This window comes from Chiloscyllium punctatum, chromosome 19 (genome assembly GCF_047496795.1).
Source record: "Chiloscyllium punctatum isolate Juve2018m chromosome 19, sChiPun1.3, whole genome shotgun sequence".
NCBI lineage: Eukaryota > Metazoa > Chordata > Chondrichthyes > Orectolobiformes > Hemiscylliidae > Chiloscyllium > Chiloscyllium punctatum.
The window spans coordinates 66396227-66505544 of NC_092757.1; the positions used below are offsets into that span (position 1 = coordinate 66396227).

Sequence of the window (109318 nt, forward strand, 5' to 3'; positions counted from 1 at the left end):
GCCAGAAGTAACTTTCTAAAAAGTGAATTGTAACAATACTATCTGGGTTCTGGTCTAGAACTTGCTGCCAGCTAAGAATTCACAAATAGGATCAGAACCTGGGTTTCTAGGGCTAATTAATGTGACTTTAAAACCATGGGCAGTCCATGAATTAAAATTAATAAATGTGAAATTATCCAAGAGGGATGTGCTAATACAACTATAACTTAATTGTCTAGATTTGATTTCCCTCTGACTGTCAAATTTGTGGAATTCGCACTCTGAGTAAGTTAGAATTATGACTTAATCACAGGTTTATCTTCCATTGTTTCTAAAAGTGGTTAAAGACTAAGCAGAAGCAAAGCTAATTCAGAGGCCAGAACATATCTCCACTAGGTTAAGCATGGTCAGTTTTGAGGATTTAAAGATTATCTCCACTTCTTAGAGATTACACATATTGCAAATACTTTAAAGAGCAGAGCAGAATTTATTCCATGAAGTAAGACTGACCTCTGATGGCCATTTTGATAAAGTCATGATACATAATTTCTTTACTGCAGGGACTGCAATATTTTCCTAATAAGCCTGACGATCCCAATCAGCCAATTTAGAAAACAGATTACAATGAGGAGTGACAGAGTGTCATGAACCGGATATCTGCTATGCTTTATAAATGAATCCTTCTCCTGAAATGGTAATTGCATGCTCATTTCGCAAATGAATCCCTCCAATAACCACACCAAGAGCTGTGGTAAACAAGACAGAGGTATCCAAGTGATATAAGTAATGTCTTGCAAGTAGCATCCGTGCCACAAGTTCCAGGCAAGGACCATCTGCAACAAGAGAGAGTCTAACCACCTTTCTTTAAACTTATCAGCATTGCCGTTGCTGAATACCTCGCCATAAACATCCTGGGGGCAGTCATCACTTACCAGAAGCTTAACTGGAACAACCATTTCAATACGTGGCTACAATAGCAGGTCAGAGGCTGGGAATTCAGTGGCTTGTAAGTCACCTCCTCACGCTGCCAGTTTTTCTATCATCAGCACACCACGTGCCAAGAGTGTGATAAAATGCCCTCCAGTTGCCTGTCAGTATGCCACTCCAACAACACCTAAAAAGTTCATCCCTGCGCAAGACATCCTATCTACTACTTTCTACAACCACTCCATTCCCAGTATACATAGTTAGCAGTGTGTACCATCCACAAGATGCACTGCAACAACTTGGCAAAACTCCTTTGGCAGAATTTTCCAAACCTGTGATGTTTCCCACCTACAGCTGCAGATACGTGGCCCAACACCATCCATAAGTTACCCACCAAGTAACATTAAGTAAATTTTGACTTCCTCTACCCTGTAGAAATTGAGTAGAATTTACCCCTGTACTCCCACTCTGGTTTAACCTTGTCATTAATGTCAGCCAATGACTGAGAGGTTCATCTGATCCATATTGTATCCCGAGCTACAAATCTTCTCCCAAACTTTGAAATATTGTATCCTTGTCATATTGTTTTTATTAAAACAACAAAACAATTTAAAAAATTTTTATATAAATGTTGAATATATTGCAAACCACGAAATTATGTAAGTATGGCACAGACGGAGAGTATTTGATCCCATTGCATCTGATCTGGTGATGGCTGGACACTTGAACTCACATAACGTATCAACTACTGTTAACCATTTATCTCCACATAGTTTTAATAACTTCCAATCCATTTTAAATTATGTTCTGATCTGTGTTTAAGAAGCTAGTCGTGGTGAAACATTCCATTTTCCAAACCTCTGTCTGGAAACAATTCTTCCAAGTTCTCTCTTCATTCTTTTGCTGATACCAAGCCTCTCAATCTATTTGAACTTCCCTGTTATAATGAGAATGCCCAAATTTTAATATACTATCTCCTTGCCAGTATCGTTTTAATGGATTCATATATCCTTTCTTTCGTCCTGTTGTAACTTAAGTATGGGGGTGGACTGTGTTGAAGCAGAACAGCTCAAATCTTTTGCCATTCAGCTTTTGAAAAAAAGATGCCATTATCACTGGACTTGCGAGTTTATAATGATGTGATGAGGACAGTAAGGCATCCAAGACCTTAGTGAACAGTGGAACTAACAGTTTATCTTCCCTAACCAAAGGGTTCTTCTAGCCAAGAGGTAGTGTCCTTATCTCTAACAGTGAGCTTTTTAAAATATGAAACAAACAGCAAAGAGATGTAAATAAACATGTGAATTATGGAGGTTCACAATAGACAATAGACAATAGATGCAGGAGTAGGCCATTCTGCCCTTCGAGCCTGCACCGCCATTCAATATGATCATGGCTGATCATTCCTAATCAGTATCCTGTTCCAGCCTTATCTCCATACCCCTTGACTCCACTATCTTTAAGAGCTCTATCCAATTCTTTCTTAAATGAATCCAGAGACTGGGCCTCCACTGCCCTCTGGGGCAGAGCATTCCACACAGCCACCACTCTCTGGGTGAAGTAGTTTCTCCTCATCTCTGTCCTAAATGGTCTTCCCCGTATTTTTAAGTTGTGTCCTCTGGTTCGGCACTCCCCCATCAACGGAAATATGTTCCCTCCTGCCAGAGTGTCCAGTCCTTTCATAATCCTATACGTTTCAATCAGATCCCCTCTCAGTCTTCTAAACTCAAGGGTATACAAGCCCAATCGCTTCAGTCTTTCCGTGTAAGGCAATCCTGCCATTCCAGGAATTGACCTCGTGAACCTACGCTGCATTCCCTCAATAGCCAGAATGTCTTTCCTCAAATTTGGAGACCAGAACTGTACACAGTACTCCAGGTGTGGTCTCACCAGGGCCCTGTACAGCTGCAGAAGCACCTCTTTGCTTCTATACTCAATCCCTCTTGTTATGAAGGCCAGCATGCTATTAGCCTTCTTCACGACCTGCTGTACCTGCATGCTTGCCTTCATTGACTGGTGGACAAGAACACCCAGATCTCTCTGAACAGCCCCTTTACCTAATTTGATACCATTGAGGTAGTAATCTGCCTTCCTGTTCTTGCCACCAAAGTGGATAACCAGACATTTATCCACATTAAACTGCATCTGCCATGCATCCGCCCACTCACCTAACTTGTCCAGGTCACCCTGTAATCCCCTAACATCCTCATCACATTTCACCCTGCCACCCAGCTTTGTGTCATCAGCAAATTTGCTAATGTTATTGCTGATACCATCTTCTATATCATTTACATATATTGTAAAAAGCTGCGGTCCCAGCACGGATCCCTGCGGTACCCCACTGGTCACTGCCTGCCATTTCGAAATGGAGCCGTTAATCACTACCCTTTGTTTCCTATTAGCCAACCAATTCTCTATCCAATCTAGTACTTTGCCCCCAATCCCGTGCGCCCTAATTTTACTCACTAACCTCTTGTGTGGGACTTTATCAAAAGCTTTCTGAAAGTCCAGGTACACTACATCCACTGGATCTCCCTCGTCCATCTTCCGAGTTACATCCTCAAAAAATTCAAGAAGATTAGTCAAGCATGATTTCCCCTTCATAAATCCATGCTGACTCTGTCCTATCCTGTTACTATTATCCAGATGTGCCGTAATTTCATCCTTTATAATAGACTCCAGCATCTTTCCCGCCACTGAGGTCAGACTAACTGGTCTATAATTTCCTGCTTTCTCCCGCCCACCCTTCTTAAAAAGTGGCACAACATTAGCCGCCCTCCAATCCTCAGGAACTGACCCCGATTCTATTGAACTCTGGAAAATAATCACCAGCGCATCCACGATTTCCCGAGCCACCTCCTTCAGTACCCTGGGATGCAGGCCATCAGGTCCCGGAGACTTATCAACCTTCAGACCTAACAGTCTCTCCAACACCAAATCCTGGCAAATAGAAATTCCCTTAAGTTCAGGTCCTTCAGCCACTGTTACCTCAGGGAGATTGCTTGTGTCTTCCCCAGTGAACACAGATCTGAAGTACCCATTTAATTCCTCTGCCATTTCTTTGTTCCCAGTAATATATTCCCCTGCTTCTGTCTTCAAGGGCCCAATTTTTGTCCTAACCATTTTTTTGCCTTGGACATACCTAAAAAAGCTTTTACTATCCTCCTTTATATTCTTGGCCAGTTTATCTTCGTACCTCAACTTATTGCCTATAACTCAATTCTCTAATTTTTCTGGGTAACTTGTGTATTAATAACAGCCACCAATAGTAAACAGTAAGGTTTCACAAACAGTAATGTAATAATCATTAGAAAACCTTTGTATTGATGCAATTTTAGGGAAATTGTTAAGAATTCATAAAGAGGACACATGGGGGAGTCCAGAACGAGAGGGGAAAGATGTAAAAGAGACCTAAGGGGCAACTTTTTCACGAAGAAGGTGGTATGTGTATGGAATGAGCTGCCAGAGGAAGTGGTGGAGGCTGGTACAATTGCAACATTTAAAAGGCATTTGGATGTGTATATGAATAGGAAAGGTTTGGAGGAATATGGGCCAGGTGCTGGCAGGTGGCACTAGATTGGTTTGGGATGTCTGGTCGGCATGGACGGGTTGGACCGAAGGGTCTGTTTCTGGGCTGTACATCTCTATGACTCAATGAGAAAGGCTCGCTCTACTTTAACTTGATAAGTCACTAAGAATGGATTTGATGCATCCAAAGATACTGACAGAAGCAAGGATGTAAACTATGGAAGCCATAAGCAACTAATCCACTTGAGATACAAGGGTGGTGTCAGAAAACTGTAGAATTGCAAGTAATATATATTTGGTCAAAATATGATGAAAGGGAACTACAGGCTAGTCAGTTTAATCTCAATGGTCGAGAAACTTTTAGATAAACATTGCACAGGATAAATTAACAGTCACTTCAACGGGGTGGATTAATTAAGGAAAACTAGCATGGGTTTGTCAAAAGCAAAAGGTATTCAACTAACTTGTTGGAGTGTTTTGATAAGGTACAAAGACAACTGATGGAGGTAATGCAGTTTGTGGTGTGTTTATGGACTTCAGAAAGGCGTTCGATAAAATGCTACATAAAAGGCTTGACAGCAAAGGTGAAGCTTGTGGGGTAAAAGACAGCACAAATAAGAAGTTGGCTTAATGTCAGGAAACAAACATGATCAATAGTCAACAGTTTTTGAACTGGAGGAAGATATTTAGAGGGGTTCCCTTGGCATTGAGACCAAGACCACTGTTTTCCTTAATATATAGTAATGGATGAAACTTGGGAGTGCAGAACATGATGTCAAAACTTGCAGGTGACACACAATATAGAGATGTGGTGAACTTTGCGGAGGATCGTAATGGCTTTAAAGAAAGCAAAGTTAAGTGTCATTGGCAAACTTCTGGCAGATGAAAATTAACGTAACAAGGTGTGAAGTAACCCATTTGCTAATAAGAATGAGGAGAGGCGATATAAACTAAACAATATATTTCTAAAGGGTGTAGTCTAACAGAGGGATCTGAGGGCATGCATACATAAGCCATTAAAGTGGTAGGTTAGTTTGATAAAGTGGTTAAAAAGGCACACCTGGTCTGAGTTGTATTCATTAATGCATAGACTACTAAAGCAAAAAACTTATGATGAAACAAAAACAGGAAATGCTGGAAAAGCTCAGCAGGTCTGGCAGCTTTTGTGAAGAGAAATCAGGGTTCATGTTTTGGGTTGGATGATCTTTCCTCAGAAAGTTATGAGGAATGTTTACAAAAAACTAATTTAGCCTCAGCTAGTGTTTTGTGTCCAGTTCTGGGGTCCACACTTCAGAAAAGGGGTGAAGACTTTAGAGAGTGTGGGAAGAAAATTTGTGAGAACTGATTTTGTTGATGATCAGCTACGGTTACTTTGACAGGTGGATGAAGTCAAGATGGTTTCCTTGGCGAAGGTCAGGTTGAGAGGAGATTTGTTGGAAATGTTCTAAATCATGAGTTCTTTAAAGAGTAAGTAAGCAGAAACTTTCCCATTGGAAAAAGAATTGAGGACAAAGGATGCTGTTTTAGGGAGATTGACAAATGTGCTTGTATCTCTGGAGCGAGTCTTGAATCCACAATCTTCTAACTCAGAGGCAAGGGTGCCAACTGCGCCATGCCTAACAGTGTAACATTTTCGTGTTGTGGCACATGAAGTTGACACCTTGCCTGCTGCTTTGTTGTAAATTCACACAAAGACTGTTGTAGATTGGAAACTGGATTGACACTGTCTGTTCTTGAAAATGCTAACAGCTGTCTGCTTTGTATGACTAGAATGGAAAAGATTATGCACAAACAGAGGGAAATGGCAAGACGTGGCAACTATATTGTTCATAGCTGGAATGGAATCAATTGGCAGTTTGGACTAGAGCCAGCTGGGCAGTTCTGAGCTGCCTCAGTCAGGCTGATGTCCACTTTAATGTATTCTTCTTAATCTCCTTTCAGAACTTGTTCACATATTATTAAATTGGAGAGGGGTAAAAGAGATTTACCAGGAGGTTGCCAGGAATTGAGGGTTCGAGTTGTAAGGAAAGGCGGGACATTTTTTCACTGGAGCATAAGAGGTTGAGAGGTGACCTTATAAAATTATGAGGGGCATCGATAAGGTGGACAGCAAACGTCTTTCTCCCTCAGGTGGGTGAGTTCAAAATTAGACGGCATAATTTTAAGGCGGAAGGAGAAAGATTTAAAAGGGACCTGAAGGCAGCTCTTTCACATAGAAGGTGGTTCGTGCGTGGAATGAACTGCTAAAGGAAGTGGTAGATCTAGGTACAGTTACAACATTTTTAAAAATGTTTGGATAGGTACATGAATAGGAAAGGTTTGGAGGGATCTGAGCCTAACATAAGCAAGTGGGACTAGTTTAGTTTGGGAAACTTGGCCAGCATGAACAAGTTGGACCAAAGGATATGTTTCGTGCTGTACGACTGTATGACTCCTACTCTGGCATGTTGAGGAGGTGCCGGTGTTAAACTGGGGTGGACAAAGTTAAAAATCACATTACACCATGTAATAGTTCATCAGGTTTATTTGGAAGCACTAGCTTTCAGAGCACTGGTCCTTCGTCAGGTAGCTAGTGGGGTAGGATACTGTTGAACTATAACGTGACGTTGTGTGACTTTTAACTTTGTCCTACTATGACAAACTATTTGCAGTATTGCACATAATGGGAGCGACATTCAATATAATCGGCCTACTACTGAGAAATGGGCACTGTGGACAATCACTACATCTAAATAGGTAAAGCCCACAGCCAATCTAAGCTGAGTAGTAATGCTGGAGGTGGTGCAGTGGGGAACAGAATCTTCTTCCTCCTGTCACACTGATTAAACCAAAACAGCACTGGGGGTATCTTTGTGGGAGAGATTGTCTCTGAGGCTTACCACCTCTCTTTGCTCACAACTGTTTCCTCCTAACTGCAGCCACAACACACCGCCCCTTTCAGAATCACTGGCTGTGTTTAAGAGGGGTCGGAGATGCCCAATTTCCAGTTTTCCACCTAAGAACAGAAGCATAACTTGTAATCGGTATGGGATTGCTACCTATACATCTGACAAAAATGAGGGGGGGGGGGGGGGGGGGGTTCAGCTCCAAATTAGTGTGATCCCAGCATCCAAGTGAACACACACCCATTTTCAGATGCAATCTTATTTCCAGCCCAATGCATAAAACAGTGGTAGGAAAGTATTATGTGTCCATGTTCCTTGTACAGTATGTTCACTATGTTGGCCATGGCTTTAAGGGAAGATCCATTTCAAATACAAAAGGATGGGAAATCTGAAGAAAAGTCATTCTATGCCATTCCAGCACACTTTCTAATAGTTGGCTTCAAAACCAGCAACGCCTGAGGCCAGGAATCAATTTCTCTTGTTAGGCTCTCAGCTGGAGACTATTCTCTAACATGGGACAGAGCCGAAGGGTGGGGGACTGTTAATCCATTTCAAAGGTTTTTATCCGACTGCAAAAGGAACTTTGGGCTGTTAGATATGGATCTCTTCAATTACATGAAGGTAAATATTGCCTAAAAATATTTTGCAGGTTTGCCAGTAGCAACTCAATCATTTGCTCAGTTATATGAACAAAATTACAACCTTTAGTTTCCCAACTTTATGGATACTTGAGGAAGTTAGAATTCTTACTATGTGAACGGCTCTCAGATAGAGACTTATACTAACGTTAGATAAAGACCTGAGAAATCAATTTAGCAGAATTGCACTGCACGTACTTCACTGTCAGCATTCATTCGTGAAACGTGAGCACAGCGAGCTAGCCAGCACTTAATACCTATCCCCAATTGCACCACCCGTTTAACAGAAAAAATGCTGACTCTATTACATACCACACTGAATGATTAATGAATGAATATGCTCAGACTGAAGATGGAGTTATAAGGATTTAAAGGAAACCTGGAAGGTATGCCTAGCCTAGAGCTAAAGGAAGAAATTCTACAGTGTAACCCTCACAGCAAGTTAGCCCTGGGATTGGAGGGCACCCTGTTCAGCAAGTAAAGAGAAATGAACCCATTGGAACTGCCACTGAACTGTTCGTGATAAGAATTGTAATTCCATGCAGAGTGCAATGTGAGATAAGGAAAGAGGAACCAGTCATTTCAATAAAGTATAAGTAGCATTCAGAAAAAAAAAGTTTAGTCAATGTTTTTTGTTATTTTATACAGTAAAACATAAAATCTTTATGTTATTCTTTCAGCTGTTAACATCAAGTATGAATTTCTCTGTAAAGGGTTATCTGTCTCTTCGGAGATCGTAACAATAAACAGTTGAACGTTCAATATATTCAAAAAAGTGGGTAAAAGAGTCAATCACTATTGTGCAACAGCCACACTAATCCTAGTAACAGGAAATGGACAGATGCTAGTCATACCAGAAGCCCTCACTTGCATAGTAGGGAAGCAGTGGGAGTGTGTCAGCATTGACAAGACGGGCCGAATGGACCCTTTTGTGATGTATTATTTCTATGGTTCTACTTGTCAGGTTTTTTCCCACATGGAGGAGCAAAGATCAAAAGAAAAGCAACTGTAGGTGCACTCCTCTTCTTATTTAATAGCTGTAGTAAACAGGCAGGAGGCTGGAAGAACACAGCAAGCCAGGCAGCATCAGGAGGTGGAGAAGTTGACGTTTCAGGTGTAATCTTTCTTCAGGACTGGGGCTGGGTATAAGGGGAGGTGTAGATAAAAGGGGTCGCAGGGGCAGGGTGGTGAAGTGGGTGTATGTGAAGACAGGCAGAAGGTATGACCTGATTGGTCGATGGGAGGAATGAATCCGATTGGTGACAGGGAGGAGTTGAAGGGGAGGGAGGGGAGGGGGTGGGAAGGCAGTCAGGAGATGGGAGGAGAGGTTATTTGAAATTGGAGAATACAATGCTGAGTCTTCCATGCTGTAGACTGCCCAGGTGGAAGACGAGGTGGCATTCGTCCCAATTTGCAGTTGGTCTCGTTGTGGCATTGGAGACCAAGGATGGTCATGTCAGAAGGGAAGTGGGAAGGGGAATTAAAATGGGCAGTGACTGGGAGGTCAGCTGAGCCCCTGTGGGCCTGACTGTGATGCTCATCGAAACGTTCCCTAAGTTTACATTTGGTCTCCCGATATTGAGGAGACCACATCGGGAGCAAACTAGGTTGTAGTAAACTAGGTTGGAAGAGAGACAGGTGAACCTCTGTCTCACCTGGAAGGACTGTTTGTGGCCCTGGGTGTAGGTGAGGGAGGGTGGAGTGCCAGCAGGTTTTGCATCTGTTCTGGTTGCAGGGGAAGGTACGTGGGGGCTCGGGGTGGTGGTGGTTGGTGGGGAGAGTGGTGCAAACCAAGGACTGTCATAGGGAACAGTCCTTGCGGAAGGCAGAGAGGGGTGGGGAGGGGAAGATGTCCTTGGTGGTGGGATCTAGTTGGAGTTAGGGAAAGTGTTTAAGGATGATGCATTGGTTACGCAGACTGGTGGGGTGGTAGGTGAGGGCAATGGGGACTTAGTTTTTATTGCTTTGGGAGACAGGGTTCAGAGCAGTGGAACAGGGAAGGGAGACAGTGAAGTGGAGAGCTGTCTGGATGACAGAGAGAGGAAAAGCATGTTGTTGAAAGAGGTAAACATCTGGGATGCTTGGGAGTGGAATGTCTCCTCATCCGAGCAGATGCGGTGGAGGTGGAGGAATTGGGAGAATGGGAAGGAGTTCTTGCAGGATGCCAGGTGTGAGGAGGTATAGTCCAGGTAGTTATGAGAGTTTATGGGTTTGTAGTAAACTGTCACCGGAAATGGAAATGGAAGGGTCAAGAAAGGGGAGGGAGGTGTCTGAGATGGACCAAGTGAATTTGACGGCGGGGTGGAAGTTGTGAGTGAAGTCGATGAACTGCTCCTGTTCAGTCTGGGTGCAGGATGCTGCACCGATACAGTCAACACAGCCTGGGCGGAAGAGTTGGGCACTGTGCCTGCGTAGGTACTGAAGAGGGACTGTTCGATGTGGCTGACAAAGAGGGAGGCATAGCTGGGGCCCATCTGAGTGCCCATGGCCACTCCCTGGATTCGGAGGAAATGGGAGGAGTTGGAGGAAAAGTTATTAAGTGAGCACTGGCTCAGTGAGGTGGAAGAGGGTATTGGTCGAGGGGGACGGCATGGGTCTGTTGGAGAAGAACAAACGAAGGGCCTGTGGGCTATCTTTGTGTGGTGTGGATGTGTATAAGGACTGCACGTTCATAGTGGAGATAAAGCACTGCAGACCGGGGAACTGGAAATTGCTGAAGAGATAGAGAGCATAGTTGGTGTCGTGGTTGTAGGTGGGAAGTGCCTGAAGCAAAGGGGAGAGGATGGGGTCGAGGTAGGACGAGATGAATTTGTTGGGGCAGGACCATGCCGACACAATGGGTCGGCCAGGGTAGTTGGGCTTGTGGATCTTGGGGAGCAGGTAGAATCGGGCAGTACTGGGTTGGGGGACTATCAGTTTGGAGACTGTGGAAGGAGAGACAATGAGGGCACGCACAGTGTGAGTAATTTTGGCCTGATGTGTCGCAGTGGGGTTGTGGGCAAGGGGGAGGTAGGATGTGGTGTCAGAGAGTTGGCTTCAGCCTCTGTGACATAAAGGTCCATTCTCCAGACTACCACCGACCCTCCTTTGTCAGTGGGTTTGATGGTGAACTGGGGGTTGGTGTGGTTAATAGCTGACCAAAGGAGCATTGGCTATAAGCTACAAACTGGTGGTCAGCTGCCTTTTCCATTTTGGTCATACTTGTTACTTTATCATGATGCCAGAGAAAGGTCATTGAATAATTTGAAAAACAACATGACTCTGAAACTCACAAAAAAGACAAAAATTAATTATGCTATTACTTCATCAACTGTGGTTAGCTTGGTCTCAAACAGAGCCTTCTCATTATTGCTGATTACTTTTGTTAACTCATTATACTTGCAAACGATAGTATCTGACCTGGTAACTGAAAGTCTCATTCTGGCTGTACTGCCATTGCTCAAGACAACCAGCGTGAGTCCTGCCAAATGTATAATTAAAATTACAAGAAACTAGCTAGCGTAGGTTCAGAAAAAAATAAGGAAAACAATTACATGCATTTCAAGTTGAAAGAACTACTTTGTAAACAAACACAGAATACATTGATTGATTTACTGTGTCATGGTGGCACAGTGGTTGGCACTGCTGCCTCACAGTACCAGGGACCCAGGTTCAATTCCTGCCTGGGTGACTGTCTGTGTGGAGTTTGCACATTCTCCCCGTGTCTGCGTGGGTTTCCTCCGGATGCTCCGGTTTCCTCCCACAATCCAAAGATGTGCAGGTTAGGTGAATTAGCCATGCTAAATTGCCCATAATGTTAGGTATGTTAGTCAGGGGTAGATGTAAGGGAATGGGTCTGGGTGGGTTACTCTTCGGAGGGTCGGTGTGGACTTATTGGGCTGAAGGGCCTATTTCCACACTGTAGGTAATCTAATCTAATTGACAATTTCTACTCCACGCTCACCGCTAACTAGACTCACCTCCTCCCAGCCTACTTTCTGTAAAAACACCATCTCTTGTTTCCAATTCCTGTGCCTCCGCCGCATCTGTTCCCAGGATGACCAATTCCACCTCAAAAAGGCACAGATGGCCTCCTTCTTCCACGATCGCAACCCACGTGGTTGATGATGCCTTCCAGCGCATCCCCTCCACTTCCCGCACCACCACCCTAAACCCCACCCCTCCCAATGCAACAAGGACAGAATTCCCGTGGTCCACACCTTCAAACCCCACCAACCTCTACATACATTGCATCATCCTCTGCCACTTCCATCACCTCCAAACAGATCCCGCTACCAAAGATATATTTACTTCCCCACCCCTATCAGCGTTTCGGAATGACAATTCCCTCCGTGACTGCCTCATCAAATCCATGCACCCCCCCCCCCCCCCCCCCCAGTCCACACCCCACTCCTGGCACCTTTCCCTGCCACTGCAGGAAGTGCAAATCCTGCACCCACACCATTCCCCTCACTTCCATCCAAGGGCCCAAGGGATCCTTTCACATCCGTCACAAATTTACCTGCACTCTACCAATGTCATTTACTGCATCCGGTGTGGTCTCCTCTACATTGGGGAGGCAGGATGCCTCTTTGCGGATCATTTCAGAGAACATCTGTGGGACACCTGGACCCACCAACCCCACTGCCCCGTGGCTGAACAATTCAACTCCCCCTCCTACTCCATCTAGGACATGCAGGTCCTGGGACTCCTCCACCGCCAAACCATTACCACTCGATGCCTGGAGGAAGAATGCCTCACATTCTACCTTGGGACCCTGCAACCACAGGGGGTCAATGTGGATTTCAACAGGTTCCTCACTTCCCCTCCCCCACATCATCCCAGTCCCAAGCCTCCAACTTGGCACCGCCCTCCAGACCTGTCCATCATTCCCCCTTCTGACCGATCACCTTCTCCTTCACCCACCTATTGCTTTCTCAGCTACCTTCCCCCCAACCCCACCCTCCTCCCATTTATCTCTCAGCTCTGACCCACAAGCCTCATTCCTGATGAAGGGCTTATGCCCGAAACGTTGATTCTCCTGCTCCTCGGATGCTACCTCACCAGCTGTACTTTTCCAGCACCACACTCCCGACTCTGATCTTCAGCATCTGCAGTCCTCAATTTCTCCTATGCTATTGTTAAAGAAAGGTACTTTATATTGTTATAATAAAACAAAGAACTGTGGATTCTGGAGATCTGAAACAAAATCAGAAATTGCTGGAGAAACTCAGCTGATCTGGGCAGCATCTGTGGGAAGAAAGTAGACTTAGTGTTTCAACTCTTTGGTAAACTGTTAGGAGCTAGGAAAAACTATTATTTATGCTGAAGCTGAAATTGGGAGGCGGGTGAAGTGGGGGAAGGGGAGGTGATGGGGTGGGCAGTGCCTTGTCAGATGGAGGATGGAAATAGGAATTGGGAGAGGTGAGTGCTAGGTAGAGACAGAGTCCAGAGAGAGAGAAAGATAAAAGGGGGTAGATAAATTAATGGGTAGCAGGCTGGGACTCAACCAATGCTAAAAAAGTGACAATAGGAGCTAACAGGAGCAGAAAATAGGTGCAACTCATACAATGTGATTAACGGGACAAGGAGTGCTTGAAAATGAGTGACTGTGTTGAAAGCAACCCATGTCTTAATAAGACCATGTGTGGGTGGATAAAAGACATGGAATTAGGCTCTAAACTTAACTCGATGTTGAGTCCTAAAGGCTACAGGGCCCACAAGCAGAAAATGAGATGCTCTTTGAGCTTGTCTTGAGGCTCATTGGAACGCTGCAGAGACATTAGCGTGGGGACAAGGTGCTCTGTTGAAGTGGCAGGCAACTGGAAGCTCAGGGTTGTTTTTGCAGACAGAACATAGGCTTTCTGCAAAACAGTCAGCAAGCTTGAGTTTCATCTCCCTAGGCCACATTATGAACAGCGAACACTATAGACTAGATTGAGAGAAGTGCAGGTAAATTGCTGCTTCACCTGGAAGGTGTACCTGGGGCCTTGGATAGTGAGGTTGGAGGAGGTAAATGGGCAGGTGTTACACATTCTGCAATTACATGGCAAGGTGCTGCAAGGCTGTGAGGAGATGTTGGGAATTGAGGAGGAATAGACCTGGTTGCCCTTATAGAATATTGACAAGGGAGGGGAGGAGAGTATGTGTCTGGTCTTGGCATCTCGTTGGAGGTGACGGTAATGTAGCTTACAATCCGTTGGGTGTGGAAGCTGATGGAGTGGTAAGTGAGGAATGGGGTGTGAGGACCATTGTTGGTGGAGGGAAGGGGGGAAGGAGTAAGGACAGAAATTGGTCTTCCTGCTAGGAAAGATGCCGTAAACTTGAAAGGATTCAGAAAGGATATACAAGGATGTTGCCAGGTTTGGAGGGTTTGAACTATAGGGAGAGGCCAAGTAGGCTGGGGCTGTTTTCCCTGGAGCATCGGAGGCTGAGGGATGACTTATAATATTTTTTAATATCATGAGGGGTATGGATAGAGTGAACATTCAAGAAGTTTTCCTCAGGATAGGGGACTTCAAAACTTGACGTTATAGGTTTCAGGTGAGGGGGAAAGATATAAGAGGGACCTAAGGGGCATCCTTTTTACACAGAGGTTGAAAGGTGTGTGTGTGGAATGAGCTGCCAGAGGAAGTAGTGGAGGTTGGTACAATTACAACATTTAAAAGGCATCAAGATGGATACATGATTAGGAAGGGTTTAGAGGGATATAAGCCAAATGTTGGCAAATGTGTCTGGATTACTTTAGGATATCTGGTCGGCATGGACAAATTAGATCGAAAAGTCTCTTTCCGTGCTGTACAGCTTTATGACTCTATGACTACATGTAGGAGATAGGTCGAGTGCTGCTCGTTTGCTGCTGGCCTCTGTCAGATACGTACCTAGTGGCCAAAATAGAACCTTATAAACAGAATAAAAACCAATACAAAAATTCTTCTTCACTGTATAAATTCCTTCTCCTCCACCAGTATAGGTTTCCTCCAGGTGCTCCAAAGATGTGCAGGTCAGGTGAATTGGCCATGCTAAATTGCCCGTAGTGATAGGTGAATTAGTCAGTGGGAAATGGGACTGGGTGGGTTACACTGTGGACGGTCGGTGTGGACTGGTTGGGCCGAAGGGCCTGTTTCCCCACTGTAGGGAATCTAATCTAATCTAATCTAAAACCATTCAACATTTTCTTCTCTTTTCTTTATGGTTCTTCCCAAGACAAGGTTCTGTATAGAATGTTATTAAGATTAAAAGAGTTGGCAATTTTATAAGTGAATTAGTATTTTATACTAACTTTTAATAGGCGTGATTGTCATTAGGATTACAATCACGCATGCTAGAACTATAAAAAAGATAGCTGAGATATTATCATAAATTTATAAAAAGTTCATTATAAAATGATATAGTACAGCTAGTATCATTCCTCCATTTACAAAGGGAGACAGATCAAATCCAGAGAACTGTATAGTGAGCTTAATGTCAGTGGTTGAAAAGATGACGACAATTTTACTGGAAGTTATTATGGAGAAAAAGACTAGAAAACAGAAAATATAGTCAACGCTGTATTTAAAAGGTTATGCTTGATCAACTTTGTTGAATTATATGAAGAACAGAATAGGGATAGGAGACAAAGATACTGGAGTAGATAACTGCCACTTCAAATCAATTAAATCTTCACTTGCTATAAATTTTATTAACTCTAAAATGCCTTGATTTTAAAATATTTGTCTATCATTTTTAAATTCCTCTTCTGCCTCACTTCCCTGTATATGTATAACCTCATGTAGACTGTCCTCTGATATATCGGAGTTCAAACAATTCTTGCTCCTTATTCATCCTTGCTTTTAACCACACCGCCATTGTCTTCAGCAGCCGCAGTCTCTTTGCACTGAAATTTCCTCCTTAAGTCTTTATAACTCTCTGCTTCTCCTTTAAGATGCTCCCTAAACCCTTACTCAGACCAAGCTTTTGAACACCTGCACTAATACTTGTATGTGTCTTTGTTTCTTTTAAAGTTTATTTAAAACTCCAAACAGGACATCATTTAAATGTTTTCTTATGTTACAAGTTTCTTGGTATTACGATTTACTTTTGTATATATTATTTGTAATTTGCAATCCAACGATATATTGAGAATTATTCCATGTGATAACTCCTCATCAGGGATTAAATGCATGGACTAGAGTTTAAACTTTAGACCATCTTACAAGTTTTGAGAAGCAGTTAGTAATTAAATTTTTCAAAATCTCGAAGGCAAAAGCCTACCAATTTAGTGTCCTTTAAATGCTGCATTGTTGCTATTTAAGCTCATAAAACTGCTACAATAGTATCAGATTCTCTCAACACCTGCTCACCTACCATCAGGTCAGATTTTGTCATGCAACTAAATGATTTGCATTTTTATAAGCTATGTATGGATTTCAAATTATATTTGTTTGATGTTAATGCAATTGTCACAGGACCATTGCAACATCAATTGTATAAGCCCGTCAGTCAGATTTAAAATTTCACATAAAATTTGACTTGCATTATTCCATGTTAATTAATACTGAATGGAAAGGATCATATATTTAATTCAAAACTTTTGCTTTCAAATTTACATTCTGCATGACTAACTGTAAGATATCAAAGACTTTCTTCAAGCATAAAGGGTCATCTAAAACAGTATTACTCTCTACAATTCTGAACACCATGGTTGCATAATTCCCTGCCTAATGCCCATTTTATGACGCTATGCAATATCGAGGGCTTCGATGATGCATGCACATCTGCTTTAAGTCATGCCATCCTGATGAGATTATTAACAGATGCAGTGTGCACCTCCCAGAAATGTGCAGAGTAAGCACAGCATAATGCCGATCAGCATGCAATTCTGATTTGATGCCAATCCTGCAACTTTGGAGTGTGACACTCCAGCTCCTATTCTCTCAACCACACCCAGATCAACATTGTTTCAGCATCAAGAATGACCAAATATTTCAGGCTAGTTGCAGACTGATTTCTTCTGATTTTTTCTGCAATTGTACCAGTATTTAATGGTCTAGAGTTCTTTACAGTTCTAAAGCCTGCCATGCCACAGGATTCCATCTTGACTTCAAGTTTTATGCATAGGTCCCTTGCTTGCAAAGTTGAATGAATGGTAGGCATTCCCCTCTTGGACAGAGTCCTTCGATGAAAGAAAAGTAATGCAATGGGCATTTCTTCCACCACCTGTAATATGTCTCCTGCAACAAAATCAGAAAACATAACTTCAAACTCTTCTGCAGCTGATGCCCTACAGCTTAACTGAATCCAATCAAACAAGCTATATGCTTGATATCGAGCTTGGAATAAGCTGATATTTCCTCTAATTAAATACTGAGAATGCTGTAATCATTGTCTTTAGAGCACCTCCCAATTTCATTCCCTAAACATGTCCATTCGTCCAAATCTGAATCAGATACTCACCACCTTGGCATCCGGCATCAAACCTGAGATCAAATTCTCGTCCCACATTCAGTCTGACATCGAAACTGTTGCATTGCACCTCTGCTGTGTTACCTGTCCCAGCTCATTGGCTACTGAAATCTTCATCCACCTTTCTGTTGGCTCTATTAACTTGACAAGTCAAATGCTTTTGTGTTCACCTTTCTATCCTCTCCCCTCTATAAACTTGAGTTCATCCAGAACTCTGCTGTTTCCTAATTCACACAGAGACCTGCTCACCCATTCTGTGTAAAGCATTTATTGGCTTGTCAGCATTTTCTGTTTATACATGTGGTGCACTAATACTCAGTAAAGGTGGATCACCCTCACACCAGGAAATCCCAATGGAGAATGGGAACAGTTAACCAGAGTAACAGTGGCAACTGTTGACAACAATAAATTACAAGTCTGCCTCTGTGTGGTTTTCAATAACATGGAGTCTAAGTAATTTGACAATTTCGGCGTGCTATACAAAACAGGAAATATTTTGCTTGATAAAAGTAAGCTAGTTTTGATCTTTTTTCTCTTAGCAAGATTTATGCTCCCATTCGCTGTACACCCTCAGTCTTTAAAGAATTGATTCTGTGTTAAATCATTGTCTTGTTATTTTACACAAAAGGCCATTATTAACATGCGTGCCAATAGGAATGGTTGGCTTAATTTTTGCAAACAGGCAAAAGTAAATAAGTTGCCTTTTTCACACTTTATTCCTTTTCACTCTATGCTGAATAATATTTAAAGCAGAATTATTAGCAGAATTATTATAGCAGAAAGGACAGTTTTAGTAAATACTCAAAGTACTAGCACAAACCATTTTTAAAAAATCAATTGTATTTTTTTAAATGGGCTGACAATCCTAACTAAAATGTCCATTTATAAATGGATAAAATTTGAAAAGCAAGTTTTATTCATTAAGTTTCGTTTCCAAAATTATGAAGAGTTTGAAATTAATCTTTCCAGGACTAAAGATACACTCAAATTTGAATTGTACGAATCCAGGCTTGAGAAGGTGGAGATGAACTGCCCTCTTGAACCACCGTAGTTCTTGGAATATATGTACATCCACAGTGCTGTCAGGAATAGAGATCCAGGATTTTAATACAACAGCAGTGAAGGGAGAGTTCAAAAGGAGATGCAGGCATAGCAGTGATGTCACTGGATTGGTAATCCAACACTGAAATCATACAAAGAACTGTGGATGCTGGCGATCTGAAACAAAAGCAGAAATTACTGGAGGAACTCAGCAGGTCTGACAGCATGGAGGAGAAAGTGAGGACTGCAGATGCTGGAGATCAGAGCTTAAAAATGTGTTACTGGAAAAGTGCAGCAGGTCAGGCAGCATCCAAGGAGCAGGAGAATCGATGTTTCAGGCATATGATGCACTTTTCCAGGTCTGACAGCACCTATGGACAGAAAGCAGAGTTGATGTTTTGTGTTGGGTGACTCTTCATCAGAACCACCAAGCCAGGTTAATGATCTGGGCAAATGGGTTAGAATCCCACCATTGCAATTAAAGTCAATAAAAGTCTGGGATTAAAAGCTGGCCCAATTGTGACCATGTAACCACAGCCAAGTGTCATAAAAACCCTACTAACTGGTATGCTACTCAAGTTCCTCAGGCAAGGAAATCTGCCATCCTTACCCCATCTGGCCAGTATTGAATCCAGACCTACAGCAATGTTCTCGCCTATTAACTGCTCTCTGGATAATGAGGGAAGAACAATAAATGTTGGCCTAGCCAGTGATTCCTGCATCCCAAGAGTAAATGTTTTTAAAAAGTCAGGGTGATGTATACTGATCAATGGAAAAGCAAAACAAAAGTTGGTGCAACCTTAATGGTCTTTTCATCCAAGGTATGTTTTTCCTTGGATGGAGAAAACCTAGCTTTCTCACAAAGAAACAGCAACAACAGAAATAATTCTATCAAATTCAAAGCAAACTCAAGTTTATTGAAATGTTTACATCTGGTATTAACAAAGACAGAGAATGCTGGAGAAACTCAGCAGGTCTGGCAGTGTCTGTGGAGAGAGAAAGGTTAACATTAACAGTTGAAAGTTGGACTTGAAATATTAACTCTGTTTCTCTCTGCTCAGATGCTGTCAGACCTATCGAGTTTCGCCACCATTTTCTGTTTTATTTCAGATTTCCAGCATCTACAGTATTGTGCTTTTATATGAATGCTTATATCTACTGATCTCCCCTCATCAAATACTACACATGTTGAGAACATGGAAAAACCGAAAACACTTTTTTAAAATCATGATTTAGCTCAATGTGTGTAGTTTTTTTTTAACCACAGTAGAAATTTAAATTGTGTACTTATTAGATTTGTATCTTCTGGTGTGATTTTACTATCATTCCTCTTCTATTTCTTTTATATCGCACCTTTGCATTACTTTAAACAATTCATATACATTTTCCAGTCCATCTTACTGGCAATCCATTACCCAGCATTTCAAAAATCTGGGACATCGTTTCAAGTTTGCAAAGTCTACTGTCAATTCCCTAATTGTGCCAGTAATCTCCACCAAAATGTAATCAACTCTAGTCCAGTTTCCAAACTGCGGTCACGATTATAAGAAATTAAATGTTTTTTTAAAATATTTAATTGCTTCATGCAGTGTGGGCAAGGCCAGCACATAATACCCATCCCTGAATGGTTTGCTAGGCTATTTCAGAGGGCAGTTAAAAGTGAACCACAATATCTAAAGTCACTTATAGGCCAGACCAAATAAGGACAGTAGATTTCCTTCCCTAAAGGATGTGAGTGAATCAGATTTTTGTGACAATCATAATTAGTTTTTTGTGAACCACAATTCAAATTTGGATATAAATCTAGCCTATGTCTCCAGAGAATTGCTCCAGTTAATTGGATTAATCATCAAACGCAATTACCACCACATAACTACTTCCCTGCAATTTGATAATGTTAACTAATTATTTACCATTGTTTGAAAGTTAAATAGAAGCTAAAATACTTTATTATCTATTTTTAACACAATCAGTAATAAATGTTTCCTTCAGTTAAGATCTTTGGACTTTAAAAAACATAGTTTCCAACACTTCTTCAAATTAACTGGAAGACGTAACATGTTAAAAAGTGAGTTGCTCGAAAGAATCCAAATCGTTGATCTTCATTATTGCAATCTTCCATTAATGAACATTTGATATTCTGCAGCATTCTGCAGAATAATAATTTTAGATCTTAATGTTGACCTATACGTATAAAATGAGCTCAAATTTACATTTGAAATGATAACCCACATTCATTCTAAACAATCAAAAATAATTGTCTATACAATTCTGAAGACTATACAATACAAATTAGAAAACGATTATCAAGCTTAACACAAATAAACGATTAAAAGAAAAAAATACTTCACTCATGCAAGTTCTTCAACAATCGACGATAGACCTGAAACCACTTGTATTTCACCTAATTTCCACTCTTTTCAAAATACTCTCTCCAAATACAATCTAGTTAAGAGAGGATAAATGCTGCAATTATACTGTTGACTGATTTTCACAATTCAATTTGACATAGAACAGAAATTTAATACACTCATCGTTACCCTTTAGTGAAATCCTAATGACATCACTCATGTTTCAGTATTCATTGCATGACTGAAGGAATTAGAAGCTGTTACTGTCACAGACGGAATTTACATTTGCTATTGTTCTCCATGATCAACGTATTTTTTTTAAGGTGATGTAAGTCAGTCTTCCTACTTTCATGATTTGGAGATGCCAGTGTTGGACTGAGGTGTACAAAGTTAAAAATCACACAACGCCAGGTTATAGTCCAACAGGTTTATTTGGAAGCACTAGCTTTCGGTGCGCTGCTCCTTCATCAGGTGATTGTGGAGTATAAAATCATAAGACATAGAATTTATAGCAAAAGTTTACAGAGTGATGTAACTGAAATTACATATTGAAAAAGACCTGGATTGTTTGTTAAGTCTCTCATCTTTTAGAATGACCATGTTGGTTTCAGTTCTTTCATATGTAAATCGTAGAATATTTAAAAGTAACATTCTCAAGTGACATGGTGTCACATCGGGCCAGATAATGTATTGAAGGTGTGAGGTGCCCTGTGTGAGACTGTCTGTGCCCCAATGGTCAGACTGATTCTAATCTAAAAAAGGGATTTACAGAATCTTACATGGATTCAGTTTTTGAGCAAAGTAAAATGTAATTCTGCAAGTACAAATTCACCCCACAAACTTAGATGTGTATGTGTGCATGTGGGTGTGTGTGTGTTTTGGTGGGGGGAGGGTTATGAGTGTCTCTGAGAGAGTGTGTATGTGTGTGAGTGTGAATGTAAAGGGGTATACGTCTGTGAGAGGGTGCATGGGTGAGTGCAGTAGTGTATGTGTGAGCATGTGAGAGAGGGTCTGCAGAAGCCAAAAAACTACTCCATGTTCTTCACAGCCTGCAACACATTATCAATGAGGATTAGCATCTTGCCAAGACCTTCCCCACACCTCCACTACTTGCCTTTAAACAGCCACCAAGTGACAAACAGATCATTGTTCGTAGCAAACTGCCTGACTTTCAGAATAACACCATACAACCCTGTCATGGCAGATTACCACCATTACATGTGGGGACACCTCCCACCATGTACATGGCAGGTACTCATGTGACTCAGCCAACATTGTCTATCTCATATGCTGCAAGCAAGGATGCCCTGAAGCAACCACCTGATGAACGAGCAGCGCTCAGAAAGCCAATGCTTCCAAATAAACCTGTTGGACTATAACCTGGTGTTGTGTGATTTTTAACTTCTTACTTTTAAAGAGAGTAGACCCAGTGTAATGACATCAGCAGCAAGCTTTTGTGAATTTAAAAATAAAAATGATTTATTATCACACATGTACCCCATAGGTCTAAAATGTGCCAGCTCATTCACATGTACAGAGATTACATACAGAAGAAAGCAAAAATACACTTTCAACTGGAATTATTTCTGCCTCTTCCTTAGCAGGTCTGCAATCTCTTAGATGAATTGATGATTTAGGTAGACAAGAGATCTTGTAAAGTAAGGGGTTCCCAGAACGCTACAAGGCTTTTGTATTTGAATTGTCTGTCTGTGGTGGAGAGTCCCTCTCTCAAATTTATAATGTAACTGTTTCAAACTTTGGCCGTGTAGATGTATGCTAGTTTCACAGCTCCAGAGAGCAATCTGCTGTCATTGTTGAACATAGTAACAAACACTGATGCATTACATATGTGAATTGATCATAGTCGTCATTTTCCAAATAAGATGGTATTTTGTGCAGAAAACATCCTCTGTTGTGGCTTTTCACCTCCTAAGAATTTGAGGCATCCAAAATCTTTAATGTTTGGGATGAGGAGCCATCACAATACAACCAAAGGTCAATGAGATTGATTTCATTGCTGTCTATCAACCATTGAGTTTTGATGTCTCTATGGTGCATGGTGAAGTCCTGTTTTTAACAGTCCTTAAAAGGGATCCAAGAATTTCACAAATACCTGTGATTATGTGTAACTAATCCGGTCCTATTTTGTGAGTCTTCTCAGGACGGTCAATGCGGTAAAGGTATTCTGCTGGCACAAAGTAGCCCAGGTATTCCACATTGTCTGGGGTAGTATCGTAGTGATAGTGTCCGCCTTCTCCATGATGGCTGAAACAATGGGTGTGCTCCAATCGAAGGTCAAATCCCTTGTGAAAGAAAATAGGTCAGTAAATTAATTTTAAAAACAGGGTCAGCAATAAAAGTTGAACGCAGTGAACCCCAGTAAACATGTTGGTAGGTCATTCTTGTCATTCCAGGAAATTGAAAAATCAACAGTACAATTTTGCAAATCACCTTGGTTTAATACAATGAGAGAAATGGCAACATGTTCTCATTTTTATCAACCCGAAGAAGTAAGTTGAGGTTTTTAATCTCTAAAAATATACACTCAAAAAATTGAAGGGTGCCAGAAAACCTATGGATTAATGCACTCTCTAAATGGACCGCAAGTTGAAAGATCAAAATATATTCAAACGTGTAAAAACAAATTTAAGCATTTAAGGTTGTGTAAGTGCAGTTCACGAAAAACAAGGACGTTATCACGCTGTGTGTTGTTAGGGGTGTCACCTCTAGGTGGAGCAAGAAGCTCAGGAACTTCACCTGGTGGTGCTATGCCACTACCAAGTGATTCATGTAGCTGCAGGAGGATAGTCCTGAGGTTTTCAGTGAAACAGGGGAAAACGTCCCCTGGCCTGTACCACTACTCCTGGAACTTTGGCCTCAGGGCCATCTGTACATGCTGGGCTAGTGTGACGTTACCACCATCCAGACTTGGAAGTAAGTTGGTGTTCTTTCACTGTCGCTGGGTCAACATCCTAGAACTCCCTCCCTGACAGCCGAGTGGGTCTACCCACAGCAGATGTTCAAGAAGGCAGCTCACCACCACCTCTCAAGGCCAAACCAGGATGCGCAATAAATATTGGCTCATCTTATCAATGAATTTTTTTAAATTACAAATGGGGGTGTCATGACATCAACTGCACATGCACAGATTAATTCTGGCTTAGGGACATCTGTCACTGATAAATTATGTCATCAAGCCCATCTGCACACGTACAAGTGCTATTTTGATGGCCAACTTTGCATCTATTCTAATTACTTCATATTATTGTGAATGGCAGTGTCAAACTCCAGAGCATCACCTCACTGAAATCAACATCCCCTGCTGCAAAAAAACAGTTCAATATAAATTCAAAATTTTGCAAGGAGTTCTTGGGAGGTTGATTTCTGCGAAGAAATATCTCTCTGATTTTACTGAGAACGTTGGCCAGACCCTATGTGCTGTACATACTGACTGGAAAAGGACCAGCTTCACAGATCAGGCTGCTTGTGAGAGTAATCACCTCTCAGATTCATGGCTTTCTGTTGACTGTACATTTAATAAAAATATACCCTGTCAAATATCCCCCTGACCAAACTCAATGTGAACACCAAAAGGGAACAATCTCCATTAAACACCGGAAATCATTGTCAACCTTGACAGACTTCCAAAAATACCTTGGGAGAAGCAGAATGGGCCCATCTGTGTCACTGGGTGTTAAAGATTCTCTTTTCAACAGGAGGAAGATTTGCTGCAGCAAACATTCAATTTAACAAACTGCCCACCATCTCCAGACATGCACCAACACATCCTGGCAAAGAGGGCTGTCCCATAGCTAAGAGTAGAAGGCTCACTGTTCACTTATTGAAGGACACATTAAGTTAAACAAAAAAAAACCTTTAAAGTAAAATAAACTCAAAAAATATCCATCCGATACAAATGTAAGTTGTTGTTAAATATCCAATTTAATCTTTACTCTTAACAAGCTCCCAAAAACGTTGGCCCAGATTTTAATACTTACCAGATCACGGGATACAAACACTGACTGGGAGATGAGAGGAGCACTCATGTCAAAGAACTTCAGCCAATTGTTTACAGCCTCGTTGCTGTTTAGAGGACAGGGAGAAAACTCCGGCTAGAAAAAGAATGAAACTGAACAACTTCATAATCAAAGAAACACCAATGATGGCAATAGAGGTCACCTAAAATGAAAAAGGGTGTCTGACTTTAATAGTACAGTTTCCACTCATTAAGAAAACAAAATATTTTCCTTCAAAGCTCCTCTCTCTATTTGTTCAAGATTTAGACACAGCACTTCTACACCATAGGATATCTCCCAATTTTAGCAAGCCTATGTTCAGGGGGAGTTCAGGACACATCGTGGGGTCTCTCTGAGGCCTTGGTAATTATTCCAATCTGAGATTTGAGAACAATGATTATTGGTGATCCTTCTTAAATATGAAACACCGCACCCTGGGGGGAATAGGGCTTGCTGGCCAGAAAGAGGTCAATCTTTACTTAAGCCATCAGTTCACAAGTGACAGATTTTGTTTTTCTCAGAAATGTGTAACCTGCATCTTCAGAGCAGCTCAGTAGCACTTCAAAAAGTCTTATTGGCAAGGCAAGCCCTTGTAAGAGGTCACAGACATCTCCTGAGTGGGCACCTGAAAAGATATAATTCTATACATCCTGAAGGTACCCTGATGAGAATTCAGCACATTCTCCACTAGTCCAACACATGTCACACTATGAGCACAAAAGGCCCTGTTTGAGAAATGGGCAGGCAAAGAACTGGAAATTTATGCTTCACGCATTCAAAGCTATTAACAATGAGCAGTCCCATCAGATTTGCTTTCTCATTTACTCTATGAAATAGCAACTCACTGATGTTAAGGCAGCTGCAAATTATACCTTCCTTTTCTCTGGAATAGGAAACATGTGGATCAACCAAAAATGAAAAGAAATTACTATCAGACACCCATTCTACCTCTGGACCCAGATGTAAACACTGACTGTCTGACAACTGAGTGAGACCCATGTGTAGTGGAATCTAGAGAGACCTCAGCTCATCTTTGGCGCCAATGTGGTTCTAAGATGAGACACATGCTGATGGATGTCAACTCCTGCAACTGATGCAGTAATTCCAGATCAGAAGCAGGCCAAGTGCACGTGACTGTAGATACTGGTAGTGATGAACCAGGATACTGGAGGGATAACCCAGTTACTCAGCTGCAGGTACAGTACTGCTCCAACAGGAAGTGTGATCAAAGCTGGACAGCCAGACTAAAGCAGGTCCGGTAAGTTACATTAACATAGACAGCAAACTCTAGCTGTATCCCAGCACACCAGCTCTACTAACCTGCACTGAATCTCTCTCAATTCAGTGAGTAAAGCTGTGTCCATAAGGAGAAAGAATTTGTATTCCTTATTCAGCCAAGGTATCTGTAAACTGGATATCTGTTTATCATGCAGTCAGAAATTGCTAAACCTGTTTTGTGTGTCAGACTGACCAATAAATATGAACAATACATTTAGAACAATAAAACTTTAACGCTGTGTATGAGTGGGAAACATCTCTGCTGAGAAAAATAATGCAAATGAATCATGACTTAATCAAAAATGCAAGAGCTGAAAGACTCACCTCTAAAATAGAGGATTTCAACATTAACCTTTCTTTTAGAGGGTATAATTTTCCAATTAACCAGAGCAACATGAAAGAGGTATGTTGAAAGAGGTATGAAAGAGGTTATCTAGGAACTCACGAATATCTTTCAGTATTCCTTCTAGGAGCAGCTTGTGCCCAATTTTGCATTAAAAGTTCACACACCAAGCTAACATTTTGAAAAGGAAGCCATAATTTCAATGTCACTGCTATATTCATATCTAACCACACACTTCTCCACCTTACACGCGTTCGCAGTGCTATGTAAAAAACTATGTGGGACTCACCATAACATGAAGTTTAGCTTTGCCTGTTTGAATGAGGAAAGTCCCTCCCATTCCTACAGACTTATCTCCATAGTGCTGTTCAAGAGTTTCCCTCATACAGCTCACAAAGTTACTCTGTCCGGTTCTTCTGCTGCTTCTTACTTCAATAACCTGGTTTATGACAATATTCATTTGTTTACAACATAAGTCAAAAATCATCAGGAGAATCAGTAGACACATTTTATAATGAATCCAAGAATATATTTTAGATACTAGCACTGAAATTGCACCATGCAATATTAGCCTCAAATACATAAATCTATTTTTAAAAATATCAGATAGCATAATTTCATCCGAAACAGTCAGAATTTGTTGATATACCAAATTGGCCGCCATAAAGGCAAGGAAAAAATAACTAGACTTATAGATGTGACACAAAATGTGGTAACAGAATTGAAATATATTTGAAAATACTGTTCAAAAATTCAAATACCATGGAAAACGTAAACCTAAAACAAAAACAATGGAAATCATCAGCGGATCTGACAGTATGTGTGGAAATAGTTAAATATTAGAGATCATTGATCTTTTATCCCATGTGACTTCTTTGTAAACAACTGCCCGATGCTTGGTGGTGGAATCATAGACTGGAAAGATGGAGGGAAGGGTCAGAGTATTGGTGATGACTAGAGGTCAGCACACCAACCAACAGCAGCTCTATCCTTGTCAATACCTCTTGGACGTGAGAGGTTAATGTTCTCTCAAGAATGCCTCCAGTCCTGCTGAGTATTTCAGTATTTTCTGTTATCTATTATATAGAAATTACAATGCGTTAGCTATTAATTGTCCAGTACAATATACAAAGCTGGAGAGGTAATGGAAAATTCTGTGGCAGAAATTAGAAAATCAGTGATCCTTGTGATAAAAAGTAATCTCATTGAGGTAACATTCTATTTCCACAGACACAACATTTCAATAGCAAGATGACTGTGGCTAATATAGGAGTGATGCTCTTTCAGACAGGCTATTCCCTGCCAACTGTCTGGATCCTCAGACCTTCCACAAAATAATCACTTCAACCTTATGTCCTAACTCCCAGACAACCTGCAAATCAAATGCATTTATACTAAACAAAAAAAAACGAAAGAACTGTGGATGCTGTAAACCTGAAACAAGATCAGAAATTGCTGGACATTCTCAGCGGGTCTGGCAGCATCTGTGGAAAGAGAAAGTAGAGGTAATATTTCGGGTCCAATGACCCTTCTTCATTTACCTTCACAGATCACATGGTGGGAGATATGGCAGAGGACAACTCTGATTGCTCCAATTCCACTGACCAGATGTCAGGAGCGAAAGTGTGCACAATTTGGTAGGTTACATTGTGAACCTATAAAGCTTGATAGTGGTTATTTAGCAGATCACAGGAAAGCTATAAAAGCTGCTAACATATCCAGAAGTACTACTTCTACTGGGCACATATATACTATATTTCTACATAAACCGCAACCACTTTTGCGCCCTGTTAGTAAATGGAAAGTTTCCAAAAAACAACTCTAAATATTAACTCATTCCATTAGAAATTTTATGATAAGGCACTGTATAAATGCTATATTTAAGTAGCAATGAAAGTTGTTATTGTTTTCACCACCATGTTCTTCAGCTAAAAAATAAAAGCATTGTTCTAAATCTCTGCCACTATGCATTCCTATAGTCAGTTCTTCTATAACGTAATGGTTACGTTCTTGTCCAGCCCCGCATTACAGAAAAATCACACTTTAGAAACAGCGCTTAACGTGTTGGTGATGTAATCACATTACAGCCAACAAACGTTTTTAAAAGTTTGCGATTTAGAAACAGCATCCCCAATCCGTCAATCATGTTACAGTGAATTCACATTAATTAAATACGCTTCATAGCAGAACGGCCTGTATCACTAACTGCATCCTATTACTTAGCCACTTGTTTGGATTAATTAGCACTATGTATTATCTGGCCATGGTTTTGGACTCCAAGCTGAGCTTTTTATCCCTCATCCTAACTGCATTATCAAGGCTAACTTCTATTTCCACCAGAAAACCAGAGCTACTGTAATGATTGAAACAAGGTCAGGTAGCTAGAATTCATAGAATATGAGTTTCTTGATTAGGGCTGTTAATCTGGTCCGATCAGGGAGCCTTGGCTGACAGAAAAGGGTGAACATCAGGGATATTAAGCCCCTGAACACCTGATTCAGAGAGAGGTAGTGCAAAGACTGTGTATTTGTAAATAAAAGGTGGCTGGTGATGGGATGCCAAACTTGAAGAGTTCTTTCAGCTCTCCTATTGATGACGCTCTTTCTACTTTCCTATCTTGCATTAATTCCAACTTATCAAAATCTCCGCACCCCGCAATTTGATCCTCACCTAGTGCCACTGGCCTATCACACACTGGATTATATTGAATTCTGGTCTCCTAATACATTACATTTGAAAGCTTAGCATTTCTGTCTGAATCTAATTTGGCTGTATCTGACAATTTGCTTTTGCAATCTCTGCCGGACATACATCCCTTCCAACTAAACTGTTCCACTGACTGCTACCTACCATATATCATCTTCCATCCCTTTACCCATCCATTGGTGGCAGAGCACTCAGCTGCTTTGATTATTATATATATATATATTTGGGATTCCCCATCTACACACCTTTTTCTTTGAATGAGATTTTGTTCACCTTTCCCAAATCACCGTTCTGACTTAGCACCAATCTACGAAGAGCCTTGGGACTTTTCCTCATACTAACGGGCATTGTATAAATATATTGTTGCATTCCTCTTCCTACAAAATCATCATCTGGATCAATAAGTGGTAACACTGTGGATCATCACTTCCATTTGGAAGAGCTGAATCCAAATTTGACAAATATTTAACAAAATATCTTTACAGCGTAAAAGGCATAATCAGACTGGTTAAAAAGCTTACAATACAATTAGCAGCATTTATTCGGAAAATATCAAGTGGATTCTATTCACCTTTCCTGGTTTCCCTTCACTAATGAACAAGTTTGCTAGCAGTGCACAATCACAGGTCTTGTACGTTTCTCCGTATTTCTCAAGAACACATCCACCTGTAGCAGGGTCTATTTTGGCACTATAACTGTGATTCACTTCAGGTTTACCATCCCCTTTGGTTGAGACATTAGGCATAAGCTAAAGGAAAACAAACCACAAAATCAGTGAGCAGATTATCTTAGGAATCGCATCAGGAGATTTATCAAATGGCAATCCAAATGCATTAAGTTTTAAATAAACTGCATTAATTGAAACACCCACAATGCAAATATGTTTTTTTTTCAAATCATTCGAATTCAGCAGAAGCCACTTATCGGACCCACTTCCCTCCCCATTATTAGAAATATGTCTCAAGTCCTCAAATGTGTCTCGGAGTCTTCAATTGATGCTCAAAATATACTAGTCTCCTCTTATAAGACGCTGACTACATTATAATTATCTACAAGTTTTAACAATTCCCAAATTGGATTTTTTTTTGCAATTCTTCAAATTAAATTTAGTTGGTCACACAAATTGGAAATGTGAGCAGACAACGTTCATTAAAAGATGAGAGCTGCTCAGCTCAGAGTAACTAACTGCAGGAACAGATTGGGACCTGTTTGTTATTTAAGGTTCAGCACCACACCAGGTAGAGTAATTACCTGCCAAATCACAGCAACATTACATCTAACTAAATTTCTAAAATAATTTGAAGCCTAAACTGAATTGTGTAATGTCATGCTTTATCCTTTTAAGAACAGAAGAAATAGGAGTAGATTATATGGCTCCTTGAGCCTGCTCTGCCGTTTAATAAGATCATGACTGATTTCCTCAACTCCGCTGTCCTGCACACTACCTGTATAGCTTGATTCTTTAAGAGATTAAAATCTATCCCAATCTTGCGTATGTTCAATGATGGTGCATCCAACTCCTCTGGGATAACAAATTCTAAAGATTCACAATGTTGTGAGTAAAGAAATCACTCCTCATTTCAGTGAGAGATGATCAAGCCCAGAGATTGTGCCCCCATATACTCGGTTACCCAGCCAGAAGAACTAACCACTCAGTTTCTACTCTGTGAAGCCCCTTCATAATCATTCATTTCTCACTGAGATCATGTCTCATTTCTCTAAACCCCAGAGAGTACAAGGCCAATTTACTCCACCTCTGAGGACAACCCTCTCATCTCAGGCATCAAATCTTGACTGTACTATCTCCAAAGCAAGGATATTCTTCTTTAAAACAGAAACAAAACACCACATATATGGTCTCTGTAAGGTCCTCTACATTTGTGTTATGCTCCCAGTAGATGTTTTTACCAGGCAAGTCAGATCCAAGACTGAAATCTAGCTTGGCAGTTGTTTTATTTTATTTCACAAGGACATTGTTCAAGGAAACACAAGCACACAATGCTGCAAATCAGGTTTTAACAATAAGGTAGAACCTTATTATGTAAAAGAAAACGTAGAATTAAAAAAACATTTACATATGACTATTTTAAAACACACACTAAAGATATAATCCCATCTATCCCAGCATCATCACTTTACAGTACTGAAACATTAGAAATTGGTTTTCTATTACATCTGTATGTTTGAGTTAATTATCTCTTTCATTTCCTAGTCTTGACAATTCATTAGTTTCTTCTTTGATTAGTCATGTAAATGAGCTTAGAATTTGTTAACTTTGAATAACCTCTCCACACATCAAACCATATATTTTCTGTAATATATATTCTTTCCACTACATGGAACACAGAGGACCATGTGCAGCAGTATTAGTGCGCTGCTCTGCATGTGCTGCACTGTCAAGCAGCTTATGGAGAGCATGGATTTTAACCAAACACTTTTGGTCTGGAACTTTTAAATGAAAGGCTTTACACTGAGGTAACCTTTTTCCTAATAGTTTTAAAACATCTCCTTCCTTCAGGAGAAACTGATTCATGCATCTAACTTCCACCAGGATCTCAATTAGCTGAATAACAAAAGCTTTCAAAGCTATAGCTGGTTCCCCTGAGCTAATCGAAAAAGTCCTGATCCTTCTAAACAGAAAGCAAACTAATGCTCCTCAATATCTACTACATCCCCTCATTAAACTCTTCCAATATGAAATAATTCACAAGAAATGTCTATGTCATATGTTTAAAAAAAAATGACTCCGTAAAGCCTGACAATTTAATCATTAAATTCCTTCACAACCACAGACCAAAACCATCATGCCATTAATTAAAAATCCAAACTCAAAAATAAATTGTATTAGTGAATATAAATCACACACCTTAGACCACAATTGTAGAGCAATCTTATTCTTAAGGGGACTCCCTTTGCAAAAAGGCAAGCATCATAACCTTTCGTTTCCCCTGTATCAGTATGTAAATCTCTTCAAATGTCAACATTTAAAAGATTTATGCTACTTAATTCTTTGATGTGGTCGTGAGCAAGTTAGACAAAGGAGAGCCAGAGGAAGTCATCGGTTTGGATATCAAATATACCTTTGAAAAGGAGTGACACAGGAGGCTGCTAAATAAGAGCTCATGGGTGTTAGTAGCAAGGTACCAGCATGGATAGGGGATTGGCCGACCGGCAGAAAACAGAGAGTGAGGATAAAGAGGTCTTTGTTAGGATGTCAACCAGCGACTAGTGGAGTTCTACAGGGTTCAGTGTCAGGACAACTATTCATGTAATACACTAACAAAGTGGATGGAAGAACCAAGGGCATCATTGCTATGCTACATTTGCAGAAGGCACAAAGATAAGTGAAGGGACAGATAGTGTTGAGAAGGCAAGGAGCTGCAGAAGGACCTGGATAGGCTATGAGAGTGAGCAAAGTGGTAGATGGAATACATGTGAAAGATTGAGGTGTAGACTAATTTCTAAACAGGGTATGGCTTCAGATATCTGAAGCATGAAGGGACTTAGAGGTCCTGGTTCGTGATTCTCTTAAAGTTAACATACTGGTTCAGCTGGCAATTAATATTTAACATTTCAAGAGGGTGAGAATACAAGAGCAGAGATGTACTGCTGAAGCTGTATATAGTCTTGTGAGACCTCATATGGAATACTGTGATAATTTTGAGCCCCGTATCTAAGGAAAGCCGTGCTTATTTTGGAGAGCATCCAGAGCAGGTTCACAAGAATGATCCTGGGGATGAAGGACTTGTCGTATTAGGAAAGGTCAAAGACTCTGGGTCTGTATTCGATGGAGTTTAGAATGACAGGCAAATCTCATTGCAACTCACAGTATACTGAGAGACCTGGATAGGTTGGACATGGAGAAGGTGTTTCCACTAGTAGAAAGACTATCACCTGAGGACACATCGTCAAGTGTGAAGGAACTACCCTTTAGAACTGAGATGAGGAGGGACTTCTTCAGTCTGAGGGTAATTAAAGTGTGCAAGTCACTGCCTCAGTCTCACTGTGGAAGCCAAGTCATTGAAGGTATTTGAGACAGAGGTAGATAGGTTCTTGAGTAGTTCTTAAGAGGTCGCAGAAGAAGGCAGGAGAATGGGTTGAGAAACATATCAGCCATGATCGAATGGCAGAGCAGACCTGATAGGTCGAATGGCCTAATACAGCTTCTTTACCTTAGAGTCTTAAAAAATAAGTTTTTATTCTTTTTACTACAGTGAATGACCTCACATTTCCCTGCAGTAAATTCTACTCGACACCTTTCTTGCCACTCACTTAACCTGTCTATATCTTGCTGCAGTATCTTCAGGTTCTTTTCAAAGCTTACATTCCCACCTACTCTCAGTCTCCTCACCCAAATAATTGAGACTGATTTTTGCAACCCTCCATTAGTTAGAGCCTGCCAATTTGAAAACGTCCAATTTATCCCCACTCTCTGCTTTGTGTCCGTTAGCCAATCTTCCATGCGTTATGTCGGCCCTCTGTAAGCAGATTCATGTTTTGCATGACATCGCACTGGTTTCCTTTAGTTTTATTTCTTTGTTCCTATTTAGCTTTTTCTCATGAAACATATTTTTGTTCAAAATGTTGAATGTTTCCCAAAATGTTGAATGTTTCCCACAGTTTATTTTAGCTTCTACCCTTGCACCTATCTAACTGCCTTTCTTTAAGTTTACAATTTTTGTTTTGAACTTCGGTGTGTCATTTTCAAACATAATATGGAACTAAATTATATTGAAGTATTTGCAATTGTCACCTAACTTATAAGAGCACAATAAATGGTTATCCTTCTGATAAGGGACATTTATAATTTGTACCTCTGCATTCACACCCATAGCTTTAAATGATGCTGCTCCAGCTCCAAGGATGAAACCGCCAGGCAATTCCACTTGGTTAGCAATGACATTGAGATTATAGATCTGTAATGGGAAATAAAAATATACATGTCCCTTTGTGTTAAAACAAACCTCTTGATGTATATTTGCTGACAGAAGGAACATGGTGCATAATATCAGGAACATTATTCCATATGAAACAATGCTTCATGTTTCTTTAAGATCATCTCAAGAATATTATCTCAAATTCACCAATATAAAAACTGGCTTTATTTGAAATTGGAATTTTTTTTTATTGATTTCCTCTTACTTTGAACTAGTTAAATTGATATATGGAAATATGGTGGGGGGGGGAAAGAAATGAAAGAATTATTGAGTCTAATGCGTAAAACGTTAATTAATATCTGCAGTGACAAGGCTATTAGCCCAAAGTGACTTACAATCAATTCATTTGGTTTTCCTGTATCCCCTATTCACTGGACAACGACATGAATCAAATTAATGTATTCTGATTTTTCTTTCCGAAAACTGACAAATTTCAAAAGCCAGCACAGAGTGTAACTGGACTGAACATTGAGTACATGGAGGCCAATTTAAAATTTACCACTGTTGCCGTTTGATACATATTGCTGTGTTAAAAAGGGTTATATGAAGGCAAAAATAAAACAAACTACAGATGTTGGGGACTGAAACAAAAGCAGAAAGTGCTGGAGAAATGCAGCAGATCTGGCAGCATCTGTGCAGAGAAAATGGAGTTAACAGATGGCGGACAGGTGGAAAAGTGGACTGGGCATCTCCCTGATAAAGGGGTCAAGTATAAGGGAGGGGCAGATAGGGTGTGCTCCAGTGGAAGCCACATGAGGTATTGTATTCTAGGTTCCTTCATGAACCCCACTCACAATTGCTTCATGTTTATTCATTCATGATTCCTTTATTAACCCACTCACAAGCGAACACTGTGTTCCCATTTCATTCAATCACAACTCCCTACTGTAATACGGTTTCATTCATTCATTCATTCATAAAACCAAGGTTCTGTCGAATATTTTACTGTCATAAGATACACCAAATTCAAAACAATCCTTTCTAATCAAAACAACTCGTTCAACCTCGTTACTGCTTTTTCACACCTTATCAGCCCTTGTTACCTCTGAATAAGTGTTGTGTACAGAACAATACCAATCCCGTCAGGTCTCCACAAAACAAGTCCATGGGCCTGAATAGATTAGGTGGCATCTGGTAGTCATAGTCATAGTCATAGAGATGTACAGCACGGAACCTTCAGTCCAACTTGTCCATGCCGACCAGATATCTCAACTCAATCTAGTCCCACCTGCCAGCACCCGGCCCATATCCCAACAAACCTTTCCTATTCATATACCCATCCAAATGCCTCTTAAATGTTGCAATTGTACCAGCCTCCACCACTTTCTCTGGCAGCTCATTCCATACACGTACCACCCTCTGTGTGAAGAAGTTGCCCTTTAGGTCTGTTTTATATCTTTCCCCTCTCACCATAAACCTATGCCCTCTAGTTCTGGACTCCCCCACCCCGGGGAAAAGACTTAGTCTATTTATCCTATTCATGCCCCTCATAATTTTATAAACCTCTATAAAGGTCACCCTCAGCCTCCGACATTCCAGGGAAAACAGCCCCAGCCTGTTCAGCCTCTCCCTATAGCTCAAATCCTCCAACCCTGGCAACATGCTTGTGAATCTTCTCTGAACCCGTTCAAGTTTCACAACATCTTTCCAATAGGAAGGAGACCAGGATTGCACACAATATTCCAACAGTGGCCTAACCAATGTCCTGTACAGCCACAACATGACCTCCCAAATCCTGTACTCAATACTCTGACCGATAAAGGAAAGCATACCATACGCCTTCTTCGCTATCCTATCTACCTGCAACTCTACTTTGAAGGAGCTATGAACCTGCACTCCAAGGTCTCTTTGTTCAGCAACACTCCCTCGGACCTTCTCACAAGACCATGGGTCTGCACTTGGAGAGTCTTGCTTCAATCTTTATTGGTTGAGCAGTGACTGTTGTAGCTGTACAGGCCCACACGGGAATGGCAGTCTCAGCTGCAGCAAGTGCACTTGAAGGTGCTGTCCTCCGGTGTTGTCTTGGTGCTGTTTTATCGGCGGGTGCCCTTTCCTTCAGCAGCAAGCCTCAGCTTCTGTTCTTCTCTTTTCACGCCTCTGTGTAATTCCAGCCTCCAGCCAGGGCGACCGCTTGCAATGTCCTCCCACCTCTCCATGTTCACGTTCAGTGGCTTCATGTCTCTCTTGAAGACATCTTTGAAATGAAGATGGGGCCGCCCTTGTGCTCTCTTGCTAGTTCCCCATATATCAGGTCTTTCGGGATTCTCCCATCTGACATGCAGTGTACGTGGCCCAGCCAGTGGAGACGGCAATGTTGGAGCAGGGTGAAGAGGCTGCGTATCTGGGCATGGGCCAGCACCTCATTATTGGCGACCCGGTCAGTCCACTTGATGTCTGGGATGCCTGAAGTCCTGGCAGGCTCTTGAAAAATGTCGATGAGGCGTTGTAGTTGCTCTTCTAAGTGTGTTGCCAATGCCGCATCATTTGAAAACACCATGTCCCTGATGAGTACTTCATGAACCTTGGTTTTCGCCCTCAGCCGAGACAGACAGAACAGCCTCCCGTCCGATCTGGTGTGGAGGTAGATACCATCAGTTGATGTTCCAAAAGTGTGCTTCAGCATGACTGTGAAGAAGATGCCAAACACGGTGGGGGCAATCTCACAGCCCTTCTTTACACCACTGCAAATTTTGAATGCCTCTGAAGAAGATCAGTCAAACTGAAAACACCCTTCATGTCTGCGTGGAATGACTGAACTATCCTGAAGAGCCTCGGGGGACAACCAATCCTGGCAAGGATTTTGAACAGAGCGTCTCTACTCACAAGGTCAAAGGTCTTCGTGAGGTCAATGAAGGTGACGTACAGTGGTTGTCTTTGCTATCTCTATTTCTCTTATAGCTGTCAAAGGGAGAAGATCACGTCAATTGTGGAGTGTTCTGACCTGAAACCACACCGAGTCTCAGGATATACCATTTTGATGATTTTCTGCCGTCTGTTCAGGAGGATGCGGGTGAAGACCTTCCCAATGATGCTCAGAAAGAGATTTCCCTGTCGTTGTTATAGTCGTATCTGTCCCCTCTATTCTTATACAGAACAACCTTGATTACCTGAACATCAATTATCCGAATAAGATCTCAACGTTACATCAAAGAGGTGTTACCGACACTAGTGCGACGATCACATCTTTTGTTTACAATTCTCTCGTCTGATCTCAGTCATAGAGATGTACAGCACAGAAACCGAGCCTTCGGTCCAACCTGTCCATGCCGACCAGATACCCCAACCCAATTTAATCCTACTTGCCAGCACCCGGCCCATATCCCTCCAAACCTTTCCCATTCATATACCCATCCAAATGCCTTTTAAATGTTGCAATTGTACCAGCCTTCACCACATCCTCTGGCAGTCCATTCCATACACGTACCACCCTCTGTGTGAAAAAGTTGCCCCTTAGGTCTCTTTTATATCTTTCCCCTCTCACCCTAAACCTATGCCCTCTATTTCTTGACTCCCCTATCCCAGGGAAAAGACTTTGTCTATCCATCCTATCCATGCCCCTCATGATTTTATAAACCGCTGTAAGGTCACCCCTCAGCCTCCGACGCTCCAGGGAAAACAGCTCCAGCCTATTCAACCTCTCTCTCTATAGCTCAAATCCTCCAACCTTGGCAACATCCTTGTAAATCTCCTCTGAATCCTTTCAAGTTTCACAGCATCTTTCCAATAGGAAGGAGACCAAAATTGCACGCAACATTCCAAAAGTGGCCTAACCAATGTCCTGTACAGCCACAACATGACTTCCCAATATTCTGACCAATAATGGAAAGCATACCAAATGCCTTCTTCACCATCCTATCTGCCTGCAACTCTACTTTCAAGGAGCTATGAACCTGCACTCCAGGGTTTCTTTCTTCAGCAACACCCTGAGGACCTTACCATTAAGTGTATAAGTCTTGCTAGATTTGCTTTCCCAAAATGCAGCACCTCTCATTTATCTGAATTAAACTCCATCTGCCACTCCTCAGCCTATTGGCCCATCTGATCAAGATCCCGTTGTAATCTGAGGTAACCTTCTTCACTGTCCCCTACGCCTCAAATTTTGGTGTCATCTGCAAACTTTTTAACTATACCTCTTATGCTCACATCTAAATCATTTACGTCAATGATGAAAAGTAGTGGATCCAGCACCGATCCTTGTGGCACTCCACTGGTCACAGGCCTCCAGTCTGGAAATCAACCCTCCACCACCACCCTCAGTTTTCATAGCAGTGTGAAAAGGGGATTCCCATATCTGACCTGATGGTAAAAGAAAAAGCTGCCAGTTTCCACGAATGAATTCAAGCCAAGAGTCCGGTCACAGCATATCGTCGGGCTGGTTACAGCGCTTCAAAGATGGTCACGGCATTCTTGGAGAGTACTGCATAAGAATTCAGATAGAAACTGCAATCCATCATCCGTGAAGAAAATTGTGAACTTGCACAACTTGACAATGCTGATGAAAGTGGATTGCTTTGGCATGCATTGCCAGCCAAAACACTTGAGTCCACCAAGGAAAAGCAAAGTATCGGGACATAAATTGCAGAAGGGTTGCTCTACAATTTTCCCTTGTGTCAATGCCACCGGCACTCAAATTAATGGTTGTCTGCATTGGCATTATTCTAATTCATGTTGCTTCAAGAACTGTGACAAGAACTCGTTTCCCGTGAAATACAAGTCACAAAACATGATATGAATGACATATCCAGTTTTTTCATCCTGGTTTCAGGAAGAATTTGTACCAGCCATCAGATTACATTTAGCAAGTATTGGACTCGAGCAACATGTCCTTCTGCTTACTGACAACGCAGGGTCACACAGTAACAAAAGGCTGCCAATTACAAACACCAGACAGCGCAGTCAAGTGTTTGTTTTTACTACCAAACACCACTTCAAAGTTACAGCCGCTCGATAATGGGATCATCACAATAATGAAGAAATATCATCACCGTAACATGTTGTGTGCTATCGTCGATGACGATAATGCAGACAAAGGATTGCTGCAAATTATTAAATCGTTCACAGTCAAGGACGCTTTGTTCATCATCGCTGAATCTTGGGATCGCATCAAGTCATCGACAATCATGCAGTGTTGGTAAAATGACTTCCATGTTGGTAGCTGTGACATGAAGAGGACACCCATCTAGATCAAAGGGTAACCACTGAAATCACCGAGAACCGCAGACAGCTGGGATTGGGAGATTTCATAGAGGCTGAGGTCAATGCTTGGGTAAACTGTGACAACGAAATTGGAACAGAGTCACTCAGCAATGGTCAGATTATCAACATAATCACGGAGGAACAACGGGAAAGTACGGATACTGTGGATGATAAGGAAAATCAGATAGCAACACCTCCTCCAGTCCCCATTAATGAAACTATCGACAGTTTGCAACTTTTCAGAGTAGTAGGAAGCACAAGATGAAGTCGATGCTGCTAAGTTGATGCATCTTCGTCAAATGTTATCATTGGCAAAAACAACAAAACACAAGCACCTCAAGCAACAGCAACTGGATATTTTCTTCAAAAAAATAATAACCAACCTCCACCTCAATGAATTTTATTTACACAAAAACTGATTTTATTTTTGAGCAATATCCAGTGTTTGTAAACATTTTGTCGATTGAATGAAATAAAAACTCTGTAAATTTTTTTTATGTAAGCTCAATATGGCTTCCTTTGTCTACAAATAAATCAGTTATCCAAACAAAATACTCCCCACCCATCTTGTTCGGATAATCGAGGCTGTTCTGTATAGGGTGACAATGTTGCAGTCTCATGTCTTACAATAATGCTCGCTCCCTTCGGCAGTCAGCAATGCATCCAGTTCCCCCATGACAGGCAGTGTCTGGCACGCTGTCCAAGATGCTATTTCCTCTGGAGTAGAGTTCAGAATAATGCTCCATCTCTCCACCTGCTTGCCTTTGTCTTTGATGGTCTCACTTGTTATCGTTTTTAGTGGTGCTATCCTGCTCTGGGTTGGATCGATGGTTTTCTTGATCCCCCTTGTATTCTCCACAGATGTTGCCTGTAACAAATGAATGCTTTCGCGTAGTTGCAGCCAGTAATCATTTGCGTGGTGTCTGGCTGTTTTCTGGGCCTTGCCTCTTGCTGTCCTTTGCATTACAGAACACCAGTTTCCCCAATTAGTATGTACTTGTTAAATACCTTTTAACTGGGCCGTTATCCCTTTAAGAAACTAATTGTCAAAACAGCGCTTAAGTGAAATTGCGCAAAAGAAATGAAACTCACAACAGCAGATAGTAAACAAATCTCACAATCCAGCCGCAGTAATCAGTTTAATATCCTGTATTCTTTTATTAAGTGCAGGTACAATTTCTAACTTACTTAGAGCATATAAGCCTAGTATATATTACTAACATTTACTAACTTAAAAGACAAAAGGACTAACACCTCTTAATTATGCAAGCAGACTGGACAAACACTCTTAATTCTATCAGAAGTAGCAGCCAGCACTTAGCACATGTTTTAACCATCTCCAGTCTCCCACTACAGAGGCCCCTCGAATCTTAGTATACTATAGATCAAAAGAAAATGTAACACCATAGTAATGGAATTTTAATATATGTCCGATTTCCTCCCACAATCCAAAGATGTGCAGTTCAGGTGAATTGGCCATGCTAAATTGCCCGTAGTATTAGGTGCATTAGTCAGAGGGAAATGGGTCTGGGTTACTCTTGGAGGGTCTGTGTGGACTGGTTGGGCCGAAGGGCCTGTTTCCACACTGTAGGGAATCTAATCATAAGTAGGAATGGTGTATAGAGGGGCTCATGTAAGAACTGTATTTCGGGATTCTACAACCGCCTCAAACTTGTGCCACTTGTGGTTGCTGAATAAAGGAGGTGATTTTCAGCACTCACTGATTTTGGTTATTAGTGAACTCAATCCCACAACTCACACCATTCCTCTCCACCACAACCCAACTGCCCATATTCCTTGCTGCTGAGCTGCTCCCTCCCCAGATATCACTCAGTTGAGACTGGGTCCTTAGATGGGTGCATTAGAGTATAACAGAATCCCTACTGTGTGGGAGCAAGCTGTTCAGTCCACTGAGTCAAAACTCACTCTCTGAAGAACATCCCACTCACCCCCATCCCTATAGCCCTGCATTTCTAATGGCTAATCCTCCTAACCAATACATCCCTGGACAGTATGAGCAATTTAGCATGGTTAATCCACCTAACCTGCACATTTTTAGATTGAGGGAGGAAATCGGAGCACCCAGAGGAAACCCACAGGGAGAACAGACAAACTCCACACAGACAGTCACCCGAGACTGGAATTAAACTCAGGTTCCTGATGCTGTGAGGCAGCAGTGCTAACCACTGAGCCACCATGCCTCATTACTGCCAGCAGCCATCACCTTCCCCAGTGATGCTGCTAACCAATGCAAAGCTGCTAATCTCTGACTGGCCAAGATCCTGCCACTGCCCAGTTAAATACCTGAACGACACAATCCAACAGGGTCTTTTGTAAAAAGACAACAGGGGGCTCTGACCAATACTCCAGCCACTGAGCGAGACTCTGGTCACCGCCATTAAACATAATTTGGCGTGCAATAATAATAGAAACTTGTCTCATTTTCATCCTCATACATAGATTTGACCCTCACTTACTTTAAATCTTTGTAACTGCACATTATGTAATAACTATCATTTTCTACTTATGATTTGGAGATGCTGGTGTTGGACTGGTGTGGACAAAGTTAAAAATCACACATTGCCAGGTTATAGTCCAACAGGTTTAATTGGAAGCAGTTGCTTTTGGAGCGCTGCTCCTTCATCATGCTCCTTCAACAACCACCTGATGAAGGAGCAGCGCTCCGAAAGCCAATGCTTCCAATTAAACCTGTTGGACTATAATCTGGTGTTGTGTGATTTTTAATTTTCTGCTTAAACAGTTTTTAGCAATAGTTGGGTCTGTGTTGATTATTTCTAAATTAAATCAGTCAAACTTAAAGGAGCTACACATAAGCTTCCAGATATCCTTAGTTCATGGCCACGAAGAGGCCACTCCAGTCATGACAGTTACCAGTGACTCTATGACTCTACGTCAATACCCAACAAGACTTATCAAAAGGACGCTTCTCACCTTCTCGGTTTGCGGAAGTGGTAGAAGATAATCAACTCCTCCCACATCTGCTATTCGAGGTTTCCCACATATCCCTGTTAAAAAAAAGACACACAATTTAATGCATTGAGAAACACAATTATCATACTTCATTTGGAAGCCCAAAATGAACTGAACTGGTGAAGGAACATATTATTGTAAGTACAAAGTGATTTTCTCTGTGAGTTTTGCCCCTCACAATTCTCCATGTCTTTGACACTGGAATAAGCTTCACTTCCTGTTCCGCCATTAACACCAATTCTTCCTGGCACCACACTTCAGTTGCAATAGTGTTTAAAATGTGTATAATGTGCATAACATGCAATGATTAACATGGCCTGGAACAGCCAGCCAGTTTTCAAACTAATCAACAGAGCAAAGTGTAATGATTCAAAGTTCCTTTTTTAACTGAGTCAGCAGAATATTAACTTGAGAAACATAAGAGTGCAATACCATTTCAGCTAAAAAAAAGACAAAGTAGTTGCATGTTGAAACAACAACTCTCAGCTAACAGAATAAAAGTCAAATTGCAAACGTGGCTGACAATGTCTGCTCATCCCTTCCTCTGTAAAAACAGTGTTTGTTAGATCAAATTCAAGCAAGATCACTCCATTCCAGGACTAATCAACCAGGCTTCAAGGCAGACTGGCAAAGACATACCTTAATTTTAACAGTGTATCTGGAACTAGCCACAGATTGTACTATTTTACAAACCAGGTTCTGGGAACAAAAGTTAAATGTAGAAGGAAATTAGGACAGATTTAGGAAAAATACTTAAGTTTTCACTGTTTTCACAAACGCATTTCTATAGGCAGTAACTCTGACAGTTTTGTATCCTGTTGTAAATAAAGATAAATATGTGATTGTCAAGGTGACCAGACATGCACAATTTAGAAAAAATGCTAACTCATTCTGGTGGAACTCTTCTGTTCGTTATTTCAACAAAATTTCATCATCCGTTCATTATATACAGATTGACAACTGTTAAAATAGAGAATTTTGTACCTAATAGTTTGTTTTATTGCATCCATTTTTCTGTATTTTGATTTTTAATTCTTCACAGAGTTCTTTCAGGTTAGATTTACCATCCAAGTAACACACACAATTGTATCTTTTTAATCTCATCAGAAGAGCATAAGTAACAGAAATAGGTCATTCAGCACATTGAGTTGCCTGCTCCTTTCAATGGGATCCTGGCTGGTCTGATAGTCCTTAACTCCACTTTCCTGACTTTTCCCCATAAACCCTGGATTCCCCAAATGATTGAAAATCTGTCTACCTCAGCCTTGAATGTATTTAATGATCCAGTCTCAACAGCCTTGTATGGTAAAGAATGTCCCATATTCATAACCCTCTGAGAGGTAATTCTTCCTCACCTGTATCTGAACTTTATGACCCCCTTATTCTAAGATTATGCTCTCTGATCCTAGACGTTTCCAAAGAGGGGAACAAACCATTCCACATTTACCCTGTCAAGTATTCTAAGAATCTTGTATGTTGCAATACGGTAGATTTCTATACCTCAAAGATTACAGGTCCAATCTACTCAATCTCTCCTCATAAACATGGTTCCTTCTGGTATCACCCTCGTGAACCTTCTCTGGACTGCCTTAACGTCAGGATATCTTGCGTTAAATTACGTGCCTAAAACTGTTCGCAGTATTCCAGCTGTGGTCTGACTAGTGCCTTGGAAAGTTTTAGCAAAACCTCCCTACTTTTATACTCCATTTGCTTTGAAACAATGATCAACATTCCATTTGCCTTTCCCATTACTTGCTGAACTTGGATGTTTGTATTTTGTGATTCATGGACAAGAATTCCCAAATCCCTTTGTTCTGTGGCTTTCTGCAGTCTTTCTCATTTGAATAATATCCAGTTCTTCTATTGGTCCTGACAAAGTTATGACCTCACATTATATCTATCTGCCAAGTTTATCCCCCACACACTTAACCTGTCTACATCCCTCAGCAGACTCTTCGTGTTGTTCTCGCCACTTGCCTTCCCACCAAGGGGAAGGGCTCATTGATGCTTTGCTATGTACATCCTACCTTTAAACTTAAGGATTGTATGAAGTATCATCGATTTTAAAAAGCTTTGGTAACTGGAGCTATACTTAACCTGCAGCAGCAAAAGTGAATGGTTCCTGTGAGAGGTCTGGGCAGTCCACCACTGACACCTGAACATTTGCAAAGTTTTTCTTCAGTCCTTCCTGCAATACTGAAAGGGAAACAACAGACTTATTTTACCTCAAATTGTTTTACCAGTTCATTTGCAGTACAGCAGAAAATAATGTTGTCATTTTGCACTCAGCAATGGCAGCCTGATCCAGTCAAGCACCCATTACATTTGTCAAATACAATAATCACCTCACAATATTTTTTGTTCACTTTCAAATAGCCTCATTCTTCCCTCTTGCTGGAAATATGAGTCCGTGGGGACTGGAGTTTCCAAAGTGGCAAGTGTCTGTCTTAAGACAAAGTGTAAAATAAGAACATAAGGAGCAAGCGTAAGCCATATGGCCCCTGGAGCTGCTCCACCATTCAATAAGATCATGGTTGATCTCTTTGTGAAGTTAGCTCCAATTACCCACTCACCCACCATAACCCTTTGGGTAAAGAAGTTCCTCCTCAACTCAGTATGAAATCTGCTCCTCTTTATTTTCAGGCTGGCTAACTGCATGGGGCATCACTACAGAACTGACTGCTGTCCAGCCTCTGCCAACGTGATGACTACCTTGTGTATGTCCCATCGCAACATACACCAATGGTTCAAACACAAACATTCCTGGCCTCAATTATTATTTGATACATTTGTTGAGCCACTCATTAATCACTAGACTGACTGCTTTTGGATTTAATCAAAATTAGCATTCTTGCACTTGATGCTGTTCCAACACATTTGTCAGTTGAGTATCTTCAGCAATAGAAACAAGTAGTGCTGGAAAAACTCAACAGATCTGGCAGTATCTTGGATGCTGACACAGAGTTAACACTAAGAGCCCAAAATCATTAAAGAGTTGCTGACTTTCTTCAACTCTTTGTATTTTTTATTTCAGAATTGCAGCATTTTGCTTTAAATTAGATAACTTGAATGCGGAGGAGATTTACCAAGAAACTGCCTGGCTGGACAGTTTCAGTTATTAGAAGTATACAGTTAATGGTAGGGCCCTGGGGTGTGTCACCGAACAAAGAGTCATAGGGGGGTAGGTTGGGTGTGTTTTGACTAAGGTAAACTCGATGGTCAGAAAAGCCTTTTTCTATGCTGTAGATCTCCATAGCTTTGGGTTTTGGCACAGCCAGTTATTTACAATTGCAGCTACCAGGAAGAGTTTATCATAAGGAATCACATTTAACTTGTCCCAGCGGTAAAAGGTGGCAGTGCAGTTCACATGAGTTAGAAACTTGTTTTGCAAAAATGTCATATGTTCAAGCTTAATCTTGCCTCCAAGATCAGTCCGTTTGCATTTGAAGTTGAACAAACCAATTTCCTCATTCCCCTCAGAGGGAACTGATGAATAAATATTTTATTCTCAACAGCAGGACAGCATGATGTTTGTGAGGTAAAAACAATGACTGCAGATGCTGGAAACCAGATTTTGGATTAGTGGTGCTGGAAGAGCACAGCAGTTCAGGCAGCATCCAAGGAGCAGCGAAAATCGACGTTTCGGGCAAAAGCCCTTCATCAGGAATAAAGGCAGAGAGCCTGGAGCATGGAGACATAAGCTAGAGGAGGGTGGGGGTGGGGAGAAAGTAGCAAAGAGTACAATAGGTGAGTGGGGGAGGGAATGAAGGTGATAGGTCAGGGAGGAAAGGGTGGAGTGGATAGGTGGAAAAGGAAATAGGCAGGTAGGACAAGTCCGGACAAGTCATGGGGACAGTGCTGAGCTGGAAGTTTGGAACTAGGGTGAGGTGGGGGAAGGGGAAATGAGGAAACTGGTGAAGTCCACATTGATGCCCTGGGGTTGAAGTGTTCCGAGGCAGAAGATGAGGCGTTCTTCCTCCAGGCGTCTGGTGGTACGCCAACTCGAGGACACCTCTTCCTACTGCCCCCTCAACCATGACCCCACCCCCATCACCAAACCATCATCTCCCAGACCCTACAGAACCACATCACCTCAGGAGATCTCCCACCCACAGTTTCCAACCTCATAGTCCGGGAACCCCGCACTGCCAGATTCTACCTCCTTCCCAAGATCCACAAGGCTGACCACCCTGGCTGACCCATTGTCTCAGCTTGCTCCTGCCCCACTGAACTCATCTCTACCTACCTCGACACTGTCCTATCCCCCTTAGTCCAGGAACTCCCCACATACGTTCAAGACACCACCCACGCCCTCCACCTCCTCCAAGACTTCCATTTCCCCGGCCCCCAACGCCTCATCTTCACCATGGATATCCAATCCCTCTACACCTCCATCCGCCATGACCAGGGTCTCCAAGCCCTCAATTTTTTCCTCTCCGGACGTCCCCAACAGTACCCTTCCCCCGACACTCATTCGTTTGGCCGAACTGGTCCTCACCCTTAACAATTTCTCCTTCGAACCCTCCCACTTCCTCCAGACCAAAGGTGTAGCCATAGGCACACATATGGGCCCCAGCTATGCCTGTCTCTTTGTTGGCTACGTAGAACAGTTGATCTTCCGTAATTACACCGGCACCACTCCCCACCTCTTCCTCCGCTACACTGATGACTGCATTGGTGCCACCTCGTACTCCAGCAAGGAGACTGAGCAATTCATCAACTTCACCAACACATTCCACCCTGACCTTAAATTTACCTGGACCATCTCTGACACCTCCCTCTCCTTACTGGACCTCTCCATCTCCATCAATGACGACCGACTTGACACTGACATTTTTTACAAACCCACCGACTCCCACAGCTACCTGGATTACACCTCTTCCCACCCTATCTCTTGCAAAGATGCCATCCCATATTCCCAATTCCTTCGCCTCCGCCATATCTGCTCCCAGGAGGACCAGTTCCACCTCAGAACACACCAGATGGCCTCCTACTTTAGAGACCACAATTTCCCTTCCCACGTGGTTAAAGATGCCCTCCAACGCATCTCGTCCACATCCCGCACCTCCGCCCTCAGACCCCATCCCTCCAACCGTAACAAGGACAGAACGCCCCGGTACTCACCTTCCACCCTACCAACCTTCGCATAAACCAAATCATCCGCTGACATTTCCGCCACCTCTAAACAGACCCCACCACCAGGAATATATTTCCCTCCCCACCCCTTTCCTCCTTCCGCAAAGACCATTCCCTCTATGACTACCTGGACCTGGTCAGGTCCACACCCCCCTACAACCCACCTTCCCATCCTGGCACCTTCCCCTGCCACCGCAGGAACTGTAAAACCTGCACCCACACCTCCTCCCTCACCTCTATCCAAGGCCCTAAAGGAGCCTTCCCCATCCAAAGTTTTACCTGCACATCCACCAATGTCATTTATTGTATCCATTGCTCCCGATGTGGCCTCCTCTACATTGGGGAGACTAGGCACCTCCTAGCAGAGCGCTTTAGGGAACATCTCCGAGACACCCGCACCAATCAACCACACCGCCCCATGGCCCAACATTTCAACTCCCCCTCCCACTCTGCCGAGGACATGGAGGTCCTGGGCCTCCTTCACCGCTGCTCCCTCACCACCAGACGCCTGGAGGAAGAACGCCTCATCTTCTGCCTCAGAACACTTCAACCCCAGGGCATCAATGTGGACTTCAACAGTTTCCTCCTTTCCCCTTCCCCCACCTCACCCTAGTTCCAAACTTCCAGCTCAGCACTGTCCCCATGACTTGTCCTACCTGCCTATCTCCTTTTCCACCTATCCACTCCACCCTCTCCTCTCTGACCTATCACCTTCATCCCCTCCCCCACTCACCTATTGTACTCTATGCTACTTTCTCCCCACCCCCCCCCCCCTCCTCCCCCTCTCTCCCCCTCTAGCTTCAGGCTCACTGTCTTTATTCCTGATGAAGGGCCCGAAACGTCGATTTCGCTGCTCCTCGGATGCTGCCTGAACTGCTGTGCTCTTCCAGCACCACTAATCCGGAAACATGATGTTTGTGCTTTAATGGTCCCTGGACCGCCCCGTGCAACGCGCTCAGAACCACGATCACCATTCGGGACGGTATTCCTTCTACATTGTAAATGGGATTCCCACCCCAATTGCAAACCGTGCGGATAATCGCTGTGAAACATCCCAGTGCTTTACCTTGGCAAAGCTCCTGCAAATTTGGGACGTGAAAAACAGACTTCTCAATCCTTGCAGCCATTGCACTCAATCCTGTCCGACTATGAAGCTTCCCAGCGAATGGTGGGAGTGAGTTTTATTCAGACTGTGGTTACTTATTTTCCAGGATCTGGTTAAAATTGGGAGCCAATCCTGTACAGTCTGCAATAAAAACAAACTTCACTCCGAGCCCATCGCCAGAAGGTGGTAGTCCTTCAGCAGGAGGGATAGACTCTTTGGAGAGGAGATCGCACTAAACATATTTGTATCAATTTGTTACAATTTGTAACAAGTGTTCTACTTGGTTACAAGAGCAGACAGAGTTAGTGTATATGTTCCTGCTTAAACAAAGTGGTTACAACAGTTCCAAAACAAAAGGGACAAATGAATGGGGAGGTGATTTACCTTTGGTTTTAAAATGAAAAGCATGTTCAATCTTAATTTTTAATGTTCTGCTCGTTTTTGGCTTCACTTGATGATACACTGGTGAGTGCTGTATCCCTGTGGTGAACGTCATCCGGTTGAACCTCCGGGTAAGGTTTCGGCCGTGCCTTCGCTGGGAGCTGCTGGTGAACGGGGTGAGTGGGGTTTTGGGGGTTTTATTTTGGGGGGTGAGCTGGGTAAAGGCAGTGGGAGAGCCCCCGGGATCAGCGCCTGTCTGACCCGGCTTCTGGAGCCGATCCTACCCGCTGCTCCGAATACCCAACAACCCTCCACTTTTACTTCAACACTTCCACGTGTCTTAATATCCTTTTTTTTGGTTAAAAGAAATACGTTTTCTAAAATGTTTCAAATTGATAATTCCCTGTGGAATTAAAACGGATTTAACTTGTTCTTCTACCTTCTGTGTACAGAGTATTTAGTTAATAATGAACAGAGAGGAGTAAGGAAATATTAAAATGTCTTCCTGCATTGCGGGGGCGGTGATTTTTAATTTCAGGCAAAAAGATCGCAGTTTGATTGTCCTAAACATGAAGCCGGAGGTCTTAAAAATTAATTAAAAACCCTAGTGTTGGAAGAAGTCCGCTAGATGGCCCTCATTATTTCCTGTGACAATAATTTTGGGAAAATGTTAACTTAGTTTAACTAACTCATAAACGCCACATAAGCTATGTTTACTTTTTGACAAAGTGCTTCCTCCTTTTGAGATCATTAAATCGCACTTCTGTTGTTTGATGTTGACAGCTTTGCATTTAGATTATTAGAGGGCCGAATAACTTAAATCAAATGGTTATTGCAGTTATTTTGTGATGATAGCATTCGCTGGATTATTATTGCAGTCATACAGCCCAGAAACAGACACCTAGGTCAAACTCGTCCGTGCCGACCAGACATCCCAATCTCACCTAGTCCCATTTGCCAGCATTTAGCCCATGTCTCTGTAAACCTTCCTATTCATGTACCCATCCAGATGCTTTTAAATGTTGTAATTCCACTGCTTCCTCTCACAGCTTGTTCTATACCTATACCACCTTCTGCACAAAACCCCTCTGGTCCTTTTTAAATATTCCCCCTTTCGCTTTAAACCTATGCCCTCTAGTTTTGGACTTCATCACCCTAGGAGAAAGACTTTGGCTATTCACACTATCCATGCCCCTCATGATTTTGTAAACCTCCAAAAGGTCACCCTTCTGCCTCTGAAGCTCCAGGAGGAAAGGTGCTAGCCTAATCAACCTCCCCATCTAACTCAGTCCCAGCAACATCCTCGTAAATCTTCTCTGCAATCTCTCAAGTTTAACATATTTCCTGTAGAAGGGGGACCAGAGTTGTACACAGTTTTCTAAAAGTGGCCTCATCAATGGCCTGCACAACTGCAACATGACATCCCAACTCCTGTACTCAGTGTTCTGACCAATGAAGGCAAACATGCCAAATGCCTTTTATCACTGCCCTGTCTACCTGCGATTCCACTTTCAAAGAACAATGTACCTGCACCCTTTGTTCAGAAACACTCCACAGATCCTCCTGTGCTGATTTGCTTTCCCAAACTGCAACACCTCACATTTATTGAAATTAAACTCCATCTATCATTCGTCAGCCAATTGGTCCATTCTGATCAAAGTCCCATTGTACTCTGAGATAATTAACTAGTTTCCTCAAATATGTCATTTTAACAAGTATTTAACAAGTTGATTACAGACTTCAACTCCTTTGCCTTGTTACTATATTGCATCCTGGCATTATTATCAAAAAGAGGCATAACAATGTGACAACTAATTTCTAATTAATTAAGAGTGCACATCAATAAATCAGAGTCCTACATATGACATAGGATGTATACCAGGGCACGTTTAACTTGCTGGATGAAACTACCAAAGAATGCTGTAAAAGTAAGTGATGTATTGGGATGCAAAAATGGATTGGAATGTATGGGTAATTGGTAAAGCATAGCTGGTTGAGTGCAGATATTTTTAATCGTTCTGTTTAGGCATGTTATGACCCACCTTTGGAGCAGGAGGATCTCTAGCCTAGGCCTCCTGACCCATTTGGTTAAGTGTAACCTTGTAAATATGATGCATTTGCACATCAAATACAGTTTTGTGCTGGTAGTAATTGGAATTTCTTTCTTTTTTTTTATTGTGCCAGGCCAAGCTCAACAGGAAGGGAGTGAATTTGCAAAACCACTCAATCGTCCCATGAAATGCCAGTGAGCAATGGAATCTACAAAAATATCCACCTTTATCAACTGCCGGTGTGCAGTATAACATGGACATTTGCCCTTATCTCTCACTGTTATTGAGATAGCTTTTATACAAATTGCATTTCTAAAAATGAAAATGATCTGACTTTCTTGATCAGATTTGTACAGCAAGGCTGAAGAAAATTGGAGAAAAGAAATGGAAGGTGAAACAAATATGACAGGCTCAAAGGATGACAGTGAAAATAGTGTTTTGCTATTTTCAGATGAAGATGATGGGATTGAGCAGTTGTTACAGGATATTAGCGAGAAGACAATGAAAATAGTTGCTGAGCAAATGGACTCGCCCATCTCTATACATAGCTCAGAAGGAGATTATGTTCCAGATACAATTCCGGATACAATTCAAGATGAATCTCAACAGAATGTGTTGAATTATCAACCTGAATACACTGCTCCATTTACTCCTCCTGTTGACATTGAAAGAACTGTGATAGAGTTATCAGAGCGGTATGTTTTAAGTATTCAGAAACAATCAAACTCCTTAGTTACGCATTTTTAACAAGTGAACAATTTAAGTTTTTTTTTTGGTTTTCTTACTTATTGTGAACATTTTTCCAGGATCCATTGTTAGAGGAGCACATGTAATTTTCAGTGAATCCCTAATGTTAGTGAAACTAAAAGATCAGAATGCACAATGCAGAGTTAAAACCAAACCTGAATTTATGATGGTGAGTATTAGGACTAGGAGAAAGTGAGGACTGCAGGTGAAGGGCTTATGCCTGAAATGTCGGTTCTCCTGCTCCTCAGATGCTGCCTGACCGGCTGTACTTTTCCAGCACCAAACTCTCAATTCTGGGTATTAGGACTGCCTTAAAGCTTAAAAAATCTATACACGAGGGATTAGAAGCAGGCCATTGTGGCATTTCAATTTGCTCATGGCAGATCTGCATGTCAACTCCATTCACCTACCTTTATGACTTACCTTTACTTTTCCTATACTGCAATAACTTCATTTCAAAATTGCGTAATTGGTGTTCAAGCACTTTGAAACTTTCCCAAATAGGAGTTTGCTCTTCCTACCAAATTCCTGTGCTCTTGGTCTAGAGACACTCTAGAGTTATTGAAATTTAAAGGAAAACTATGTTTTCCTGTAATTTTGTCCTCCACACCTTTTGAGGTTATTATATGTCCTGGCAGTTTTCCACTACCTCCCTCAGCTAGCCATTATTCATTTTAGACAGGCTTCATTACTGAGCTTGATCTGTTTCCCTCAAGAATCACTGAGCAATGACTGGAGTTGAGGGAAGAATAGGCTTTGTGGGGATAGTGTATGTTTTCCCTGATAATTAGTTTCCTTAGCTGCCAAGAATGAACTCAATGTCACTCGTCTTTGAATCAATACAACATACCTTTTTTCTGAAGAACTGCTAAGTATGTTTCCCTTTATTCTACTGTTTCAATTATTTATTAAAAACCCCCACATTTAACACAATTGGTCTGAGCTAACTACTTCGGTTAGAACTAGGACAGAATCAGCTATTCACCCCGACCCTTTCATGAGGTTAAAGAAATGAATGTGTCTAATCGGGAAGAGAACAGAATCCAGAGTGAATTCGGTTCAAATCCAAGATATTGCATTATTTCTCAGAATTGTACAGAATCTGAGTGCTCAAATCATTCCAGCATAAAGTGTTTGTAAGTGACCTTCTGAGCCCAAGTTTGTGTCACAGTCTTGAATAACTAATGTTTTTCTGGATTTTTACCTTTTTAACAAAGTCATTTTAATTTAGACTTCCGTATCTTTGAGTTGGATTCCAAAGGGCTGCCTCATGCAGCACTTTTTAACATTTAATTCTGTCGACATTGACCAAAATTTATTTTGATTTGGATCATTAGAGGTGTTCAATGTGCTGTTCAAAAAGAGAGCAACCAACTGTCCAGCTGTTAAACTTGTTGTTTTTGTTTTTAAGTCATTGAAAATTGTTAACATTATTCCTACCTCCTGTCCTTATGTCAGAATAATTTTCCTTCATTTAACTAAAGTTTAAACTAAATTGCATGAGGAAGATAACAAGCAGCTTGATATAACTATTCCATGCATTCGTAGTCAAGGGACAGACATAAAACCATATTTTCGTTCATTTTTCTTTCTTGATATAGGGATTTGAGGTGGCCACATATGCCTTGCAATAGGACTACACAAGTAGCTAACTTGGGAACTGCTAGCTTGTCAGAAAGTTTTGCCAACAAAAGTGGAAAAGTTACACTTTATCGTAGTTTTAATATAACGCGCTAAGGTGATTAATGAAACATAACTATGAAAATGGTGGAGTATTAATATGCATATGTGAAATAGTTTATGGGGTTGCCTTTTCCTACCAGAGTATTTTTTCAGTCAGCTTTCCATAAAGCCAGGAAATGTGAGGTAAGACTTGCAAGATGATAGTTGCTTGGAGACGCAACAAGAAGTCTATCGCACAACCTTCTGGTTGTGAAATACCAAATATTTAGTGTCAGTAGTTAACTTCAGTTCAGAGGATGCATGGTCTGCTTATGGGACAAACCTCCGATCCTTAACGCAACGGGTACCTGATGCTAAACCAGTGGAATTTTTAAAGTAACAATGGTCAGATTTCTTAAAGTCGATTACTCTTAAATCCTCCTTGTAATTGGCTGTTATGAGAGGTATATTTGCATGGTGTCATGATAATCTTTGTTCAGTAATCAAAAGTGAGGACTGCAGATGCTGGAAACCAGAGTTTAGAAGAGAGTGGTGCAGGAAAAGCTCAGCAGATCAGGCAGCATCCGAGGAGCGGGAAAATCGACATTTCGGGCAAAAGCCCTTCATCAGGCTTTTGCCCAAAACGTCGATTTTCCTGTTGCTTGGATGCTGCCTGACCTGCTGAGCTTTTCCAGCACCACTCTAATCTAAAATCTTTGTTCAATATTGAAAGTTTGTTTATTTTTAATTCTAGGGATAGCTCAGATTCAGAGAGCAGTTTATTTATAACACAGCGTCCCGTTGTACCACTAAGAAAGGCGAGAAGACGTGCCACCGGAAAACGTCCAACCAGATCAGCCATCCAAGATGAAACTGCAGAAAATACCGACAGCTCAACTGACTCAGACGACATTGCATATCGTCCAAATTATGTGACGGTCGGTGAAGGAAAAAGATGGCGACGACGCAAGAAATACAAAAAGAAATCTGTTTATCAGAGGACTGGGCATCCTGTAGGAAGACCTCGATCATCCTTAACCAAAGCTGAGAAGATGAGGAGGTTGAAGGAACGAGGGTTACAGTTTCCATTTGTGCAGAAGGAATATGGAAGAAAGCATTTACCATTTAAGATGACTTTTGCCTATGAGGTAAATATGAAGTCCATTGTGCCTTATATAATAATGGTTATAGTCAAACATTCTATGAAATATATTCTCCATGATATTTTTCAAATCATTATTCAATTCAAACTATTTGCACATCTTTTATTTTTGTTATTTTTCTTCGAAAGCATTTTGTGATTACTTTTGTTGTATGGTCCCAATGGAAACTGGCTATTGACCAGTCTTTTATTTCTTTGCTTGGCCAAAATCCTTGTTTTAAAAGGGTTTTCAGGAAATGAGTTATTCTGGTGATTGCCTGGTAAAGAATGACAAAATTAGCAGTTGCCATAGCTACAATGAAAATTCTACTTTGCAACCTACAGGGACACAAAATTTATTAAACTAGGTAATTGTAAATAAAACTATTGTTGTGGCTTGCAATTACTCCTGCTGGAGATCTGCTGTTATGGTATTCCACTCCAGCCTGACTTGTGCCATCATCATGCATCAGTAGTAGTTTACCTGTAATAATAAATCCATTAACAGGGGAAAGAATGGGTTTCCAGTTATTCTGTCGGTGCAAGTTTGAGAGTGATATTTTGTCCATTCGTTTAATTATTTGTGATGCAGGGATGCTGCACGGGAAGGGTTAAAATAGAAGGCCTGAAAAGTTCTATCTTTAGGGACTAGCCAAGTTTTTTAAAGCATTTGATTTTGTTTTTACTGAAAGCATTACTAATGGGCTATTTTCTTCTTACCTTGAGGTGAGGGGGCTGTATCTTATTTATATTGTTTAGTGCTTTTCACACATTTCCACAACACATTTTCATTACATACATAAATTTATTTAATATCAGTCAAATTTACATCCATTCTGTGATCTGCTTACTTCAAATCCTCACCTTCTGGTTCTGGTCCCAGGAAGTAATCTTTATTATCCTTCAGTGGCCGAGATAGCTTTTTCTTGGGCTTGGGCAATCACACCAGATTCAATCAATCTTATCAGAGTTACTGAGAAAATTAAGTTTTTTTTTTCCACTGCCCTGATTTTTCTTTTCCTGTCATTTCAGTTCTTGTTAGCGTGTTTGCAATGGCAATTGTGGCTCATTTGGCAGCACTCATGCCTCCCAGTCACAAGGTTCTGGTTCAAGTCCCACTCTAGCCTTGAGCACAGCAAGCATGGCTGTCATCTTTTGGGTGAAATATTAAATGGAAGCACCATCTGTCCTCATCAATAAATGTAAAACATCTTCTGGCACTATTTCATTGAAGAGCAAGGGAGTCATCCCTGTACCTTCGTCAGTATTTATCTTTCATTCACCAACACTGAAACAGTTTATCTGGCCATTCTCATATTTCTGTTTCTGGTGTGCAAATTAGATGCCACATTTCACACATTGTAATCGTGACTACGCTACTCTATCACTTAGAGTCATAGAGTCATTGAACAGGCATATGGACGTACATGGAATTGTCTAGGTGGGATGGGTTTCAGATTAGTATGACAGGGCGGCGCAACATCGAGGGCTGAAGGGCCTGTACTGCGCTGTAATGTTCCATGTTCTGTGTTCTATGTTCTAAGTCATACAGCCCTTCTGTCTAACCAGTCCATGCCGACCATAATCCCAAATTAAACTAGTCCTACCTGCGTACGCTTGGTCTGTGTCTTTCCAAATCTGTCTTATTCATATACTTATCCAAATGTATTTTAAAAATAGTAACTATACCAGCATTCACCACTTCCTCTGGTAGTTCATTCCTCACACGAGCCACACTCTGTGGGGGGAAGAAAAGAAAAGTTGCCCCTCATATCTTTTTTTCAATCTTTCTTCTCTTACCTTAAAAATGTGCCTCCTTGTCTTGAAATCCCCCACCCTAGAGAAAAGACACCTGTCATTCACCTTATGAAGAATAATAGAATCCCTGCAGTGTGGAAGTAGACCATTCGGCCCATTCAAAGAGCATTCCAACCAGAACCACCCACCGCACACACCCCCACCCCCACCCCACCGACCTTACCCTCTCCCTGTAACCCTGCATTTCGAATAACCCACTAATTTACCTAGCCTGCACATTCCTGATCACTATGGGCAATTTAGTATAGCCAGTCCATCAAACTTGCACATCTTTGAACTGTGGCAAGAAACCAGAGGAAACCCAACCACACAGGCATGAGGAGAATGTGCAAACTTGACGCAGACAGTCGGCTGATGGTGGAATCAACCCCAGGTCCCTGGCATTGTGAGGCAGCAGTGCTGACCACTCAGCCACTGTGCAGCCCCTTATTTCTTTCCTCCCCTCCCCACAACACTGCAACACTACCCAAGGGCCTACTTTTAATTGTATAAGTCCTGCTCTTGTTTGTTTTACCAAAATGCAATACCTCGCATTTATCTAAATTGGTCATTTCCATCTTACGGTGTGCAAATTTTAAAGTTCATTAATCTTAAAGTTGTCTCAAAATTTCTTCATAGGTTTGTGCCACCTATTTCTACCATCTTCACAACATATGCTCTGATATATACTCTATTCTACCTACTGCAGCCGATGTCCTTGCAAGCTCTCTGCAACTTCATTCATTAGCATGAAATAATTTTGACTCTTTATAAAAGGGCATGACCAAGCTAAAAATAAGTGGTTATATTTTGCTAGTTAACGGGAAAGACTTTCACATACTGTTGTTAACATATATATCACAAATACCAATATCACAGACCACTTTAAAAGCAAGTAAACAGAGTCCTTAACTAACATTTAAATTTTCTTGATTTACAGCAAGCAGCTTTGTGTGGATTATTTACTTACATGAAGGAGTTAAAATGTCAAAAGCACCTTGTAAAGTCCTTAGAAAAAATAAACGTGGACTGTCCAGACAGAGATCGTGGCCCACTAAGGCAATGCAAGTACTTGGATGAGAAAAGACCAATTTCACCGATACAAGAAAGCAGGTAAACCTATACTTCTGAAGTGCAAAAGTTCCCCTAGCTTCCTTACCTGTGTGTGCATATGTACTGTATTAATACTGGCCTGTGATCTGCAGTTCTTCTAGAGGATCAGCAGTTATACTTTTGGCCTGTCGTAATTATTTCAAGGGTCTAGTTTAGTCGCTGCTCGGTGTAGATTGAATCATTTCAGGACAGGAGGTTCCTTAATATCGGCCAGACTAACTGGTCTTAGCCCCGGAGGTGATTGAAACAATAGAATTTTTCTCAACATTCCTGGACCAGAAAAATTAAAATGACCCACGGTTTCCATTCCTGACCACTATTTAGTGATTTTTTTTTAGGAAATACAAGTACAGATGTCAGATGAGGACTAGATCGGGCCCATCTATGATGCCTCCTCAGTTGAATAGCTCACTGACACTGGCCATCTAATTATAGAAATGAGAAATAGTCTCATGGGTGAGATACTAAGGGCTCTACATGTTCGAACTTACTTGTTGAACACCGAGTGCTTCCAAATAAACCTGTTGGACTCTAACCTGGTGTTGTGTGATTTTTAATTATGTTGAACAGTGAGAGATTTAACTGTAAACTGGTTACTTTATTGAGAGGTGCCTGAAACTAAGTTCCCTCACAATGAAGAGTGCAAGCCAGTGGTCAGTGGGCAGAAGTGGAGTACATTGCCTGAGAAGACTCCTGAATTATTGCCACAACTTAGTCGAGCACCAAAGCAGTGGTGGGTGTAAATTCAGTCTCCCCTTCAATGTAAGACTCCATTAACAGCAAATAATAAGTAAATCATTGGAGAATGGTAGGGAAAGTGGATCTGATCTACTTCCCCACCTACAACTAAATAAAAGATTGGAGCAGCTTGTGTATCCATCCACCGACTTGGACAGCAGCAAAGCTATAAGGGGTGGGAGAAATAAAGGCTAATCCCTCTACTAAAAGAAACCCTGTCAATTAGAACAGTAATACTGGTCGTGAATAGTTTTAGGTTGATAACCACCAACTTGGCTGAATAAAGTATATAAATGCACATTAACAAAATAAAAATGTGTTTATAATTTGTCAAATAATGGACAAAAGAATTTCATGTAAGATTGTTAATGTATTTATCACATGTCCCAATATCAGAACAATTTAAAAGCATATAAATAATAGTTTATTAAGCGCCATGTTTATAAGAGCGATTCCTTTTGTGGGGGAGGGCCTAAAGCTTTTATTTACTTTTCAGTCTTAGGAATGGATTCACTATTAATGTAACATTCAGTGAGTAATGTAACCAGTAGATGTATTTAATCTGTCAAGATTAGAGTAATGCTGGAAAAGCACAGCAGGTCAGGCAGTATCTGAGGAATGGGTAAATTGATATTTCAGGCAAAAGCCCTTCGTCCAGATGATTCCTAATAAAGGGCTTTTGCCTGAAACATTGATTTTCCTGCTACTCGGATGCTGCCTGACCTGCTGTGCTTTTCCAGCATTACTCTGCTCTAATGTTGACTCTAATCTCCAGCATTTGCAGTACCCACTTCCGCGTAGTACGTAATTTATTCTCAACTCCTGTTTCCTCTCATTCTTTAATCCCTATTCTCTAATCTGCATTTTTGATATTGTATCAATTTTGAATTACTTTATCCAGGAGCTTTAGTTTCTGATAAATCCTGACACTGTTGGCTGACAATACCAATTAATGATAAGTTGCATTAATTGTAAAGGTTTGCATCCATGAGGATGAATGATGTGATTTATTTTCCTACATAATAGACAATGAAAACATGCTCTTCTAGTTTAAGAATAAAGTCATTCTGCTGGTATTCCCCCGTACCAATTTCATGATCTCATTGAATGGCAGATCGGGTTAAAGTGACTGAATGGCTACTCCTGCTTATGATGTGAATCTCACCCATTGAATTTCCACGTTTTATGTGAAGATTCCAGTTTACCTGCTCAGGGTGATTCTATGCTGAAATTGACTAGCTCTCTACATCTTTTATCTGACCTTAGCTTTGACTTAACAAGTTTGATCTTCATTATTTATAAATACATACTTTTTAAAAATGCTGTGCAATGACAACATTTGTATTTTGTGTAGCTGACACTGTTCATTTTCAAAAACTAAGACAGATGGTTGCATATACCAGTATTTGCTAGGGTCCATTGGAGTATTTCTAGGGAACCAAACCACATGATAAATCTGAAGCTGCTTTCAGTTTATGGTGTTCGCTCCCTGTCACAGGACAATATTTTGGGCATCTTTAAAACCATATAATTCATTTTTGTTCAGTAATTAAAATAAGAATTAGATTCCTTTCATGGTCATCAAATCTGATTACTTGGAGAGAACTGTGACAGTGCCTCAGCCTGACTTGGGGATTTACTTTTAAACCAACTTTTTATGCAACATTCCATTGTTCGCACCTATCAATAACGTGGTAATACTTAAAGCAGCGTTTTAAGTTATTCTTTTATTTAACATGTACTTTAATATAAACCACTGTGACAATAATGTTTTTAATGTTATAGTGATGAAACCTGCATTGAAGACTTCAATAACGAAAACACATTCGGTGTAAAAGTTGTGGTAACTAAATTATTTATATTGGATATGTAGTCATTGCAGTATTAAGTTTTAATAGTGAATGGTATTTTATATTTATGAATCAAGTAAAGTAATAACTTTTGGTATACTCAAACCAAGGTTTATAAATTAAGTACATTGAATTACAAAGCATATTTACCTATAACTTAGTTTCAATACCTACCTTAAAAAGAAGTACTTAAATTTATTGAAGAAAATTTATTCATTGTTTAAAATAAGATGGAAGTATCAAATATACCCTCCAATGAATGTATTTGTAAGACTTTTAACTGCACTTCCATTGCACTCAACCCCTCTTTTCATCTCACGACAGGAAGGTTCAGCCCATCCTTGAGAACTGATGTCTCCACAGCACCCCAACTAACCTACCTGGTATCCCAGGACTGTTGCACTTGATATGCAGTACTGACTGTAGCCCAGTTCCCAGTCTACAAGAACAGTTCCCCAGACTTCGAGTGAGCCAAGTGCCTGACAGATTGAGGGCAACACTCTGAATGTGACTGTGATATGCTCCTTGACTGACTGATGGCACTCCCTGACTGACCAGAGTCCCCCTTCATCTTACCATGGACTCCTCCTCTTTGACTTTAAGACTTGGTCATTTACTTGAAGCACATGCAGTTTGCTTTCTGCCTGTGCTGCAGGTGTGATGTTGACAGGGCACAGTGCTACATGGCCATACATCCGTCCCCTTGACTGTTCAGTGCTCCTTATCACGACAAACTGCCTGCCTTTCCCTCTGCACTGAAAAGCAATGCAGACCACAGAGGGTGGCAACCTGTAGCTGAGCACTGAAGATTCTATGGGCTCAGGAAGCAATGTGATGAAACAGACAGTGGCAGCCTGTAAGTCAGTAACTATTAAGCAATTATAGACAGAGGCTGGTATCCTACAAGTTAGCGCAAAGGGAGTGCTATGAAAGTAAGCTATGAGGTACAAGATGTATCCTGAGTAGGTATGTGTTTCTCCTTATGCATATCACTGGTGTTAGTCTGAGAGCAGGCTCAGTTATGTAATAAGGCTGCTGCCGATGTGCATGGATAAAGAGTTGAGGAGAGTCAAGTCACGATTGTCTTACCACACCTTAGGGATGCTCTCTCATCAGAGAGAGACGACTGGTGGTGATTTAACCTGAGGGCTACCAAACCTCTCATGAGGGGAGAGATTGAGAGAGAGAGTCTTTAATGGTAACCTCAGATGGTGTGAAGATTGAACTCATGCTGTTGGCATGACACCTTTTCACAAACCGACCCCCCCCCCACCGAGGAGAATGATGGCCATGAAGTATGTAGCGATGTGGTTGTGATGATGGCCATGAAGTATGTAGCAATGTGGTTGTGAAGAAGCTGCTGAATGATGGCTGGGACAAGCATTTGATGAAATGCAATTGTAGATGTAAAATACCCATTATAATTTACATGTCAAGAAGTTGTACTGTTCAGTTTGTCAGGGAATAAGGGGAGAATTTGGGTAGTTGCTTAAAATAAGGCAAGTGGGTGTTTTAATGAGATTCAAATCTGTGGAAGTAACAGAGTCGCTGCTGAGCAGTGAGGTTCTGAAGTTGCCATTTAAAGGCTTGAAGGACAAGTCAGAAAAAATGTTGATGTTGAGATTCTGATTTTTCTGTGTATTTTCTTGCCATTGCTTGCACCACACAGACGGGTGAGGCAGAATTCTGCCTAATATCTTACGTTTTCTTTTCCTATTCTTGTTGACTCACAATCATATTAATTTATTTTGCTGTAAATACCCACACTGTACAGGAGTATGCAGATCCTCACTACCTTTTAAAGAGTAATTAGGAATGGGCAATAAATGCTGGCCCAGTCAGCTATGCCCATATACCATCAATGAATAAAGAAGTGGCTGATTCTTAGTCAAACAGTTCCTTTTCAGGAGAATAGAACAGAGCAGAATCCCTACAGTATGGAAACAGGCCATTTGGCACAACACATCCACACCGACTCTCTGAAGAGTAACCCACCCAGACCCATTCCCATTCCCCTACCCTATATTCTACATTTACCCCTGACAAATGCACTTAGCCTACACATCCATGGACTTTATGGGCAATTTAACATGGCCAATTCACCTAAGCTGCACATCTTTGGATTGTGGGAGGAAACCAGAACACCCGGAGGAAACCCACAGAGAATGTACAAACTCCACACAGTCACCCGAAGGTGGAATCGAACCCGAGTCCCTGGCCCTGTGAGGCAACGGTGCTAACCACTGAGCCACAGTGTCGCCCCCAGCGTAAAATTATTTTCAATGCTTTCCTAAGAGAGCGAAAGAGACTGTCACCCACAAAACCTTCTAAATCACTTGTCTTCAACTGTATGTTAAAACATAATGCTCAAAACTTAAACAATAACAATGTTTAGGTTTGTTATCCCATCCATAAAACATACCAATCAATGGATGTATAATTCAGTTTTTAACTAAAATTTAACCAAAGATGTATTTTGCCACATTGAAAATGTTAACTCAATGTTATTACATTTTTTTCCACTGGCAACACATCATAGATGTAAAATTTACCCATGAATCATGATTTGAACAGGCAAAACCTTGATGTTGTTTCACGGAATATTCAGAGTTTGGTAATATTTAATGTTAGATGATTCAGAAATATTTGAATGGTTGCTTTGTTACTGCAGAACGTGAGTATTTCTGAAGAGAAGTATACATTTTGTCAAGCCTTTTCATCTTGTCCTCCTCAGGAAATCTCACAGGATTAACAATTGAAGGGGAAAACCAATGTTTATCTGCATAAGAGGGAAGTGTTGATTTATTGGTATATTGACTCTAGTAGAGATTTTGCCATGGAGAATGCTCCAGTTATTGCCTAATACTCTCACCAATCAGAGTCAATCTGCTTGGTTTAAAATTTAAACAAAGCCTGGCTGTTACCTGAGAATCATCACGAATTGGTATATTCTCCATGGCAAAGCAACAACCAAACTGAATCCATTTGCCAATCTATCCGCACTCTCTTCTCATGCAGTATAAATATAATTCCCCCTGAATTAGTACTCTTGTGAATAGTTCTAATGATTGAAAGATGAAAAGCTTGGAATAAAATGCCTTTTTCAGTTATTAAACATTTAAATATACCTGCATCATGCACATAACATTTTGGCAATTTTGGCACCTTAAGACTTGATTATTGTAATGTTCTGAAATCTAGTGAAAGGTTCATAGCCTATTTAGATTCCTGATCCACTGGTATGAAATTGTTGTCTGTATCTTACTTTTCCTCAGTCTCTCTATTTCCACTCTAATACATCAAGGCTAATGTTCATAGACTGTATTTAAGCTAATGCAGTCTTTGTTCACAATGTTTATTTTATTTGTAGGATAACAGCTGTTTTATAATGGAAAAGATTGGAAAATATAAAAAGAGCCGAAGGAAAAATAACTCCAATGGCAAAAATAAAGACAAATGTTTACCTAATGGAAAAAGTAAAGCTGTTGAGAAAAATAAATCAGTAACAGGCCAACAAAATAACACAAAATCTTCCTCTATCTGAAAATTGTGGCAGAACAGTTGGCAGTAAGAACAACAATAGATATTCCATTGGTGAAATCTGCAAAGAACTAGTATATCATCTGATGAACTGGAAAATGCAAAAACACAGACATCTTTATTTTCTGAAGAATCCCAAGACCAGTGAACACTCAAAAGTATGGCACAGAATGGAGAATGTGAATCAGCGCATCCAGTCCTTGGCAACAGCATCTCTGCAAGAAGTGTTTGCTTTATGCAAAGTGACCCAATGGAACATGTTAACAATGATAAAAACTTATTGTTGATATCTAAAAGAAAGATGAATAATTGCTGATGAGAATGACTATTTAATTGATAAATGATCACTAACCAATTTTTAGGAATGAAGTGGTTAGCTGCTGGTCTGGAGAATTTACCAATTGTATGTCATAATGGCAGTTGGTTAATATTCCTGCCAGAGATAGGTTTTTCATTGCAGTCTGTATATGTTCATAACTGAGATCAATAATTTACAGTTGGATAAAATGTCTGGAAATAAGTCATTCTGTATTCATTTTGAGGATATTACATTGTGAAGAATATAATGGTTAAAAGACAATTGGGCAATTGAAATATATAATTGTAATACTGTGGGCAAACCTTTTGCAAAGTGAGAAATATACTTGCAGTCCACAATAAAAACTCAATGTGCTGTGCTAATTGGAGGCTGGCTAAGAAGTAGTAGTACATAAAATATTGTTTTATAAATAACCTGACAAGCAAACATCAAATTTTTTAATCCAAATCTATAGAATACGCATTTAATTATTTTATTATTTCACCACTAACCATTTCAACAAGAGATTTATTTTGGCAAACATTGAATTGAATTTAAAACTGGCACTGGAAATTAGAGATAAGATTCGATTTGTGGGAGTTGTTTCGTGTGAGCATTGTGGGAGACATTGATGAATGTTGTAGATGCACATAAGACACAGGAGCAGAAATTAGGCCATTTCTGAGTCAACTCTGCCATTCAATTATGGCTGATACATTTCTCAATCCCATTCTTCCGCTTTCTCCCCGTAACCCTTCATTCCCTTTACAATCAAAAACCTGTCTCCATCTTAAAATCAATGACCTGGCCTCCACAGCCTTCTGTGGCAGTGAATTCCAGAGATTCGCTACTCTCTGGCTGAAGAAGTTTATCTTTATCTCCATTGTAAAGGGTCTTCCCTTTACTCAAAGGCTGAGTCCTTGGGTCCTAGTCTCTCCTCCCAATGGAAACATCTTCTCAACATAAGACTATAAGACATAGGAGTGGAAGTAAGGCCATTCGGCCCATCGAGTCCACTCCGCCATTTAATCATGGCTGATGGGCATTTCAACTCCACTTACCAGCATTCTCCCGTAGCCCTTAATTCCTTGTGACATCAAGAATTTATCAATCTCTGCCTTGAAACCATTTTGCGTCCCGGCCTCCCCTGCACTCCGCGGCAATGAATTCCACAGGCCCACCACTCTCTGGCTGAAGAAATGTCTCCGCATTTCTGTTCTAAATTTACCCCCTCTAATTCTAAGGCTGTGCCCACGGGTCCTAGTCTCCTCGCCTAGCGGAAACAATTTCTTAGCGTCCACCCTTTCCAAGCCATGTATTATCTTGTAAGCATCTATTAGATCTCCCCTTAATCTTCTAAACTCCAATGAATACAATCCCAGGATCCTCAGCCTTTCCTCGTATGTTAGACCTGCCATTCCAGTGATCATCCGTGTGAATCTCCGCTGGACATGCTCCAGTGCCAGTATGTCCCTCCTGAGGTGTGGGGGCCCAAAACTGGACACAGTACTCCAAATGGAGCCTAACCAGAGCTTTATAAAGGCTCAGTAGCACAATGGTGTTTTTTATATTCCAACCCTCTTGAGATAAATGACAACATTGCATTCGCTTTCTTAATCACGGATTCAACCTGCATGTTTACCTTTAGAGAATCCTTGACTAGCACTCCCAGATCCCTTTGTACTTTGGCTTTATGAATTTTCTCCGTTTAGAAAGTAGTCCATGCTTGTATTCTTTTTTCCAAAGTGCAAGACCTCACATTTGATCACGTTAAATTTCATCAGCCATTTCCTGGACCACTCTCCCAAACTGTTTAGATCCTTCTGCAGCCTCCCCACTTCCTCAGTACTACCTGCCTGTCCACCTAACTTCGGTATCATCGGCAAACTTCGCTAGAATGCCCCCAGTCCCTTCATCCAGATCATTAATATATAACGTGAACAGCTGCAGCCCGAACACTGAACCCTGTGGGACACTGCTTGTCACATCCACTCTGTCCAGACCATTCAGTATTCTGTAAATTTCAATTAGATCCCCCTTCATCTTTCTAAACTCCATCGAGTACAGACCCAGAGTTTGTTGACTGCTAGAGAGAAGCACTTAGCTTCTGTGATAGTGAATAAATGGATTCTTAAGTTGAACTTTTGAGGGTTTTTTACATTGTATAAATAGTATAGTTATGGCCAATCTTTTTGACCTGGAGATGTCATGTTTTACAATGTGGTTTTGAAGACTTGTGTGGGAGAATGGAAATACTTTCATCCTGAAGTTTCCACCTGAATAATTTCACTTTTTAGCATGGCTTTCATTACATATATAGGCAAAAACTGCTTACAATGTGATTTAGGTTCATGTTTAAAAGATGCCACATCAGTTCTGTTGTAATTGTTGTTAAGATGTTGCATGTTGTTATGTAAACAAAATGACAGTTTCTTTCAGAGTCATAGTCATAGAGATGTACAGCATGGAAACAGACCCTTCAGTCCAACCCGTCCATGCCGACCAGATATCCCAACCCAATCTTGTCCCACCTGCCAGCACCCGGCTCATATCCCTCCAAACCCTTCCTATTCTTATACCCATCCAACAAGATGTTGCAATTGTACCAGGCCTGACCACTTCCTCTGGCAGCTCATTCCATACATGCACCACCCACTGCGTGAAAAGGTTGCCCCTTAAGTCTTTTTTATATCTTTCCCCTTTCACCCTAAACCTATGCCCTCTAGTTCGGGACTCCCCCACCCCAGAGAAAAGACTTTGTCTATTTATCCTATCCATGTCCCTCATAATTTTGTAAATCTCTATAAGGTCACCCCTCAGCCTCCCATGCTCCAAGGAAAACAGCCCCAGCCGATTCAGCCTCTCCCTATAGCTCAAATCCTCCAACCCTGGCAACATCCTTGTAAATCTTTTCTGAACCCTTTCAAGTTTCACAATATCTTTCCGATAGGAAAGAGACCAGAATTGCACGCAATATTCCAACAGTGGCCTAAACAATGTCCTGTACAGCTGCAACATGACCTCCCGACTCCTGTACTCAATATTCTGACCAATAAAGGAAAGCATACCAAATGCCTTCTTCACTACTCTATCTACCTGTGACTCCACTTTCAAGGAGCTACGAACCTGCACTCCAACGTCTCTTTGTTCAGTAAAACTCCCTAGAACCTTACCATTAAGTGTATAAGTCCTGCCAAGATTTGCTTTCCCAAAATGCAGCACCTCGCATTTATCTGAATTAAACTCCATCTGCCACTTCTCAGCCCATTGGCCCATCTGATAAAGATCCCGTTGTAATCTGAGGTAACCTTCTTCGCTTCCACTACACCTCCAGTTTTGGTGTCATCTGCAAACTTACTAACTGTACCTCTTATGCACACATCCAAATCATTTATATAAATGACGAAAAGTAGTGGACCCAGCACCGATCCTTGTGGCACTCCACTGGTCACAGACCTCCAGTCTGAAAAACAACCTCCACCACTACCCTCTGTCTTCTACCTTTGAACCAGTTCTGTATCCAAATGGCTAGTTTCCCCTGTATTTCATGAGATCTAATCTTGCTAACCAGTCTACCATGGGGAACCTTGTTGAACGCCTTACTGAAGTCCATAGAGATCACATCTACCACTCGACCCTTATCAATCCTCTTTTATTACTTCTTCAAAAAATTCAGAATTAAGTTTGAGAGACATAATTTCCCACGCACAAAGCCAATGCCAAGCTTTATGTTTGCACAGCTACCAGTAAAGCATATACTCTCTAAAACAAAATCTCCTGCTTCAATTTTGTCCTTTCGATCAGCTATGTAACTTTATTTACACTGATTACTGTAATGTGCTGCTATAATTTACATATTATTGTTATGTATTGCTTGTGATTCTGTCAGGTTCCACATCTAGACATAAAGCATTTCTGTGTTAAAATATGTGTGAGTAAACATGAAAAAGGAATGGAATCCATCAACCTGTTCTTTGCCACAAACCACATACAATTGGCTTGAGATGTACCTACTCTAATTCCATGATATTCATTGCCATGAAACCTAGCCAATTCATTTAATCCTCTCAGAAAATGTTCTGTAAATTGATTAAATCTGCTGAGCACACAGCTGACACTTTTTCCATTGCCTTTGATGTGGAATATTTTGTAGACAAATAAATTGTCACTTCTACCTGCAATTCCCCCAATGTTCCATCCTCCTATTTAAAGCTATGTAGAAAAGGCTTTGTCTGAATATCTACAACAGCTGTGCACTCCATCCCATCTTTCTTTTTCTGTCATCAAAACCCGACTTAGTTATCAGTGCAATACTCCTTGAACTGACCTTCAAGCGTCAACGCTGTGAAGAATTTCTTCTACACTAGTGAAAATCTCAGTAGATCTTGTGTGAGGATTTTCATCTCCTGTGCCTCATCTACTGAAACCTTGGATTTTGAAGATGAACCAGGATTCAACTAAAGTAATCCGGAGACAGATAAGTCTTAAAGGTACTGAAACATTTTTATCCTGTTACTACTCACCACTCTAATGCCACAATATGGTTTACTGAATTGCCCATTAATTGCTTTTGTGGAGAATATCGATATCATCATCCATTAGTGTTGAGGTTTGTGATAGGAATTTGTAAAATCAGTTTTTACTGGGTCATATCTTGATCATAATTTTATTTTCCATGAACTATCAGGTAATCTCAAACCTAAGTCATTGTGTAGTTTATAAGGTGAATATATCTAATTTTCAATGACAAGTATGAACCAAGAATTTCTATCTCGGGTACCTTCAGAATCGATAAGGTTTATTGATTTATTGATTTTGTGTAAGATACTTTGTATGCCCAGTTAGTCACCATCCTACAATACCGACCCCATTCACATACAACAGTGGCATCTTTCATTTTTGCCCACTTACATATTATGATTATTTTGCATTTCCTTTACCTTTCCCCACCACTTGCCTACCCCCAGCCCAAGTGAAGACTTCAGATTTGCAGAACAGAGCTGTTGAAAACTATGCCAACCTAAGCCAAACCAACACTTTTTCCAATAAATCAGAGGATTGAGGTTCAAGCCTTAATTCATCTCACCTAGGCAACACATTCAGTATACTACTGAGAGTTGTGTGCTGACGGAGATGTCATTACTAAGGCCGTGGCTGCCTATTCAGGTAGGTGTAAATAATCCCATAAAATTACTTAAAGATGTGTGAGGCAAATATACTTTAAAAACAAATTAATTGAAAACTAACCTTGTTATTATTTCAGAGGCATGTCTTTTTTTTCCTTTTCAAAATAAACATTGTATTTCAAAAGTTCATTGAATATTCTACAAACATGAAAGGTGCTGTACAAATGCATATTCATTTGATATAAAGCACTTATGCATATTGTGACAGAAGTAAAAAGACACATTTTGTTCATCACAGTCCCTTTCTTCAGTGCCATAAGTCTGGAAAACAAAATATTGCCATTAATGATTGGATAAGATCAAACGACTTACTGACAATCATGCTTAATTAGAGTGATTTGCATTTATGACCGTAAAACTTAGAAGCAGAGCATTCAGCCCACTGAAGTTTGCTCTGTGATCTCATTCAACGAGATCACAGTTAATATGATAATCCTCAACTCCACTTTTCTGTCTTTTATCTCATAATCCTTAATGATTAAAAATCTGTCTCAGCCTTAAATTTACTTAACAATCTAATGGCAACAGTCCTCCATGCCCCTCATAATTTTATGAACCTTGAGAAGGTCACCCCTCAGCTTCCGACGCTCCAGGGAAAACCAGCCCCAGTCTCTCCCTATAGCTCAAATCCACCAACCCTGGCATAATCCTTGTAAATCTTTTCGGAAAGCTTTCAAGTTTCAAAACATTTTTCCGATAGGACAGAGACCAGAATTGCACGCAATATTCCAACAGTGGCCTAACTGTACAGCTGCAACATGACCTCCCGAATCCTGTACTCAATCCTCTGACCAATAAAGGAAAGCATACCAAACGCCTTCTTCACTATCCTATCTACCTGCGACTCCACTTTCAAGGAGTTATGAACCTGCACTCCAAGGTCTCTTTATTCAGTAACACTTCCTAAGACCTTACCATTAAATGTATAAGTCCTGCTAAGATTTGCTTTCCCAAAATGCAGCACCTCACATTTATCTAAATTAAACTCCATCTGCCACTTCTCAGTCCATTGGCCCATCTGATCAAGATCCTGTTGTAATCTGAGGTAACCTTCTTCGTTGTCCACTGCACCTCCAATTTTGGTGTCACCTGCAATGTTACTAACTATACCTCTTATGCTCGCTCCAAATCATTTATATATATGAAGAAAAGTAGTGGACCCAACACTGACCCTCATGGCACTCCACTGGTCATAGGCCTCCAGTCTGAAAAACAACCCTCCACCACCATGCTCTGTCTTCTACCTTTGAGCTAGTTCTGTATCCAAATGGCTAGTTCTCCCCCAGAGATCAAACCTAGCTAACCAGTCTCCCATGGGGAACCTTGTCGAATGCCTTACTGAAGTCCATACAGGTCACATCTACTGCTCTGCCCTCATCAATCCTTTGTTACTTCTTCAAAAAGATCAATCATGTAATACTGTGGCTACAATTATAGATAAGAAACTCCAGAACCAGGTAAGTGTAGTCACATCAAGCTGACAACATCTGAGAGGCAGTACAGGAGGAATAATGAGTGTCAGGTCAAAAAAGATGAGTAGTCACCATGTCCCAATTGGATAGGATATTTGTGATTTGTGGCATGACAGGTTGTGAAAGGTGTTAAAATGCTGAGAACTTTAAAACGTTGAGATAGTCTCAACTAAAATATTCTGCCTGTTCTGAGCACTACATTTTATGTGAATGCCTCTGAAGAGTGTAGTGATTATAATGAGGTCAGCTAACTTGACCTCATAGAATGAGTTTTCTGATTGGGCTGTTAGTCTGGTCCAATCAGGGAGCCCTAGCTGACACAATTCATATGTACAACCCCCGCATCCCAGCAGCAGATGTCCTGACCTTCCTGGGAAGGCATGTGCAGCTCGAAGGAGATAGCATTGATGTTGTAGACACCTTCAGAATCTGGACAAGTAAGCGGTAGGTCAAGGTGACCCTGAAGATAGATGCCAGTGGAAACATCCTCCACCAACCCTCCAGCTTTGCGATTGGAGGGAGCAGAGGCTACCTGATGTATGCAGGGCAGCCTAGAGTGTGCCAAACCTGTGTGAGGGCAGAGCACAGCACATAGCACTGGACTGTAAAGTGACCATCTGTAGAAACTGCAAACAGGAAGGTCACCTGACCGAGAATTGCAAGGAGTCCAAAAGCTGTAACCTATGTGGGGAAGCAGGTCACATGTACAAGGCCTGCCCAAGATGGGGGTGGGGGCACCAATTACTCTCAGATGGCCAGAGGTGGCAATGTGAGCTGTGGACCCCCAATGTTCAGCAAGGCACCACCATCCAGCAAGGGAACTGAAACAAGAGGAACCCAGAAAGAAGGACAGGCTGGAGCGGAACAGACATAGCCAGCATGGAGGCATAGCAACCGACCCAAGGTCCAGCTGAACAGATCCAGTTGAGCAGGAGGAAACCAAGGAGGTGGGGGAGTGGATACCGGTGAAACACAACAAGAGAAGGAAAACCTGCCAGGCACCCAAATCCTCACAGCAAAGCAGAAAGAGACAGCTACATGAGGATGACACCAGCAGGTCCTCTGATGGCGAAGAGGGGCAGAGGGATGGCCATCATCAGAAAAAGAGGCAGAGCGCCATGGGGGCAGTAGAGAGGAGTACCCCTCCAATCCGGAAATGACGGAATTCCAGAGGGGAATGGTAAAGCCCAGCCCCTACCTGGTGAGAATCATGGGTACCCACTGGCCCACAGCTCCAGGTAATTGGAGCTATGATCCTCTGACAGTCCCTCTGTCAGACTCAGAACTGGACTCTCTGAACATTGTTCTCACCCCAACAACACTAGGTCAAGGATACAGCTCCAGGTAGGAACTGGACAGCTACCTCAGCCCTCCGAAGGGCCAACAGTTCACCGACAATACAGGGATGCAGATAGTGCCCTAGTGACAGGACTTGGTAAATGGGCATTGGTAACATTATAAACTTTAAAATGGGTGTTGAAATTGCGTTAAATCCTCCACAAGATGTGTTTCCATGTTGGCTTTCCCAGCTAACATTAAAGCAAATGTTCTGTTTCTGCAGGAGTGTGGGATACTGCACTTCAGTCGCTACAGGAGATGGTGGAGCTTGTGGGCCCATGGGCTGTCAGTTTGGTCATTGGTCTTGCGGGGGGGGCACTGATAACCGCACCTGTGGCCTGGGTATCCTGCAGCGAGGGAGCAACTTCAGAATTTACGAGGTTAAGGAGGTCGTGGGCAAGCGTCTCCTCATAGCAGACGTTATGTACAAAAACAGTCTCCTGAGACTAATTAATGTGTATCTCCCAGCGGGAAAGAGTGAGCAGCTCGCTGGCCTCCAGCAGCTTTCACTGTTGCTGGCTACTTCCAGGCCGGTCATTCTGCCGGAGATTTCAACTGTTTCATTGATGCAGATGGACAATTCGGTGGAGGGGGGGGGGGGCGGAGGGGGGAGGTGCAGAGAGACAGTAAACTGGATGCCACGTCCAGAGTCCTGATGGAAATGGTCAAAGATGCCAATCTGCATGACGTCTTCAGCACCCCTGCAGAAGGAGCACAGCGTAGATACACCTGGTCGCAGTCAGACGGGTCTAGCCGCTCTAGGATAGATCTTCTGTTTGTGTCCTGAGTGTTCTCAGTAAAATCCACCGAGGTCAAGCCAGTGTTCTTCTCTGACCACTGCCTCCTGCTGGCTGACTGTCACTTACAGGATGATCAGTAGGCTGGCAAGGAAATGTGGAAGCTGAATGCGAAATTGTTGACTCCAGAAAACATTGTGGAGCTCAAAAGGGATTACGTAGGTTGGAGAACCATGAAGCCCCTCTTTCAGTATCCAGCGGACTGGTGGGAAACAGTCAAAGGGAACATCGAGGTTTTTTTATCCTCTAAGGTGTGCAGGAGGCGAGAGAGAGGTGGGGAAAACTGTCCAAACTCTAGGAAAGTATGCAGAACCTACTCCTGCTGCAGACGAAGGGGTTGATGTCACAGAGGACAAGCTGTGCATGTATCCCTGGATATGCAAACATCAAGTGTTACTACATACTGAGATTCTACCTATCCCCTGTGTTATGAAGGATGGGCCTGGCCTCACTCTCACAGAACACTCCAAATAGTTGGACCATTCCATGTTCACTGTCCTTTGTGGAGAAATTTATGAAGGAAAACACCTTTGACCACAAGTCCATCAACAAGTGGCCAGCATGTAGCATCCTTGAGACTCTTTGGGAAAAGGAGAGGGCGGATCCTGTTGAGCGGTTCCCTAAGCAGACTGTCAAAGCCATTTGGCAGAATGCTTCAGCGCCAGAACTTTCAAACAAGCACCAGGACATTGGTTGGCTGGTGGTGAGAAGGGCTCTGCCTGTGAGGTCCTTTATATGTGCCCGGACTCTCTGTGCCATCGCACGCTGCCCTTGGAGCGGCTGTGGAGGGGACAAGACTGTCACATACCTCCTTCTGGAATGTGCCTTTGCAAAAAAAAGTCTGGTGAGGAATGCAGTGGTGTTTGTTGAGATTCATCCCAAGCAGCTCCATGACGTGGGACTCCGTGGTCTACGGTCTGTTCCCTGGGACACACACTGAGACGAACATCAACTGTGCCTGAAGGACCATCAAAAGACGCTCTTTTGTCTGCCCAAAACTTGTTGGTCTCCCAGTTGAAGGAGTTAACCCCGACTGAGTGTTGCAGACTGGCACATTCCAAGGTCCAGGACTGCATGCTGAGGGATGTGCTGAAGCTTGGGTCAGCTGCTGCCAAGACACAGTGGGGCAAGACCACCATGTAAGTTCCATCTGCCAAAGAGTAACGGGTGTCCATTTAGTAATTGGGCACCGCTGACGCCTCAGCTAAATGCCAAGAGGTTGATTATAAATGTAGAGAATAATGAACATCAAAGACCTAAAGTGCTCTCTGTAAGTTAAGAGAACATAGATATGAATGCCACCATTAACTGTACAGGTACTAAAGATTTCTTTCTTTGAATAAAGTACATTTTTTCAATAAATAAAAAATACAAGGTTGCAGAGATATTGACACTTTGGTGTCTGATTCTGTATAAAGTAGTACTATAAAGTCAAGAATGGTTCATGTGTAAATAAAAGGTGATGAGATACCAGCCTCTGTGGAGTTATTTTAAAAAGGAACAGAAAAGATTTACAAGAATAACTTGAAGAATTTCAGTTACATAAATTAGAAAAACTTGGATTATTTTCCATGGAGAATAAAAGCTGAAGACAAAATTTGATATAGATGTTTAAAGACATGATGAGCCCGAGAAAACCATCCCCATTGGCACAAGTTTTGAGATGTAGAGGGTAATTTTTTTTATGTAGTAAACTGTTTATGGAACAGAATGCACTGTCCGAAGGTAATGAGACAGATTAATTGTGGCTTTTAAAAGGGGATTAGATAAGAACCTAAAGAGAAAAAGATTTGCAAGGGCTATATGAACAGAACAAGTGCGTTGGACAATTTATTGTTGTACATGGCTGGCAAAAATGACTGATTTGAAAGGCTTCCTTTTGTACTATAACCATTTCATGGTTCTAACAATGAATTTTCTCTGCCCTTTCTTCTTGACCTATTTAAAGCTTATGTTTTATAACTTTGAAATTGTTCAGTTTGTAGTGAGAGGCCTAAATATCTATTTAGAGTGGTCAACATTTATAGCGAAGTTGTGGGAAGTAATATTAATCACTAATAGTGTCTACTATATTGTAAATCATAAATTGAATTCTATGTACAAGCAGAGGATAAAACTTTGCATCTTTTCCTAAGATACACTTTCTTATTCAACTTACTATTTTTTCTTTTTTATTTCTAGATCAATCACCAGAATCCCTAAAGCAAACCTTTCTTTTTTTTTAACTCACTTCTTATAACTTATGTCATCTGCCCTATTAATGCAGGTGGCTCAGAGCTCAAAAGAGCAGTGTGGTGTAGAAATCATTCTGTGATCATTACACAGAATTTACAGTTCATTAGCCGATCATTTGGTCCAATTTATCGACATTGGTGTTTGTAAGTTATTCCTTCTGCCAATCTTTTTACAACAGCTTTCCTGGAAGGATTTAAAATATTTCAAACACTGAAATGAAAGCATTTAAAGGGATTCTGTTAGAGTAATGTCAAACCATATTGTTAAAACTTCTGAAGGAAGATTAATTGTTCGAAATGCACAGTAAATTGATCAGTTTAGTGACAATTTGATTATGTTTTCCTCATTTAAACTGACCTATGCTTTCACTTGTAAAGCAACTTAGCTATTTTTAAAAAAAGTTGCATCATCAAAAAATGAAATCAATTTGTAAAACTCTGAGCACTTTTTCTTGAGAAATTCCAATTCACAATTTTTTTAAAAATTGTGTCAGTTTGCCAAGAATGATTTGTATGTTGCAAAATTGTATTGTATCCTAATAACTACTTTTATTTTCATAGTTCAAACGATGGCACAACTTTAAAGGAAGTAATTTGGCATGAAGGCAGAAATCACATTGAAATCCAAATGCTGAGAGATGCTTCAGCAACATATGTCCTTTCACTAAATTATTATCTAATCATTGTTGGATATCATTTTGAATACTTCTGTCTGCTATAGCATGTTGGTTATATGAGTAATGATAGCAGGACTTCCCAAGACCATATGGGCTCAGGGAGGGAGAGCCACATTTCTGAAAAGGCATGGCTGCCTCCTTTTTCAAATCGCGTTGAGGTTCAAGTGATGGATGGTATTGGGGAAGAGATAGAAAAGAGAGATTGTGGGAAACAGAGAAACAGGACATACACATGGGTAAGGTCCACCGGTTTAAGACCACTTCAGTTGCTACAAGTTGTGTCGTCTTTTAGGGTGATCTGCGGAGATTAGAACGAAGCCACATTGGATCAATCAGGGTCTTTTGGTTTTGGACTATTCTCTCCTGTTTGGAGTAAATGGTTTGAAACAGACTTGGTTTTTATTGGTTGAAACAATGAGATGTTGGCCACAAATATGTTTTGTGTATTAGCCAGGTAGCTATAGCAAAGATGCTGTTAAACTTGAAAGGGTGCAGAAAAGATTTACAAAGAAACGATCGTGGCTATAAGAACTTTTCATTTTTGAAGTATTTTCAGTATTGGAGCTGATGTCCTAAATTCTAGGAGCAGTAAGTTGTTGTATTGTTTTGAAATTTTGGGAAAAAAAGATCAAAAACACAGCACTTTAAAAAGGAGGTAGAGAGACGAAGGTAGTGACCACATGGGAAGTAAATCAAGTGGAGAAATAAACCTGCATTGCTGTCTGACCCAGCAGTGAATCGGCACAGCGGACTGTCTCTGCTGTTTCATTTCGAGTATCTCTGGATATTGGAGTTTGTCTCATCAAAATAAACAAAAGGCGACATTCACAGTTGATCTTGGGGAAACCTGTGTGAGGGAGCTCACAGCAAGGGAGCAGCTAAGTGGCTAGTTTTAAAGTAAGTGTACTTAACCTTTTTTTTGTAAATCTGCAATAGTCAGTAGAGTGGGTTCTTTTTGGGTATATGTTTTTACTGAGATCAGTCTCTTGATTAAACTTTAAAAATATAAAAACATAGTTACTAAGTTACCCTGGAGCAGTGTTTTTACAGCAGTAAGACTATGCTATTTTTCTGGGTCTGTAGATTGTTAAGATGCAAAGATGGCCTTTAGTAGAGTGAAGTGCTCTTTCAGCAGGATGTGGGAGATTAGGGGAAATTTCCATGTTACTGTTGATTACGTCTACAGGCAGTGTCACATGGATCAGCTGGAACAACAGTTGGAGGCAATGAGGAATTTACAGGAGTTAGGCAGTATGATGGATGGCAGGTGCAGGAAGAGAGATAAATTGAACATAGAGTCAAGTAGATAGGTTACCTCCGGGAAAGGTAGGAGAGGGAGGCAGGTCTTGCAGGAGTCTCCTATGGCTACCCCTATCTCAAACAAGCATGCTGTTCTGGAAAATGTAGGGACTGTACCACTGACAGACAGATTTCTGGTATTGAGACTGTCTATAATGTAATGAGGGGTACATCAGGTTCGAAATGAATGATTGTGACAGGGGACTCTCTAGTCAGAGGCACAGACAAATGTTTCTGCAGCCAACAGCAAGACATCAGAAAGGTGTGTTTTCCCCATGGTGCGAGGATCCAGGATACCCCGGAGAGGGTGCAGAATATTCTCAAAGGGAGAGGGACTAGCAAGAGGTTGTTGTTCACATTGGAACTAGTGACATCGGAAGAGAAAAAGATGAGATTCTAAGGAGAGAATACAGGAAGTTAAACAGGAATTTTAAAATGAGATCCTTGAGGGTAGTAATATCCAGATTACTTCTCGTACCAGGAGTTAGTGAGGGTAGGAATACAAGGATAAAGAAGATGAATGTGTGGCTGAGGAGCTGGTGCAGAGGAGAACGATTCACATTTTTGGATCATTGGTTAGAAGTGACTTGTATAAGAAGGACGGATTGCATCTGAATTGGAAGGGGACTAACATACTGGAGTTTTGCTAGAGCTGTTAGAGAGAATTTCAACCAGTAAGTGGGGGGAAAGAGATCAGTCTGAGACTGGTACAGCTGGGAAAAGGAGCAAGTTAAACAGTCAGGGCAAGCAAGAACAAAGCAGAGAATAAGGTAGGGCTGATAAATTACACTATTTATTTCAATGCAAGAGGTAACGTGGATAAACTCCAGGCATAGTTTGCAAGGTGGGACTGGCATATCATAGCAATTACAGAAACATGGCTCAGGGATGGACAGGCCTGGCAGCTTAATGTTTCAGGGTACAGATGTTATTGGGAGGATAGGAAGGGATCAAGAAAGGAAGGGGAGTCGCATTTTTGATTAGGGATAACATCACGGCAGTACTTAGGATATTCCTGGGAATCCATCCAGGGACGTTATTTGGGTATAACTGAGAAATAAGAAAGGGATGATCACTTTATTGGGATTGTATTATAGATTCTTCCATAGACAGTGAAAAATTGAGCAACAAATTAGTAAGGAGATCTCAGTTATCCATAAGAATAATAGGGTGGTTTATGGTGGGAATTTTAAGCTTCCAAATGTAGACTGGGACTGCCATAGTGTTAAGGGCTTAGATAGAGAGGAATTTGTTAAGTGTATACAAAAAAGTTTTCTGGTTAAGTATTTGGGTGTACCAACTAAAGAAGGTGCAAAAGATGTGCAGGCTAGGTGAATTGGCCATGCTAAATTGCCCATAGTGTTCAGGGATTTAGGTGCATTAGTCAGGGACAAATATATGGTAGGGGAATGGGTCTGGGTGGGTTACTCTGCGAAGGGTTGGTGCGGACTTGTTGGGCCGAAGGGCCTGTTTCCACACTGTAGGGATTCTAATTCTAAAAAAAAACTTGGAAAATAAGGCAGGGCAGGTGACTGAGGTATCAGTGGGAGGAACACTTTGGGGTCAGTGACCATAATTTTATTAGTTTTTAAATGGTAATGGAAAAGGATAGACTGGATCTAAAAGTTAAAATTCTAAATTGAAGGAAGGCCAATTTTGACAGTATTAGGCAAGAACTTTCAAAAGTTGATTGGCTGCAGAAGTTTGCATGTAAAGGGATGGCTGGAAAATGGGAAGCCTTCAAAAATGAGATAACGAGAATCCAGAGACAGTATGTTCCTGTTAGGGTGAAGTGCAAGACTGGTAGGTATAGGGAATGCTGGATGACTAGAGAAATTGAGGTTTTAGTCAAAAATAAGAGAGAAGTCTATGTCAGGTACAGGCAGCAGTGATTGTGTGAATCCTTAGAAGAATAAAAAGTAAATAGGTGTATACTTAAGCAGGAAATCAAGAGGGAAAAAAGGGGATATGAGATAGCTTTGGAAAATAGGGTTGAAGAGAATCCAAAGGGATTCTACAAATACATTAAGTACAAAAGGGTAACTAGGGAGAGAATAGGGCCCCTTAAAGATCATCAAGGCCGCTTACATGTGGAACTGCAGGAGATGGGGGAGATACTAAATGGGTATTTTACATCAGTGTTTACTGTGGAGAAAGATATGGAAGATAGAGAATGTGGAGAAATAGATAGTGACACCTTGACAAATGTCCATATTACAGAGGAGGTGGTACTGGACAAATGTCCATATTACAGAGAAGATGGTACTGGACATCTTGAAATGCATAAAGGTGGAAATTCCATGGACCTGATCAGGTGTATCCTAGAACTCTGTTGGAAACTAGGAAGGTGATTGCTGGCCTCTTGCTGAGATATATGTATCATTGATAGCCACAGATAAGGAACTGGAAGACTAAAGGTTGGCTAAATGGAGGTTCCACTGTTTAAGAATGGTAGTAAGGAAAATCTAAAGGTCTTGGTGAGGTGCTCATCCTCACTGATAATGTGTTGCAACACATCATCAATGAGGATGAGCACCTCAACAAGACCTTCCCCACACCTCCACTACTTGTCTTTAAACAACCGCCAAACCTCAAACAGATCATTGTTCGTAGCAAGCTGCCCGGCTCTCAGGATAACTCCATACAACACTGTCACAGTGGGCGCTGCAAGACGTGTCAGAGTGTGGACATGAATACCACCATTACACCTGGGGACACCTCCCACCTTGTACATGGCAGGTACTCATGTGACTCATCCAACATTGTCTATCTTATATGTTGCAGGTAAGGATGCCCGGAGGCATGGTACATTGGGGAAACTGAGCAAAGGCTAAACAATGGATGAATGGGCACTGCACAACAATCAACAGACAGGAGTGTTCCCTCCCAGTTGGGGAACACTTCAGTGGTCCAGAACATTCGACCTCAGACCTTCAGGTGACTATCCTCCAAGGCGGACTTCGGGACAGGCAGCAGTGAAAAGTGGCCAAGCTGAGGCTGATAGCTAAGTTTGGTACCCATAGGGAGGGCTTCAACCGGGACCTTGGGTTCATGTCACATTACAGGTGACCACCATTGCACTATACACACACACACAAGCACTCCTATACACACGTACATTCGGACACAGACACCCACACACACCCTAACAGACACACAACTCCCACACTCACACATGCACCCCCTCACAGACTTAAGACACTCTGCACTCACTACACATACACATACTTTTTCACACTCACAACCCCCAACCCAGACAGACACACACACACACACAGACAATGACCCACATGCACACATATATTTTGTGTGGTGAATTTGCACACAAATTACATTGTACTTTGCTCAAAAACTGCATGAATTCATGTAAAACTCCATTATTTCACTTTTTAGATTAGAATCAATCTAAACATCATGGCATAGACAGAGAACACAGGGAGCCAACACCTTCAACATATTGTCTAGCTATCACCGTTGTTCACAGCTAACCTGAGAACGCAACTTATTAAAAAAAAGGTTTTGTGATTTACACATGAAAGAAGTGAAACTATCATGGTTCTCTAACATATGAAAGGCTTAACACAATCAATTTTTCAATGTATAATTTCAGTTACATCGCACTGTAAATTTTTGCTATAAATTCTGTGTTTTAGGATTGAACCCTCCACAATCACCCGACGAAGGAGCAACACTCCGAAAGCTAGTGTGCTTCCAATTAAACCTGTTGGACTATAACCTGGTGTTGTGTGATTTTTAACTCTGTAGACCCCAGTCCAACACCTTCATCTCCAAATCAGGACAATTCTGGGCTGCCTTAGGGAGCTGACCCAACTCAGTTACAACTGCGGCTGCGCAGGGGTGGGGAACGGTGAGCGCGCGAACCGCGATCATTTCAGAGACAGAAACAAAAAATTAATATCCACACAGAGGAAAAGCTCGGGGGTTTAGAGCGGGCTCCGAGTCACTTCAATTTTAAAAAAAAAATTAGAGGTGAAATACCGGAGCGGGGGGGGGGGGAGGAGGGGCGGGTCAGGGTTTGGCGCGGGGCTATAAAAGGAGCGGGGCGAGGCTTCACGCGCTCTCTCTGTGCGATGGCGGCAGCGTTGGAGGAGCGCGAGGTGGGTAACGGTTGGAGGCGGCAGAGCAACCGCCAAACCGCCGCCGTTTAAATTATGGAGAGGGCCCCGTTCTCGAGCAGCCCGCTCACCCCTTTTCGTCAGCTCACAAATTAATGTAAATAGTTTACTGCGTGAGGGCAAAATTCCTTTTTGCCTCCTCGACGGCACGGAGGTCAAATTCTTAACGTGACGCGTCTACCTCCCTGCAAAGGCCTTAGGACGTTGTGTTTTGACTTTTTTTCTCAGGGAGGGGTGGTAGTGTCTCCTTTATATGGATATGGAGGGCTTTATTGGTGTCCCACCCGCTTCAGCGGTGGGTTATTACTGCCATAGATTTAATGCGAACTCATTGTACGGTTCCCATGGTAGTGCCCCCACCTCTGGGTCAAGTGACCTGGCCGGCCACCCAGAGGTGCGTGGAGGGGGGGGGGGTGATATCACGGATGGGGGCGGTTAGACAGCGGTATGGAGCTGTGCCCCGTGTGGGGTTGGACGATGAGTGGTGCCCGGCCGCTGGGCGAGTGTCGGGGGGGGGTACCCGGGGCCAGGCCTCCGGGCCTGCTCTCGCTGCCGTAATCTCTGCCGGGTTTCTCTGGCTGTCGGCCTCGCGGTGGAGGGGAGCGCGGCTGTCGATTGCGCCGCTGTCATTTCCCCCCCCCCCCCCCCCACGAACCCGGCTACACCAAGACAGGCCCTGCTTCCATCTCTGCACAACGACCATTGCATTGATGTCAATGAGGCCTGTGACAACTTCCTGAGCCCCCACTGCGCCCTGACCTGATCCTGATATGCTTGTGAATTTCTTAGCATATCCCCATCTTCCTCTTAAGCTCTTCTTTCTTCCTCCCCCCCCCCCCCCCCCCAAAAAAAAACGACAGCATTGCTCTAATCCTCCCACCCCCTTGAGAAGTTAAATACTCCTTTAAGGATTGAAACGTGGGTAGATGTGTTTTTGCAGTTCTCATGCCATGTGGGAATTTTAGGAGGCCACGTGTCCAGGAAGCTTTGAACTCAGTGAAGCTTGGGTGCTCTGTCCAGCATCAGGTTATAGTTTTCCGAATGTGGCCACCCTGTGAGCACTCGAGTTCAAGGATGTTGGCTTGATGTGCATTCAGAAGTGATGGGTTTTTGAGGTGTCTGCTTTTAAGGGTAGATGAGGAAGCCTGTAGCTTATTCTAAATCTTGCATGTTGTGCTTAAGGTTTGCAGGTGAAAGACCATGCCCTGCAGAATGATCTACATGCTGCAGCCAATGAGTGTTACCGTATGACAAAAACAGGCAGCTAATCAGTTTTAATTAAGCTTAGGATTTTTGGGAGCTAAGGTGGAAGCTTTGAAGTAAAGAGCCAGTAAGGTGATGTAAACTATTTCCGTCTGCCAGAGAGTGGAAGATGGGAGAACTGAGGATTTAATGGTTTAAAGGACTTCTGAGTCCTAGTAAAGTCTAAGCATATGCAGTAAGGAGGGGCAGGTGTTCTTAATACAAGCAAGCTGCTAGAAATACCAACCCTGGTTTAGTGCATTTATGTAAGTACAGTGCGAGAAGATTTGAAAGTTGCAAATATGGATAGTCTTGTGGGCATTTGTACTCTTGCCAATAACAAATGGGTCTTAAATGGGAACTAACTTAATGGTGTTGGGTCGAAGGTAAAGAGGGATGTGAATTGAATTCCTTGTGTACTGAGGCACAGTGAAAAGCTTTGCCTTGTGAGCAATACAGGCATAGATATTGTGTTGAAAGATTAGAATGCCCCTGGAGTTTAGTTTTGAAATGACTTAAGGGGTATGTTGTATGGATTTTTTTCAGGGAAAAGGAACAGGTGTGTTAACTTCTGTTGTGGAACCCAGAGTAAGAAGAATTGGGTTATTTTAGTATAAGACCACTGAGGAATCTGGCCTTTGTTAATGTTTTGGAATTGCATCATGTATGCACTATAATGAACCATTTTGTGTAAATTTATTACTGTATGCAAATGTTTCTCAGATCTGAAACTGGCAAACTTGCTGCAACTGAAATCTTGCATAGTCAATTTGAAATTTCTCCCTATAACAATGATCAATTAGCTTAAGGTCATGGATGAGATTATGCAGTTGAGAAAATATTGCAAAGTTCATGAGAATGTGCCTGTTGCACTGATGTTAGTAGGAGCCTATAGTGGTGGCAATGAAGTCCCAGTTGAGTTGGTGGTTTTGTGAAAAATGTGCTCGGTCATAACTAGATTTCTTTAAACTAATGCATTGTACCTTGTTTCAGGTTGCTGTATTTGAAATTCGGTGAAATGGAAGTAGTTGGATTGAACTGCCTCCACTTGATTGCTGCAGTTTCTATTAAGAAACTAAACTGTGAAGATGAAGACAAGTAGGTGAGAACACGTTTGGATTTTATGGTTAGCACTCTTGATCAAGGTTCTGTCATGCTTTAGGTAGGCAGAAACCTGGAATTGAGTGCTGAAAGTAACTCTTCTTTGCAACCCATAGCTGGTTACAATCCTCCAGCTGTGATACAATGATGAAGAGACAATTCTTTGACACCACTGCATTAAAGTGCTTTAAAATTTTGTAAAATAGGTGTTCTGGTTGTGATAGCTATCTCATTAGAAGGTTTTGACCTTGTATATTTATATCATCCACAAACAAGTGCTGTATAAAATTCTCTTTTCTTTAAAAACAAGGTGGAAATTAAGCAAGTGTGGTCTTGCAACTTGAAAGACATGGGCATTTCTATGCTGTAAACTTGAAGAGGATGGCCTTTTTCCACCTGAAAGGTACTATAGTGCAAAATGGTGATAAATGATTTTTTAAGATTGTCATGGCAGGTGTCAATTGCTTTAATCTATCAGGCACTGCAGGCTGGCTTGCAATTGTTAAATTATAACATTTGCCCTTTTTAAAAAGTGAGCTTTTTTACTGATGTCCAGTTTCACTTGTAACAAAGTTACTCACCTTGGAAAGGAACTAATGTAACTTGAACTTTCACAATTTAGCCACTGCTGTTTTCTTCCACTTCTATGGGTTACATAGCTTCTATCATCCATCTGTAGAAAAAAAGTCCAAAATACATAGTTTCTAGCTGTAACAGGCTTTGCTTAATTATTTTTGACCAAAGATTACTGGTTTTCTTGAATCATCTGTTCTGCAGTTGTGATGAATGCCAAAATGTTCAACTGCTCTGATTGACAGTGAATGACATGGCCTTCTGAACATGTTAAAGCCTTTTCTCAATGCTTTTTCTGGTAGTTGTCAGTGCAGAATTAGTACATATCTTGGCTATCAAACTCCTAGTGAGGTAGCTTCATTTGGAAACTGGAATTTAGTCTGTTAGCATGCTGAATTTAAAAGTAGCTTGCATAACTTACAGAATGCATTTAAGTTGAATATCCAATTGTATTACAGCAAGATGGAGTAACATTGATGAAAGGTATCCCTCTTAATAGGGATATGAAGAATGGACAATGATCCAGGTGAGCAAAGGAACTTGGGTTTGAGTGTTAAGGAATGTGGATTTTGAATGTGTGGATGACAATGATTGCAGGTCTTGGATAATGGTGATGAGTATTCAGTGGCAGCATTTGTATACAAGATTAAACTTTATAAAAAGTCAGCAATGTATGAAAGTGCCTCTTACACAACAATAAATTGCTATTTTACTTTTGAGTTGCTATTACATGGTGCATAAGTTAATGACAGGTCATGAGGGAAAGTGCATTGCAGTTAAATTAATTGCTCCAGGGTTTGGGGTACACTGCCAGACAAAACTGCTATGTAGGGCTGGTCTGAAACTAACCTATGCACTGGCTTCTGAAATCTGCAGATAAACATTTGAGTTTAACGTGATGCTGTAGCACTTGGCATGAGGTCTATCCCAACTGAAACTTAACCATAGATTCATGTTGTTGGAAATGCCTCAAAGAGTAAACTTTGTAGTCCTCTCTTTACTTGTTGGATTATGATGTTAACCAGCAAGAGTAAACTACAAACAGTTGCTTAGTCTTCCATGGGTATTTCCTGAAAGCTGGTGAATCTGGTGTGCATGCCTGTTGAGTTTTTTGAACAATTTGTATTTTAGGTCGTATTGCAAAGTTCTGAGGGATATCCAGTCCATGTGAGATGATCTCTGGAAACTTATTACCAGGTAAGGAAGGTGAAGCGTTGATCAATGGTAGGCTTGTTTGCTGTTGTCTGGTGAGAATCTCTCTCTCCCTTTTTAGAAAGTATCAGCTCACTTCCATGAGCAGGTTGCTACTACAAGGTCTCTTACCTAGAGAAGGAAAGCTGCACAATTAATTTGAATGTAGGCCTGATTGCAGCATTACAAATACAGCACAGAGAAAACCGTTAAACCCAATGTCTTTCCTTTTAAAAGATTCAGATTATTTTCTGGCTCCCTGCTGATGTTGAGGCTAGTTTGCAGGATTATTGTTCAACTACCAGTTCTGTAGTGATGAGTCTTCTGTTCAACTGCTGTGTGAAAAACAATGAACAAAATGATTTGTTCTGAACAGACTGCTTTTATCAGCTTCTACCTCATTAGATTCAAATTTTGGATCTCATGGCCTTTTTTTTTCTAAAGCTATCAAGACTGCTCAGAAGTAAATCACCTGGCACTTTTTATCTTCAGGTATGTTGAGTTTTTATAGTTAAAACTTGTGTATATGCATCAATCAGATTTAAAATGCACTGCTGTATCTGCACCCAGCAGTAATTCCTGATGGATGTTCATAAAACAGTGCTATACTAATTCAGCATTTTGCATCGTTGGTTGGCAGGCTCCTCGTGTTTGTTAACTTGGTTTTTCAGCTGGTACATTCAATGCTGTACATTGAACTGAATTTAACTTGGCTGTGTTTCTAGTAAAACCATTGATATTTTTAATCAATAGGTCTGTCAGAGCTGAAGATTGCAGTGATTACTACACAATTAACAGGTACAGCAGTTTTAGAAAATAACCTTTTACAATTCAAAAATTAAGTAGCTAGTCAGTCTGTTGCAGTTTCTCAAAAGTTTAGTATGACATTAGAGTTCTATGTTAAAGCTAAATATACAGCTACTTAGCTGAAAAATTACTTGATGGTTGACATAATTGGTCACTTACCAAGGCTGCCAGAATGACTCTTTCTGGTCTGCTGTGGAAATGACCATAAAACAGAAAACCATCCCAGCATGTTACTGTTAGTAACAGGTGGGAACATTCCCTGCTGTAAAACAGAACTGCTTTATAGTGTTAATGCTTTCTTTAACTGCTGGATGAAGGTGGTGGAGGAAGTGATATGTTGAGGGAGTGGATAGATGGGAAAGATGCTCATTAAGGCTATTGAGGGAGTGCAGCATAGGTTCACCAGGTCAATTCCTGGAATGGCAGGACTACCTTACGCTGATAGACTGGAGCAACTGGGCTTGTATACCCTTGAGTTTAGAATGACTGAGGGGGGGGTCTGATTGAGACATAAGATTAAAGGATTGGACACTCTGGAGGCAGGAAACATGTTTCTGCTGATGGGTAAGTGCTGAACCAGAGGACACAGCTTAAAAATACAGCGTAGACCATTTAGGACAGAGATGAGGAGAAACTTCTCCACCGAGTGGTGGCTGTGTGGGATGATCTGTCCCATAGGGCAGTGGAGGCCCAGTCTCTGGATTCATTAAGAGTTGGATAGAGCTCTCCAGGATAGCGGAAAAGAGGGTTATGGAGATGAGGTAGGAACAGGATACTGATTTAAGGATCAGCCATGATCATATTAAATGGTGGTGCAGGCTCAAAAGGCAGAATGGCCTACTCCTGTGCCTATTGACTCATCAAGAGGGTGATGGGACTGGGAGAAGGGCAAAATGAGGAAACTGATCAAATCAACATTAATCCTGTGGTTGCAGGGTCCCAGATCAGGCATTCAGGTGCCAGGTGGTTAGGGTTTGATAGAGGCCCAGGACCTGCATGTCCTTGGTGGAGTGGAAGGAGAATTGAAACTATGAATAATATAACTAAAGTTGCACACTGGTCAAAGTGGCACTGTCCAATCTGCTCTGCTCAGCTCTACTTCTAGAGCATAGGACTTCATTCACCTTTATCCAGTGGGTTTAGTCCTTGATGTGCCTGCAACAGTAGCTGAACTCCAGTCAGTGCCCCAGAAGCATCTCATCCAAATAATATACTTGTGAAGAGCTAGCTTCACAAATCTTGGCATAACTTCCCTAATTGTTCCTTTTTACATGTCTTAAACTCATTACATGGCTTGGTCAACACTAGCAAAACTGAAGGAAAGCCTTAGAATTGACTTTATCTGAAGCTTCATCTTCTCTTAATGTCATTAATTGCAGGAAGTACAGAATTGACAGCATTATTTACTGATCTCTTTCTATAGGTTGGAGGGCACCATTACAAAGGGAAAAGCTCCTGAAAATTTAGTTTGACTTGGTCTCACCTTAGCAGTTTTTCTTTTCAGGCAAGTCTTTTCTTAAAAACTTTGATTTTGTCTCTGCTCTGACACTTGCAGATTGCTATCTGCAAGCACAAATATCTTGGTGTAACCTTGTAGTACTTGCTATAGGTTCAAGTCTGGTCACTTCAAAGAGGGTTTTGGTGCAAATCCAGGAACTCTTAACGCTATGACCAAAGAGCATATCCTGTGAAAGTTACTGCAAATATGTATTTAGTGGTATATGCTCATGGGATACATATGCTTTTAAAGCAAAGTCAGAATTTGAATGTAGCCCTTGCCATTATTAATGGTGAATTGCTTATCAGCTTTAATCTTGTCACTGCATTAACACTGAATTTTGGTTACTGACTGTTCAAGCCTTCTGTAAATTGGATGACAACCTACTTCATTTGATTCTTGCACTTTGGGTTGGCATAAACCAAATCATCTGCTGACATTTCCACCACCAAACAGACTCCACCACCAGGGATATATTTCCCTCTCCACCCCTTTCTGCCTTCTGCAAAGACAGATCCATGACTACCTGGTCAGGTCCACCCCCCCCCCCCCCATATAACTCACCCTCCTATCCTGGCACTTTCTCCTGCCACCCTAGGAACTGTAAAACCGGCCACACCTCTATCCAAGGCCCTATAGGAGCCTTCCACATCCATCAAAGTTTTACTTGCACATCCACTAATATCATTTATTGTGTCTGTTGCTCCCGATGCAGTCTCCTCTACATTGGGGAGACTGGGCACCTCCTAGCAGAGTGCTTTAGGGAACATCTCCAGGACACCCGCACCAATCAACTACACCGCCCCGTGGCCCAACATTTCAACTCCCCCTCCCACTCTGCTGAGGACATGGAGGTCCTGGGCCTCCTTCACCGCTGCTCCCTCACCCCCAGGCGCCTGGAGGAAGATTGCCTCATCTTCTGCCTCAGAACACTTTAACCGCAGGGCATCAATGTGGACTTCAAGTTTCCTCATTTTCCCCTTCCCCCACCTCACCCTAGTTCTAAACTTCCAGCTCAGCACTGTCCCCATGACTTGTCCTACCTGCCTATCTCCTTTTCCACCTATCTACTCCACCGTCTCCTCCCCCACTCATTGTACTCTATGCTACTTTCTCCCTCCTCTAGCTTATCTCCACGCTTCAGGCTCATTGCCTTTATTCCTGATGAAGGGCTTTTGCCTGAAATGTCGATTTCAAAGCTCCTTGGATGTTGCCTGAGCTGCTGTGGCTCTTCAGCACCACTAATCCAGAATTTGGGTTGGTATACCCTTTCTGTATGGTTGCTTTTTACTGTGCAAAAGGAACTTTATAAAATCTGCATAGAAATTAATTTTACTCTATTTAATCTATTTTAGGAGATGTCAAACAAAATGGTAACCTGACTGAAGAGACCTACTTAATGGTCATTGTTGCAGGACTAAGTTACAACTCATTTCATCTCATTTTGCATGTTTACACTTTAGACCATATGCAAATTTGAATCTGGCTTTGGATCCTTAGATTAAGGATCATTTAAAGGAGGAAACTAATTTTTACCATTTTGTGAAATGTTCATTTAGTTCAAACTTTGTAGCTTGCCTATTTCATAATAAAGGAATTGATCTCCAACCTTTCGGTTTGACTTGCATGTTGCCTGTAATGTGGTAATGTCTCATGGTGAACATTTCTCTAATGAATCAACATGAGCAAAGATAGTGAGAACTAGTCTTTTTCATCTATTTCAGTCTGAATTTTAGGAGTGGAATTTACATTGAAGGAAAAACATTGAGTGGAACACCAGGGAAGAACTTCCTAATGATCTAGCCAGGTCAAAATTCAAAAGGTGAAGCAGAATGAATAAACTGTTCTAATCACCACAAGCTTCACCTTTTTGTGGGCTCTTGAACTCAATATAGATGTGGAGTTCAAGACAATGGCAAGTCTGTGTACAATCCAAATTTGAGTTAATGCTAATGAATTAAATGTGCTAAATCACTGCTTGAATTAATGTATAATGGGTTTAAGATATACTCTACATTTCTCTTGGAACAGACAAATATCTTTTGGGGCAAGCTTTCCAGGTGCAACACTTGTATGGACAATGCACATTTTTTAAAGTTCACACTTCATGAAAGAACAAATGAATTCGCTTAACTACCAGAATGAAGTATTGTATTCAGACCTCATTTAAAGTAAATAATATGGTCACACTTTCCAATCTATGTGCATCAAGATTATTATATTTTATCATTGTTATGGACCAGACCAAACCCCTTAAACATTAAGATACCCTAAACTACTTTTAAAGGCAAGTGCCAGGTGGTGTTCTGGATGCAAGTAAATTACTTGTCTTGAATCAGAACACTTCACATACTTTTCAAAAGAAAGTTGGAACAACTTAACAGTAATTAATTGTTGCAAAATCATAACATCCCATTAACACACTTGATAAAGGCAAATTCAGTAAAATGTTTCTTGCAATTCTCCAGGATTAAAATCAAAATATCAGCAGGGAAATATCAGTTTCTCTAGAGTTTAACCCTGTCCATTCAGGTTACTACTTTTTCCAACTTATGCAGTGGTCTACTTGGATTCAAATAGACAGGTTTACACCTTTTTTAAAAAAAGGTACATTTTTATAGCCATAGCTTGATCTGAAATGTGATATACTATTTTGGATTGTGTATACTGGTCTGGAGACCTGTATCAGTCCACAGTGATACACACCAGGAGTTCATCTTTTGTATCAGAGTGGATTCACCAAGTCAATCTGCAAATGGGGGTTACGTGTGAGCTGTTTAATTTTTTTAATGTAGCTCACATAGTGCACTATCTATCTAAACCAGATCCTGATGCTTGGTAAATTCCAAAGTAAAGTGTTAGTGTGGCAATAGAGCAGGATATAAATTAGTCTAACTCATCCTGTAAGGAAATATTTTATCTTGTGTAAAATGCTTGAGTTGGTCACGAAAGGTTCCTGCACCTGGCCAATTATAGCTTCTCTACCTAATGCATTTTATCATTTTGAATGCACATTCTGATAAAACTAGGCATCAAATAGTTTAAATGAAGATAATTAAATTGTTAATGTGATTGTGAAATACTAGTACCAATGGATTCTGCTGCTTTAATTTAATTAATCACAAATTATGGACTTGGATGTTTGCAGTCAAATGGTATGTCCAATTTATAAAATGCTGGAGAAGTCCTGTGAATGGGCACTTGATATACCAGGCAAAGTCACTAGGGGGCAGTAATAAATTATTCACTACATCAAAAGCTTTTAAAATATCTCGAGTGGGGTATATGCCCTAAACAAATCTTGGAAGTTAACATTCAGAAGATTTTGCATTAACCTTCAGCTAAAATTTGATGTGTAATTTGCAAACTGTTTTCATACTATGGCTATAAAAAGGTGCATTTGTCCTTTTTTTTTGAAGAGGTACAAATCTTTTTGAATCCAATAAAGGAAACTGCTTGTAAGCCTTTGGGCTTTGCTTTTAAAAACATTTGATAGAAAGTCAAAACAATGGCACTTTACTCGTTTCCCTTTTAAAAGAGACAAATGCAGCACTTGGTCAGGTCAGTGCAGGAGAGAAAGAAACCCACACTGCTAACTTGACGCAGCAGTGAACCTGCAGTTATTGCCTATGCTGATGAATTCATGTATCGCCAGATATCGTGAGTGCATCTAGGAAAATTCAGAACTGATCTTAAGAACTTTTTGGGAGATGTCACAGCACAAACATAAGTGAATAGTTTGAAGTATAGCCTTGCACTAAGTCTATAGTAGTGAGTAGAGTGGGTTCTTAATGTTTTAAGATGTCTCATGGCTAATGCTTTTAAGTTTAATCAAAAGTATTTGGTTAGCCTGGAGCAGTGTTTCATAGAGGGATAAGACAGCTATTTTCGGGGTCTGCAGAAAATAGCTTGATCCTTCGAGTGATATGTCCTTGTCAGATGTGTGTTTAGGGAGCGTTTGCAGACATAATCCACAATAAATGCCATTGGTCGCAAATCCTATCGGATTGGTTGGAGCAACAGGTGATGAGGAATTTACAAGAGCAAGGGGCTACATTGGAAAAGGTAGGAAGTGATGGGTTCCTGGAAAGGTAGCATGAACAACCAAGTTTCAGGTATAGAGACTGGCTCTACTGCAATGAGGGGTACGTCAGGTTCCAAGAGATCAATTGTGTTAAGGGACTGTAGTCTGAGGCACAGACATTTCTGTGGCCAGCAGCAAAAAATCAATGGCATTGCTTCCCTGATGTCAGGATCAAGGATGTCTGTGGAAGCAGAATGTTCTCAACAGGCCCAGCAGAAGGTCATTGTACACATTGGAACCAGTGACATAGGAAGGGAAAAGGATGAGATTCTGAAGGGAGAATATAGAATTGGGCAGGAATTTAAAGACTAGGTCCTAGAGTAGTAATATCTGGATACTCCTGGTGTTAGGAACAAGTAAGGATAGAGCAGCTGAATGTATGTTTGAGGATCTGGTGTAAGGGAGAAGAATTCACATTTTTGGATCATTGGCACTCTTAGGATAGAAGTGACATGTACACAAAGGATAGATTCCACCTGAATTGGAAAGGGACTAATATACTGGCAGGGAGATTTGCTAGTGCTGCTTGGGAGGATTTAAACTAGTAAGATGGGGGAAGGACCCAGGGAGATAGTGAGGAAAGAGATCAATCTGAGACTGGTACAGTTGAGAAAAATAGTGTCAGAGACCAAGCAGAGGACAAGTTGAACTGATAAACTGCACTTATTTCAAAGCAAGAGAACTAGCAGGAAAGGCAGATAAACTCAGGGCATGGTTAGGAACATGGGACTGGGATATCATAGTAACTACAGAAGTGTGGCTCAGGGATGGACAGGACTGGCAGCGTAATATTCCCAGGAAGGTGGGGGGGAGGGTGTGGTGCTTCTGATAAGGGATAGCATTACAGCTGTGCTGAGGGAGGATATTCCTGGAAATACATCCAGGGAAGTTATTTAGGTGATTCACATTATTGGGATTGTATTATAGACCCCTTAATAGTCAGCGGGAAATTGAAAAGCAAATTCGCAAGGAGATCTCAGAATAATAGGGTGGTTATGGTAGGGATTTTCCAAATGTAGATTGGGACTGCCATAGTGTCAAGGGTTTAGATGGAGAGGAATTGTGTGTACAAGAAAATTTTCTGATTTAGTATGTGGGTGTAGCTACTAGAGAAGGTGCAAAATTTGACCTACTGTTAGGAAATAAGGCAGGGCAGGCAACTGAGGTGTCAGTGGGGGAACATTTTGGGGCCAGTGACCATAATTCTATTTGTTTTAAAGTGGCCATGGAAAGGGATAGACCACATCTAAATGTTGAAGTTCTAAATTGGAGAAAGAGTAATTTTGACTGTACTAGGCAAGAACTTTCAAAGGCTGACTGGAGGCAGATGTTCACAGGCAAAGGGATGGCTGGAAAATGGGAAGCCTTCAGAAATGAGTGTCCAGAGACAGTGTATTCCTGTTAGGATGAAAGGAAAGGCTGGTAAGTGTAGGCAATGCTGGATAACTAAAGAAATTGAGGGTTTGGTTAAGAAAAGGAAGGAAGCATCATGTCCGGTATAGACAGGACATAAAGTTAAAAAAATTACACAACACCAGGTTATAGTCCAACAGGTTTAATTGGAAGCACACTAGCAACTAGGGAGAGAATAGGGCCTTTCAAAGATCAGCAAGGCAGCCCTTGTGTGGAGCTGCAGGAGATGGGGGAGATATGAAACGAGTATTTTGCATCAGTGTTTACTGTGGAAAAGGACATGGAAGATATAGAATGTAGGGAAATAGATGGTAATATCTTGAAAAATGTCGATATTACAAAGGGGGAAGTGCTGGATGTCTTGAAAGGCATATAGCTGGTTAAATCCCCAAGACCTGATCAGGTATTGCCGAGAGCTTTGCAGAAAGCTAGGAAAGTGATTGCTGGGCCCCTCGCTGAGATATTTGTATCATTCATAGTCACAGGTGAGATGCCAGAAAACTGGAGGTTGGCTAACATGGTGTCACTAAGAAAGGTATGGACAAGTCGGGGAACTAGACCAGTGAGCCTGACGTCGGAGGGCAAGTTGTTGGAGGGAATCCTGAGGGACAGGATGGACATGTATTTGAAAAGTCAAGGACTGCTTCTATGAGAGGGAGATAACTGGCAGTGATTTAATGAGAGGGTTATCATGCCTCTGTCAAAGAGCATAGTTGAGAAGGTGAATCCTTTATGGTAACCTCAGCAAATTCAGGAATTTAATCCATGCTGATGGCATCACTCTTCACAAGCCAGCCAACCTGAGTTAACCTGTGTGAATACCTCATCTAAAAAAATGGCACCTTCACCAATTTTTATATGAACCTTGATTTGTTCTAATTTATGACTAACACCATTGTTGATATCCATGGGAGTGTCCTTTGTCATAATTTTTAGTTTTCCACTGAAGTGTTATTTTTTAAAATTTTAACGCTTAAGTCCATCATAGCAGCTGAACCCACATTCTTGATACTTGTGGATGAGTCGATATGCTAGAGAGAAGTGTACTTCTCTGTTCCTACCTGCAATAGTTAGTCAGATCTCACCATATCTCACTGGTGACATTGTATTCTGTTTGGAATAGTATCCATGTTAAAGCAAAACTCAACTGAGAGTGGGATCTGTTCATCTTTGTGTGGACTGGGAACCCTAATATTTCTTGGATCTTTCTGCATTGATATTCCTTTACTTTAAGACACTACCAAAATGACATTACTTATTGGTGTTAGCAATAATATTGCTGACAAAGAAAAGGCTCATAAAAAGTTATCTGCCGGCAGCAAAATAAGAGGAAAATGGTGCTGACATCTGAATTTCTAGCATCTTTGGATTTGCTTTTAACATGACAGATGCTATTCAGAATAATTGGGCATTCAAGTATTTTCTTGACATTAACTGGCACACTCATGATAAGCCAGCACACACAAACACACTGGAACTCCATATTTGGATTATCACCAATCCAATTTGCAGTTTTAAAAAACTTGAAAAATCCATATGAGGCATTTAGAATCATAGTGGCCTTTCTGAGAAACTCAGCTAATATTTGTGGCATACCAGACTGACCAAGTGGATAGTAGTTAGCACTGCTGCCTCACAGCGCCAGAGATCTGGGTTCAATTCCCACCTCATGCAACTGTCTGTGTGGAGTTTGCACATTCTCCCCGTGTCTGCGTGGGTTTCCTCCCACAGTCCAAAAATGTGCAGGTCAGGTGAATTGGCCATGCTAAATTGCCCGTAGTGTTAGATGTAGGAGAATGGGTCTGGGTGGGTTGCTCTTCAGAGGGTCGGTGTGGACTCGTTGGGCCGAAGGGCCTGTTTCCATACTGTAGGGAATCTAATCAAGTGAAGCATGTAACAAAAACAAACCAGCTTTATTGCTGACCAAACAACAGAGGTCCCTGGTTTGGACCTCTCACAAAGATAGTGGACAGTGCTTAAATTAATCTTCAATTATGGCACAAGGACAACGGAGCCATATGCTCCATAAATGGAAGCTGAGAGACCATCTGAAATGTGATTGTAGCTATGTGTCCCTGACCATGAAACTCATTAGCCTGGCCACTAGATGTGTTTGGGAGGCAGCTAATTTCTGCATTCTGCATCTCAAGAAGCCAGTAAATAGGTAGCCAATACTTTGATCTTCTTCGAAACTAATCTCACTTACGACAAAGACAATGGAAATACATTTATGTGTTCTCCACTCAATATTTAGGAAATACCATGCAGAATGCTCAAACAGAGCCCTATCTTATGTGTCCTGACAAGTACATTTGTTACACAAATTGGGCAGCAGTCTGGATTCAGATCAGAACTAGACGCTAAAAATGTCAGCAAGTTATTCAATAAGAAGAGACACACATGAGTCCTGTGTGCTCACAGGTACACATTCCAGCAGGAATCAGTAATCAGAAATGAGAAACATGGCTCATGTTTTTTTCTTCATATTACTATATTAAGCCAAAGAACTCAGAAATTATGTGTGAAACCTTTCTTGATTCTATGTCACTGCTACATCTAAATGTTTGTCCACTGTGTCGTAAAATGCTGTGGAAATTGAATTCAATTTGTTTTATCGTCACATGTACTCAATGTGTATAGTGAAAAGTTCATTAGTCACTATCTCAGGTACAGTGTACCTAACTACAATCCTTAAAGAATTGAGAAATGAAGGAAAAAGAGGTTCCATTACAGCTGTACACAGTCAGAAAAAAAACAAAGAACAATGTTAAGAAGACAAACATGACAGTCTCCCTCCAAAGGCTATCTATCGCAGGCATCTCCACCAACTCCACTTCAGAGGCTGGGTGTCAGAGTCTGAGAGAAGGGAGGTGAGATGAAAAGAAAGAACAGTCAGGAGATCTGGCTGGAGCGTCCTACTCTGTCGCCATCTTAATTTCCCTTAATAACCCTGCAAAATATTCCTTAATATAATTAGCATAATGACAAATTTTATTCATTATCAACATTGCCGTAACTTTTTTCTTTCTAAGACTCTGCTGTTTATTGTACTGCGCAGTATATTCAGCACAGCTACATGGATATGAACTACACATTATTGGAATAAGGAAAAATATACTTGCATTTATATGCTGCCTTTCATAATATCAACATATTTAAATGTATTTTATATCCAAAGAGTACTTTGGAAGCAATAATGGTGGAACACATAAGTATGGGAATAGGGGTTCAACAGCTCTGGCAGACTGATTTCTCCTTCCTTGCAAAATCAAACCTCAGTGGATTTTATGGGTTACAAGCTGACAAGTAAAAACATGTAAAAAGATATATATTTTTTTCTTTTGTTCTGCCTGTTGGCAGTGCTTATGAAGCAATTACAGTGGTTTGTTTTCCTCAATCTCTATTTGTTGAAAAGAAAACATTTAATCACGGAGGTTGGCAATGAGAAGAAGGTGTGTCCCTCAAATGTAGATGGACATTTTTAGAGACTGGAATCTATTCATTCTTTGAAAGGAATAGCACACACCATTTATGAACTGCCCAGAGATTTACAGCATGCTTACAATAGATGGCACCATCTGGAAACAATTACAACTCAGTGAATTAAACTGTCAACCAAAACTATCCTTAAGAAAAATCATGACAGAAAAAATGGTGTGACATTTGATCTGAAGTGGTAACTTGAACCAAAAGCAAATACTTATACTGTAGGTGAAACAGACTAAAACAAAAACAAAATTAATGTTGGTCAATACACTGTATAATGAGCAAACTACTTTATAGTTTCAAACCATTTTGATCCACTTACAATATTGGTGCTGGAGAAAATTTTAGTTATTCCTTGTGGTAAAATTTCACTAATAAATTTGTTTTTTTTAAATCTTTGTATTAAATATAGCAATACTCCATTTCATAAATTTAGGATTGTATTTGCTATGGAGACTGACAGCACCATATAAGCTAGAGTTTTAATGTATTTAACAGTTTAAATTAACTTAACAGCTTTTGACACTCTGCCTCATAGGCTTTAATGCTTGAAATCCCAGGTGCCTCCTAGAATGCACATAGGAGGATCGTCGTGCTGGCCAAATAATTGGTTACCTATTTAGCAGGATTTATGAGTATGTTTTATATAATCAGTGACCAATCTAAATAGTCTGATTTAAAGTATTAAATATTAATATTATTTCTACCTAAGCTCTTCCTTTTATATCTGTTTGTCCTCTCCGTGGCTGGTTAGCAAGGTTAGATCATATGGAATAGAGAGAGAACTAGCCATTTGGATACAGAACTCGCTCAAAGGTAGAAGACAGAGGGTGGCGGCAGAGGGTTGCTTTTCAGGCTGGAGGCCTGTGACCAGCAGTGTGCCAGAAGGATCGGTGCTGGGTCCACTGCCTTTAATCATTTATATAAATGTTTTGGAGGTGAACATAGGAGTTGGGAGGTCATGTTGCGGCTGCACAGGACTTTTAGGCCACTACAGGAATGCTGCATGCAGTTCTGGTCTCCTTGCTCTAGAAAGGATGTTGTGAAATTTAAACAAGTTCAGAAAAGATTTACAAGGAGGTTGCCAGGGTTGGAGGGTTTGAACTGTAGGGAAAGGCTGAATAGACTGGGGTGATAAACTGGGGCGATTTTTCCCTTGAGCGTCAGGGGCTGAGAGATGACTTTATAGAGGTTTATAAAATCATGAGGGGCGTGGTTAGGATATATAGACAAGATCTTTTCACCAGGGTGATGGAGTCCAAAACTGGAGGGGATTTAAGGTAAGGGGAAAGATTTAAAAGGGCACTAAGGGGCAACTTTTTCACACAGAGGGTGATGCGTGAATGGAATGAGCTGCCAGAGGAAGCAGTAGAGGCTGGTACAATTACAACATTTAAAAGGCATCTGGATAGGAATATGTATAGGAAGGGTTTAGAGGGATATGGGCCAAATGCTGGCAAATGGGACTAGATTAGATTAGGATATCTGCTCAGCATGGAGAAGTTGGACTGAAGGGTCTGTTTTTGTGTTGTATATCTCTGATTGTATGACTGTATTTCTGTAGGTGTCTGCTAATTCATCCACATGCCATATGTGAATCCAGAGACTGGAGCCTGGATTTTTTTTCTGTATTGAACTAAAAACATAACTTGTTTCTCTGTACTTGGATATTAAGACTCCAGTAACTTCTGGACAGCCTGGGAACAACTCTCCTGTGTGTAAAATTTGGTGAGACCATTTTCATACCTTTGTTCTTTATTGGGACATCAATTATAGTTTGCTGGGAGGTTGATATACAATCTTCGACCTTCCCTGTTTTTGTATGGTCATTCCGCTGCTTTAAAAATTAATGTACTCCACCAAATCACTTGTTACTAGGATATGGACCTTCCTGAATCAATCGATTTTGCTCCATGACCTCAATTTGTCTGCTCAGTTGAATTACCTTTGTTAAGGTTAAATCATGTGTTGATGACAAGTGGTCAGACAATGTTTCATCCATGACTCCAATAAGAATTCTGTCCATCCTCTAAAGGTCTCTGAAAGTCTCTGCAGATCGTTTGTAAATCCACTAATACTTACTTCTTTTCTTTGGTTACGCTTGATGAATTTAACTCCGTCAAGAGCAGTATTAGTTTGCAGATTGAAGAAGATATAAAGTGCATTTATTAATCCAGTTGTCACGTCTTCCTCATCACCGTGTGTGGTTAGCGTATCATCTGCACAGCCACCCATCCTATATAATAGTGTGCTGCCCTTCTCAGTGAAATCTGAAATAGTGCGAGACCTGGTGCATTTGGTGTAATTCAGTCATGTTCCTGCTTATTTGTCACTGCTGTCTTTCACTCTTGCTTCCTCCTGTATGATATTCTTGGTCATCACAAAATAAAACACTAACTTTATTAAGAAACATTTTCCTGTGCCTTCATCTTGCTACAAGGTTTGACAAGAGAGAGCAAGACCATGTGACAATGCTTCACTTCCTTTGATTATGTATATAATCTTAACAATTTGCCCCTTAACCTGTTATACTACAATATTAACAGGAAAATGTGAAATAACTTTTTACCAATTGTTTTCTAACAAAGGGGATATCCAGTACCCAGTATATCTGGAGGCCCATATATTCATGCTACATGTTGAAGGATAAAGAAACACAGACTAAAAGGCAGGAAGAAAGGGTGGACACCTCTACTGGGGGTCGTCTGTTCTTATGTGAATGCCAAGACCAGCTAATGTGACGTTGTATTGTGAAAATATTTAAGGTAAAACAGAATGATAACTTGCATCCTTAAAGGTTTATAGGGTTGAACATATTTGTATCTCAATGATATTTTCTTTGGATGTGATTTCTTTTGTTGTAGTGCCGACACAATAGTGGTTTTGGGACCCAAGCCACTATTGAAAATGAGATGTGGCACGGTGGCACAGTGGTTAGCACTGCTGCCTCACAGCGCCAGAGACCCGGGTTCAATTCCTGCCTCAGGCAACTGACTGTGTGGAGTTTGCACATTCTCCCCGTGTCTGCGTGGGTTTCCTCCGGGTTCTCCGGTTTCCTCCCACAGTCCAAAGATGTGCAGATCAGGTGAATTGGCCATGCTAAATTGCTCGTGGTGTTAGGTGAAGGAGTAAATGTAGGGGAATGGGTCTGGGTGGGTTGCGCTTCGGCGGGTCGGTGTGGACTTGTTGGGCCGAAGGGCCTGTTTCCACACTGTTAGTAATCTAGGTCTAGCCCTGCCTCCAGTGTGCTAGTGCAGCCTTTAGGCACCTGAGGAAACAGGTGTTCAAGGGCTACAACATCAGATCTGAAACCAAGATCATGGTTTGCACCCTCCTATGTGGCTCTAGGACATGGGCTGTCTACAGCAGACACCTTAAGGTGCTGGAGCAGTACAACCTGCGCAAGATCCTGTAAATCCACTGGGAGGAAAGACGTACCAACACCAATGTCCTCGACCAGGCCAGCACATCCAGCATCGAGGCACTGACACCACCATCCCCCCCCCCCCCCCCCCCCCCCGCCTTGATCAGCTATGATGGGCTGGGCTTTTCATCCTCATCATTGACACGAGACTCCACAAGCAGGCACTCTACTTCCAGCTCTGAAACAGCAGGTGAGCCTCAGGTGGGCAGAGGAAACACTTCAGTGATACCCTCAAAGCCTCACTGCTGAAGTCCGGCTTTTCCAGAAACGCCTAGAAATCACTGGGCCCAGACAGTCCAAAGGGAAGGGGAAGCATCCAGGAGGCACCGGACACCTCGAGACTCACAGTCAGGAAAAAGCAGAAGCCAGGTGCAAGCAGTGAAAAGGACCTGCTGCCACATCAATGCCCCAACCACTCCTTCCTGTGACCACCTTCCGCTCCAAGTCTAACAGAGCCCGAGGTAGCCATATCGGTCTATACAGCCACTTACAGATTCACTCTGAGAGTGGTAGAGTCATCCTTGTCTACGAGTAACCGCTCATGAATGAATGGATGAATGAATTGTTTTGGGGGGAGTTGGTGGGAGCAAAATCGAAAGATTTTGCAAAATGAATGAATCACAAAAATACAAGGTTAACAGAGCAAGAAATATCAGAGGCTTAAACAATTAATTAAAACAGATGGAAAAAATTAGTTGACTATGGCTGTAATCGTTGCATAGGACATAAAATTTACAGTTAACACAATGAGGGTCTTTGTATAACTATCTTCAATATACACATTGATTCACTGTTCTGGGATCTGTAATAAGGAGTTGCAGAGATGTTACTGAAGGGATTCCACAGACAAGATATATTCTAGTTACAGGATCTATTACAGTTGCTCCATAAATTATAGTTACAGAGCAATTGATTCTAGATAGTCTTCTTGTTTAACGGCTCTATTTTCTGCAGCTATCAGTTTCACGAGACCTCTGATCACCACTTCCCAGTATTGGAGCCTGGAGACCCCAGAGTATCTTGAAATTAGCAGCAGCCCAACAAGTTACCATCAGCAATTGAAAGACAGGCAGATGTGGACTCTATGAAATGGGAGCCCAGTAATATCACCAACTATATCTAGTGCAAAAGAGTAGTCTCCTTGACAATTATCCACTACAATCAGGAATATTTATTGAATGAGAGCCTGTGCTTTACAGTGACTCTGAGGGCCAGGCTTTTATGGGCAGGAAGTGAGCAGTAGTGGTACAGAAATATTGAACATTGTTCCATCCCAAACTCCTCTAACTGGCTGCATAGCTTCCAACAACCAGTTGGGAAAAAAAAGAGTGGATGCTCCTTTATGCAATTTTATGATACTTGAATGTCAGTGAAACAACCTTTCACATAAGATCATAGAACTTAGGAATGCCACAAGCCTGCTCCACCATTCAATATGATCTTGGTTGATCTGATTGTTGTCTCAACTCCATCTTCCTGTCTGCACTACCTTGTCCTGTCCAATTTAAATACTTGCAGAAATACTACTGTTTTTTGATTTCTCCATTGTTGCTTTCTCCCCCATGTCCAATATTTTTGTAGCTAGTAAGGAAAAGACAATTTCTTTGAAAACACTGTAGTAAATGAGAGGTGCTGCATTTTGCAAAAGCAAGTCAGAGCAGGACTTGTGCACTTAATGGTAAAGTCCCAGGGAGTATTGCAGAACAAAGAGACCTTGGAGTGCAGGTTCATAGTTCCTTAAATGTAGAGTCACTGGTAGATAGGATAGTGAAAAAGGCATTTGGTATGCTTTCCTTTATTGGTCAGAAGATTGAGTATAGGAGCTGGGAGGTCATGTTGTGGCTGTACAGGCTGTTAGGCCACTTTTAGAATATTGTGAGCAATTCTGGTCTCCTTCCTATTGGAAGGATGTTGTGAAACTTAAAAAGGTTCAGATAAGATTTACAAGGATGTTGCCAGGGTTGGAGGATTTGAGTTGTAGGAAGAGGCTGAATAGGCTGGGGCTGTTTTCCCTGTAGCTTCAGAGGCTAAGGGGTGACCTTACAGAGGTTTATAAAATCATGAGGGGCATGTTTAGGATAAACAGTCAAAGTCTTTTCCCTGGAATGGGGGAGTCCAGAACTAGACGGCATAGGTTTAGGGTGAGAGAGGAAAGATATAAAAGGGACCTAAGGGGCAACTTTTTCATGCAGAGGATGGTTCGTGTATGGAAGTAGCTGCCAGAGGAAGTGGTGGAGGATGGTACAATTGCAATATTTAAAAGGCATCTGGATAAGTGTATGAGTAGGTAAGGTTTAGAGGGATATGGATCATTTCTGGCAAATGGGATTAGATTAGTTTAGGATATCTGGTCGGCATGAACAAGTTGGACCAAAGGATCTGTTTCCATGCTGTACTTCTCTCAGGCTCTATGACTAATTGGGTCCGAGTGAGACCACCCACTGCAGTGATGTCATGGGGACTTGGTCAGTGTAAAGAAGACCTTTGTATGAGATAGACCTGGGTCTAGTTTGCTCCTAATGTATGTCGTAATCATGTAATCTGTAAATAGTTGCACAATGCAATAAAATTCATATTGTTTAATCAAAAGGACCCTTCTTGTTAGATATGAGAGGTAGATGTCCTAATCCATACATTACTCTAAGCTTGAAGGAACCCACACACAACCAGCAGTTGTTCATGCCCCTTTAAGTTTTCTTCTGGATTATGCTAATATTTTAACATCACAGTCAGGAAGCTGGATGATTTGAATAAGGATAGGCAATAGGTGGGCACATTAGAGGCAATTTTAACCATGTTACACTCAATTTTACTCTCCCTTGAAGTTAACAGAATCCTCTATTTGGCAGAGAGCACACTGACTGCACACTTAATCCCACAAGTGATCAGTAAGGTTAAAATGATTCTGTATATTTGTAGATTATTGACTGGATTTTATGATGATTGATAAACCTTTGCAGATCAAACCTCTGCTCCCTTTTTACACGCCAAAAGAGCTCCACCATTTCCGACAGGAGCTACTATCATTCTGTCCCTTGAAGCACAGAAGAGTCGGGGCAAGGCGAACCATGCCCCTGTTTCACAACAGTGGCCTTCTTCTGAAATTTAAAGCTGCAGAATCGCAGACCATCACTTTGACAGCTGGTAGGTCTATAAGTTAAGTGTAAGGTTAAGATACCAGGAGGGTAGGGTGCCAGGTGGGTAATGGGTGGGCTGCCAACTGGGTAGGGGGCCAGATAGGTGGAGAGTTTAGGGTGGGTCATGTTGGAGGAAGGTTTCAGGTGGGGCCTGTGGAAGGGGGAGGAGCTGTCAGGTCGTGGGATTTTGATGTTGGATCCTGAGGATGGGGGAATGGACAGGAGGGTATTTGATTGGCAGCAGGATAAGGATGTTGGCTCCTGAAATGGGAGGATCAGGTCTGGTGGCAGGTTTAAGTAGGTGTCAGATCCAGAGCAGGGAAGGGAGGGTCACATCTGGAGAATGAGGAGGGTGAAGGATGAGATATGGAAGATGGGGAGGGGTTTCAATCCTGTAGCAGTTGTTGTTGGTATCCTGTGGGGTGGAAAGTGTGGGTCAGGTCTGACAATGTGGTGTAAGATCCATCAACAGGGTAGATTGGGAAGTGTAGGGGGGCAAGTCCCAGGGTGTGATGGGATCTGTCCTTCCTGTTGTGGGAGGTCCCTGAAGATGAGTGTGGGTGTCAAGTCAGAATCTGGGGGGGCATTGAGAGGTGTCTGGGGAAGGTGTAAGTTGGGCTGCATGACTTAAGCTAGGAGATTCATATAATAAATGCTCAGGAGTTAGTCGAGGTGTACAAAATCTGACGTTGCACAAGTAACTACTGACTGAACCATTTAAATTCCCCAAATCAGATGGATAGTTTAAATACCCAGTGCAATCTTCAATTTCCAGGACAGTTTGTTTGGAGTCTGCTATGATGGGATTCCACAGATTCCCTGTGCACAGCCCCATCTACAATTGTCTGGCCATGGGAAAATCCAAGCTTATATTGTTTTATTGAATCTCTACATATATCATTACCTCTGAATCAAGGTGAATTCCTGAGTCAATAAATGTGTAAACAAAAGTTAGAAGGAACAAATCATTAGGTTAAAACTTGTTGTCAATGCTCCCTTTGTCAGCAACAATGTGATAACCAGATGTCCTTGACTGACATTTATTTGCTGCAATAAACACACAATGCTAGATGTGATTTATCCAGTGTAATACAGATTTTTAACCAGAGTCAATAATTGCATTTCTAATGTAATTACATTTTAGATATAACCCTTTCCCAGCTGTCTTTTGCTACTTCCAACTACGTTATTTTACCTGAAATTGCTGGAGATACTTTAAATCCCCAGCCCCTCCCGGGAGACCATGCGAATGAAGTTTGAGATATTGGTGGATGGTTAAAGCATCAAAATATGAATATCCTGCCCCATCTCCCACCACCATTAGTTATCAAGTTTGAACCCTGGGACTGGAAATCTGCCCTCTCTGGATGAACAAGACCTACCTTATATGGCAAGTGCAATTCCAATGTTACAGGGATACATTAGCCATTTAAACACCGGCCAGTATGCTGCTCACAGTCTCAAACCTGCTAACAAGTAGTGATAGCAGTCAGAATATCAGGTCACCATCTCCTTGCTCCACAAAGACCTACACACCTCCCAATCCAAGATTTGCCCCCGACTCCAATCAGAGAAAGTGAGGACTGCAGATACTGGAGATCAGAGTCGAAAAGTGTGCTGCTGGAAAAGCACAGCTGGTCAGACAGCATCCGAGGAGCAGGAGAGTTGATGTTTTGAGCATGAGCTCTTCATCTGGAATTGACTCCAATACCCAAGCAAGGATTCTCTCAGTTCTCCTCCATTCCTTACTTACTTGGTGGTGGTCTGACCCAATGCAACAATTTTGATTCTCACCTACCAATGACAACACTGTTCCCCCTGACAAATGTTTGGAAAGTGCTGATGAGGTGCTAAATCTTCCACATCGCCACACCACCCTCTTTTGGCCTTGTCCCAGCTAAAGTTAAAATTGATTCTTGTTACTCTTACGGACAAGGAATAAAAGTAGACCACTTGGCTTTCAAGGCTGCCCCACCATTCAATAAAATCATGGCCTGAACTCTACGTTCCTGCTCACTCTTAATGATCTTTTACCCCTTGGTAATCAAGATTCTATCTACCTCTGACCAAACAACATTTAAAGGTTTGGCATCCATTGCCTTTTGAAGAGGAGAATTCACAACTCTCCAATAGAAATAACTTGCTGGTAAGCAAATTCTACATAATGAAGCAACATTCTAAACATGTTCTTTCAGCTCAAATGTTACATTTTAAAGTCATATTAAATTACATGCCTTAACATTGAAAGGTACTTCAACTGCTATTTGCCTCAATTCAGTGTTTTCTGTCCTTCTACTGACAAGGCTTTTTGTGGTTTAAGCTAGTTTTCCATAAAACCTCTCTGGTAAAGATATTCATGGGTTGAATTTCCTTTTTGCTTTAACAAATTGCAGATAGAAATATGTGTAAAGGAAATTAAACCCCCTCAGTTGACATTGCAAATGCTGGTGTAAGGTAGAGGCACTGTAATATTTTCCTGTGCAATCAATACAATGGGAGAGGCAATTGTTGTCATAACAGGAAGTAGTTAATTATTAGCTTGATTTTCTCCATTCATCACTGATTGATCAGGGTCCTATTGTAAATCTGGGGAATAGATAAGCAAAGAAAGTCAGGTTTAGGCTTTTAATTCAATTTTCATTCTTAGCATGTGCTGTGAAGCTTACAATACAACAAAGACCATTAGGTGATAAGGTGTTCGGATGATTTAACAGATTACATTTCAGGTAAAGCCTGATTAAATAGAAAGGAAGTATATAGAAAATTATTTTACTGTTGAGCAATTATAACAAAATAAACACACTAATAGTTTTATAATAAAAGAGAAAGCTGCTATAGTCTTCTCAGACCATACCGCTTCTCTCATTACAGAGAAATGATGATAGTTGTTTAAGCTAAAGGCCAACCCAACTCAAGTGAGAGGACAAAGGAACATAGGAACAGGGGCTATAGTCCCTCAAACCTTCTGTCATTCAATGAGATCATGGTTGATCTGTGGCCTAACTCCATATAGAGTCATAGAGTTATAGAGACGTACAGCACAGAAACAGACCTGTTGATCCAACCCGTCCATGCCAACCAGATATCCTAAATTAATCTTGTTCCATTTGCCAGCACGTGGCCTATACCCATCTAAACCATCTATTCATGTACCCATCCAGATGCCTTTTAAATGCTGTAATTGTACCAGTCTCCACAACTTCCTCTGGCAGTTCATTCCACATACACACCACTGTCTGCGTGAAAACGTTGCCTCTTAGGTCCCTTTTAAATCTCTCCCCTCTCACCTTAAACATTTGCTGTCCAGTGACCAGTGGAAAATACTTTGACTATTCACTCTAGCCATGACTTAATGATTTTTTAAACTTCTAAAAAGACACCCCTCAGCCTCCAATGCTCCAGGGAAAATAGCCCCTCCCTATTGAGTCTCTCCCTATAGTTCAAACCTCCAACCCTGGCAACATCCTTCTAAATATTTTCTGAAATTCTTAACACCCTTCTAAATATTTTCTGAATTCTTTCAAGTTTTACAACGTCTTTCCTATAGCAGGGAGACCAGAATTGAACACAGTTTTCCAAAAGTGGCATACTCAATGTCCTATACATCTGCTACACTCAACTGCTAACTCCCAACTCCCACACTCGATGCACTGACCGATAAAGGCAAGTGCGTAAGCACCTTCTTACTACCCTGTCTACCTGTGACACCACTTCCAAGGAACTACAAACTGCACTCCAAGATCCCTTTGTTCAGCAACACTCTCCAGTTACCATAAAGTATGCAAGTCCTGCCTTGATCTTCCCTACCAAAATGCAACTCTGTAGTACCACTTCCTGGCTTTTATATTCCATGCTTCTAATCATAAACCAAACATTCTATAAGCCTTCTTGACAATGTTTTCAACTTGCCTGGCTACTTTCAGAGAATTATTCATATATCTCTGTGCTCCTATACTCTCCTCAAAGTTGTACCATTGAGCCTAAGTTGTGTCTCTGTGTTTCTTCTACCAAAATGCGTTACTCACATTTCTCTGCATTGAAACTCATCTGCCAGGCACCAGGCTAACTTGTCAATGTCCCTCTGAATTTGCTTAGCATCTTCCTCACAGGTCACTATTCTTCCTTCTTTAGTGTCATCTGCAAATTTAGAGATTTTGCCCTCAGCACCCATCTCCAAATCATTTATGTAAATCAGCAAAAGCAAGGGTCCCAACACCAATCCCAAGGGAACACATCTCCAATCTGAGAAATCTATATCTACTCTCTGTTTACTACCTTTTAGCCAACTTCTAATACATATTGCTAAGGACTCATCAATCCCAAACATTTGATTAGATTCCCTAAGTATGGAAACAGGCCCTTCAGCCCAACAAGTCCACGCCGACCCTCCGAAGAGTAACCCACACAGACCCATTCCCCTACATTTACCCTTGACTAATACACCTAATTTAGCATGGCCAATTCACCTAATTGGCACATCTTTGGATTGTGGGAGGAAACCGGAGCACCCGGAGGAAACCCATGCAAACACGGGGAGAATGTGCAGACTCCACACAGAGGCAGGAATTCCTCCAAGGCAGGAATCGAACCTGTGTCCCTGGTGCTGTGAGGCAGCGGTGTTAACCACTGAGCCACCGTACCATCCCTTCTAATTTACTAACAAACCTATCATGTGGCATAGTATCAAAAGGTTTCTGAAAGTCCAAATATACAACATCCATAGCACTACCTTCATTTGCCTATATCACCTTGTCAAATAACTCAATTACATTTGTCAGACATGACCTGTCCTTGACAGAGCCATGTTAACTGGCTAGACTTAGCTCATTTTCCTCTCAGTATATATTTACCTTATCCTGTATTATGACCACCATCAGTTTTTCTATTGATGTTAGGCTGACAGGTCTATAGTTTCTCAGGTTATCCTTTGCCCTTTTCTTAAACAATAATGTCACATTTGCAGTCCTCCAGCTTCTCCTGGACTGATCTCGTGTTCAGAGAGGGGTGGAAAATTTCTGTCAATGGCTCAGTGATTTGTTCCCTTCCCTCTCTCAGCAATCTGAGATATGTCCCATTCAGGCCTGGCAACTTCTCTACCTAAAGTGCTGCCAGCATTTTTAGCACCTCTTTACCTATCACTATACTGCTCAGTTAATCGTTTACTATTAATATGTTTGAAGACCATTTTTACTATTTGTTTAGGTGCAGCCTGCTATCCTTTCCTCATGCTTCCTCTTAGCTTTCCTTATTCCACACTTAGTCTCATTCCTGTATTTGAGATATTACTCCTGATTTCTATTGCTATTGTTATTCTGGTATGCATTGTATGCCTCCCTTTTAGACTCACAGATGTACAGCACAGAATCAGACTGTTCAGTCCAACTTGCCTATGCCAACCAGATATCCTAACCTAATCAAATCCCATTTGCCAACACCTGGCCTATCTCTCTCTAAACCCTTCTTCTTCATATACCCATCCAGATGCCTTTTAAATGTTCTCTGGCAGCTCATTCCATACACGCACCACCCACTGCATGAAACTTTGCCCCTTAAGTCCCTTTTAAATTTTTCCCTTCTCAGCCTAAACCTATGCCCTCTAGTTCTGGACTCTCCCACACCAGGGAAAAGACCTTGTCTATTTATCCTATACATGCCGCTCATGATTTTGTAAACTTTTATACAGTCATCCCTCAGTTTCCAATGCTGTCAGGAAAACAGCCAGCCTATTCAGCCTCTCCCTATAGCTCAAATCCTCCAAACCTGGCAACATCCTTGTAAATCTTTTCTGAACCTTTTCATGTTTTACAGCATCCTTCCAAGAGGAGGGAGACCAGAATTGCACACAATGTTCCAAAAGTGGCCTAACCAATGTCCTGTACAGCTGCAACATGACCTCCTAACATCTCTGCTCCATGCTCTGACCAATAAAGGAAAGGATACCGAACATCTTCTTCACTATCCTGTCTACCTGTGACTCCACTTTCAGGAAGCTATGAGCCTCCACTCCAAGGTCTCTTTGTTCAGCAACAGTCCCCAGGTATTTTCTCATCAATATGTGCAGTCATCCAGGGTACTCTAGCTTTAGATACCCTGTGGTAAATAAGTCAATGAGAGAAATTTAACAACTGCTCCTCTGCCACCACTGGCACCTTTTCAGGCACTGGGTGGCACATAATGTAGCATAATGTGGGCAGCCTACAGCCTCCCTACCCATCCCTAAGTTCTCCCTTATAAAATGATGGACAGATAAAGCAGCAGCCAGTCTGTTCAACCTTATCACTTTTGCAACACATTATCACCCAAAATCTGACTAATTAAAAGAGCCTGTTTGCACCATTGCCACAATAATAGCTATGGCTAGAGAAGACAGGCCTGCCTACTGTTTTATTAACATAGACCAGCAGGCGGGAAGAAAGGGTGGACAT

The 109318-nt window shown here is 41.4% G+C and overlaps 2 protein-coding genes, 1 long non-coding RNA gene and 2 other non-coding genes across 12 annotated transcripts; 4 read left to right on the forward strand and 1 right to left on the reverse strand.

Annotated features, from left to right (window-relative positions):
• Window positions 1-15338: 15338 nt before the first annotated feature.
• Window positions 15339-48991, reverse strand: c19h11orf54 (chromosome 19 C11orf54 homolog). 4 transcript variants are annotated; one of them, XM_072589581.1, is made up of 9 exons: window positions 48865-48991; window positions 44337-44435; window positions 42201-42274; window positions 33930-34031; window positions 29687-29863; window positions 26699-26848; window positions 24771-24884; window positions 22886-23075; window positions 15339-17148 (listed from the first exon to the last, which is right to left on the reverse strand). In XM_072589581.1, exons 1-8 carry the CDS (start codon window positions 48974-48976, stop codon window positions 22902-22904), a joined length of 1002 nt encoding a protein of 333 aa, XP_072445682.1. In that variant the 5' UTR covers window positions 48977-48991; the 3' UTR covers window positions 15339-17148; window positions 22886-22901. The 4 variants fall into 4 exon arrangements, with proteins under 4 accessions (XP_072445682.1, XP_072445680.1, XP_072445683.1 ...); XM_072589579.1 differs by lacking the exon at window positions 15339-17148 and adding an exon at window positions 17633-18792; XM_072589582.1 differs by lacking the exons at window positions 15339-17148; window positions 48865-48991 and adding exons at window positions 17633-18792; window positions 48442-48560.
• LOC140491419 (TATA box-binding protein-associated factor RNA polymerase I subunit D-like) lies at window positions 48885-67905 on the forward strand. Of its 4 annotated transcripts, XM_072589576.1 has the most exons (7): window positions 49074-49342; window positions 50693-50789; window positions 51046-51607; window positions 54076-54469; window positions 57200-57372; window positions 59896-59953; window positions 63331-67905. In XM_072589576.1, the coding sequence occupies exons 3-7, from the start codon at window positions 51297-51299 to the stop codon at window positions 63502-63504; spliced, it is 1110 nt and encodes a 369-aa protein (XP_072445677.1). In that variant the 5' UTR covers window positions 49074-49342; window positions 50693-50789; window positions 51046-51296; the 3' UTR covers window positions 63505-67905. The 4 variants fall into 4 exon arrangements, with proteins under 4 accessions (XP_072445676.1, XP_072445677.1, XP_072445675.1 ...); XM_072589575.1 differs by lacking the exons at window positions 49074-49342; window positions 50693-50789 and adding an exon at window positions 48885-49037; XM_072589574.1 differs by having other exon boundaries at window positions 49074-50789.
• Window positions 67906-80887: 12982 nt separating this feature from the next.
• Window positions 80888-88957, forward strand: LOC140491422 (uncharacterized). 2 transcript variants are annotated; one of them, XR_011963306.1, is made up of 9 exons: window positions 80888-80919; window positions 83173-83281; window positions 83591-83683; window positions 84312-84379; window positions 84985-85050; window positions 85489-85536; window positions 85798-85842; window positions 87275-87355; window positions 88705-88957. It is a non-coding gene; the product is annotated as an uncharacterized lncRNA (long non-coding RNA). The 2 variants fall into 2 exon arrangements; XR_011963307.1 differs by lacking the exon at window positions 80888-80919 and adding an exon at window positions 81014-81034.
• Window positions 84768-84900, forward strand: LOC140491701 (small nucleolar RNA SNORA18). Its single transcript, XR_011963373.1, has one exon. It is a non-coding gene; the product is annotated as a small nucleolar RNA SNORA18 (small nucleolar RNA).
• Window positions 85592-85726, forward strand: LOC140491697 (small nucleolar RNA SNORA8). Its single transcript, XR_011963370.1, has one exon. It is a non-coding gene; the product is annotated as a small nucleolar RNA SNORA8 (small nucleolar RNA).
• Window positions 88958-109318: the final 20361 nt, after the last annotated feature.

Bases quoted from the DNA above. Each gene is read 5' to 3' on its own strand.
- c19h11orf54 (XM_072589581.1), bottom strand. From the start codon at position 48,976: ATGACGTTCACCACAGGGATACAGCACTCACCAGTGTATCATCAAGTG. The intron at 42,275-44,336 runs GTTAAGTATAGC...TTTTTTTAACAG, and splicing joins ATTCACTTTTGCTGCTGCAG to GGATATGTGGGAAACCTCGA. The intron at 26,849-29,686 runs GTGAATAGAATC...GTCATAAACCAG, and splicing joins GTGAAGGGAAACCAGGAAAG to GTTATTGAAGTAAGAAGCAG.
- LOC140491419 (XM_072589575.1), top strand. From the start codon at position 51,297: ATGGAAGGTGAAACAAATATGACAGGCTCAAAGGATGACAGTGAAAAT. The intron at 51,608-54,075 runs GTATGTTTTAAG...TTTTAATTCTAG, and splicing joins GTGATAGAGTTATCAGAGCG to GGATAGCTCAGATTCAGAGA. The intron at 57,373-59,895 runs GTAAACCTATAC...TTAATGTTATAG, and splicing joins TCACCGATACAAGAAAGCAG to TGATGAAACCTGCATTGAAG.